This window comes from Syngnathus scovelli, chromosome 3 (assembly GCF_024217435.2).
Source record: "Syngnathus scovelli strain Florida chromosome 3, RoL_Ssco_1.2, whole genome shotgun sequence".
Classification (NCBI taxonomy): domain Eukaryota; kingdom Metazoa; phylum Chordata; class Actinopteri; order Syngnathiformes; family Syngnathidae; genus Syngnathus; species Syngnathus scovelli.
In genome coordinates, this window is record NC_090849.1 from 1,973,759 (window position 1) to 2,117,937 (window position 144,179).

The following is a 144,179-nucleotide window of genomic DNA, read 5'->3' on the forward strand; positions in this document are numbered from 1 at the left end:
GTTGCAGGTGGTTATCTCTTCATGCGCAGTGGTCAACGCGGCACTCTCTAGCTGCCAAGAGCACTTTTTACTATGCGCACCCAACCAGAGTGACAGGAGGAGCACATTTCAGAAAACGTGCTCAGCTCGTCGAGAAAATGTGATTTAAGCAATAAAATTAAAAATGCACCTAAAACCTAAACCAAACGTTGCAGGTGGTTATTTCTTCATGCGCAGCAGTCAACGCGGCACTCTCGAGCTACCAAGAGCACTTTTTACTATGCGCACCCAACCAGAGTGACGGGAGGAGCACATTCCAGAAAACGTGCTCAGCTCGTCGAGAAAATGCGATTCAAGCAATAAAATTAAAAATGCACCTAAAACCTAAACCAAACGTTGCAGGTGGTTATTTATTCATGCGTAGTGGTCAACGCGGCACTCTCTAGCTGCCAAGAGCACTTTTTACTATGCGCACCCAACCAGAGTGACGGGAGGAGCACATTTCAGAAAACGTGCTCAGCTCGTCGAGAAAATGCGATTTAAGCAATAAAATTAAAAATGCACCTAAAACCTAAACCAAACGTTGCAGGTGGTTATTTCTTCATGCGCAGTGGTCAACGCGGCACTCTCTAGCTGCCAAGAGCACTTTTTACTATGCGCACCCAACCAGAGTGACGGGAGGAGCACATTTCAGAAAACGTGCTCAGCTCGTCGAGAAAATGCGATTTAAGCAATAAAATTAAAAATGCACCTAGAACCTAAACCAAACGTTGCAGGTGGTTATTTCTTCATGTGCAGTGGTCAACGCGGCACTATCTAGCTGCCAAGAGCAATTTTTACTATGCGCACCCAACCAGAGTGACGGGAGGAGCACATTTCAGAAAACGTGCTCAGCTCGTCGAGAAAATGCGATTTAAGCAATAAAATTAAAAATGCACCTAAAACCTAAACCAAACGTTGCAGGTGGTTATTTCTTCATGCACAGTGGTCAACGCAGCACTCTCTAGCTGCCAAGAGCACTTTTTACTATGCGCACCCAACCAGAGTGACGGGAGGAGCAGATTTCAGAAAACGTGCTCAGCTCGTCGAGAAAATGCAATTTAAGCAATAAAATTAAAAATGCACCCAAAACCTAAACCAAACGTTGCAGATGGTCATTTCTTCATGCGCAGTGGTCAACGCGGCACTCTCTAGCTGCCAAGAGCACTTTTTACTATGCACACCCAACCAGAGTGACGGGAGGAGCACATTTCAGAAAACGTGCTCAGCTCGACGAGAAAATACGATTTAAGCAATAAAATTAAAAATGCACCCAAAACCTAAACCAAACGTTGCAGATGGTCATTTATTCATGCGCAGTGGTCAACGCGGCACTCTCTAGCTGCCAAGAGCACTTTTTACTATGCACACCCAACCAGAGTGACGGGAGGAGCACATTTCAGAAAACGTGCTCAGCTCGACGAGAAAATACGATTTAAGCAATAAAATTAAAAATGCACCTAAAACCTAAACCAAACGTTGCAGGTGGTTATTTCTTCATGCGCAGTGGTCAACGCGGCACTCTCTAGCTGCCAAGAGCACTTTTTATTATGCGCACCCAACCAGAGTGACGGGAGGAGCACATTTCAGAAAACGTGCTCGGCTCGTCAAGAAAATGCGATTTAAGCAATAAAATTAAAAATGCACATAAAACCTAAACCAAACGTTGCAGGTGGTTATTTCTTCATGCGCAGCGGTCAACGCGGCACTCTCTAGCTACCAAGAGCACTTTTTACTATGCGCACCCAACCAGAGTGACGGGAGGAGCACATTTCAGAAAACGTGCTCAGCTCGTCGAGAAAATGCGATTTAAGCAATAAAATTAAAAATGCACCTAAAACCTAAACCAAACGTTGCAGGTCGTTATTTCTTCATGCGCAGCAGTCAACGCGGCACTCTCTAGCTACCAAGAGCACTTTTTACTATGCGCACCCAACCAGAGTGACGGGAGGAGCACATTCCAGAAAACGTGCTCAGCTCGTCGAGAAAATGCGATTTAAGCAATAAAATTAAAAATGCACCTAAAACCTAAACCAAACGTTGCAGGTGGTTATTTCTTCATGCGTAGTGGTCAACGCGGCACTCTCTAGCTGCCAAGAGCACTTTTTACTATGCGCACCCAATCAGAGTGACGGGAGGAGCACATTTGAGAAAACGTGCTCAGCTCGTCGAGAAAATGCGATTTAAGCAATAAAATTAAAAATGCACCTGAAAACCTAAACCAAACGTTGCAGGTGGTTATTTCTTCATGCGCAGTGGTCAACGCGGCACTCTCTAGCTGCCAAGAGCACTTTTTACTATGCACACCCAACCAGAGTGACGGGAGGAGCACATTTCAGAAAACGTAATCAGCTCGTCGAGAAAATGCGATTTAAGCAATAAAATTAAAAATGCACCTAAAACCTAAACCAAACGTTGCAGGTGGTTATTTCTTCATGCGCAGTGGTCAACGCGGCACTCTCTAGCTGCCAAGAGCACTTTTTACTATGCGCACCCAACCAGAGTGACGGGAGGAGCACATTTCAGAAAACGTGCTCAGCTCGTCGAGAAAATGCGATTTAAGCAATAAAATTAAAAATGCACCTAAAACCTAAACCAAACGTTGCAGGTGGTTATTTCTTCATGCGCAGTGGTCAACGCGGCACTCTCTAGTTGCCAAGATCACTTTTTACTATGCGCACCCAACCAGAGTGACGGGAGGAGCACATTTCAGAAAACGTGCTCAGCTCGTCGAGAAAATGCGATTTAAGCAATAAAATTAAAAATGCACCTAAAACCTAAACCAAACGTTGCAGGTGGTTATTTCTTAATGCGCAGTGGTCAACGCGGCACTCTCTAGCTGCCAAGAGCACTTTTTACTATGCACACCCAACCAGAGTGACGGGAGGAGCACGTTTCAGAAAACGTGCTCAGCTCGTCGAGAAAATGCGATTTAAGCAATAAAATTAAAAATGCACCTAAAACCTAAACCAAACGTTGCAGATGGTCATTTCTTTATGCGCAGTGGTCAACGCGGCACTCTCTAGCTGCCAAGAGCACTTTTTACTATGCACACCCAACCAGAGTGACGGGAGGAGCACATTTCCGAAAACGTGCTCAGCTCGACAAGAAAATGCGATTTAAGCAATAAAATTAAAAATGCACCCAAAACCTAAACCAAACGTTGCAGGTGGTTATTTCTTCATGCGCAGTGGTCAACGCGGCACTCTCTAGCTGCCAAGAGCACTTTTTACTATGCGCACCCAACCAGTGTGACGGGAGGAGCACATTTCAGAAAACGTGCTCAGCTCGTCGAGAAAATGCGATTTCAGCAATAAAAGTAAAAATGCACCTAAAACCTAAACCACACGTTGCAAGTGGTTATTTCTTCATGCGCAGTGGTCAACGCGGCACTCTCTAGCTGCCAAGAGCACTTTTTACTATGCGCACCCAACCAGAGTGACGGGAGGAGCACATTTCAGAAAACGTGCTCAGCTCGTCGAGAAAATGCGATTTAAGCAATACAATTAAAAATGCACCTAAAACCTAAACCAAACGTTGCAGATGGTTATTTCTTCATGCGCAGTGGTCAACGCGGCACTCTCTAGCTGTCAAGAGCACTTTTTACTATGCGCACCCAACCAGAGTGACGGGAGGAGCACATTTCAGAAAACGTGCTCAGCTCGTCGAGAAAATGCGATTTAAGCAATAAAATTAAAAATGCACCTAAAACCTAAACGAAACGTTGCAGGTGGTTATTTCTTCATGCGCACCAGTCAACGCGGCACTCTCTAGCTGCCAAGAGCACTTTTTACTATGCGCACCCAACCAGAGTGACGGGAGGAGCACATTCCAGAAAACGTGCTCAGCTCGTCGAGAAAATGCGATTTAAGCAATAATATTAAAAATGCACCCAAAACCTAAACCAAACGTTGCAGATGGTCATTTCTTCATGCGCAGTGGTCAACGCGGCACTCTCTAGCTGCCAAGAGCACTTTTTACTATGCACACCCAACCAGAGTGACGGGAGGAGCACATTTCAGAAAACGTGCTCAGCTCGTCGAGAAAATGCGATTTAAGCAATAAAATAAAAATGCACCCAAAACTTAAACCAAACGTTGCAGGTGGTTATTTCTTCATGCGCAGTGGTCAACGCGGCACTCTCTAGCTGCCAAGAGCACTTTTTACTATGCGCACCCAACCAGAGTGACGGGAGGAGCACATTTCAGAAAACGTGCTCAGCTCGTCGAGAAAATGCGATTTAAGCAATAAAATTAAAATGCACCTAAAACCTAAACCAAACGTTGCAGGTGGTTATTTCTTCATGCTCAGTGGTCAACGCGGCACTCTCTAGCTGCCAAGAGCACTTTTTACTATGCACACCCAACCAGAGTGACGGGAGGAGCACATTTCAGAAAACGTGCTCAGCTCGTCGAGAAAATGCGATTTAAGCAATAAAATTAAAAATGCACCTAAAACCTAAACCAAACGTTGCAGGTGGTTATTTCTTCATGCTCAGTGGTCAACGCGGCACTCTCTAGCTGCCAAGAGCACTTTTTACTATGCACACCCAACCAGAGTGACGGGAGGAGAACATTTCGGAAAACGTGCTCAGCTCATCGAGAAAATGCGATTTAAGCAATAAAATTAAAAATGCACCTAAAACCTAAACCAAACGTTGCGGGTGGTTATTTCTTCATGCGCAGTGGTCAACGCGGCACTCTCTAGCTGCCAAGAGCACTTTTTACTATGTGCACCCAACCAGAGTGACGGGAGGAGCACATTTCAGAAAACGTGCTCAGCTCGTCGAGAAAATGCGATTTAAGCAACACAATTAAAAATGCACCTAAAACCCAAACCAAAAGTTGCAGGTGGTTATTTCTTCATGCGCAGCAGTCAACGCGGCACTCTCTAGCTGCCAAGAGCACTTTTTACTATGCGCACCCAACCAGAGTGACGGGAGGAGCGCATTTCAGAAAACGTGCTCAGCTCGTCGAGAAAATGCGATTTAAGCAATAAAATTAAAAATGCACCTAAAACATAAACCAAACGTTGCAGGTGGTTATTTCTTCATGCGCAGTGGTCAACGCGGCACTCTCTAGCTGCCAAGAGCACTTTTTACGATGCGCACCCAACCAGAGTGACGGGAGGAGCGCATTTCAGAAAACGTGCTCAGCTCGACGAGAAAATGCGATTTAAGCAATAAAATTAAAAATGCACCCAAAACCTAAACCAAACGTTGCAGGTGGTTATTTCTTCATGCGCAGTGGTCAACGCGGCACTCTCTAGCTGCCAAGAGCACTTTTTACTATGCGCACCCAACCAGAGTGACGGGAGGAGCAAATTTCAGAAAACGTGCTCAGCTCGTCGAGAAAATGCGATTTAAGCAATAAAATTAAAAATGCACCTAAAACCTAAACCAAACGTTGCAGGTGGTTATTTCTTCATGCGCTGTGGTCAACGCGGCACTCTCTAGCTGCCAAGAGCACTTTTTACTATCCGCACCCAACCAGAGTGACGGGAGGAGCACATTTCAGAAAACGTGCTCAGCTCGTCGAGAAAATGCGATTTAAGCAATAAAATTAAAAATGCACCTAAAACCTAAACCAAACGTTGCAGGTGGTTATTTCTTCATGCGCAGTGGTCAACGCGGCACTCTCTAGCTGCCAAGAGCACTTTTTACTATGTGCACCCAATCAGAGTGACGGGAGGAGCACATTTCAGAAAACGTGCTCAGCTCGTCGAGAAAATGCGATTTAAGCAATAAAATTAAAAATGCACCCAAAACCTAAACCAAACGTTGCAGGTGGTTATTTCTTCATGCGCAGTGGTCAACGCGGCACTCTCTAGCTGCCAAGAGCACTTTTTACTATGCGCACCCAACCAGAGTGACGGGAGGAGCACATTTCAGAAAACGTGCTCAGCTCGTCGAAAAATGCGATTTAAGCAATAAAATTAAAAATGCACCTAAAACCTAAACCAAAAGTTGCAGGTGGTTATTTCTTCATGCGCAGTGGTCAACGCGGCACTCTCTAGCTGCCAAGAGCACTTTTTACTATGCGCACCCAACCAGAGTGACGGGAGGAGCACATTTCAGAAAACGTGCTCAGCTCGTCGAGAAAATGCGATTTAAGCAATAAAATTAAAAATGCACCTAAAACCTAAACCAAACGTTGCAGGTGGTTATTTCTTCATGCGCAGTGGTCAACGCGGCACTCTCTAGCTGCCAAGAGCACTTTTTACTATGTGCACCCAATCAGAGTTACGGGAGGAGCACATTTCAGAAAACGTGCTCAGCTCGTCGAGAAAATGCGATTTAAGCAATAAAATTAAAAATGCACCCAAAACCTAAACCAAACGTTGCAGGTGGTTATTTCTTCATGCGCAGTAGTCAACGCGGCACTCTCTAGCTGCCAAGAGCACTTTTTACTATGCGCACCCAACCAGAGTGACGGGAGGAGCGCATTTCAGAAAACGTGCTCAGCTCGACGAGAAAATGCGATTTAAGCAATACAATTAAAAATGCACCCAAAACCTAAACCAAACGTTGCAGGTGGTTATTTCTTCATGCGCAGTGGTCAACGCGGCACTCTCTAGCTGCCAAGAGCACTTTTTACTATGCGCACCCAACCAGAGTGACGGGAGGAGCACATTTCAGAAAACGTGCTCAGCTCGTCGAGAAAATGCGATTTAAGCAATACAATTAAAAATGCACCCAAAACCTAAACCAAACGTTGCAGGTGGTTATTTCTTCATTCGCAGTGGTCAACGCGGCACTCTCTAGCTGCCAAGAGCACTTTTTACTATGCGCACCCAACCAGAGTGACGGGAGGAGCACATTTCAGAAAACGTGCTCAGCTCGTCGAGAAAATGCGATTCAAGCAATAAAATTAAAAATGCACCTAAAACCTAAACCAAACGTTGCAGGTGGTTATTTCTTCATGCGCAGCAGTCAACGCGGCACTCTCTAGCTGCCAAGGGCACTTTTTACTATGCGCACCCAACCAGAGTGACTGGAGGAGCACATTTTAGAAAACGTGCTCAGCTCGTCGAGAAAATGCGATTTAAGCAATAAAATTAAAAATGCACCTAAAACCTAAACCAAACGTTGCAGGTGGTTATTTCTTCATATGCAGCAGTCAACGCGGCACTCTCTAGCTGCCAAGAGCACTTTTTACTATGCGCACCCAACCAGAGTGACGGGAGGAGCACATTTCAGAAAACGTGCTCAGCTCGTCCAGAAAACACTATTTAAGCAATAAAATAAAAAATGCACTTAAAACCTAAACCAAACGTTGCAGATGGTCATTTCTTCATGCGCAGTGGTCAACGCGGCACTCTCTAGCTGCCAAGAGCACTTTTTACTATGCGCACCCAACCAGAGTGACGGGAGGAGCACATTTCAGAAAACGTGCTCAGCTCGTCGAGAAAATGCGATTTAAGCGCAGTGGTCAACGCGGCACTATCTAGCTGCCAAGAGCACTTTTTACTATGCGCACCCAACCAGAGTGACGGGAGGAGCACATTTCAGAAAACGTGCTCAGCTCGTCGAGAAAATGCAATTTAAGCAATAAAATTAAAAATGCACCCAAAACCTAAACCAAACGTTGCAGATGGTCATTTATTCATGCGCAGTGGTCAACGCGGCACTCTCTAGCTGCCAAGAGCACTTTTTACTATGCACACCAAACCAGAGTGACGGGAGGAGCACATTTCAGAAAACGTGCTCAGCTCGACGAGAAAATGCGATTTAAGCAATAAAATTAAAAATGCGCCCAAAACCTAAACCAAACGTTGCAGTTGGTTATTTCTTCATGCGCAGTGGTCAACGCGGCACTCTCTAGCTGCCAAGAGCACTTTTTACTATGCGCACCCAACCAGAGAGACGGGAGGAGCACATTTCAGAAAACGTGCTCAGCTCGTCCAGAAAATGCGATTTAAGCAATAAAATTAAAAATGCACCTAAAACCTAAACCAAACGTTGCAGATGGTCATTTCTTCATGCGCAGTGGTCAACGCGGCACTCTCTAGCTGCCAAGAGCACTTTTTACTATGCACACCCAACCAGAGTGACGGGAGGAGCACATTTCAGAAAACGTGCTCAGCTCGTCGAGAAAATGCGATTTAAGCAATAAAATTAAAAATGCACCTAAAACCTAAACCAAACGTTGCAGGTGGTTATTTCTTCATGCTCAGTGGTCAACGCGGCACTCTCTAGCTGCCAAGAGCACTTTTTACTATGCACACCCAACCAGAGTGACGGGAGGAGAACATTTCGGAAAACGTGCTCAGCTCGTCGAGAAAATGCGATTTAAGCAATAAAATTAAAAATGCACCTAAAACCTAAACCAAACGTTGCAAGTGGTTATTTCTTCATGCGCAGTGGTCAACGCGGCACTCTCTAGCTGCCAAGAGCACTTTTTACTATGCGCACCTAACCAGAGTGACGGGAGGAGCACATTTCAGAAAACGTGCTCAGCTCGTCGAGAAAATGTGATTTGAGCAATAAAATTAAAAATGCACCTAAAACCTAAACCAAACGTTGCAGATGGTCATTTCTTCATGCGCAGTGGTCAACGCGGCACTCTCTAGCTGCCAAGAGCACTTTTTACTATGCGCACCCAACCAGAGTGACGGGAGGAGCACATTTCAGAAAACGTGCTCAGCTCGTCGAGAAAATGCGATTTAAGCGCAGTGGTCAACGCGGCACTATCTAGCTGCCAAGAGCACTTTTTACTATGCGCACCCAACCAGAGTGACGGGAGGAGCACATTTCAGAAAACGTGCTCAGCTCGTCGAGAAAATGCAATTTAAGCAATAAAATTAAAAATGCACCCAAAATCTAAACCAAACGTTGCAGATGGTCATTTATTCATGCGCAGTGGTCAACGCGGCACTCTCTAGCTGCCAAGAGCACTTTTTACTATGCACACCAAACCAGAGTGACGGGAGGAGCACATTTCAGAAAACGTGCTCAGCTCGACGAGAAAATGCGATTTAAGCAATAAAATTAAAAATGCACCTAAAACCTAAACCAAACGTTGCAGGTGGTTATTTCTTCATGCGCAGTGGTCAACGCGGCACTCTCTAGCTGCCAAGAGCACTTTTTACTATGCGCACCCAACCAGAGTGACGGGAGGAGCACATTTCAGAAAACGTGCTCAGCTCGTCGAGAAAATGCGATTTAAGCAATACTATTAAAAATGCACATAAAACCTAAACCAAACGTTGCAGGTGGTTATCTCTTCATGCGCAGTGGTCAACGCGGCACTCTCTAGCTGCCAAGAGCACTTTTTACTATGCGCACCCAACCAGAGTGACAGGAGGAGCACATTTCAGAAAACGTGCTCAGCTCGTCGAGAAAATGTGATTTAAGCAACAAAATTAAAAATGCACCTAAAACCTAAACCAAACGTTGCAGGTGGTTATTTCTTCATGCGCAGCAGTCAACGCGGCACTCTCGAGCTACCAAGAGCACTTTTTACTATGCGCACCCAACCAGAGTGACGGGAGGAGCACATTCCAGAAAACGTGCTCAGCTCGTCGAGAAAATGCGATTCAAGCAATAAAATTAAAAATGCACCTAAAACCTAAACCAAACGTTGCAGGTGGTTATTTATTCATGCGTAGTGGTCAACGCGGCACTCTCTAGCTGCCAAGAGCACTTTTTACTATGCGCACCCAACCAGAGTGACGGGAGGAGCACATTTCAGAAAACGTGCTCAGCTCGTCGAGAAAATGCGATTTAAGCAATAAAATTAAAAATGCACCTAAAACCTAAACCAAACGTTGCAGGTGGTTATTTCTTCATGCGCAGTGGTCAACGCGGCACTCTCTAGCTGCCAAGAGCACTTTTTACTATGCGCACCCAACCAGAGTGACGGGAGGAGCACATTTCAGAAAACGTGCTCAGCTCGTCGAGAAAATGCGATTTAAGCAATAAAATTAAAAATGCACCTAGAACCTAAACCAAACGTTGCAGGTGGTTATTTCTTCATGTGCAGTGGTCAACGCGGCACTATCTAGCTGCCAAGAGCAATTTTTACTATGCGCACCCAACCAGAGTGACGGGAGGAGCACATTTCAGAAAACGTGCTCAGCTCGTCGAGAAAATGCGATTTAAGCAATAAAATTAAAAATGCACCTAAAACCTAAACCAAACGTTGCAGGTGGTTATTTCTTCATGCACAGTGGTCAACGCAGCACTCTCTAGCTGCCAAGAGCACTTTTTACTATGCGCACCCAACCAGAGTGACGGGAGGAGCAGATTTCAGAAAACGTGCTCAGCTCGTCGAGAAAATGCAATTTAAGCAATAAAATTAAAAATGCACCCAAAACCTAAACCAAACGTTGCAGATGGTCATTTCTTCATGCGCAGTGGTCAACGCGGCACTCTCTAGCTGCCAAGAGCACTTTTTACTATGCACACCCAACCAGAGTGACGGGAGGAGCACATTTCAGAAAACGTGCTCAGCTCGACGAGAAAATACGATTTAAGCAATAAAATTAAAAATGCACCCAAAACCTAAACCAAACGTTGCAGATGGTCATTTATTCATGCGCAGTGGTCAACGCGGCACTCTCTAGCTGCCAAGAGCACTTTTTACTATGCACACCCAACCAGAGTGACGGGAGGAGCACATTTCAGAAAACGTGCTCAGCTCGACGAGAAAATACGATTTAAGCAATAAAATTAAAAATGCACCTAAAACCTAAACCAAACGTTGCAGGTGGTTATTTCTTCATGCGCAGTGGTCAACGCGGCACTCTCTAGCTGCCAAGAGCACTTTTTATTATGCGCACCCAACCAGAGTGACGGGAGGAGCACATTTCAGAAAACGTGCTCGGCTCGTCAAGAAAATGCGATTTAAGCAATAAAATTAAAAATGCACATAAAACCTAAACCAAACGTTGCAGGTGGTTATTTCTTCATGCGCAGCGGTCAACGCGGCACTCTCTAGCTACCAAGAGCACTTTTTACTATGCGCACCCAACCAGAGTGACGGGAGGAGCACATTTCAGAAAACGTGCTCAGCTCGTCGAGAAAATGCGATTTAAGCAATAAAATTAAAAATGCACCTAAAACCTAAACCAAACGTTGCAGGTCGTTATTTCTTCATGCGCAGCAGTCAACGCGGCACTCTCTAGCTACCAAGAGCACTTTTTACTATGCGCACCCAACCAGAGTGACGGGAGGAGCACATTCCAGAAAACGTGCTCAGCTCGTCGAGAAAATGCGATTTAAGCAATAAAATTAAAAATGCACCTAAAACCTAAACCAAACGTTGCAGGTGGTTATTTCTTCATGCGTAGTGGTCAACGCGGCACTCTCTAGCTGCCAAGAGCACTTTTTACTATGCGCACCCAATCAGAGTGACGGGAGGAGCACATTTGAGAAAACGTGCTCAGCTCGTCGAGAAAATGCGATTTAAGCAATAAAATTAAAAATGCACCTGAAAACCTAAACCAAACGTTGCAGGTGGTTATTTCTTCATGCGCAGTGGTCAACGCGGCACTCTCTAGCTGCCAAGAGCACTTTTTACTATGCACACCCAACCAGAGTGACGGGAGGAGCACATTTCAGAAAACGTAATCAGCTCGTCGAGAAAATGCGATTTAAGCAATAAAATTAAAAATGCACCTAAAACCTAAACCAAACGTTGCAGGTGGTTATTTCTTCATGCGCAGTGGTCAACGCGGCACTCTCTAGCTGCCAAGAGCACTTTTTACTATGCGCACCCAACCAGAGTGACGGGAGGAGCACATTTCAGAAAACGTGCTCAGCTCGTCGAGAAAATGCGATTTAAGCAATAAAATTAAAAATGCACCTAAAACCTAAACCAAACGTTGCAGGTGGTTATTTCTTCATGCGCAGTGGTCAACGCGGCACTCTCTAGTTGCCAAGATCACTTTTTACTATGCGCACCCAACCAGAGTGACGGGAGGAGCACATTTCAGAAAACGTGCTCAGCTCGTCGAGAAAATGCGATTTAAGCAATAAAATTAAAAATGCACCTAAAACCTAAACCAAACGTTGCAGGTGGTTATTTCTTAATGCGCAGTGGTCAACGCGGCACTCTCTAGCTGCCAAGAGCACTTTTTACTATGCACACCCAACCAGAGTGACGGGAGGAGCACGTTTCAGAAAACGTGCTCAGCTCGTCGAGAAAATGCGATTTAAGCAATAAAATTAAAAATGCACCTAAAACCTAAACCAAACGTTGCAGATGGTCATTTCTTTATGCGCAGTGGTCAACGCGGCACTCTCTAGCTGCCAAGAGCACTTTTTACTATGCACACCCAACCAGAGTGACGGGAGGAGCACATTTCCGAAAACGTGCTCAGCTCGACAAGAAAATGCGATTTAAGCAATAAAATTAAAAATGCACCCAAAACCTAAACCAAACGTTGCAGGTGGTTATTTCTTCATGCGCAGTGGTCAACGCGGCACTCTCTAGCTGCCAAGAGCACTTTTTACTATGCGCACCCAACCAGTGTGACGGGAGGAGCACATTTCAGAAAACGTGCTCAGCTCGTCGAGAAAATGCGATTTCAGCAATAAAAGTAAAAATGCACCTAAAACCTAAACCACACGTTGCAAGTGGTTATTTCTTCATGCGCAGTGGTCAACGCGGCACTCTCTAGCTGCCAAGAGCACTTTTTACTATGCGCACCCAACCAGAGTGACGGGAGGAGCACATTTCAGAAAACGTGCTCAGCTCGTCGAGAAAATGCGATTTAAGCAATACAATTAAAAATGCACCTAAAACCTAAACCAAACGTTGCAGATGGTTATTTCTTCATGCGCAGTGGTCAACGCGGCACTCTCTAGCTGTCAAGAGCACTTTTTACTATGCGCACCCAACCAGAGTGACGGGAGGAGCACATTTCAGAAAACGTGCTCAGCTCGTCGAGAAAATGCGATTTAAGCAATAAAATTAAAAATGCACCTAAAACCTAAACGAAACGTTGCAGGTGGTTATTTCTTCATGCGCACCAGTCAACGCGGCACTCTCTAGCTGCCAAGAGCACTTTTTACTATGCGCACCCAACCAGAGTGACGGGAGGAGCACATTCCAGAAAACGTGCTCAGCTCGTCGAGAAAATGCGATTTAAGCAATAATATTAAAAATGCACCCAAAACCTAAACCAAACGTTGCAGATGGTCATTTCTTCATGCGCAGTGGTCAACGCGGCACTCTCTAGCTGCCAAGAGCACTTTTTACTATGCACACCCAACCAGAGTGACGGGAGGAGCACATTTCAGAAAACGTGCTCAGCTCGTCGAGAAAATGCGATTTAAGCAATAAAATAAAAATGCACCCAAAACTTAAACCAAACGTTGCAGGTGGTTATTTCTTCATGCGCAGTGGTCAACGCGGCACTCTCTAGCTGCCAAGAGCACTTTTTACTATGCGCACCCAACCAGAGTGACGGGAGGAGCACATTTCAGAAAACGTGCTCAGCTCGTCGAGAAAATGCGATTTAAGCAATAAAATTAAAATGCACCTAAAACCTAAACCAAACGTTGCAGGTGGTTATTTCTTCATGCTCAGTGGTCAACGCGGCACTCTCTAGCTGCCAAGAGCACTTTTTACTATGCACACCCAACCAGAGTGACGGGAGGAGCACATTTCAGAAAACGTGCTCAGCTCGTCGAGAAAATGCGATTTAAGCAATAAAATTAAAAATGCACCTAAAACCTAAACCAAACGTTGCAGGTGGTTATTTCTTCATGCTCAGTGGTCAACGCGGCACTCTCTAGCTGCCAAGAGCACTTTTTACTATGCACACCCAACCAGAGTGACGGGAGGAGAACATTTCGGAAAACGTGCTCAGCTCATCGAGAAAATGCGATTTAAGCAATAAAATTAAAAATGCACCTAAAACCTAAACCAAACGTTGCGGGTGGTTATTTCTTCATGCCCAGTGGTCAACGTGGCACTCTCTAGCTGCCAAGAGAACTTTTTACTATGCGCACCCAACCAGAGTGACGGGAGGAGCACATTTCAGAAAACGTGCTCAGCTCGTCGAGAAAATGCGATTTAAGCAATAAAATTAAAAATGCACCTAAAACCTAAACCAAACGTTGCAGGTGGTTATTTCTTCATGCGCAGTGGTCAACGCGGCACTCTCTAGCTGCCAAGAGCACTTTTTACTATGCGCACCCAACCAGAGTGATGGGAGGAGCACATTTCAGAAAACGTGCTCAGCTCGTCGAGAAAATGTGGTGGACGTCATTTTTCTGCTGAGATGTCAGCAGTATCTTGTTTGACACAACCGTCATCTCGCTCCTGACCCAGCCGTAATCCTTCTGTTCTGTTGCACAAGATAAGAATAAGCAAGCCAAAGCAGCAAGCATACTGAGCAGTAACATTATGAATAAGTACTCATTAGAGAACGCATGATAACATACATATATACAATTTTTCTAACAAGGGTGTCCCCCGCCTACTGTCCGATGACAGCTGGGGACAAGTGGGACAGAGAATGGATCATATCTTGAATCATATGTTACGGAAAGGTGATTCCACAGATTCTTGTTGAGGCTACGTTCATATGAGCAGTGTAGGCCACCCAGAGTCAAGTCAAGTCAAGTTTATTTGTATAGCCCTAAATCACAAACAGTCTCAAAGGGCTTCACATAGCCAAAATTGACAATTATTCTCAAAGCATCCCCTGATAACATATATATAAAATGTTTCTAACAAGGGTGTCCCCCGCCTACTGTCCGATGACAGCTGGGGACAAGTGGGACAGAGAATGGATCATATCTTGAATCATATGTTACGGAAAGGTGATTCCACAGATTCTTGTTGAGGCTACGTTCATTTGAGCAGTGTAGGCCACCCAGAGTCAAGTCAAGTCAAGTCAAGTCAAGTCAAGTCAAGTCAAGTCAAGTCAAGTCAAGTCAAGTCAAGTTTATTTGTATAGCCCTAAATCACAAACAGTCTCAAAGGGCTTCACATAGCCAAAATTGACAATTATTCTCAAAGCATCCCCTGATCTTAAGCTCCCAAAAGGGCAAGGAAAAACTCAAAAAAACTCTGCCAGGGGAAAATGAGAAACCTTGAGAAGGGACCACAGATGGAAGGATCCCCCTTTCAGGATCACCAGGTTGTAATGGATGCAGAGAGGGCACAAATAATACATAATATGAAAATCTATGAAAAAATGGATGTCGGAGGTGCCCTCGATTGTCCTGGCAGTGTCTTCAAGGAGGTTGAGCTGCAGTTTTTTCATCTTGAATTGGTCCCCGAGAATCCAGCTAGCCGCTATCAGCTTTTGAGCCACCTAACCCCCTCCCCAGCCAGGGAGGGGGTGGGCAGAGAGAACAAAACAAACTCTGGCCAAATCGGCCACTACAAGTTAGTTAAAGGCCATCTCATAGAAATGTGTCTTTAAACGTGTCTTAAATGTTTCTACTGAGGTAGTAGTTCTAATATCCATTGGTAGGGCATTCCAAAGCTCTGGAGCCCGAATAGAGAATGCTCTAGACCCTGCAGACATTTTCTTGGCCCTCGGTGTAACTAAAAGACTAGCGTTTTGCGAACGAAGGTTACGAGACAGAACATAAGGAATTACTAGGTCGACGAGATATGAAGGCGCTAAGCCATGCAGTGATTTAATCGCAAATTTTTACATCAAGTGGTATTTCTGTAAAGACAGAGCCAGCATAATGATGTTAAATGTTGATATGTTTTTTGACAAACTAAACACGATTTGCAAACAAAAAGCTTTTCTGCTCAACTCTGTAACCAGTCCAAGGTCCTACTCAAAGCCTCTTAACAAGCAAATAAACACAATCACTACCACCAAAATGTCATTTCTACAAAAGATTAGGTTGTCAATAAAATTGCGCTCAGAAAACCCTAATAATAATCGAAAATCTTCTGTAAGCTCTTGTAAACTCAGCCTTGAGTCGCCAGAATCAGAATCAGCTTTCTTGGCCAAGTGTGTGCATGCCAAACAAGGACTTTGACTCCGGTTGATCAGGCAGCAATGATACAACTATGCCGATTTTCAAAACGAAAATGTAAACATTCAATCTGAATCATAGCAACTATGGAGGACCAAAAGATAAAAATAAATAAATACACCTTAAAATGTTTCATAAAAAAAGAATTAATTAGTTGTTTAATTAAATATGACTGTTGTTGTTAATCACCTAAATGTTGAACAGAGGCTGTAATTTACCAAAGTCAAATTCCTTGTTTGGCATGCTCAAACATGGTGAATAAAAACTCTTGAATCTTGATATGGAATTAAATCAAGTCAACAAATAAATAAAGGTGCCACAAAATTATTAAACGCATCATTAAATAATAAAATAGATTCTTATATTTGTACAGACTTCCAACTAGGAAAAGTGCACGAGAACACCCCTTTGAACTGTGAGGTCAGATTTGCGAAATCGGAAAAAAGGACCCCGAGTTCAGCTTAGAGGGTTTGTTTGAGGTCAAATTGTGTGATAAACGCAAACAAAAATCCCTTTGAATCAGCCGACTTTGTTTGTTGTTGACATTTGCCTCGAACACTATGAGGTCAAAATTTGGGAAATCCCGACTTCCGACTTTCATCCACGAATGTCCTACCTTCGAGAATGAAGAACCACACGTGTTTATGACCCAGCCAATCAGTGACGATACCCTACGTCATGGCAACGTTGTAAAATTTGACCAATCCGTGGAGTTTTAAATACGTGCCGTACTTCCTTGTTTGTTGAACACCGAAAACACGACGTTACACTGGAAAGTCGAACATTTACGTAATTTTTTAAACAGCCATGGTAAGTGGACAACTCTCACATATTTTATGTCAGAATACTTATATTAAGTTGTAATTTAAGTGTAGCTGGATTTCTTATACGTTTTTATTTCTTTTTCTGGGAGGAAGTTCCCTGCCACTACATGCAGTTGTGTCTGTGTGCCAATACCGATACCCAGTGGAACCTCATGTTACAAATCTGTTTCAGTGACCCTGTTTATAATCTGAAACGAGGTAATGTTTCCATTTGAATTAATGGAAATACAATTAAAACGTTCCAGACCCCAAATAAGGTTATACTTACAAAAAACACTTAAAAACACGTGGTTAATAAATTCAGTATCAGTGTAATGCAAATTAGAAACGAAAGAAAACGCACTATTATGAAGAAAATTAAATACTTAAATTAACTGCTTATTGTTCCTTAACTTCAATCTCATTATTCTGGTCATTTCTACCCTAAAACGCCTAAAAAAAGCACACCCTCAAAGTAAATTTTAACCTGCTCTTTTTTTATATTTTATATTTTCTTTTATGTATATAGCTCTAATAATGCTCTAATAATTTCATATAAAATATTTGAATTATAACTTTGTTTTTATTTAGCATAAAAATGGTAATATTGTCCACAGATGGCATAAAAAAAATAATCAAATAATTCAAAAACTATGTATATGGATAGGTCTGATACCACTGATCTCCAATTGTCATATGAAATATTCAAATTATTTACTTTTTAAATAAATGTACATGTACTTCAATACTTTTAGTACTGCCGCTTCCTCAAGCATTCTTATTTTAAAAACATGTATGTTACCTATGTAAATCATTATTTTGTTCCATTCAGAAAATCCCTGAAACATATTGGTCATGGCCATGTGTATGGGGCACAGCCCGACAGTTACGCCATGGCCCCCATGGCCATAAACCAGTTTGACGACGGGTCAACAAGAAACACACAATGTGATCGACAAAACGGTGGTAGGCGGGCGGGGATGCTCCACTGGCACGGAGTCACTGCAGCTACTTCTAGCGACTTTTATGGTAGCATAAAAATGCTAATGTTGTCCACAGAGGCCATTCAAAATAATTAAATAATTATAAATCTTACATGTATGGATAGGTCTGCTGCCACTGAACATTCTGAATGGTTGAAAGTAAAACGATATTCAGAAATTACAAAGTTATCACATTTAAAAGGCACTGCCCAACTTGGAACAGATTTTAGTATGTAAATTAAAAGTAATTAAGTAAAAATAAATAAATAATATACATGTATGGATAGGTCTGATGCCACTGAATAATTTGACTGGTTGAAAGTAAAAAGATATTTAGAAATTACAAAGTTATCACACTTCAAAGGCACTGCCCAACTTGGGACACGTTTTGCCCTTAAGTATTACTTTAATTGTATTTCACGAGTGTTAAATGAGATGAAGAAAATTGGGGTCCATGACCAAACTGCATTAGGCTGAAAGTTGCATAGAATCAAAGCGTCTAAAATCGAGGCTTAGCTGTAGTTACTAATCCAAATGCTATTATTTTTCTTCTGCAACTTTTGATTATACTTATACTAATTTATTCAATTATTAATTTCATATGCATACTCCAGCAGGTTTGGCTACAGGAGTATGCTACCCCTTTGAGCCCAAATTAAATTTAATTCTGATTTAATTCTCGTTTACCCTGTGATGATTATTTTCATGCCATTTGGTTGCATTCTAAATGGAAAACAAGGCTCCATGTAAACCTGATTATTCAATCCATATCGGACATTTGCAAAGACTTGCTTTTACTGGGGAAAAAAGAACAAGCCACATTTCCCTCTACATGGATTGGAGTTGTCAGTTGCAACTACGAATTTCCGGCAATGAGAAAAATGAGAGAGGGGGGTTAATTTAAAAAAGGCTACGCATGTATTTGTTGTGGTCTCGTTGAGGCTATCTAATTAAATCATCAGGTATTAAACTCTCAACCAATAAAGCTAGCCAGAGTCATGGTGCTAACCAATCAGAAGTAAATCAGGGTGGGTCAGAAATATTGCCGACAATAGTCCTGTCACCTGTATGACTGACGCCTGATCAAGTTTTTGCCTGGATGGTCTGACACAAGGGTCGGCAACCCAAAATGTTCCAAGAGCCATATTGGCCCAAAAAACCAAAAATCATACCCGTCCGGAGACGCAAAAATCTAAAACCCTTTTATAAGGCAACATAGACTGTCAATACATAAGCTGTATGCTTACTATTAAAATAACGAAGTAGGCTACAAATACGAAATAAACATTCATGATTAAATGTTTATTTTCCCTGCAGCGCATCCTAGAGAGAATTACGCATCACATGACTACTGATGTACGATAGGCCTATTGCGGCTTCAAGTTTAGCCGAACTTGCATTACAATATTAATGTGTTATGTTTTGTTGCGGCCCATTAGATTCCACTAACCTGCATAACAGAGCTGTCTGTTCGATATCGGTCACGTCATCAGAGGCCATTGAGAAAGCTAGAGCTGAATTGATGTCCTTGATTTGCTGATCGGTGATATTGTTTGCCATTTTAATTACCCTTTCCTTCACTGTTTTTGCGGAGAGAGGCATGTCTTTAATTTACTGAATGATCTCGGTTTTGTTTTTTTTAAGTCTGAAAATAGGCACTCTAATATTTTAATGAATTCATCCTTCATGTACTCACCATTGGTGAATGGTTTTCCGCGCTTTATCACCCGGGCTGCAACAAAACTTGCAGCAGCAGTAGTAGAGTTTGGAGAGGCAATCCACTTTTTAAAACAGTTTTTTCGGTCCTCAAATTTCTCCACCAGCACTGCAATTGCACCTTTCCTGTCAGTTTCAACTGGGTGATCGGCAGCAAATTTAGCTGAAAATGTCGCTCCATATTGCTCTTCTTGTTATTTGAAAATTTCTAATTGCAAATCAAACATGCAAGCAATCCTTCAGCATTGGCAATGAAAGCAAATAGTTCAGTCCATTCTTTCTTAAACCCTCTGTTCTCATCAGCAATCTTTCTCTTTTTGCCTTTTGAATCCATGGTCCATCACTCACACACCCGTTTGTTTACAACTCTCCTGTGCTGTGTCGTACGCTATGACGCAATTTTGCTATTTGGTGCCATTCTGAAATTCGGTATTTTTGATGTATTTAAACCATATTTGAAATAACAAAAAAAACATCTTTTTCCATTTACACGCATTATTGTAAAAACTCCAGGGAGCCGGTAGGGGGGTGCTAAAGAGCCGCATGCGGCTCTGGAGCCGCAGGTCGCCGACCCCTTGGCTAAGGGCATGTACACACTTCAGCGATCCCTCGTTTTTCGCGGAAGATGTTCCAAAACCACCCGCGAAAAATGAAAATCCACAAAGTGGAAAAGATACATGTATTATTAAGGAATTTAAACACCATTGTATTGAAATTTCCAACACGTAGTGTTTCTTGTTGGCCACTAGAGGCCATGGATGTATTGCGAGTCAATTAGAGGAGTGTTTTTTTCCCTTGCCAAGCCATGCAACGTGTCCACCTTCAGAATTACCACACTTCACTGAACCAGCGGAATCATGCATAGCAAAACCAAAGTGAATCACGGTGTCTTATGAATCTTCTGTTGCATTGTGGTCTAGTACACAATATTAAAGCTTTTTAAACCCTCCCCAATATGTTTACGCGACATAAACCTTTCCCATTCCCTTAATAACCATTTCCACACTGTTATGTGCATGTATTGTACCCTTACAGTAAATAGAAAAACTAACGCGTGTCTCGACTCCTTCTGGACCGATTGGTGCATCTTCCCTCGTGTGTGGCCGGCTGCTGCCTCCTGCACTTCAACTACGTCGAGTCCACAGTGATGAACATTGCTCATAGGCATGCCTGGCGCTGTCCCAGCCCTTGGACACGGCAGTGTTTTTTGTCCCATGTGCACGGCAGCCAGCCGCGCACCCTGTACTTGTCCTCAGTGAAACACATTGGTCAAAGGCATGCCACTCATTGTCGCTGTCCTGACTCTTTCTGCATGGAGGTGCATTTTTACTTTGTCACGTCTCCACTCTCGCCCTGCTGGCCGGCTGATGCACCCTCCGCGCTAGACCTCAGGGGCGCGCCTTGCCAGCACGGAACTATGCGTTCTAATCGGCGCTGATCACCACCACCTGTCCCGTGTTACCCGCTAGTAGTGCGTGTATATAGACGCTGATCATCACCGGTCAGTCCTTACTGTTTCGTCTGCTTTGACACACACACGCCTGCCACCTGAATCTCGTCTGCCTGGTTCGCTATATAACGAGATGCCACCACAACGCGAGCTCGCTGACCGACTCATCGATCGTCTGGTGGATCCGCTCTACTGGCATTCTAGCCTCCCTTTTCATCTTTTCATTCTTCATTCCCTAAATAAACAGTCCATATTCCACGTTTGTCCTGCCTCATTCGTGACAGGCTGGCTGCCATGCTTCCCACGCTTGTCTTTGCTAAGAAGCATGCCCTGCACTATCAGTATGTATTTAAACCCCGTTTACCCGGCACTTTGCATTCGCGAAAGGTGAAGCATCAAGTGGTGAAGGATCACTGTACCTCTAAAATTAAAAATTTTAGACTGACGCCATTTTATCGGCATCGGCCGATCACACTCATCGACGATCGGTATCGGCAGTGTAAAACCCTGCTTGGAACATCCCTAGTTATTATAGATTTATTAAGTGTATTTTATTGTTATTACCATAATTTTAATGCTACTTAGGGTTTGGCATTCTGGGCACACGATCGTGACATTTGGAGTCTTGTCATTGAACAATAACCACAACTAAGCCACGCATGCCAGTCCCTAGGCAAGCTGCCAGCTGGACCCAGTAACCTACAAGAAGTCACAGATGAATAAAAATAAGCAAGGGGTAAGAGTGTCAACAATTTTTGTTTGATTGGTGAAAAACGAAGAGGATGTTCACAAAGAAATGAAATTCTCCCTCGACGGGGATCTTTAAAAATCTGCTCTGGGCCCATCACGATTCATGGTTCTGACCAATCAGTGATTTTTTGTTATTGCAGTGACGTGGTTTTAGTGTAAATAAAGATGGCGTATAACTAAAGTAAAAGTCAACACGCCATGGACAACTGCTAAAGAGTGGATAATGGTGAAGGGGAGAGAGTAATGTCCTCCTGCCGGTAGTCCACTGACAAAGCACGTCTGGGGAGAGGACGCTGGCGCTGATTGTTCGCCGCTTCCCCACCAGAATTAGTTTAGTTTTAGTGTTTTTTATTTTTTAGTCATTATTAAAGTTTCGTTTTTAGCATTTAGTTTTAGTGTGCAGGCTAAAGCGGTCGGGACGCAGTTATCAGGACTGCAACAGGCTGTAAGTTGACCACGTTACATCCATAGAAGCACCTGTCGTAACTTTTTCTCCCAACCCATGCATAACACTGTACCATCCATCTGCTCCTCCTCCGCCCGACACCACGTTGCATGTACAACATATCATCAGAGACCTGGCGCACTTGGATCTTATAGTAGCAACCAAGCGAGGCTGCAGTACTCCAGGTGGCCTGGAAAACATAGTGTGTACTTCACTCCAACACGGAGCGGACTCCGACACGAAACGTACACCGGGTTGCTGGGAAAACACGGATTGGAAAATTCTCCAACACGGAACGGACTCCAACACGGTGCTGACCCCGGGTGGCCAGGACAACACAAAGTGGAATACACTCCAACACAGAGTGGACTGCACTTCATGTGGCACAGAAAACGCCCCCTACCTAAACACAGCCCCACAGCCACAATCAAAATGGATCTCCTCAACATCCAAGCACTCACCCGTAAATCATCATTTATTCACGACCTCATCCTGGACAAAGGCTTAGACGCAATGTGCCTGACTGAGACCTGGCAACCACCGGATGTCTATCAATCCCTCAATGAAGCCTGTCCCTCTGGTTATAAATACATAACTAAACCTTGCAGCACTGGCCGTGGCAGTGGCCTGGCTGTACTCCATTGTCTTGATCTAGAGCTGTCCCCCTCCCTCTACCTGATCACTCCTCATTCGAATCCCTTGCATTCAAATGTAAACTTCCATATCCTATGTGTCAGGCAGGGAACAAGGCGGAGGACTCGGATGCAGAGTCTTTCTTTTCACGGATTTATTCCAATAAAAAGATGACCAAAAATACAACTCAAGGCGCCTCTTGCGAGGGAAACACTCGGCAAAAAGTCCAAACAAAAAGCGTCGCACTCGGGCGAGACAAAAAGGGCTATGGGGAACAAAGTACTAACAAAAGGCGTCGCTCTGTGGCGAGACAGAAAGGGGGAATCTTACTAGGAATTCGGATGTCAAGGAATCGCTGGTGGTCGGGACGAGGCAAGACACACTGGCACAAGACAAGGGGAAGACACGGACTAAATACACACAAAAGGGCTGGGACGCAGGTGCTAACAATTAGCGTCAACCACACAGGTGCACACAATCGGGATCAGGGAATACAAGACAACAGAAACAGAGGAAGGAACCACGAACTGAAACGGAAGGGATGACAAAATAAAACGGGAAGTGAAGTTACGACACAGACAAGACAGAAATCCGGAGAATAAACGTGACCGCATGACACTATGACAGTTTTACCCATTTACCGTCTTCCTAAACCAAACTCTGCTTTCATTCCAGAACTACACGATCGACTCACTACCCTCTGTACGTCCACTTCTTCTAATCTAACCATACTAGGTGATGTTAACATCTATGTCGAAACCCCTTCCCGCCCCCCTGCCTCTGACCTGCTGCACCTATTGGACTGCTTACACCTCACTCAACATGTAAATGTCCCCACTCACGACAAAAGGCATACACTTGACCTTGTCATCTCCTCATCGGCCATAAGCAACCTACAAGTTCACGAAGTCGGTGTGTCTGACCACAAACTTATTCAAATCAAACTGCCTTTCCCACGCCCAAAACCCAAGCAGCAAATCTCATTCAGAAATATCAAAAACATCAACCAAGACACTATAGCACAGGACCTCCAGCTTCTCTCCTCCTCCTCTGCAACCTTTCCATCAGTCAGCAAGGCATTGGACTATTACAATAACTCTTTGCCCTAACTTCTAGGTATCCACGCCCCCATAAAAAATACAACATTCACTTTTTCACGCTCAGCCCCCTGGAACACCAGTAAGCTGCGTCTGATGAAGTCAATTGGACGCATCCTGGAGCGTTGTCTCAAAACCTAAGGATTGACCGTGCACAAACAGGCCTACTAAGAACATCAGAAGGCCTACTCAAAAGCCCTTGGGACTGCACATGCCCAGTTCTACTCCAATATCATAAACAATACCCCTGGGCATTCAAGACAGCTTTTTTCAACCATCAACCACTTTCTCAAACCCCAACCCACCACTCCAACAGAATCCTCAAAGGTAGTGTGCAATGACTTGATGACCTTCTTCACCGCTAAGGTTGACAACATCCGCTCCCAGTTCCTTTCCTCTTCTGGCCCCTCCACTTCACCTCCCTTCCTTCCACCCGGGATAGTCCAGCCTCTCCGCTGCTTCTCCCCCATCTTGCAGTCGGAGGTAAAGGACATCATCAAAAAGATGAAACCCTCCACATGTGCTTTCCCCACAGCTCCTCATTCAACAACAAACCTCAGCCATTAGTCCCCTAATAACCAATGACATCAACCTCTCACTTCAGTATGGCTCTGTACCCTCTGCATTGAAGACAGCCATCATTACCCCCCCTGCTCTAAAAACCCTCACTTGACCCGGACAACCTTGCCAACTACAAACCGATATCAAACCTCCCGTTCCTCTCCAAGGTTCTGGAAAAAGTGGTAGCTGCCCAACTTCATACTCATCTCACCCTCAATAACATTGCTGAGAAATTTCAATCCGGTTTTCGCTCTGGCCACAGCACTGAAACAGCCCTTGTTAGGGTCAATAACAACCTTCTCATGGCTGCCGATGCAGGCTCCCCTCACTCCTCATTCTGTTGGATCTGTCCGCTGCATTTGACACTGTCCACCACAATGTCCTCCTTAATCAACTTCACTCCACTGGATTCTCTGGCACTGCTCTAACCTGGCTTCAATCCTACCTCTCGAACCGAACCGAATATGTTTCCCTGGGAGGGAAAAGATCCAACACACACACTGTCACCTCCGGTGTCCCCCAGGGATCTGTACTCTGTCCCACCCTCTTCACTCTCTACATTCTACCCCTCGGCAATATAATCAGAAAGTTCGGCATCTCATATCATTGTTATGCGGACGACACCCAGCTATACCTCAAACTCAACCCCCTGCTCTCCACAACCCAGCCTCCTCCATCTCCCTCATCCATCCTCTCCCTGTGTCTGGAGGAGATAAAGGCGTGGATGAATCTCAGCTTCCTGCAGGTCAACAGTGACAAAACCCAAGCCATGTTAATTGGCACTCCCCATCAGATCCATACCTGCCCAATAGCAAGCATCTCATTTGCCGGTCACACTATCCCCCTCTCAGCTACTGTCACCAACCTGGGTGTGAAACTGAACCCTCAACTCAACCTAGAGCCACACATAAAACACATCTGCAAAAACTCCTTCTTCCACCTCAGGAATATTTCTAAACTCCGCCCCACGCTTACCCTGATGGATGCTGAGAAACTTGTCCACGCCTTTGTCTCCTCCAGGCTTGACTACTGTAACGCACTCCTCATCGGGATCCCTAGCAAGAGCCTCCAGAGGCCACAGTACATCCAAAACAGCGTTGCTAGGATCCTGATTAGGGTGGGGAAAAGCGACCACATCATCAACAGAAATCAACAGAACTTCAGCAAAGCAAAGTTTGCTGGTGACTACAGATGCTCTTAAGTTGCACACACTGAGGGCAAACTATCAAACTGCTATTCATCATCATGCTCTGGAGCAAAAGAATATGTGCACCATCACTGGAAGGTCATATCCAAGAAAACCAACTTTCTTGCCATTGTGGAACTTATGGTCCTGCTCCAAGAGAGTTGTTGAAGCTCATTAGTTGTAAACGTAAAACAGGAGTATGTGCTTAAACCGCAGGTATCAAAGTCAAGGCCTGCGGCCAGATCATTTTATTTGGCCCGTAAAAGCAAATCATGTGACAGCTTCCATGTCATCACTAAAATCTGTACTAAAATGTTTGCCATGTGTGATAAATGATGTTGAGATTTTGCAAGGTTTGTATTTTTACCATTTTTACAGTAACAAACAATAATTGAACAAACTTCTATCTTATTTCAAAGCACGTAATCTATCATTTTTGAGTGTAGTATGTGACAATATGATGACACAAACATTTGGTTTCTTTGACAACGCTTACATGCAGTCAATAAAATAATCCTTTCAACCCTCATGGCATACATGGTTCCTTTCATAACACTTTGAGGTTTGTCTGCTGTTCCATTATAGTTTGTTCCAGTTTTTTTTATCTTTAATGCTCACTGTGCTAATAGTAATTACCAGGAGGTTGATCTCTCACTTTAACCATATGAGGTTGAGACACAACTGTGGAGCCTTCTCTGCAAGATCGCGGAAGGTCTAACGACCACCTCCAGAATCCTTACTCTTACGTTGTTAGAAAAATGTAACGTATAGAATGCTAGGGCCTTCCGCCTTACATCAACCATTGATAATCACCTGTGTCGAACTTCTTTAACGCGTGTTTATTTTTCTTCTAAGAACAAAGATATCCACACAAATCAGACTCACACCAGATTAGTTCAATTTCAAACGATCATATTAAGTCTGCGTTCAGGAGAATGCAGTACGGCACCGGGCGTTCTCCCCAAGACATGGAAAAACCGCGCCCCTCCAAACAACTCACATTTTTATGCACGTCACTTGGTTTCGTAACAAGAGGTGGACGCTATTAGTCTTGTCCTCTTTCGGATCTCAAAGTCAAGTTTTCCCCTCACCCAAACGGGCTGCTACATCTTGTCCAATTCTTGTTTGAATATTTTGAAAGTCCAGTTACGTCTGGGGTATCAAACATGTGGCCCGCGGGCCGGAACCGGCCCGCAAGGAGGTTCAATCAGGCCCGTGTTCGATCAGGTCCGCAGGATAATTTAAAAGTGAAAAAAATGCATAAAAGACGCGGAATTAATATTTTTTACAATATGTAATTCATGGATTATCCGCTATGGGGCACACTGTTTTGATCAGAGTAGAAGACAACATTGTTTTGATCAGAGAAGAAGACCCAACACAACTACACAGACTGTAGCAATGCACCAATTGCTGCTTGTTATGACGTTGTTTCTACCCTGGTCTCTACCCCTCCCCTACACCCTCATTAGCCAAAATGTCATTATCCAAACAGAGAAAAGTAGATACGAAGTGTAGAATTTTCAATGAAAAATGGACCACGTCCTATTTATTTATAGAAATGCACGGAAAACCTTTGTGCTTGGTGTGTTTGCAACAAGTTTCAGTATTGAATATTCGATGCCACTACGAGACTCTTCACAGCGAAAAATATGACGTCTTGCAAGGACAAGTGAGAAGAGATAAGATCAACGAATTGGAGGCAGGTCTGAGGAAACAGCAATCAGCTTTCATCCAGAGCCGACAAGTCAGTGAAGCAGCGGTAAAAGCCAGCTAACTAATTGCCAGCGAAATAGCATTAGCATCAAAGCCGTATTCCCATCGTAACTTTGTCAAACGATGCATGATGAAGGCGGCTGAACTTCTATGTCCCGAGAAATGACAAGCATTTGCTAATATTAGCCTGACGAGGAATTCTATAGCATAGAGGATTTCGGACCTATCAGCAGATTTAGATAGCCAACTGAAACCGAGTCAAGTCATTTATTGCATTTTCCATTGCAATTGCCGAGAGCACTGACATCACAGACGTGGCACAACTGGCCTTATTTAATCGTGGAGTTGATGAGACATTGACTGTTACTGAAGAGTTTATTGAGTTGGTGCCAATGATGGATACCACAACAATCGAAGACATTTTAGACATCTAAGGAAATCTGATGTGTTTCATGAAATGTTTTGTAAAACGAATGTTCATTAAATTTCAACATTTTCCTAATGTTCTTGTGCTTCTTTACACAAAAAAAAGGAAAGACATGATATTTTGGTTATTTATAGCAGACTATGGTATAATTTTAACAGTCAGGCCCACTTGACATCGACCGAGGCCACCTGTGGCCCACAATGTGAAATGAGTTTGACACCCCTGAGTTACGTCTTGTCCCATCCTTGGCAGCCCTTAGACTTTTGCTGACGTCGATTCGTGTAGACCAGGGATGTCAAAGTCAAACACACCGGGGGCCAAAAAAAACTAATTTGCTACAAGCCGAGGGCCGGACTGGTTCAATGTTTATTAAAATATATCGGAATGATTGCACATAGCCTTTTGAACTAAGACCTAACACAGTGTACATTATTTAATGATTAAATGAATATGGCAATATTTTGTTATGGCTCTGTTAGTAACTTCAAGGGAAAACATTTTCAACAGCCAAACAGCAAAAAATTCAATTGTTTTAAAAACAAAATGTGTTTCTTAATATCAACATAAATCCATAAGTAAAAGTGCATGCATTATAAACTGAAAATGTATTATTGTGCTGCTCTATGATCTACCGATCATTGCTTTCAAATCGTAAAATAAAAAAATAGTCAAATCATTTGTATTCTTTCTCATGGCTCTTATCTGCAATTTTCCCTTGGTCCATTCAACTGAAAAATAAATATAAATAAATAAAATTCAAAAATTTACGGCACACAGACAAAACAATACTTTCTTCAAAGAAAAATCACGTCTTGTAGAAACAAATGTAAAAATGTAACCGAATTAAAAAACGGAAAATACGTTACTGTTCTGTGATGCTCACTTGTCTGAGGCTGAGCCTGATACTTAGAGGTGTCTCATTGTTTTTACAAGTTCATCAATGTTCGGGGTTAGGCTCTGAGGCTCAAAACCCGTTTTTGATCAACTCTCCTTCTGCAAAGGGCCGGGCTGATTTGGCGATCTCTTTTGCCACAATAAAGCTAGCCTTGGCAGCAGCCTCGCTTTGTGATTTAGCATACGTGAACATAGCCTGTCTGGACTTAAGGCCTCGTTTTAATTCTTCCACCTTCTGTAGCTTTTGTTCATATTCCATATTCTTGTCTTGGTCTGTGTGTTTCTTAGACGTTTGATAGTGCCTTCTTAAATTTAATTCTTTCATTACAGCCGCATTTTCTCCACACAGAAGACACACAGGTTTGCCTCTTACCTCCGTAAACATGTACTCTGCCTCCCACCTGGCCTGAAACCCCCTGTTCTCAGCGTCCACCTTACGTTTAGCCATTTTTGAGGAGGGGGGTATCAGAAAGTTGAACTCTGCTCTGACTACTGATGAATAATGAAGCCGCTTGTGCGAGCTGCAGGGACATCGCGGGCTACCGTTGCATTGTGGGAAATGTCTAATCTTTACACGTGCCATGTGTGTATATGCTGAAGAAATTACACGGCTCATACAGGAAATCGGGCGTCAAAGAACGAGGTTGATCGGGTATATTTCAAAATGAAACCATTTCTGTGAACTCTTTTTTTCCCCACATATCTACAACCTACAGTCCTTCCATTTCAGCTAAGTGCATAGCTTGGCATGAATCGGGCAGTTAAAATACAAAAAAACGAGCTCAAAATAAATTATACATGACAAAATAACATTATATAAACACAAAACATACTTGTAGAAGAGCCAAATCCTTGGAAATAATGTTCCAAAAGTGTATCAATGAACAAAAGGATGGCTTTTGTTTACCAATTTACACTGTTATTGCGTGAACTCAACTCAGTGCAAAAAATATAACATGCACATGAAAAGTAAGTAAGGTCTTGATTTAACATCACTGGCATGTCAAGATGCCTCGCTCACCGGGTGGCCTGGTTTTTGAGTAATTTCACATATAAGTCGCTCCTGAGTATAAGTCGCCCCACCCCCAAACAATGAAAAAAAATAAAACAGCGACTTATAGGCCGAAAAATACGGTAGATGTAATATGTACCTATGGTCACCTAGGGTGACCAGATGTCCCGCTTTGCGCAGGAAAGCATTTTATTACTTTTCACACGTCCTGCAAATTGAGACATTGTCCCGCATTGTTAGTGACAGTCAGTTATAATCTGGCATTTATCAAATAGGGGGCGGTACGGGCTGTTCGATCATAGAATAGAATGGAATGCCATTAATTGTCATTTTACAACTTAATTGTACAACGAAATCCGGATAGCTGCTCCCTTCCTCATGGAAACATACAAAATTTAAAAAAGTATAAAAGGAAGTCTGAGAATAAAAATGAAATATCTTATTTAAAGTATAGCTATTAGTCTAAGAATGAAGGTTAAAAATCTTATTTACAGTATGTTCAATGTGGATATATGTATTAACATGAATGAGGTTTGTACAGAAAGTAAATAGTAAATAGTTATTGCACATAGTTTTTAAAGGAGTTTCGGTGTTGTATTATAGCTGGTGTTATTTTCTCTCAGAGTTCAGAGCAGTGATGGCTCTTGGGAAGAAACTGTTTTTCAGTCTGGTAGTCCTTGTTTGAATGCCTCTGTAGCGCCTTCCAGAAGGAAGCAGTTCAAACAGCTGGGAGGCGGGATGTGTGTTGTCTTTGATGATGATGTGAGCTCTGCTGACGCAGCGGGTGTAGTATATGTCCGTCAGGGAGAGAAGAGGGCAGCTGATGATCCTTTGCCCTGCTTTGACTGCCCTCTGTAGCCTCCCTCTATCTGCAGCAGTGTAGCTCCCCTACCAGGTGGTGAGGCAGTACGTCAGCAGGCTCTCAATGGAGGAATGGGAAAAGGCGAGCAGAAGCTTCCGCTCCATTCTGCTCTTCCTGAGGACTCTTAAGAAGAGTAGACGCTGCTGAGCCTTCTTGATGACAGCTGAGGTGTTGCGTATCCCGGAGAGGTCATCAGAGATCTGGACTCCCAGGAATCTGATGTCATGGACCCTCTCCACAATCTCGCTGTTGATGCATGGGGGGGGGGTTATCTATTTTCTTCCTTCTGAAGTACACGATGATCTCCTTTGTTTTCTTGGTGTTCAGAGCCAGGTTATTTGCAGAGCACCATTTCGTGAGCTTCTGGACCTCCTCCCTATAGGCTATCTCGTAACCATTCAAGATCAGCCCGACCACTGTGGTGTCATCAACAAATTTTACAATCATGTTGTTGCCGTGGGCCGGACTGCAGTCATGGGTATAAAGACAGTAGAGGAGAGGGCTCAGCACGCAGCCTTGTGGTGAACCAGTGTGCGTGTAGAGGAAAGGTGGGGGCCAAGTCTCACCGTCTGAAGCCTGTTGGTCAAGAAGTCTTTGATCCAGGTGCAAGTGAGAGGCGGGAGGCCCAGAGTGTCCAGCTTCATGACCAGAACCTTTGGGATGATTGTATTAAAAGCTGAGCTGTAGTCCACAAAGAGCATTCTCGCATAGCTCTGCTGCTGTTCCAGGTGTCTCAACACAGCATGCAGAGCTATGGTGATGGCGCCCTCCGTGGATCTGTTCCCCCGGTATGCGAACTGATGTGGGTTGAGTGTGGGGGGAAGCAGTCCTTGATGGGTTGGAGAAACAGTCTCTCGAAGCACTTCATTATTACTGGGGTGAGGGCAACAGGGTGGTAGTCGTTGAGGCTGGTTGGGGCTGACTTCAGGCAGGTAGGAATGACTGCTTGTGCCGGCGGGAGGTTAAAGATCCTGCAGAAAATCGGGGACAGCTCGTGGGCGCAGGCTCTGAGCACTTTGCCAGGTACTCCATCTGGACCAGGAGCCTTCCTGGGGTTTACTGCCTAGAGCACACGCCTCACCTCCTGCTCCTTTACAGTGCGTGGAGGGGTGCTGGGATTTAGTGTGGATGGGGGTGGGGGGAGGGCTACAGCAGGTTCACAGCGGGCAAAGAAGCAGTTGAGCTCCTCTGCTAGCGACTCACTTGGGTCTGACGTCACCTCACAGCCCCTGAAGTTGGTGATAGTCTGGATGCCCTGCCACACCCCTCGTGGTCTGTTGCTGGCGAGGTGGGACTCTATCTTCCTCATGAGTTGAGCTGTAAAGGGCTCTGTCGCCTGACCTGAAGGCAGAGTCATGGGCCCTGAGGAGTGTGTGGACCTGGCTGGTCATCCAGGGTTTCTGGTTGGGAAAGACCCGAATGGTTTTGTCCACACATACGGTTCCCATGCAGAATTTGATGTAGTCCAGGACTGACTCCATGAACATGGCCAGGTCTTGGTAGTGAAATTGGTCCCAGTCCGTGTTTTGAAGGCAGTCCTGGAGTTGACCGAGTGCATTTCCAGGTCAAGTTGTTACAGTCCTTATGGTGGGCCTGGATCTGCGTCTGAGATGAGTGTATGCGGGGATGAGTAGCAAGGATAGATGGTCTGACTGTCCGAGGTGGGGGAGGGGTATGGCTCTGTACCCATGCTTGATGTTGGAGTACACGTGGTCCAAAGCCCTTTCCCCTCTTGTTGGGCACTTAACGTGCTGGCAAAACTGTGGGAGTACAGTCTTCAGATTGTTCCTATTAGTCTCCTGCTATTATGTGAACACCATTGGGGTGGGCCCGCTGCTGTTCATTGATGGTGTTCAGCAGGAGAGAGAGCGCCGCGCTAGCGTTAGCATTCAGCGGGATGTAAACAGCGGTGATGATCACCACTGTTACCTCTCTCAGTAGAAAAAAGGGCCGACATCTAACAGACATGTACTCAATATCGGTGGAGCAGTGCCTTGCTATGATGCTGCTGTTGTTGCACCAGTCCTCATGCACGCAGATACAGAGCCCCCCACCTCTTTTTTTTGCGGGAGTCCACAGTCCGATCCCAGTGGTGTAGCGAACGACCTGCTAGCTGCAAGCTAGCATCAGGGATCTTCAGATTCAGCCAGGTCTCCGTGATAATGAGGGCGCAGCAGTCACGAACATAGCGATTTCCCGCAAGCTGTAGTTCCAGATCTTCCATCTTGTGGGTGAGGGATCTGGCGTTGGTGAGAAACAGGCTCGGGAGGGGTGGCTTATGCGGTTGGTTCTTTAGCCTTAGCAAAAGGCTGGACCTGCCTTCCTCTCCCTCCTCCGCCTGCGGCGCTTTCCAGTCCCAACAACAATCCACGGAGAGTCCGGCGGTCTTGCTAGTTCGTCCGGGATGTTTTGGCTGTATTGAAATTCCCTCGAGACTGTGGTGTTATGTTGATAGCCAATGTCTACGAGGTCCTGTCAGCTGTAGTGGTGTGCCGTCGAAGCAAAAATACAAAAAGTCCACAAATAGACACATAGAAAACGATAAAACAAACACTGAAGGGGAGAGCCGTGAGCCGCAGCGTCTGAGCGCGCCACCATCTTGGTTCAATGTCAATCAAACTGGGATGCGACGATGCGCGCCCACAATGCAAATCATGTCAGAGTCAGAACGGCAGGATAAGACAGAGACATGGAAGACAGCACAACTACAACGGCCAAGAGGTGGAGATGCAGCTACAATGCAGACTGGGAACTTACTATCCCTGGGTAAAACCAGTGAAAGGCGAGTCAAGTAAAGTTTTCTGTGAAGTGTGCTCTAGTCATTTTTCCGTCACTCACGGAGGTGAATATGACGTGAGACGACATGGCAACTTGAGAGGCACTGTGTAATGGCATGAAATCATCATGCTGACTGTTTTCTCACATGAAACAATTTGGGAAAGTTGCATTTAAATAAGATATATTTGAGGGGTTTTTTTGCAAGTTATCATGTAGTTCTGAATCAACCAAATGGCAAAGCATTGTAATTTTTTTAAGCAAAGGGGCAGAATAGAAATGTTTATATTTTCAAAAGTTCTATTCGACTACCTTGATGCATTGGTATCGCACATTGTCCCACACAAACATAGCCTTTGTCCTCCATCTGGTGAATTGGGATCTGGTCACCCTATGTAGACCCAATGAACCAATCAGAGGACACTACATTTTATGGAGTGGGAAAAGTGACCAGAAATTTGCTGCTCACTGTTCCCCTTTCCCCCATGGGATGGATCAAAATCACATGAGGATGGGTTAAATGCAGAGGACAAATGATCATTGGGACTTTAACTTTGGGACTTTTTTTTATTTATTACCTTTATATGTAGCTAAAGTATAGATACTGTAAATATGTTTTTAGAACTCTTTTGTTATAACAACCTTTTTATAACAAGGTACAATACTGTAAATATGTTTTTAGGACTCTCGTTATAACACTTTTTTATAAAAAGGTACAAGTGTACGTACTGCAATTGTGTGGACACTCCTTGCCTTCTGCTGGTGTGTGGGCAACTTTTGTGCCATAATTCCTCAATTTAGAAGGTTTATTTTGAATTCGTGAATTTTTTTTACAATTTTTTTTCTTAAAAAATCTGCGATGTACTGAAGCCGCGATAATCGAACCGCGATGTAGCGAGGGATTACTGTATATTCATGTTCATAAATTTGAATACTTGCACGTTATATGAATTGTGTATATCACAGGTTTCAAACTCAAGGCCCGGGGGCCAGAGACGCCACATCATTTTATGTGGCCCACGAAGACAAATTGTGCATCAAATTCGTGTATCATTACTAGAATTGCAAATTGTCTTCACTTTTAATATCTTTTTTTTGTAAATATTTGACCAGTTTTTACTCGTCTGATTTGAAAATGAGTTATTTGTCAGTTTGTTTTGTAGCTTTTACTGTATATAATATGAGGTGCTCATACATTTATCTGGGTTGACCGTCATAATGGCCCTCCAAAAGCAGCTATGACTACAATGCGGCCCGCAAGAAAAATGAGTTTGACACCCCTGATGTATATGAATATATGAACATATGAACTTTAATCAATGCATTTTATGTGCATTTTTATTTTGGCTGACAGGGACATTTTGAGTCTATATCCAAAGTACTTTATGCAGGATTAGTATCAAAGTCAACATTTTGGTATTGTGACAAGACTATTTGATACTCTCTCACTGCCAAAATATTACTATATCATATTGTTAGTAACTCTGTGATTCACACTTCAACTTTCACAATGGTGTAATCTTTGTTCTTATTGTATCTATCTGTTGTCCACAGTAACACGCAACAATGCCGCAGCCCAGGATTTTGCTGGTGGTAACAGGGGATGATTTTGGTTATTGTCCCAAAAGGAATCAGGGGATTGTCGACTGCTTCAAGGCTGGAGGCATTTCCTCTGTGTCACTGTTGGTTAATGCATCTGCTGCCAAAGATGCAGCAGATTTGGCCAAAAGGTAATTTGACAGCTGCTGTAGCACCTTGGAGTTTTTTACTTAAATTATCATTAGACCTGTTTCAAATACACCTAAAGCTCGATTTTACGCAGACTTTGGCATCTAGAATTTGGGAATCGCAAAAGCATGTTGTATAGAAAGTGTTTTTTTAGAGGCATGTTTTTAGGCAGCCGAAGGGGTCCTTTGTTACTTTAATATAGGTCAGGCAGCTGAAGGGGTTCGTTTGCTGTCCGTCACTGTGAATTCTCCACACACATCAAAGCCTGTTAACATTTTATGAAAAGATAAGCAATATGCAGATGACAACATCAGGTGGATTGAGTAAGTCATTTTGATGCTATGTGAATTGGATAGAAGAGAGAATAAAGCAGCCACTACTGAGTCTGGCCATGCTCTTTCACTTGTGAGTGACTATGTGGATGAGGTGCTTCCGCGAACTTCCCACTTTCCGGATCAAAAACAATCCTAGCTATCGCTCACTGTAATAAAGCAGTCATAAAGCTCAAACAACCGAACTACTACTTATCATACGCCTTTCAATTGGTCACAGAAATCCATCAATCACTAGCGCTAAGGTTTGCACTCATGTAGCTTCGTACGGTCCTGACGTCATTCATTTAAAAATCCTTGAAACTGTATTTACAACGAAAAAAATTGGGGTCCATGACCACACCGTGTCAGACAGAAAGTCGGGTGGAATTGAATCATGTCAAATCGAGGTTCAGGTGTTGTATCAAAGGTTGATGAACATTAAAATGCTCCCTCCAAACCATAGGAATCCCAAATTTCAGACTCCTCTTGCCATTGGTCCATCCACGCAGAGTCTCAGTGCATGCCTTGCACACTATGTGTGGTGCCCAGGCTTTATCCTGGTCACCAAGTTTAATTCCGAAATATGCATGGTAAGCACACGTGGCCATATCTCAAAAACTTGACCTGATTGAGCAAAACCAATGTGATTTTTGGATTCAGCGCATCAGATTCGTCCTAAATCAGCTGAAAAAACTCAGACAACAAATTTGTTGTTGACCTGTGTTATTATTATTTCAAAGTCAAAGTCTCCTTTATTGTCAATTCCTCCGCATGTCAAGACACACAAAGAGATCGAAATTACGTTTCTCACTATCCCAGGGTGACAAGACAGAGTTCACAACGCACATACAAGTAAACAACACAGGAAAAATAACACAAGAAGTCAACATCAATGAACAATAAGTGTGATGGCACGCTAGCCGCTCCCGATGCACAGCAGATGACAGTCAACCAGGCCACTGTGAACACGAGCACACAGCAGGCACGCACTGTCCGGTTCGTGGATCCTATCAGGCGAACGCAACCCATCTTGTCGTCCCGCGAACGAACGTACGCCAGGAGAATGGAAGGCACGGCTGGGCGAGCTGGGTTGGCCGCAAGCCTGGCCCGATGTCTCCGCGCTGGCCCCTCTTCCGCTGCCTCGCAGACCCGCTGCCGACGCATCCCAACAATGCTCCAGGACAGAGCAGTCCGAGCTCACGACGCAGTCCAACCGGGGGAGGAAGAGCAGGCCAGTCCGGCGTCGCTCCATGACGAACCAGTCCGAGCGCCCTTAATCTCTCCGCACCAAAGTCCAGAACGCCATAAAACCCACATGCCCGCCGCACTAGTAGCACGACGTATCACACGAGACGAACACACAAAACTGCCGGACAAACACTCAGTAAACACTCACAAAACACCGAACGGGACAGAGAGTGGCCGCTGCGTGTGCTCGCGCCGCCATCTTGAACCAGCGCGTTCACTGTCACTATTCTGATTATTGCATATTAGCACATGGTAATGTTCTGATTATTGTGCATTACATAAGTATAGTAGTGTGTGTGGTATATAATTATGGTATATAAGTACATAGGTATAGAAATATCTGTATTATGAATAGATAAAAGAGATAGGGGGTAGGATTTGAAAAGTTCCTTAACTTCTTCCTACTCCTTTTAGAGCTGTCCTCATTGCTGTTGTTTAAGTTATTTACGACTTGCTTGGGACATTTTGTCATTGTCCTGTTTTGTTTTTTCCTTTTCTTTTTCCTTTGATATTTTCCTGTTTTTAAGCTCGAAATAAAATTGATCAATTCAAATCAAATCTTTCAATGTTACTATTTATTGCCGTTTGAGTGTTGAAGTCAACCACCGTAATTTCTGGACTATTCCCGTTGTCAAATCCGCACTCATCCAATGTAAGCAACTGGCTCTCCATTTAAAGGGTTAAAACTCTCCTTTGTCCCTACTTCTCTAACGCTGCTCTCATGGGGAAACAAGAGTTAAATAAGTCGGAGGTCGGAAGATATTAGATATATTACAGAGTACTGACCTCTTCTAAGAAATTAATTTTGAAGGAATCAATTGAATCTTTTCAGGACACCAATCCCTCTAAAGTCAAGCGACTCTCCTGTAAAGTAACTAGAGTCGAGACACGGTGTCAGAATGACCGCGTCCTTTCTCCTGGCGGCTATTTTCCTTTAATTTGGGGCTCTTTTCAAATCTTGGATGAATTAAGATTCAAGATTCAAGAGTTTTTTATTCGCCATGTTTGAGCGTGCCAAACAAGGAATTTGACTTCGGTAAATCACAGCCTCTGTTCAACATTTAGGTGACTAACAACAACACTCAGGACATGTGAAAAATGGCAGATATTCTCAAACATCCCCTGATCTTAAACTCCCAAGAGGGCAAGGAAAAACTCAAAACTCCAGCTAGGGGAATTGAGAAACCTTGAGAAGAGACCACGGATGGGAGGGTCCCTCTTCTAGGATGACCAGGCTGCAATGGATGCAGAGAGGACACATAGTACGAACAGTGCAGACAATTCAAAAAAGGTGTGGAGAGCAGGATGTTATTGCACAGTAATGACTCTGAGACTCTAAGAGTGGTGTGAGTTCATCAGAGCAACAGCCTGTCTCTGTGTCTGCTGCTTTTAGTGTACAGAGCTCTATAATGCCGTCCGGAGGGGAGTAGTTCAAAAAGACTGCAACCTGGGTGAGAAGGGTCTGTTGAGATGTTACTTGCACGTTTCCTGGTCCTGGACAGGTACAAGTCTTGGATAGATGGGAGGTTGATTCCAATTATCTTTTCTGCAGTCCTTATTGTCCGTTGCAGTCTGTGCTTGTCTTGTTTGGAGGCCGATCCAAACCAGACAGTGATGGAGGTGCAGAGGACAGACTGGATGATGGCAGTGTAGAAGGTCTTCAGCAGCTCCCGCGGCAGGTTGAACTTCTTGAGCTGTCTCAGGAAGTACAGCATCTGCTGGGCCTTCTTCCGGACAGAGTCTATGTGGCCGGTCCATTTCAGGTCCCGAGAGATTGTGGTTCCCAGGAACTTGAAGGTGTCTGTGGAGAGAATAGTATTACTGCGGATAGTGAGGGGTGAAAGTGGTGAAGGGCCTCGCCTGAAGTCCACTGTCATCTCCACAGTCTTGAGTGGGTTCAGCTCCAGGTGGTTTTGGTTGCACCAGTGGACCAGCCGCTCCACCTCCTGTCTGTACGCAGTCTTATCACCGTTCTGGATGAGTCCGATGAGAGTGGTGTCGTCTGCATACTTCAGGAGCTTCACAGGAGAGTCACCTGCGGAGAAATCGTTGGTGTAGAGAGTGAAGAGCAGTGGGGAGAGGACACATCCCTGAGGGGCTCCAGTGTTGGTGGTCAGGGTGTCAGATGTGATGCTCCCCAGCCTCACACGCTGTCTCCTGTTGGTCAGGAAGCTGGTGATCCACTGACAGGTGGAGGCAGGCACCGCGAGCTGGATGAGCTTCTGTTGGAGGATGTCAGGAGCGATGGTGTTGAACGCCGAGCTGAAGTCCACAACAAGATCCTGGCGTACGTTTGCCCACCGACCTGTTTGCCCGGCAGGCAAACTGGAGGGGGTCAAGCAGGGGGCCCGTGACATCCTTCAGGTGGTTCAGCACTAACCTTTCGAAAGATTTAATGACCACAGATGTCAGTGCGACAGGTCTATAGCCATTCAAACCTGTGATGGCGGGCTTCTTGGCCACTGGAACGATGGTGGAGCTCTTGAAGCACGAGGGCACCTCACACAGCTCCAGGGAACGATTGAAGATCCGTGCAAAGGTGGGCGCCAGCTGCTCAGCGCAGACTTTCAAGCAGGAAGGTGACACGCCGTCTGGGATCGGTGCCTTCCTGATCTTTTGTCTCCGGAACATCTGGCGCACTTCCTCCTCGCGGATCTGGAGTGCGGGCGCGGCCTCTGCAAGAGAGAGAGTCGGTGACCACGGTGATGGAGGTGTGGATAGAGCAGTTGTGGGAGGAGGTGAGTATGTAGATTGTGCTGCAGGAGGTCCCGTTGTGTGGGAGGACCGTTGTCTTTGTCTTTAAGCTGTCTTTGTTAAAACCATAAGGATTCGTTAATTTACACTAGCGCAGAGTCACACTAGCTGAGCTTAAGATAACTATTTCGAACCAAATCTGACAACTCCCGATGTTAAGGATAAAAGCTGTCTTTACTTTAAAAAAATCTGAACGGTTTCAAAATATGACTGAGAGAGAAACAAAAGAGATTTAGAGCTTAAAAGATCCAAATAATCATTACTCAAAATGAAATGATCATAAAGTAGAAATTTAATGAATAAGTAAGAAAAATAATTACAAGTCTCAATTGTTTGAACAAACAACAATAATTCCACTGACCAATCTCAATAGAGCAAAATTATTCAGTCTCAAAGTTCTCTCGATTGTAAAACTAGCAAAAAGAGGAAAAAGAGACAATAGGTATAAAATGCTATTTGGTGGAATAAATCGAGGGATCGGTTCTCCTTGTTCCAAAAATCCGTATCTTGTTCAAAAAGGTAGGTCTGGCTTGAGAAGAAAGCCAATGCCCTAATATGGCGTCTCCCTTTTGCTGCCTCAGGAGCCGCTTTCCCCTCGCCTATCTCGAAGCTTAAAATTTGACATCGTCCAATTTAAAGACACTAGAAATTCATCTTAACGGATTTTGGGCTAATCTCAAAAAGAATTAAAAATCTATCTTCGTCCAAACAGCATTCTTGGCTCACGAGCAGCACGCAGGGGCAAAGCCCTGATGGGAAGATATTCTCTCGTTCGGAACGAACCTTATATAGGCTGTACGTAGGTCATATGCCAGTATTCTTCAATTAGGTCATATGTTCTTATGCTTCTAAAATAAACTGCAGGTGCATGCTGTCCGGGCCTCGAGATGACCTCAGGGGCAGGCTCATGAGTCATCCGCAGTCCTCCTCCAAATAGCATCTTGCCTGGGCCTCAACCAGATGAGGTGACCAGGTCAGGCCCATGCGTGGGACCCAAGCCTTCCACCAAATACTCATCCCTTGCTGTCTCTTTGTCCTTACTCAACCCTCAATACATTAATGTGTAAATGGAACAAGAATGTTAAATATATGTTGGATATCGATTAAACATTGCAACACTAATAATAACGCATACATGTTGTGTAGTAATGGTCAACTTAACACATAACCATAACTATGATCATGGGTATTTCTAACTTTAATGATATCGCTCAAACTGTTACAGATTATATTATGGTAAAGCAAAGTACCAAAAATAGTCATCCAAAATTGTGTGTTGCTATGTGTAATTCAGAACAGGTGGTGTTTCTCTAGTCACTAACAATTTAGCTATTGATCTCCAGTTCCCATCAGGTCACCCCTATGTCAAGCTTTAACACCATCTGTTGAAATTTGGATTTACTACATGTTTTAGGATAGCCAATTTGCCTGGGCCAAATCCAATACCCAATTACGCACCATCTGAACTATCATGCCACTTGACACCGTGTACTGACCGACAAAGCCTGAACGCCACCAGCCCTGACCAAGCGCCCATACAACGACCGAGCCTGAACGTCGCCAGCCCTGACCAAGTGCCTGTCCAACGACCAAGCCTGAACACAGCCAGCCCTGACCGAACGACCAATCACTGACCACGATTCCGTCTTGCTCTTTGGTTGTCCAGCTCGTTTTTTTCTGTCACAGAACGAACTGACCAAATCACGACCAGCGCGCTCGGAACCTCCGGTGGGAAATCCAGAGCGATTTGACGGCGACCCACAGCCAAGGTGGGATTTACCATCATGCACCTCACCGGTAAGGCCCTCCTATGGTGGACGTCAGAGTTCGACCAGCAAACGCCCACCTGCGCTTCCTTTGAGTCATTCGCTCGGAAAATGATCAAAGTCTTGATGTCAGCTCCTCCGTCGCAGAGGCATCGTGGGAGCTGCTCGATCGGAGTTTGTATAGTACCCTTGATAGTCGATATTTTTTATGTCATACAAGTTTCCCGCGTCGCTAGATGAAGCCACGGAGCTGACGATGCGCATTGATCGCCGCATCCAGAGGTGGTGAAAGGAGTCCACGTCACTCAACGTGGGTTCAGGACAGAACCCGGAAGCTGGGTGACCGCACCGTTCAGGGTCCTCCCCGAGCAGATTGGCCGGACCGAGCAGAGCCGATGGAGCTTTGTAAGGCTTCCCTCCCTCCTGATGAGCACCAGCGGCGACTGCACGCCAGCCTCTGCCTCTATTGTGGAGACGAAGGGCACAGTGAAAAGGAAGGAGCTCACACGAGGTCAGGGAGATAGATCCGCGCGAGTTCGACCACGGCCTCCGTTCCCGCAAGACATTATTCCCAACTCGTCTACTGATCAATGACAAAGCACACAATCTGTCCGCATTGGTGGACTCCAAAGCAGAGGCCAACATTATGGACATCAACCTCGCTTGGAAGCTGCGGATCAGCAAGCTGTCCCTGCCTGAACCCATTCCTGCGGCACACTCGACGGATGCATCATAGTCAGCCACATCACCTTTCCAGTGATGATGTTCTTTTCCGGTAATCATCAAGAAACCATCCAGTTTCACCTGTTATCTGTGCTGGCCTAACCCGTCATCCGCGGTCATCCCTGGCTGAGGCAACATAATCTCCTTATCGACTCGGAGACTGGGGTTGTGCGGAAGTGGAGCTCAAAGTGCCATTTAAACTACCTGAAAGGAGCCATCATCGCAATGGACTCTCACTCTACCTGTTTGCCTCCCGACCTCTCTGGTGTTCCTTCTTGCTACCAAGACCTCAGCGAGGTGTTCAGTAAAGCTTAGGCCACCTTTCTGCCACCTCATCAGCATTACAATTGTGCAATTTACCTCCTGCCAGGCCCGAATTCTTTTTAACTTTTGTCTTCACCCTCTTTACTTCCACTCAATTCAGGCTTTCTTTTCTTTGCTTCACTTTCCTCCTCACATCACTCAACCACTTTGCAGATTTCTTAAACATCATATATGCAATATAACATAAATACCCTCATACCGCTGCCACTCGGCTTTGAGATGTACAGGGTCACACATGGCGGACTGTGTGGAGAAGGAGCGGACTAAATGCAGGAAGACTTCAAAAAATGCAGGAAAAAATAATTTGAGACACATCAGCCTGACTACGTCACGGAAAGAAGTGATCACAATTTCCCCATATCTCCTCGTAAACTTTAACCAGGCCCACTCCATCATTATCTTGATAGTTAGCGTTGGCCTCAGCATCCCGCGTCAGATTGCTGTTCTTTGCATTTACGTTGGTTACAGGGTCTTCTGCAGTGCCTTTCTTTATAGTACCCTTTCTCCCCTAATCACCCTTCTATCTCAACTATGTTTGTTTTTTCATTTTATCCATGCATCCATCCATCCATCTTCCGCTTATCCGGCGTCGGGTCGCGGGGGAAGCAGCTTTCGGAGGGACTCCCTTACTACCCTCTCCCCAGCCACTTCGACCAGCTCATCCCGGGAGATCCCAAGACGTTCCCAGGCCAGCTGAGAGACATAGTCTCTCCAGCGCGTCCTGGGTCGACCCATGGGGTCTCCTACCGGTGGTACATGCCTGGAACACCTCCCCAAGGAAGCGTCCAGGAGGCATCTGGCTCCTCTCAACGTGGGGGAGCACCCTCCACAGAACTTCCCGAGGGACATGGTCGAACGCGTTCTTTAAGTCCACAAAACACGTGGACTGGTTGGGCGAACTCCCATAAACCCTCGAGGATCCTGCCAAGGTTATAGAGCTGGTCCACTGTTCCATGGCCACGACCAAAACCACACTGCTCCTCCTGAATCCGAGACTCGACCTCCTGACGGACCCTCTTCTCCAGCACCCCTGAATGGACCTTACCAGGGAGGCTGAGGACTGTGATTTCTCTGTAGTTGGAACATACCCTTCTTAAAGAGGGGAATCAGAGCCACCATCCCCGATGTCCATGCACTGCTGTACAGGCGTGTCAGCCAGGACAGCCCCACAACATCCAGAGCCTTTAAAAACTCTGGGCGGATCTCATTCACCCCTGGGGCCTTGCCCTCAATGAGTTTTATAACTACCTCAGTGACTTCGACCCCAGAAATTGGAGAGTCCACCAAAGAGTCTCCAGGTCCCGCTTCCACAATGGATGTCGCGTTGGTGGAATTCAGGAGGTCTTCGAAGTATTCTCCCCACCGACTCACAGCGTGCCGAGTTGAGGTCAGCAGCACGCCATCTCCACTGTAAACAGTGTTGATGGTGCACTGCTTCCCCCTCCTGAGACGCCGGATGGTGGACCAGAATTTCCTCGAAGCCTTCCGGAAGTTGTTCTCCATGGCCTTGCCAAACTCCTCCCACGCCCAGTTTTTGCCTCAGCAACCGCCGAATCCGTGCTCCGCTTGGCCATCCGGTACCCGTCGGCTGCCGGAGTCCCACAGGCCAAAACGGCCCGATAGGACTCCTTCTTCAGCTTGATGGCATCCCTTACCGCCGGTGTCCACCAGCGAGTTCGGGGATTGCCGCCACAACAGGCACCGACCACCGTACGGCCACAGCTCCGGTCGGCTGCTTCAACAATGGAGGCAAGGAACATGGTCCACTTGGACTCAATGTCCCCCGACTCCTCCGGGACGTGGGAAAAGCTCTGTTGGACGTGGGAGTTGAAGCTCTTCCTGACAGGGGATTCTGCCAGACGTTCCCAGCAGACCCTCACAGTACGTTTGTGTCTGGCAGGTTGGACTGGCATCTTCCCCCACCATCGGAGCAAACCCATCACCAGGTGGTGATCAGTTGACTGCTCCGCCCCTCTTTTCACCTGAGTGTCCAAAACATGCGGCTGCAAATCTGATGACACGACTACAAAGTCGATCATCGAACTGTGGTGTAGGACAGCCATGGGCAAACTACGGCCCGCGGGTCACATCCGGCCCACGGGGCCGTTTAATCTGGCCCGCCAAACCTGAATAAATTGTATTATTAAACTTTTTTTTGGGTCATTTTCTCTGCAATTACTGTTTCCCCAATAGATGGGGAAGCGCCTGCCCATGCATTTACTCCCAGAAGCCATGTTAGAAAGCTCGGTGCGCAGTCATAAGTGTGTGTACATACCAAGTAGTACGGACCGGGTGCACTCCGCGCTCTATTTCCATCAGTGCCGAATTTCGAGTGTGGGCTGTGATGTCAGCATTCTTGTAATTCCCGTGCTGAGCTTTCAGATAGTTTTACGCTGATGCCACCCACAAACCTTCCCCTGGAATCCTTCCATTAAAATGAGTGGCCTGAGGAAAAGAAAGGTGGACACTGAGTGCCGAGTGTTTAAAAAAAGAGTGGACAATTTTGCTCAACCTACATGTGTGAGCAGACGTTCAGCCACATGAACGTCAACAAAGCCCGTCACAGATCTAGGTTAACGGACCGACACCTCGGCTCTATCCTAAGAATTACCGCAACAAATTTTACAGCAGGCGCTGAAGTGATGGAAACTATTATTCATAATAACTGTCGTATATAATGAGAATCACTGATAGTAGTTTTTTGGTGAAACATTTTTTAATGCTGTTAATAAATGCATTTGTTTTCTAAAACATTTTTTTGAATATCCATGCTTTACTACCTACTCAAAGTACAAACATTTAATTAACCTTTACATGTCATTTCTATTACTTCACACAAACACTACATCCATCTGCTCCTGGTTCGGCCCCCCGGTCTAAATTTAGAACCAAATTCGGCCCGCCAGTCAAAATGTTTGCCCACCCTAGACTCTAGGGTGCCCTGGTGCCAAGTGCACATATGGACACCCTTATGCTTGAACATGGTGTTAATTACGGACAATCCGTGTCAAGCACAGATGTCCAATAATAGAACACCGCTCAGGTTCAAATTGGGGGGAGCGTTCCTCCCAATCAACCCCTTCCAGGTCTCACTGTCATTGCCCATGTGAGCATTGAAGTCACCCAGCAGAACGATGGAGTCACCAGAAGGAGCGCTCTCCAGCACTTCTACCAAGGACTCCGAAAAGTGTGTATACTCTGAGCTGACATTTGGTGTGCATAGACACAAACAACAGTCAGGACCCGTCCCCCCACCCAAAGGCGGAGGGTGAACCCCAATGTGCAGGCGCCCAGCCCGCACCTGCTCGGCGCCCCTTACCGTGGGCAACTCCAGAGTGGAAGAGAGTCCAGACCCTCTCAAGAGGGGTTGTACCAGAGCCCAAACTGTGTGTGGAGGCAAGTCCGACTATGTCTAGTCGGAACTTTTCTGCCTTGCACACCAGCTCGGGCTCCTTTCCAACCAGAGAGCTGACATTCATGTCCCAAGAGCCAGCTTCTGCAGCCGGGGATTGGACCGCCAAGGACCCCTCATTTGGCCGCCGCCCAGCTCACTTTGCACCCGACCCCTTTAGCCCCTTCCACAGGTTGTGAGCTCATGGGAAGGGGGACTCGCATCTTCTTTTCGGGCTGTGCCCGACCGGGCCCCATGGGCAAAGGCCCGGCCACCAGACTCTCTCCTTCGAGCCCCAGCTCCAGGCCTGGCTCCAGAGGGGGGCCCCGGTGACCCGCGTCCTGGCGAGGGAAAACGAAGTCCAATTATTTTTCTCATCATAAGGGGTTCTTGTGATCCCTGCTTTGTCTGGTCCCTCACCTAGGACCCTTTTACCATGGGTGACCCTACCAGGGGCATGAAGCCCCTGACAACATGGCTCCTAGATCATTAAATCCCTCCACCACGATAAGGTAACGACTCACGGAGGTTTTTTTTCATTTTATTTATTCCATTTTTATTTCCATTTTTACGGGGGCGAAATATTTTACTTGTTGAGGGAGCTATCGCTCTAGGGTAGCATTTGTCACAATGATGTCGCCGGAATGCAACAGCATATTTTTAATGTTTAATTTGATAAAAGATGATGCCTAAGAATTTACTGTTCAAATTAAGTTTTTAAGTGAAATTATTTTAATTTTATAGCCAGTTGTGTCATTTTCAGAGAATCATCAAAATGTAAGAGTGAAGGGATTCTCAGTTTGACAAAAACGTTTAGCGGGTACTCGAGACGAAAAACGTTTTTGAACCGCTGACCACTGAAATGATGACTCAGTAATTTTCTTCGATTGGGCAGACCTGTTGCTTAGAGAGGAGGAATGAGCAGGAATCCTATTTGTAAACATATAATAAAAAACAAAAACAAAAGTACCGTATTTGCCGGTGTATTGGTCGACCTTTTTCGATCCAAAATCGACCGAAAAAAATCGACCTCGACTTATACACCGAGTCATAAAATTTAACTTCGTATTCATCGCTTCAAATGTGATGGTAACCAAGGCCGTTTCTCATGCATCTCATTGTGCGTTGCACTTAGAAAATTTGAACCAGGCGGCGTGCGCGAGTGCGCGGCCCGCTGGAATTTGAATGAGGCGCCGCGATCTCCTCCGCGGTGCTTATAAACAGCCGATCCGCTCGGCAGGGGCTATTTTCGGCCACTTGGCGCGTGCGCACGGCCTCCCGGATGTGCCGGGCGGGTGCGCGAGCTCGCCGGCCGCTGGAAGTCCAATGAGGCGACGCGATCTCCTCCGCGGTGCTTATAAACAGCCGATCCGCTCGGCGGGGGCTATTTTCGGCCACTTGGCGCGTGCGCACGGCCTCCCGGATGTGCCGGGCGGGTGCGCGAGCTCGCCGGCCGCTGGAAGTCCAATGAGGCGCCGCGATCTCCTCCGCGGTGCTTATAAACAGCCGATCCGCTCGGCGGGGGCTATTTTCGGCCACTTGGCGCGTGCGCACGGCCTCCCGGATGTGCCGGGCGGGTGCGTGAGCTCGCCGGCCGCTGGAAGTCCAATGAGGCGCCGCAATCTCCTCCGCGGTGCTTATAAAGTGCCGATCCGCTCGGCTTGGAGCTATATCCGGCCTCGCGTTGGTGCCGGGCGGCGTGCGCGAGCTCGCCGGCCGCTGGAAGTCGAATGAGGCGCCGCGATCTCCTCCGCGGTGCTTATAAAGTGCCGATCCGCTCGGCTTGGAGCTATTTCCGGCCTCCCGTTGGTGCCGGGCGGCGTGCGCGAGCTCGCCGGCTGGGATCTCCTCCGCGGTGCTTATAAACAGCCGCATGCGCACGGCCTCCCGGAATTTGAACACATTTCGTCAATAAATTTCGCATATTGAATTTTGAAGTTTAATATAATGCAACAATTGAGCTTGACTTATACAAAGGATATATCATAAAATCGTAAATTTCCGTCGAATTTTAGGGGGTCGACTTATACACCGAGTCGACCTGTACACCGGCAAATACGGTAATTAGAGAATGGAATTTCTGGAGAGAGCGCATGTGAAGACTAATAGTCAGAATTAAAACTTATGGAATATTGTGAAAGATTAGGAGGCATGAGCTGAATAGTTTAAATTTGGAACAGCATGAATCAGCCACGAAATGTAGAAATTAGATGGGAAAAACTGAATGAGTCCAAATATTTGTGGGTCTTGTAATGGGGACAATGTATAATTTTTGGTGAGGGTGAATTCTTGGAATCAGTAGGCATAAGCTGTATAGTTTGGGAGGATGAGAAGTGAAATTTTGGCTAAAACTTTGTGAATTTTGGGACATTTTTGGAATGAGAAAAATGCAAACGCCCGTGGCATGAATTTTTGGAATACGTTGAAGGTGTAACGGTAAGAATCAGTTGAAAAATGTTGAAGAAATTGTACGGAAAATAAAGTGCAAGAAATGAAATAGATGGATAAAGTCAATGGCATAGAATAATGTGTGTGAAGGCAGAAAGTTAGGGGAAAAAAACCGAAAGTTTAGTCTGAATTGACACTGAGGTTGAAAAAGAACTAATGGACTTTTTCTATCAGACACAGCATCCCAATTGGGCTCCATGCCAACCTATCAGAAGGTATACCAGTGTGTCAGAGCCTCCGAGCAGCCTCTACACTCGTCAACGAGCGTGGTTTCTTCCATGGAAAGATGGGCTTCCGTCAGGCACTGGAACGACATCAGCTAAGTATGGAACAGGTACTAGGAGAAGCCTCACAAATTTATTTTCTTGTTCATTCAGATAATTGTTTCTGATGGTTGTTTAAATTCCAGCCATTCGTGGCAGAGCCAGTACCTCTACCAGCCATTTTGAGGATTTTGATCAATTTTCGAAGGCCTTCAAAATATTGTGTTCTATGGCCGCATAAAATAAACTTACACAGTAATCATATTTTACTGGGTGTGGTAGGGTATAAGCACACACAGAATAAGTAACATGTTATTCAACAATCAAATACATGGTAAGATATTTTTTTAGATGTGTGTTTTTTTTGTTTATGTAGTTGATCGGTCAGTCAGTCTGTCACACACAGAGTGGGGGATCGGTGGAACCCCCATTTTGCCCACAAAGCGGCATAGTGTGTGTGTGTGTGTGTGTGTGTGTGTGTGTGTGTGTGTGTGTGTGTGTGTGTGTGTGTGTGTGTGTGTGTGTGTGTGTGTGTGTGTGTGTGTGTGTGTGTGTGTGTGTGTGTGTGTGTGTGTGTGTGTGTGTGTGTGTGTGTGTGTGTGTGTGTGTGTGTGTGTGTGTGTGTGTGTGTGTGTGTGTGTGTGTGCGTGCGTGTGTGTGTTGTGTGGGTCTTGAAAACGGCATGATGCTCCAAATATATTTGGAAATTCACACACAGGATTGAATGTTTACTAAAAATAAATCCATACAAGAAAAGAAACGTGATAATCACAAATGTAATTTGTGGATCGGGAAAAATGTGAAACTCGCAATTATATTTGTTGATCCAAACACATAAAATTGCGATTGTATTTGTGTGAATAATTTTGACACAAATCTCTTCTCATAGTTTTAGTTATAGTAGAAATTAACAAACAGATACAACGTCTATTTGCACCATGACATCAATGTGCTTCACCGTTTCAGTCGGGCCATTTAAATGAGCAAGCACCTCTGTCCATTAAGGCATGTTTCGTTAATTCCAATTGTTTCAGAGACACGAATTCTGGCATTAACTCGAATATTGACTGCATATAAACCGCGGACCACCGGTTGACAATCCCTGTAGGTTGACCAGTAGTGGTCTGTGGAGGTATTGAAGGTGGTCCGTGAAATTGGAAATGGAAAATCCATCTATTTTCTGTACCGCTTGTCCCCAAGGGGGTCACAGGCATGCTGGAGCCTGTCCCAGCAGTCATCCGGCAGTAGGCGTGGGACACCCGGAAGTTGTTGCCAGCCAATTGCAGGGCACACAGAGACGAACAACTGTCCACACTCGCACCTATGGGCAAATTGGAGTGCTCATTCGGCCTACCAAGCATGTTTTTCGGATGTAGGAGGAAACCGGAGTATCCGGAGAAAACCCATGCAGGCACGGGAAGAACATGCAAACTCCACAAAGGGAGGGCCAGAGGTGAAATCGAACCCACACCCTCTGAACTGTGCGGCAGAGGTGCTAATCAGTGCGTCACCGTGCCGCTACAAATGGAAAATAATTGTAACAGTTATAAAAATAAAAAAGATTCATTATTTAGACTAGATTTATTTTCCAGCAATTTTTTTTTAATCGTTTACCCATCCAAATTATATCAAATGTTGCTGAGATTCCCAAAGTAGATGCAAATAAAAAGCCTGTATAGGTCTATCCACCTTCGGTGCAAAATAAAATAATATTTCGCCAAAGCAGTGATCCCCAAGTTGCTTCTTGGTTATAAGGGTGGTCCCTTGGACAAAACCAGTTGAAAACCCCTGATCTATGTGATTAACTGGGGTATATTATGTTTCCCACTTAAGTTTTCTTTTTTGTGTTAAGGTGGAGCTAGAGCTGAAGGACCAGATCAGGCTTTTCAGAGAACTGACAGGTCACCTGCCTTATCATATGGATGGACATCAACATGTTCATATATTGCAAGGTAAGTCAAGTATTGGCTTTGTTCTCATCTGTCTCTCGATCCCTTTTTGGATTTCAAATTTAAAGTTGCATGCTCTGCGACTAGCTGCGACCAGTTCAGGGTGGTCTGCCTTCCAACCGAAGTCAGCTGGAGTAGGTTCCAGCAACCCCCTGACCCTGAGCTGGATAAGTACTGTTGAAAATGGATGAAATTAAAGGTTGCCTCTGTCACTTAAGTTTTAGGAGAGGATTATTACTATTGTATAGCTGTTGCCGTCTCGCTCCTTTCATGGGGTCCCGTTGCACAGACACATAAACGTACAGACTGTACGGTTACTCTAGCATCTGCTCTACAACAAAATAAATATACCAAATAACATAATGACCTAACATGAAGCTGGGATACATTGACCTCAGTACATACAAGTACTATGTAAGTAAGATGGTAATGTTGCGTCTTTTTTTCTTCCAAAAGGCTCTTCAGATTTTTTGTTGCTTAAATTAAAATAAAATTGCCTAATTTATTAATTGTAAAAGGTAAGATCATGTGTATACCAATGCAAAAACAACTAGAGCTGTGAGCACCAATAGACACTTTTGTACCCACTCAATTTGCACCCACCCTCGTGTTAAATGCTACCACATAATATATTGACTCAGCGCCATCTACGGGTTAACTCGAAAACTGCGTTGTTGTTTTTTTAATGCATTGGATAGTAGATGTTTTATGCAGTTGCTCACAAAATATCAAGCTTGGGAATGATTTTATTGAGGCATAATTGCCAGCAGATGTCAACAGTGCCTTGTATCAGAGCCAACAGTTAGGTTAAGCCCACATTGCAGGATGTGGTCTAGTTATGGGAAGTTATAAAATAAATTATACAGTGCGATTACAAAATAGCGCATAAGAGGCAGAGACATTCTTCTGACTTAAAGCTTACATATCACATTTATAAATTCTTCCGTTTTACATTTTACTCATTCAGTTGTGGTCTATATGAAGTGGAACAGCGATGCTTTTGTCTGAATTCCTCGTTTTGATAGCATCACAGGTCCCTCTGAGGTGTGGCTCAGAGCAAGCCATTTTGGCGCGGTCTCTTTAAATCTAAACGAGATACTTCACACCCAACTCCCTCCAAGCCACGAGATATACACCCCCCTTTCCAGTCGGATGTATTTGTAGTTTTTTAGCCGAGGTAGCGTTTACTTGCGCCACAAACTTTTTGATTAATTAAAAGATGTCAACGGCAGAAGAATTGTCGATGCATACATAACACGTCACAAAATAAATCCCCTCACAATATTTATCAACACATCATGTAAACAAGCACTGCAGTCAAGTTAACCAGTAAGCTAATGCTATAATTTATTTATTTTATCTATTTATTGTTATTCTATATGTGGTAGAACTGGATCTACTACATATTTGCTCAGAAGAGTGTTTATGCCATCATGTTGCAAAAGCATGACTTCCGTGAGTCCTTAATAATGTTTTGAAAATCGGTCATTAACAAATATTGATATTTTGAGATTTATACTGTATTACATATTACAGAAAGAAAAGGAAGGGAAAAAGTCATTCATGGCTCTTTCTGGTGTTCAAAAAAGTTTATTTTGGAACCCTGATTTGAAAATTAATAAATATTTATCTTTTCACATACCCGTTTCATATTTTGGTAGAACAGTCGTCATTCGTAGCTATTTTCTCTGGTGGTTTTAGGAACAATCTTCCAACTTTTACGGTGCCCTCTGTTGATATACTAGCACAATCAAACTTGTCACCCAGCAGGTGCAATGCCATTCATATAACAGTTGTCATGATGACAGAGGTTTTAGAAACAAAGGCAACCCAAAATTAGGTGACCGCTTCTAGGTCTTAATTGAGGGAAACCCCTGAATACTGTACAGAACCTTTAGATCAGCGCAACCAGAAGTAATTTAATGCCTCTTTTGTTAATTGTAGATGCTTGCCTGTGAAACGATATTGTCTATAGATCTTAATTTATGATCTTGTGTTGCAGAGGTACGCGAAGTGTTTGCACAGGTCCTGTCAGATCACAGAATTCCATATACTCGTGTTCCAGTGGAGCCAGGTTTACACAGCTGCCAATGGCTGCCAGCACATCTTAAAAGTTTCTACGCACAGGTGGAGAAAGACGCTCTTGACTCCATCCCTGTTTTCAAGCGTTATGGAATAAGGTGTGTGTGAGGGTTTCATTTGGGTGGTGCATGACTCCCCTAGAGTCTAGGGGTCACCAACACGGTGCCCGCGGCCACCAGATCGCCCGTGAGGACCGCATGAGTCACCCGCAGGACTGTTCTAAAATTAGCTCAAATAGCGGCACTTGTCAGTGAGCTGCATCTATTTATTTTACAGTCAAACCACGGTTTTCAAATGTCGCGGTTCTCGAAATAATTGGAATTTGAACAAAAAATTCGAGATTTTTTTGCTTCGGTTGCCGAACAAAATTCAGAGGTCGAACCTCGTGAGATGAGCCGGGAGGACTCGAGAAAACCCGACCGCGCGGCCCTGATGCTGACTGACTCCGTTGTTATTGTATTTTCGTTACGTTGAGGATTGTATCAACCCCTAATCATGCCTCCAAAGAAAGCAAGTGGGAGCAGTAAAGCCATCATAAAACACAAAGACGCGCTTACAGCAATGCGACAGTGAGCGCCCGGCGCGCTGCGGTTGCGCGATCGGACCAAATTAAGCTTTCTGCGCACTGAGGTCCACTTAAATTTTGGAAAGTACATCAGGACTTTAAAAATTTTTTCTAAATTTTAGCGACGTCTCTGTCAAAATAATGCTACCAGCGCGGTGCAGTTGCGCGGTGGGCGACGCGCTACGGTTGCGCGTTTGGCGGTGCGCTGCAGTTTCACGATCGTACAAATATGCGCAAATGAAAAAATGCTTAAAGTTTTTTTTTTTTTTTTGTCTTGAAACGGATTACATTTTTTTCTATTATTTGTAATGTGAAAAATAGATTCGGAATTCGACCGATTCGCTTCTTGAACCGCCTTCTGGAATAGATTGTGGTAAAAAAACAAGGTTTGACTGTATTTTTGCTATTCTTGTTAAAATCACACTTACATGTGAACTGGAAATGACAATAATGACACATAGTGAAAGCCAAATTGAGCAAATTTGCTATTTCAGAAGTGTGTGTCAAGCTGGTAGCCCTTTGCCATAATCAGTACCCAGAAAGTAGCTCTCGGTTTAAGAAAGGTTGGTGACCCCTGCACTAGACCAAGCTTAAATAAATATTCATTCATGTCTATGTTCTATGTACACCATAAACTTTCATCTTACATAAACCCCACTACCCGATACCCATAGCTTTCCTAAGAAAATAATTAATCCATCCTTTTTCTGGACTGCTCCTGTTAGTATTTTCTAACAGGGATGGTACCATGTCACATTTGGACCGGTACACTATTGATACTAGGTACCTGAGTATCGATACTACCGTAATTTTCGGACTATAAATTGCGTTCTTTTTTTCATAGTTTGGGGGGGAGCGACTTATACTGAGGAGCGACTTATATGTGATTTTTTTCAAAAATGTTCAAAAAAAAAAGTGAAACCGCAATAAACGAACTGCGATGTAGCAAGGGATTACTGTAATCTGCGTCAGCAACGCGCGTCAGCAGGACGCGTCAGTGGCGTGCGTCAGTGGCATGCGTCAGTGGCGCGCGTTAGTGGCGCGCGTCAGCGGCGCGCGTCAGAGACGCGCGTCGACGCGCGTCAGCGGCGCGTCAGCAGCGCGTCAGATGCGCGTCAGCGGCGCGTCAGATGCGCGTCAGCGGCGCGTCAGATGCGCGTCAGCGGCGCGTCAGATGCGCGTCAGGCGTCAGCGGCGCGTCAGATGCGCGTCAGCGGCGCGTCAGCAAGGCATGGCGGTTGTTTACAAAAAGGACAAAGATTGATCACGGCATGGCGAAGATGACGAAGGGCCCCACGTACTACCGGCATCATTAGCGGCTTTGTTTGCAAGTGACACGGAGGACGAAGAGTTTGAAGGATTTAAGGATTTGGAGTGACACAGAAGGTTTGAAAAACTATTATGGCTTTTACTCTGATCAAAACAGTGTGCCGCATAGCGGATAATCCATGAATTGCATATTGTAAAAAATATTAATTCCGCGTCTTTTGTGCATTTTTTTCACTTTTAAATTATCCTGCGGGCCTGATCGAACGCGGGCCTGATTGAACCTCCTTGCGGGCCGGCCCTAGCATTCTATACGTTACATTTTTCTAACAACGTAAGAGTAAGGATTCTGGAGGTGGTCGTTAGACCTTCCGCGATCTTGCAGAGAAGGCTCCACAGTTGTGTCTCAACCTCATATGGTTAAAGTGAGAGGTCAACCTCCTGGTAATTACTATTAGCACAGTGAGCATTAAAGATAAAAAAAAACTGGAACAAACTATAATGGAACAGCAGACAAACCTCAAAGTGTTATGAAAGGAACTTTATTATTGACTGCATGTAAGCGTTGTCAAAGAAACCAAATGTTTGTCTCATCATATTGTCACATACTACACTCAAAAATGATAGATTACGTGCTTTGAAATAAGATAGAAGTTTGTTCAATTATTGTTTGTTACTGTAAAAATGGTAAAAATACAAACCTTGCAAAATCTCAACATTTATCACACATGGCAAACATTTTAGTACAGATTTTAGTGATGACATGGAAGCTGTCACATGATTTGCTTTTACGGGCCAAATAAAATGATCTGGCCGCAGGCTTTGACTTTGATACCTGCGGTTTAAGCACATACTCCTGTTTTACGTTTACAACTAATGAGCTTCAACAACTCTCGTGGAGCAGGACCATAAGTTCCACAATGGCAAGAAAGTTGGTTTTCTTGGATATGACCTTCCAGTGATGGTGCACATATTCTTTTGCTCCAGAGCATGATGATGAATAGCAGTTTGATAGTTTTCCCTCAGTGTGTGCAACTTAAGAGCATCTGTAGTCACCAGCAAACTTTGCTTTGCTGAAGTTCTGTTGATTCAAAAGTTCTGTTGATTTCTGTTGATGATGTGGTCGCTTTTCCCCACCCTCATCAGGATCCTAGCAACGCTGTTTTGGATGTACTGTAGCCTCTGGAGGCTCTTGCTAGGGATCCCGATGAGGAGTGCGTTACAGTAGTCAAGCCTGGAGGAGACAAAGGCGTGGACAAGTTTCTCAGCATCCGTCAGGGTAAGCGTGGGGCGGAGTTTAGAAATATTCCTGAGGTGGAAGAAGGAGGTTTTGCAGATGTTTTATGTGTGGCTCTAGGTTGAGTTGAGGGTTCAGTTTCACACCTAGGTTGGTGACAGTGGCTGAGAGGGGGATAGTGTGACCGGCAAATGAGATGCTTGTTATTGGGCAGGTATGGATCTGATGGGGAGTGCCAATTAACATGGCTTGGGTTTTGTCACTGTTGACCTGCAGGAAGCTGAGCTTACTGGTGTTCCAGGAAGCTGAGCTTACTGGTGTTCCAGGGGGCTGAGCGTGAAAAAGTGAATGTTGTATTTTTTATGGGGGCGTGGATACCTAGAAGTTAGGGCAAAGAGTTATTGTAATAGTCCAATGCCTTGCTGACTGATGGAAAGGTTGCAGAGGAGGAGGAGAGAAGCTGGAGGTCCTGTGCTATAGTGTCTTGGTTGATGTTTTTGATATTTCTGAATGAGATTTGCTGCTTGGGTTTTGGGCGTGGGAAAGGCAGTTTGATTTGAATAAGTTTGTGGTCAGACACACCGACTTCGTGAACTTGTAGTTTGCTTATGGCCGATGAGGAGATGACAAGGTCAAGTGTATTCCTTTTGTCGTGAGTGGGGACATTTACATGTTGAGTGAGGTGTAAGCAGTCCAATAGTTGCAGCAGGTCAGAGGCAGGGGTGCGGGAGGGGGTTTCGACATAGATGTTAACATCACCTAGTATGGTTAAATTAGAAGAAGTGGAGGTACAGAGGGTAGTGAGACGATCGTGTAGTTCTGGAATGAAAGCAGAGTTTGGTTTAGGAAGGCGGTAAATGGGTAAAACTATCATAGGATATGGAGGTTTACATTTGAATGCAAGGGATTCGCATGAGGAGTGATCAGGTAGAGGGAGGGGGACAGCTCTAGATCAAGACAATGGAGTACAGCCAGGCTACTGCCACGGCCAGTGCTGCAAGGTTTAGTTATGTATTTATAACCAGAGGGACAGGCTTCATTGAGGGATTGATAGACATCCGGTGGTTGCCAGGTCTCAGTCAGGCACATTGCGTCTAAGCCTTTGTCCAGGATGAGGTGATTTACGGGTGAGTGCTTGGATGTTGAGGAGATTCATTTTGATTGTGGCTGTGGGGCTGTGTTTAGGTAGGGGGCGTTTTCTGTGCCACATGAAGTGCAGTCCACTCTGTGTTGGAGTGTATTCCACTTTGTGTTGTCCTGGCCACCCGGGGTCAGCACCGTGTTGCAGTCCGTTCCGTGTTGGAGAATTTTCCAATCCATGTTTTCCCGGCAACCCGGTGTACGTTTCGTGTCGGAGTCCGCTCCGTGTTGGAGTGAAGTACACACTATGTTTTCCAGGCCACCTGGAGTACTGCAGCCTCGCTTGGTTGCTACTATAAGATCCAAGTGCGCCAGGTCTCTGACGATATGTTGTACATGCGACGTGGTGTCGGGCGGAGGAGGAGCAGATGGATGTTACAGTGTTATGCACGGGTTGGGAGAAAACAAAGTTACGACAGGTGCTTCTGTGGATGTAACGTGGTCTGCGGAGAAGTCCGAGTTGTTTGATGACTGAGACACACCCTGGAATGGTGTGAATACACAGCTCCAGCAAGCGGGGGATGGAGTAAGTTAACATAGTGCCGGTTGGCGAACACTGAACTTGAGTGTTAGCCATTGGCTAGGCTAGCCAGGATTCCTTGGGGGGGGGGGGACATCCTCTCGTTCCTCGCCAGCTCCGCCCAACAGGGCCTCTTCGCTCAACTTACAGCCTGTTGCAGTCCTGATAACTGCGTCCCGACCGCTTTAGCCTGCATGTTAGAGATTTGCTCACTCCAACTTATTTTGCAAGAACCACACGGGAGACAAGCAAGTCCTTTTAGACACTCACAGGTGGAGAGTTCACTCGCTCAAGGAATGAAATCTGAAAGCCTCCTTCCTGCAAGGGCATATTTATTAGGAGGAACAGAGTGGGGGTGAGAGTGGACTGGTTTGGTGAACCCCCGGCCTCTGGTAAGATCAGAGCAGGGGGTGTTTTACGATGTTGTGGGAAACAGAACAACTTTGATTGCTTCCTCTGCAGCTGGTCACTCAAGCAGAGGAAGCAACCACTTTATTTTACTGCGTTGTGAGAGCAAGACAAGATTGGTTAATCATTATAGTCTACATTCCAACATAATCCTACGATAAAGATAACCTGGAAAACCCTAACACTGCACACTAAAACTAAATGCTAAAAACTAAACTTTAATAATGACTAAAAAATAAAAAACACTAAAACTAAACTAATTCTGGTGGGGAAGCGGCGAACAATCAGCGCCAGCGTCCTCTCCCCAGACGTGCTTTGTCAGTGGACTACCAGCAGGAGGACATTACTCTCTCCCCTTCAGCACTATCCACTCTTTAGCAGTTGTCCATGGTGTGTTGACTTTTACTTTAGTTATACGCCATCTTTATTTACACTAAAACCACGTCACTGCAATAAAAAAAATCACTGATTGGTCAGAACCATGAATCGTGATGGGCCCAGAGCAGACTTTTAAAGATCCCCGTCGAGGGAGAATTTCATTTTTTTTGTTTTTCACCAATCAAACAAAAATTGTTGACACTCTTACCCCTTGCTTATTTTTATTCATCTGTGACTTCTTGTAAGTTACTGTGTCCAGCTGGCAGCTTGCCTAGGGACCGACATGCGTGGCTTAGTTGTGGTTATTGTTCAATGACAAGACTCCAAATGTCACGATCGTGTGCCCAGAATGCCAAACCCTAAGTAGCATTAAAATTATGGTAATAACAATAAAATACACTTAATAAATCTATAATAACTAGGGATGTTCCAAGCAGGGTTTTACACTGCCGATACTGATCGTCCATGAGTGTGATCGGCCGATGCCGATAAAATGGCTTCAGTCTAAAATTTTAAATTTTAGAGGTACAGTGATCCTTAACCACTTGATGCTTCACCTTTCGCGAATGCAAAGTGCCGGGTAAACGGGGTTTAAATACATACTGATAGTGCAGGGCATGCCTCTGAGCAAAGACAAGCGTGGGAAGCATGGCAGCCAGCCTGTCACGAATGAGGCAGGGCAAACGTGCAATATTGACTGTTTATTTAGGGAATGAAGAATGAAAAGATGAAAAGGGAGGCTAGAATGGCAGTAGAGCGGATCCACCAGACGATCGATGAGTCGGTCAGCGAGCTTGCGTTGTGGTGGCATCTCGTTATGTAGCGAATCAGGCAAACGAGATTCAGGTGGCAGGCGTGTGTGTGTCAAAGCAGACGAAACAGCAAGGACTGACCGGTGATGATCAGCGTCTATATACACACACTACTAGCGGGTAACACGGGACAGGTGGTGGTGATCAGCGCCGATTAGTACGCATAGTTCCGTGCTGGCAAAGCGCGCCCCTGAGGTCTAACGCGGAGGGTGCATCAGCCGGCCAGCAGGGCGAGAGTGGAGACGTGACAAAGTAAAAATGCACCTCCATGCAGAAAGAGTCAGGACAGCGACAATGAGTGGCATGCCTTTGACCAATGTGTTTCACTGAGGACAAGTACAGGGTGCGCGGCTGGCTGCCGTGCACATGGGACAAAAAACACTCCCGTGTCCAAGGTTGGGACAGCGCCAGGCATGCCTATGAGCAATGTTCATCACTGTGGACTTGACATAGTTGAAGTGCAGGAGGCGGCAGCCGGCCACACACGAGGGAAGATGCACCAACCGGTCCAGAAGGAGTCGAAACCTGTGTTAGTTTTTCTATTTACTGTAAAGGTACAATACATGCACACAACAGTGTGGAAATGGTTATTAAGGGAATGGGAAAGGTTTATGCCGCGTAAACGTATTGGGGAGGGTTTAAAAAGCTTTATTGTGTACTAGACCACAATGCAACAGAAGATTCATAAGACACCGTGACACCCTGGTTTAGCCTATTGTGTCTCGTTCATGTCTGTTCTTGGTGTTGGATTTTGTCGAATAAATTTCCCCCAAAATGCGACTTATACTCCGGCGCGACTTATACGTATGTTTTTTTCACGTTATTGTGCATTTTATGTCTAATGCGACCTATATTCCGGAGCAACTTTTAGTCCGAAAAACACATTTGTTTTTGCGTGCATGCAGTTGTGTGTGTGTGAGTGAGTGCGTGTGTGTGCGTGTGTGCGCGTGCGTGCGTGCGTGCGTGCGTGCGTGCGTGCCTGCCTGCCTGCCTGCCTGCCTGCCTGCCTGCCTTTCTGGCTGCCTGTGTACGCACACAACCCAAACTGGCATTGGTGAAGTGACAATTTTTACTTGATTTAAACTTTCTTAACTGCTTTTTTCTCACGAGGGTTGCAGGCTTGCTGGAGCCGATCCCAGCTGACTTCGAACAGTAGGCGGGGGACACCCTGAACTTGTTACCAGCCAATCACAGGGCACACAGAGACAACAAGCATCTGCTTTCACTCTCACACCCACGGGCAATTTGAAGTGATCATCCATCCATCCATCCATCCATCCATCCATCCATCCATCCATCCATCCATCCATCCATCCATCCATCCATCCATCCATCCATCCATCCAGTTTTAGGAGGGACTCCCAGACTTCCCTCGCCCCAGCCACTTCATCTAGCTCATCCCGGGGGATCCCAAGGCGTTCCCAGGCCAGCTGAGAAACATAGACTCTCCAGCGTGTCCTGGGTCGTCCACGGGGTCTCCTGCCAGTGGGACATGCCCGAACACCTCCCCAGGGAGGCGTCCAGGAGGCATCCTGATGAGATGCCCGAGCCACCTTGTTAGAGATTTGCTCACTCCAACTTATTTTGCAAGAACCACACGGGAGACAAGCAAGTCCTTTTTGGCACCTGCAGGTGGAGAGTCCATTCGTTGCTGTGTGTGCAGCGATGATCGAATGGAGGTCTGGACTCTCCCTCCTGCAAGGGCATATTTATTAGGAGAAACAGAGTGGGGGTGAGAGTGGACAGGTTTGGTGAACCCCCTCGCCTCTGGTCAAATCAGAGCAGGGGGTGTTTTACGATGTTGTGGGAAACAGAACAACTTTGATTGCTTCCTCTGCAGCTGGTCAATCAAGCAGAGAATGCAACCACTTTATTTTACTGCGTTGTAAGAGCAAGACAAGATTGGTTAATCATTATAGTCTACATTCCAACATAATCCTACGATAAAGATAACCTGGAAAACCCTAACACACCTCATCTGGCTCCTCTCATGGAGGAGCAGCGGCTCTACTCCGAGTCGCTCCCAGATGCTTCTCACCCTATCTCGAAGGGAGAGCCCGGACACCCTGTGGAGGAAACTCATTTCGGACGCTTGTATCCGGGATCTCGTTCTTTCGGTCACGACCCATAGCTGGTGACCATAGGTGAGGGTAGGAGCGGAGATCGACTGGTAAATTGAGAGCTTTGCCTTTTGGCTCAGTTCTCTCTTCACCACGACGGACCGGTACAGAGTCCGCATTATTGCCGACGCTGCACTGATCCGCCTGATACCACATATGTTTTTGGAATGTGGAAGGAAACTGGAACACTGTGAATTGCATATTTACATGCAAACTCAACGCCGCAGGGAGGCCAGAGTCTGAATCAAACCCGCAACCTCTGCACTATGAGGCAGATGTGCTAACAGTGCTTCTCTGTGCCACCGCATTCGTTGTTAATTTGTGATAATGAATACAGTAATAAATACCTTTTGTGTAGAAAAATACAAATTATAAAGCAGCTAGATATCTGAGAAAGTTTTGTTTTCAAGAAGTCTAATACAATCAAAATGGCAAATATGTGCACACACCTTGGCTGATACAAACAGCTCCTGGGAGCCAAAAAAGCACTTTTATAAATAAAGATCATAATATACTATGTATATTGTAAAAAATTAAAACTTATTAGTAGAAGAATTACAAAGGTCACCGGTCTGTCTCAAAGATGTCTAATACAATCAAAATAGCATCTGTCCTAAAATGCACGCAGCTTTTAAAGTCATGATAAAAAAAGCAGCCTATAAACACATTGTGTAAAAGTTAAAGGAACTGCTGCTGCTGGTAGTTACAGTGAGCTATATTGAAATATGCAGTGCCTTGTGAATGTATACGACCCCCTTGAACTTTTTGACCTTTTCTTACATTTCAGGTTTCAAACAACGATATGTTTTTTGTGAAGATTCCACATCAAGTGGGACACATTCATGAAGTGGAATGAAATTCATTGGTTATTTTAAACTTTAACAAATAAAATAACAGAAAAAATTTTCATTCAAAATTATTCAGCCCCATTGAGTAAATTAATTCTTGGTAGTTCCACCTTTTGCTCCAATTACAGCTGCAAGTTGCTTAGGGTGTATCTCTATCAGTGATGCACATCAAGAGACTGAATTTTTTCCCATTCTGCAAAACAGCTCGAGCTCAGTGAGTTTGAATGGAGAGTGATTGTGAACATCAGTTTTCCGTTTTTTACAGAGATTCTTAATTGGATTCAGGTCTAGACTTTGACCCAAACACACAGAATTCACTCTTGAATTCTGTATGTTGTCATGCCCGTGCTAGAGCACGCTCGGCCAGACACTTCCCTCAGTCACACTCCGTCGAATTCTTCCTCTTCCGTGTCTGAATTTAAGTTTTTTTGAACAGTTGAACGATACACAATACAAACATTGCACAATAACACGACGTTGTTCAAATGTTAATGTACATATTTACATAACCCCGTCCACAAATCCGTCAAATTCTTCCTCTTCCATGTCCGAACTGAGCAGTTGGGCAAGTGTGGCATTTATTATGCCCGGGCTCCCTCTCATCTTTATCCGTGTCAGTGTCGCTGCTATTCCCTAGCAGTTCAGTCAGTTATTATTCCTGTACCACTGTTGAGACTGATATATCAGCCCAGGCGTTCACAAGCCATTGGCAGATAGTGGCATGCATTTCATTTTGGCGTCTGTATATACACAAGTGGTGTTGTTGGACTAGGAGTAAGCACAGCATGAGACTCATACTATGAGTGTTTACCGCTATTACTTCAGTGACGCCCCTGACCACGGTTGCCATAATGCTGACCTTGTAATTTAGTAGTCGTACTGAAACATTTTGGTAGAGCGCTGTGTACAACCAGTATAAATCAACAAATTCACCTATTGATCCATATATAAGGTGGCCCGGATTATAAGGTGCACTGTGTTTTTTTTTGAGTAAATTAAAGGCTTTTAAGTGCGCCTTATAGTGCAGAAAATACGGTACTTTGCGATTTGTTGTCTATGTAATTGTACTAAGTTCATTTTGTTTTTCCTTATTTAATCACTTCACTGGTTTCTTTTATATCAAACAAATTGTTTTAGGTTATTCACCTGACATGTTTCGGCGGTTTCTTCCCTTCATCAGACTCTGATTGACTTTTGTCAGGTGTTCGTTCATATACACGTTAGTTCCTTTTAACATTCTACCTTGTTTTTATACGGTGGTCTTGTGTTTTCTGTTGGCAAAACTCATAATTACAGCTTGTTTTCTATTCGTATTCCTTTTGGGCAACAAGTGGCAGACCTCGATGCTGTCGTAGTCGACAGAAATGTCTTTGGAGTTAAGAAAGGCAACTACTTGATGCTCAGTAGTATTAGCTTCCTGTTCCATGTCCTCACCTCCGTTTTTATCGGGCGACACGGCACGGGCATCTCTGAGGTAATTTACTAGTCGTGTTTTCGCAGAAAGTGATCTAATATTTATTAAACTAAGTTGCACTCTAGCAAGCGGATCTAGGTTATTTCCCGTCAGAGGATTTCTGAATGAAATATATTGTCATCTAAGTCCCAATTTGTATTTGAAGTGACTATTTATGCGGCAACAGATGATGACAGTAGGAATCTGACAGCTGTTTGTCGGCAACTACATATCATCATCATCAAGTGTCTTGCCTGGAACAGGCATTGACGGCCATGGCCCTCCATTCTTCTCTGTCATCCGAAACTTTCATGAACTGGTTGTTTGTTAGCTCTTTATGAGTTGCCCATTCATTGAGGCTGTCCACATACATTTGTCGTTTGCGTCCTCTGCTTCTCTTTCCCTCAATCTTTGCTGTTGCGCTGAGATGTTCTATTCCCTTTGTTCTGTAGGTGTGCCCAAAGAATTTCATCTGTCTTTTTCGTACTGTATTGAGGAGTGATCTTTTCATATTCATCATTTCGAGGACCTCCTGATTTGTCCGTTTTTCCTTCCATGATATCTTCAGAATTCTTCTGAGGAACCACATCTCTGTTGCCTCTAGTTTTTTCCTTATGCTGCTGTCGATTGTCCAGCATTCGCATCCATACAAGAGAACCGACCATACATATGCCTTTAGTATTCTGAATTTGGTTGTAGTTTTGATGTTTCTGTTGGTCATGACTGGGGACAGCTGTTTAAATGTGACTTTCGCTATGGCAATGCGTTTTTGTACCTCTGATATGCATTTCCCGTCTGATGTAATGGAATAGCCCAGATATTTGAACTTGTTAACTTGTTTTACCTGTGCGCCATGACTTTGTAGTTTGCATGTTGGTGCTATAGGCTTTTTTGAGATCGTCATGCTTTCTGTTTTTGATATATTTAGAGCCAGTCCTTTCCTTTCACTTGCCTCCACAACAGTATTCAGTATCTCTTGGAGGGTCTGTTCTGACTGTGCCATTAGAACAATATCGTCAGCGTATCTTAGATTGTTGATATTGTGTCCGCCCAGCCATATTCCTCTCATGTCTTCGATGTTCCTTAGAATCATTTCACTGTATAAATTGAAGAGGTCTGGGGATAGGACACATCCCTGTCTCACTCCCCGCCTAATTGGAGTTTCTTCACTATGCACGCCATCTATTCTCACTGTGGCTGTCTGTTTCCAGTAGAGGTTGCTCAATATTCTAAGGTCCTTGCCATCAATATCCAGTTTGTTCAGAATTTGGAAAAGTTCTACATGCCTCACTTTGTCGAAGGCCTTAGAGTAGTCAATGAAACAAAGGTATACCGTAATTTCCGGACTATAAGCCGCGACTTTTTTCCAAAATTTTGAACCCTGCGGCTTATAGTCAGGTGCGGCTTATATAAGATTTTTTTCGTGATTTTTGTGATGACTTGATCACTTTTATACACTCGTAAAAAGGCTGTGGACCACTGTTGTGCGGTATCTTGAAGAAAAAAACAACAACAAAAATACTATTTTAAAACACTACTATGGGTGCTGCTTATTCTGGCTGTGTTGTTTGTGACTATTATGAGCTTTAGTAGGAATGCACGCTAAGTTACCTGCGTCAAAGGGCTGTAAACCCTTTCTCTTACTCTGCCATGTGACTCAGAGTGGCGCTGTTTGGACCATCTGCATTGTATTAAAACCCAATCAATCAGCATTTAAATTCAATTCTTCTGAAATTTTGCTCACCAAAAACAAGTTGTAATGAATGTGAACTTTTAATGCATTTTATTCAGAAGGTTACTTTGAACCCTGAGGCTTAAATGGCGGCACGGCGTGTTTATGGATTTTTACGGCTTTCTGTGTACTGTCTTTCTTTGTAAAAAACTCATGTGCACGTGCGGCTTATAGTCCGGTGCGGCTTATGTAAGAAAAAAACTAAAATATCCCTGAATTTTAGCTGGTGCGGCTTATAGTCCAGTGCGGCTTATAGTCCGGAAATTACGGTATATCATTTTGCATTTCTATACACCTTTCTATTATCATGGTCATTGTGAATATGGCATTTATTGTTCCTTTATCAGCAACAAAACCAAATTGTGCTTCTGAGATCTCTGGTCTTATTTTATTTCTCAGCCTCACCAGAAGTATTTTCAGGAGGAGTTTCAATGTATGGCTCATGAGGCTTATCGTTCTATGACTTTCACAATCAGTTGTTCCTGGTTTTTTGGGGAGTGTGATAAATGTGGAGCGAAGCATGTCAGCAGGTATGTTCCCGGTATCATAGATGTCATTCAGCAGTGAAGTAAGTTTCTGTGTTCCCCATTCTCCAAGGGCTTCATATACCTCTATGGGGATTTGATCGGGCCCTACAGCCTTTCCTTTGTTCATCGTTTTAATTGCTTCTTCGACTTCCGTATCCAGGATTGGCGGTCCTTCCATTGGTTTGGTACTCTCTGGTTGGTTGGTTCTGTCGTCATCAAACAATTCTTCAATATACTCAGACCACCTGTTGAGAATGTCTGCTTTTTCCATCAGGATGTTTCCATTTTTGGATTTTATGCAACCGCTTTGGGATGTTGTCTTTTTGCCTGAAATGTCCTTGATCTTGCTGTGCATGTACTTGCTGTCCGTCCTGCATGTTCTCTCTATTTCCTTACACTGTTCATTTAACCAAACCTCTTTAGCATCATTGCACATTTTCTTTATTTCCTTGTCAATGGATTTGTATGTTGTAGGGTCAGTTTTCGCTTTGCGTCTGGAGTCCATGCGGTCCAAGATCTCGTTTGTCATCCATTTTTTGTGCTCTTTCTTTGGCTTGGATGGGATATTTTCTTTAGCAGCCTCTTTTATGCTTTCTTTCAGATTTTCCCATTTTCTCTCCTCTTCTGTGATTGCTTCAAGAGCATTATATTTGTTTTCTACCTCAACTGCAAATTTGGTTCTGAGGTTGTTGTCTGTTTTCAATAATTTGAAGTTGTAGCTCGGATATGTTTTTGCCTTTTTGATAGCTTTGAGCTTCACCTTCATTTTCGCTACCACAGGAACATGGTCACTTCCGCAGTCCGCGCCGGGCATGGATTTGGCTGATTGGATTGTGTCAAACGCACCTCTCGGATTAAGGTGCCCCAGGCTTCCCAGTAACGGGTTTATTTTAGCCGGGTTCGGAGATTCGTCCGTAATCTAACCACCCGAGTTAAATTAACTCCTCCGGAATCAATCTAATTTCTGTACGACGCCAATCCCTCTCAAGTCACCCGAAGCGCGTGCCGAGTAACTCAATTCGAGGCAGGACTTCGAAGTGACCGCATCGTATTGATGGCTCCCCGCTAATGTTTGAAGTTCTTATTCGTTACGGATATTTTTTAGATGTCTTTGTTAAGACCTCAGGGATTCGTTTGTATAGCGCACCCAAGCACTAGTTTTGCCGAAGTAAATGTTAATATGGGTCCGTTCCACTTGGTCGCTCATGCAGCGAGCCGACCAACTTTTTTTATTCGAAAGAGAATCGAATTAATAAAAGTGTGACAATAATAGCATTTAAGAAGAAAATTAATGCCCTTTATATTATTAATTCTAACTTCGTATACGTAGACCTAGCACTTGACCGTCGGAGTTCTTCACCCCACTTAATTGCTTCGAAGAGAATAGCGACTTTCTTACCGAATAAAATTGTCGTGCTGTCTTTAGATTTGCCCAATAATTAATTTGGAAGGCAAGTCTATTTTTTGATCGTGTCCTATTTAACTTTTGACGCGGCCCGACAAAAGGGGAACTGGGCCGCGCCCGACAGACAATCGAAATATTTTTATTCTCCTCCAACTCCACTGATTTATTTCAGCCGTCGTCGTTAATTTATTTAGAAGAAGTAAATTTCCAACAATTCACTTCTAACGAAATCCACTCCTCCTTTAAATATTTACGAAAGTTATTTAATTCTCTAACTGGCTCAGAGTTACTTTTTACACGGCCCGTCAAAAAAGGGGAACTGAGCCGCGCCCGACGGACAATCGAAATACTTTTATCCTCCACCAACTTCACTGATTTATTTTAATCATCGTCGTTATGTTATTTAAAGGAAGTAAATTCTCAACCGAATTCACTTTCAACGAACTCAACTCTTCCGTTAAATATTTGCGAAAGTTATTTAATTCTCTGACTTGCTCAGAGTTACTTTTTCCGCGACCCGTCAAAAAGGGGAAGCGGGCCTGAGCCTTTCAAATAGTTAAATAACTTTCCGTTCTACACAAAACCAATAATCTGATTTAAACACTTCCTTTAATTTTATTCAGACGAAACAACTTTCGAACAGATCGAAATTCACTCGTGGCTCAGATAACTACGGAAGTTATTTAAGTCTCTAACTTGTTCGGAGTTCCTTTTTCCGCGGCCCGTCTAAAAGGGGAACTGGGCCTGAGCCTTCGGTTGCATATTTAGTACAAATCCGCGCACAACGAAGTAAGTAATATACAAAACACATTTATTGAAGAAACATGGAATAGAATTACAAATCTCAATTACTCCAGAAACTGAACAACTTCACTCACTGATACCCGTGTTAATAAAATCATTCAATCCCAGAACAATTCGATTGCAAAACACAGTTCATAAAAAAGGGAAGAGGTAAATACCAGTTGCGTGCTATTTTTGGTGGAAGCAAAGTCGAGTGATCAGTTCGATCTTGCTTCTAAAATCCAAATTAGAGAAACAGGCTGGCCACGAGGAAGCCGGCGGCCCGATGACTATTCCCCCCTCTCGCTAAAATACATAAAAACGGTCATCCTCACCAATTTCTCGTTTAAAGTTGTCCAGTCCAATTTTTAGGAGTAAATCCAAGTTAATTTCAGTCCAGTGATCCTGCGTCTCACACAAAGATCTTTGGGACTTTGGAAAAAATCTTGAAACTCCTCCGGGCCTCTTCACGTATCAGAGCTCTTTTGGGGGGAAAAGCCCTGAAGCTTCTCCAGCAGGACCTTTTATAGACCTCTCCGTCCCCCCCCTCCCCTTTCTTTTCTCCGGTACTTTCCCTATAGGGTAAGACTGCCCAGTTCCCACGCTTATAGCAGGGAACAGGCCAGTTTCCCACGCCCCATAGGGGGAACTGGCCTGCCTCCCCACGCCTTGTTATCTGTGGCCTTCAGCCGCTGTTTCCGCCCTGACCACGCAGTACTTTCCACCAAATGCACAGCTAGTGGTAAAACCTTTCACTTCCCCTTTTCACCTTTGACCTACTTTCTGTTACATGAATTGATCGAATTGACAAATAATATTGCTTTAAAGCGGTTACAGAATACATTCTTTGCCAAGCAAAAAAATCAAAAAATAAAAATCACATAATAAACATTTCATTTGTGCTTCTCCAAACAATTTATGTCACGCCACTGAGAAGCCACTATTCTCAGTGACGGGTCTCTTGATCAAATTGACAAATAATATTGCTTAAAGCGGTTACAGAATACATTTTTAGCCAAGCAAAGAAATAAAAATAAAAATCACATTTGTGCTTCTCCAAACAATTTATGTCACGCCACTGAGAAGCCACTATTCTCAGTGACGGGTCTCTTGATCAAATTGACAAATAATATTGCTTAAAGCGGTTACAGAATACATTTTTAGCCAAGCAAAGAAATAAAAATAAAAATCACATTTGTGCTTCCATGCGTGACTCACACTCTGACACCGTGTTCCTTTTTTATATCCATTTTAACCGGTTTAGCTTATTCTGGCCCCCCCTTTGGTCTCATGTTTTGGTCTGGCGCCATCTTTTGGACAAATTTGGAATTTTAGCTCTGTCAATTTATCCCTGTGAACAATCCATGTTCTACCATTTGGACCATCTCTACCCCCATGTTACACGACACCCTCCCCTTGGATTGAAAACAGGTATAAATTATCCCTGATCCCCAAGAGTTACACAGCCATGTCGTCGTCCTCGTCTGAGATATTCACAACCTCAGCGGTCGTTGAAGTAGGGCAGGCCGCTGCCATGTCTCCCTGTCGGGCGATCTCTGCGAGGGCGTTGATCAGGCGCGACAACCGACTAGCAGCGTTGTCGTCGTCAGCGTGGTTCTCCACGGCGAGGGCTCTCAGCTCCGGTGTTGAACGCCCCGTGGCCACACTCTCGACATCTGCCTCCTCATTTTCAGCCTCGCTCCCGCGTCCTCCGTCTCGAGCCTCATCGTCGTCCTCAGACTCAGAAGGAGCTGCATCCACATCCAGCGGGCTTATCAGCCGTACGGGGCTGGTGGGCGAGTCGAGGGGAGGACCATCATTGTAGCCAGGCCCTCCATACGTACGGCTGCCGTCTGGATCCCGACGCCCCATGCAACCCTCGCATGGCTCTCTGCACCGGACGTAAGACCCATCCAGGGTCCAATGTCCAACACACCGTCCTCCTCCCCGACGCGCAGGCCGGACAAGCCCCACAGGGGCCTCGCTGGGCATCCCCATAGGTCGGTGTAATCCATATCCTGCGTCTGGGTGCGTGTAAAAGTCAGCCGGGACAAAGCGATGAGGAGCGCTCACTGTTAGACAGCGCCCACATTGCCAATGTGAAGTGACGCATCGGGTGCCGTTCTGTTGACGCCAGGTCATGTGAATCAAAGGCCAGATAGTGCCGTGGGTTACTCCTGCTCCATGCATGAGAACCGTACGTGCCATCAGGGGCCCTGTAGTTGTCTCGAGCAGAGTCGCGGTGGTCATCAAATCCGCACATCCTTCCCATCCGAGATGGTCCAAGCTGGACTGCTCTCCCTCTTTTACATACAGACCGTCAGGGACCAGCCAAGCCAGACTAAAGCCGGCCTGATAACAACAGTTTCCCACATAAGATCTCCCGATCACCCAGGCCAATTTCATGTGGCTCATCCCGCATAGGATGCATTTAGGTGCATCCGTTATACGGTGTACAGTCTGTAACACATGGAAGCACAAATTTTAACATTTTTCATGTTACACATTAAACAATCACCCCTCTGCCAGCCCCTCGGTATACAATAGGGGGGCTTCTCGGCTGCTGCCCTCCCGCCTCTCGGGGCGGGAGGGGAAAAAAAACAGAGTACGTAAAAAACCAGGTTATCATTGCCAACTGGTCCACCACTTCGGTCCAAAGTAACACAGACAATGACCCCCATACTATGCACCAGAGTACGAGTTTGGCCGTACGCCATCTCCACGCGACAGAGGTGCGGGCATGCTGGTCAAGTCCGGCTACCATCTTTATAACATACATGGCCATTCCTATCACTAATATTGCTTCTAATATGACAACCCCGAACACAACATAGTAAACAAAAATTGACACCACTTCCAAAACACTCCACAAAATAAGCAATACAATTTCGGCAATACCTCTGGGTGTATCAGGGTCAACATACATTCGGCCATGCATGTAAACTACAAAAAGACCCAAACCCATCGTGTGTCTTGTGTATAAAAATCTCAAAATCAAAACCTTGAATATTGATATGACCAAAATTACGGGGCGAGTGAGTTGTTGCAAATCCCAAGACCCAGAACAGCAGTAGGCTGTCCAGATACTGAATAAAACCCAATATTGAACTTCGTTACTCACTCTCATCGCTCCTGGCCTCCCTCTTGGATTCAAAAACCCGCTTGAGCTGTTTGTTGCCATAACTAATTCTTCTTCTTTTCTTTTTTCTCTTCTGTCTCTTGAAGTTCCAGTCTCTGAGCTGTCAGGCTCAAATGCCCAACGGCCGCCCGACTTCTCCTTTTAGTAAGACGTTCCGACCACCCCTCTTGTGGGCCGTCATTTGCATAACTAGAGACGCCTTCTCTCTCGCGGGGGTCAAACAAAAGCCTCTTAATACTTCCTTTTATGGCAATGCACAGAGTTGTTGCTATTCCTATCAACGCAAACCCTACTAGCTCCCACGCCCAGATTGGCCCCAGTACCACCTCCAATGCACCGCTGATCACATCACCAAAGGCCTCAACCGCGGCACTTGTTGCTGACTGCAGCGCCGCCCCTATCTTCTCATACCAAGTGCAATCATGAATATTGTCTCCATGACCACATTTTATCCAATGCTCTGACGGGGAGAAACATGTTCCATTAATAATACATTGTCATCATACTTCTATATACACATGTATACATACACAATTACATGCCTATTCATTTACATATACACGTATGTACACATTCTTCTTTTTTTTTTTTTTCAGTCATTCTCCCCCTGGGAATCTGGCTGGCTCCACAGCCTAGTCAATTCTTCTACTGCGGCCCGACCCCTCTTTTTCTTTTGAGGTTCTGTTTTTGTGGACCACACTGCATAATAGGAGGCCGTTCGAGCCAACGTTCCCAGCGGCCTATCGGATGCAGACGGACCTGGTTCCTCGGGCCTGGTGTCTACCGCATCATTCGACATGTTGTTCTCTTGGCTACCGGCTTGTTTCCTGGTTTCGGAGGCTTTGCGCTTCATTTCTGCCAGCACTGGACATGTCTTAAGGGTGCGGTGACGCTCCGGACCCCATCTGGTGTTTCCTTTTCCATCACATCCAGGCGTGGGACACACCTCGAGGCTCCCCACATACACCGGGCAAGCTCTAAATGAGCGGTGGTGTGTTGCCCCTGGTCGGGCGCTACCGCTCCCGTCGCAGCCAGGAGTAGGGCAATTTGCCGGATACAACTTCGTCCAATCAAAAGGGGTCCAGTCTTGTAAAATCCTCCTGGGTTGGTCACTTACGCCACCGCCCTCCGCTTTTGGACATGATAAGTTTCCCTCCTGGACTTTTGCTTCTGGCAGGAGTGAAGTGGGTTGACTTTCCACTCGGACTTCTGGTTCTGGCGGGAGAAAAGTTGTTTGAATTTCCACTTGGGCTCCTGCTTCTGGCGGGAGAGAAGTGGTTGAATTTTCCTCCGTCACCACCGATTGGAACATGCTTCCTCCAGCTGGACATCCCTGTGCCAACTCCTGGCTGGGACCTTTATCCCATTCTCTTGCTTCCGACCGGTCAAGGTCATCTGTCTCTTTGGCCTTTTCTTGAGGTTCTATCTCCGCTACTGTGCCGTGCTCCTTTCTCGTTTGTATTTGTTCCCTAAAAATATCCCGTATCTGGGACCCGGTGTTTCTTATGGCTACAAATTGGCTAAGCCTTTTGGCCTCCAATTTGATTCCCAGTGAATATATTCCTTCGTAAGGAATGATGGCCATTTTCACTGTAATCCCTACCAGTGCTGCTTCACCCTTATTCACTATAAGGACTGATCCGACTTTATTCCCAGGGGCAAAACAGTATATTCCCTTTTTGGTCACATACTGAAAGTCTTTGTTACTTGTGTCCAAAACACTTCGATAGCAGTACATGTTGCTCACGGTCGGGCTTGTTTCCGCAGGGGCTGCCTCCACTTTGACCAATGGTGCGTCCTTGCACGCCAACAACTGGGCTATAGACCGAGCCCAGGTCATGGGCCTCCAAGGTCCCTCAAGCAGGTCCCCAAGGACTGCGGTTCCTCCTGCGGAAAGAACCGACTCACGAGCAAACAAGGCCATTCCGTCGGCCTTTTCTGTATAACTGTCGGGGGCAGGCCGGCCGACTGGCCTTGGCCAAGGCCAACAATGGCCCAAGGCCAGATAAAGGTTCTTCATGGCCTGATTATTATCATATGCCGGCCAAGACGCTCCTCCCAACACTGGATAGAGGGTCGCCAGGGGGGTCATTGCCCTGGTAATTTGCCATCCCTCTGCTTCTCCGACTTTCAATAATTTTCCTCTTGCCATGCGATCTAAACACATGAGGCAATATTTCAGCTCATCGCCGTCCCAAACACACGTGCACGAGCTAATTTGTCGAGCCCGTACATCCGTAGTTGGTCCGATCTCCCACTGTGAAAAAAACACCATTCGTGCCAAGATGGTAATTCGACACTGGTGGCATACCATGGCATCTAATACTTTGACTGGAAGCTTGTCCTCATTTCTCTGGGCAAATTCCAGCTCTCTTACTTCGGTGGTCAGTACAGGTGGCATCATGAAGCCTACTCCCGACCACATAGCAGGCAACAGGTTGGGTGTCAAACAAATGACACAAGCTTCGTTGACCCATGTCCAGTGAAAATGTTCTGGTCCACCGGGTGTGCAACCCCGCTTGGCCAATCTCACCAGATTTAGGGCCCTTCCGGTCTGGATCCCATTTGGTGTTCTTCTTACGATGACCGCACCTTTGTGTGCGGCCATGCGCACGAAGGCTGGGATTGTTCCGTGGTCCGTTGCCATATGTTATTTAAATTACTTCTTGGCTTGACTCGGGTCAGCCGATAACGGCTTCAGCTGTTCAACTCCTTGGATACCTTTCTTCTTTAGTCGTACTGTGTTTCTATCCAAAACTTCACTAACTATGTCCGAGCAGTCGTACTTGGCCTTCACTGCCGTGTTGCTGTTCAGGTCCCTCGACTTGATCCACACCTTCTGTCCAACGCTGATCCGACACTTCTCTTTATTCTGGGACAGCCGTCTTGGATTCTGCCCACTTCTTGTGACACAAAGAGTCGTTGGTTCAGTTATTCGGACGGGGAGGGCCGGCTGCTTCTGCTCCTCCCGTTTAGGTCTGCAACCAAATCAAGCAATTTAGTACTCCACTCTTTTGGGATTCCTAGCCACATGCACCCATCTTCTAGTGTCTTGATCACACTGTTTGCATTGGCTTTTCTCACTGCTTTCAGCCCGACGTGTCCTGACATCGAGTCAACCAGCACAACAAGGTATTTCTCACCCTTTGCGCCACTTATTCCCATGGGGCCAGCTACGTCCATACAAACCGAGCCCCACGGCACAGTACTCCTAATCTTCACTCCATCCGTGCGTCGTCCTCTTCGCCCTGCGTTGTATTTGTTGCACGGATTACAATCCCGCAGGACCGCACGAATCGTCCGGTCAGGGACCCAGAGTTCCAGCATCTCTAACTTTTTTCGCGTAGGCAGTGGACCCGCGTGGCCTAGTGCTTCATGCACTGCCGACACGACTTGCCTCACGCTCTCATCTGGGACCACTTTTCCGCGAGGGGTCTTGTCCCATTTTTCTGCTCCTACAACTTTTATTCTTCTTTTCTGGACGTATCAATCAACTTCGTTATTACCTCTCCAATAAGCTCCTTCTTTCACATGAAATTTCTGGTGAACCACATCCAGACTCAAATTTAGCCGTAACTCGGCTATTTTTTTCCACACTTCATAGTGGGCCACTAGTTTTCCTTTCGCGCCCTCGAAGCCATTCTCTTCCCAAATGGCTAGATCGAATTTGAGAGCTTGCTCACAATAATGACTATCAGTTATAAGTCTTACGCGTCCAGCGTGATTTTTTTTTTTTTTCTAACAGTCCTTCCAACACTGCCGTGGCCTCTCCTGTTTGCGCGCTGCCGGGTGTCTTTCCTTTGCGGCGGCAACGCTCCACTCCATTTTGCTTCAGAACAAAACCCCAGTGGGCATTCTGCTCTCCTTCCTTTTTTGACCCATCGGTGTAAAGAGTCCATTCATAGGGCTTCTCTTCATCCGCGTTGAGAGGCATCCTGCCTCTATCGACGGGTTTGATCCCACTATGTACTCAGTCCATTTCTGAGGCCACTTCTCTAAGCCTCCTCCATACAATGTTACACATGCTGGTTCTTCATGTCGTCTTGGAGAGTCTGGATTAGACCCCTCCTTTCCGGTTCCTTTCATAGGATTTCCAGGTTCGGGATCCAATCTCCTTCCACCGCTAGCCATCCTTTCAATGAGTAGCAGTTTCTCTAGTTGTAGGGTCGAGCTGTCTCCTTTCGAAGCCTTTCCGTGCGCATTCGGAACAGGGTCGATTCAGCTCTTAGTTACTCAGCGGCGCCCTTTGCGTCGCCTCTACTCAGAACACCAATATGAGAACTTTTGCCTCGCTTATTGATGCTCTCAACGGTGGGATGCACTTCTTTTTCTTTTTCTTTTTTTTCCCCACCAGGTTTTCTACTGACAGGAAATTCTAACAAGGGTACATTCAATTGCAAATTCTAATTCAAACGTTATTGTAGCGAACAGGAAATGACGACTAATCATCAGCCCGAAGCCACTCAGCCTTTCAATTCTTGGGAACCTGTAAGTCACAGAAGGTCTCCAACAGTTAAAAATCATGTACCATACAAGCCTTAAAAGAATTATCTTGGCTGTTTTTCTTCTGCCTGGAGAGTAAGTATAGTTACTACTCCTGGTCAGCCTTTACTGTAGTCTTCAACAGCAGGAAAAAAAAAAAAAAAAAAAAAAGAAGAGAAAAGGGCGGAAAGAAGGGAAAAAAAAAAAAAAATCCTTTTGTGAGTTCAGCGGACAAAAATCTGTAATCCTCTGATGCGTCCGGGAACAAAAATCTTGTAATCCACACAGGTGTCCGGGAACCCAAAAAAAAAAAAAAAAATTTTGTAATCCACACAAGTGTCCGGAAACAAGAAAATTTGTAATCCACACAGGTGTCCGGGAACAAAAATCCTTGTAATCCACACAAGTGTCCGGAAACAAGAAAATCCTGTAATCCACACAGGTGTCCGGGAACAACAATCTTTGTAATCCACACAAGTGTCCGGAAACAAGAAAATCTTGTAATCCACACAGGTGTCCGGAAACAAGAAAATCCTGTAATCCACACAGGTGTCCGGGAACAACAATCTTTGTAATCCACACAAGTGTCCGGAAACAAGAAAATCTTGTAATCCACACAGGTGTCCGGAAACAAGAAAATCCTGTAATCCACACAGGTGTCCGGGAACAACAATCTTTGTAATCCACACAAGTGTCCGGAAACAAGAAAATCTTGTAATCCACACAGGTGTCCGGGAACAAAAATCTTTGTAATCCACACAAGTGTCCGGGAACAAAAAAAAAAAAAATTTTTAATCCACACAGGAATTCAGCAACAAAAATCTTGTAAGGGGGAAATTAGTATATATTATAAAATGAAATTAAGAAGGAAAAAGGGAAAAAGAAGAGAGGAGAAAAGCCTACTTTTCTTTCTTTTTTATCTTTCAAAATAAAAAGCCCTCTCTTCTGTCGGTCTCCTAACTATCTGCCTCCTCCTCGGCTTTGGTTTTGGCATGAAATCTAAAACATTTGCAGGCTCCTCGTCGACTGGTTCATTTTCTGTATTTATACCCAATATCCGTGCCCATGTACCGGCCCCTCTGGCTTTTGCAAGTTCTGCTGCATACTCTGCGTATACTACGAACATTACTTTCAGCACCCCATACAAGTACAAGCTGTGAAGGAACTCCTCCTTACTCATGCTTAAAGTAATGTGCTGAGGGGCATCGGTCACCGTTTACTATGACACAATACAGTTCTAATCCTCCCGTGCTAATAAGGTTCTTTTCTAGGAAACTCTATTCCTTAAAGAGACTGTACTTATGTCACTCAAGGCCGTTCTGACATTTGTTTGTATCAGTGAGCGGAATTAGGACAGTTTCTGGGAAGAAAAAACTGAAAAACTCCACACAGGTTCGTTTTGGAGCTGTGAGCAAAACAAAAAAAAAAACAAATGTTCTTCTATTGTCTCATTTGTATTAATTTTTTTTTTTTTTTTTTTTTTTTTAAACTTTTACTCACAACCCCCCTCCTACTCGTTGGGCGCCAAAATGTCAAACGCACCTCTCGGATTAAGGTGCCCCAGGCTTCCCAGTAACGGGTTTATTTTAGCCGGGTTCGGAGATTCGTCCGTAATCTAACCACCCGAGTTAAATTAACTCCTCCGGAATCAATCTAATTTCTGTACGACGCCAATCCCTCTCAAGTCACCCGAAGCGCGTGCCGAGTAACTCAATTCGAGGCAGGACTTCGAAGTGACCGCATCGTATTGATGGCTCCCCGCTAATGTTTGAAGTTCTTATTCGTTACGGATATTTTTTAGATGTCTTTGTTAAGACCTCAGGGATTCGTTTGTATAGCGCACCCAAGCACTAGTTTTGCCGAAGTAAATGTTAATATGGGTCCGTTCCACTTGGTCGCTCATGCAGCGAGCCGACCAACTTTTTTTATTCGAAAGAGAATCGAATTAATAAAAGTGTGACAATAATAGCATTTAAGAAGAAAATTAATGCCCTTTATATTATTAATTCTAACTTCGTATACGTAGACCTAGCACTTGACCGTCGGAGTTCTTCACCCCACTTAATTGCTTCGAAGAGAATAGCGACTTTCTTACCGAATAAAATTGTCGTGCTGTCTTTAGATTTGCCCAATAATTAATTTGGAAGGCAAGTCTATTTTTTGATCGTGTCCTATTTAACTTTTGACGCGGCCCGACAAAAGGGGAACTGGGCCGCGCCCGACAGACAATCGAAATATTTTTATTCTCCTCCAACTCCACTGATTTATTTCAGCCGTCGTCGTTAATTTATTTAGAAGAAGTAAATTTCCAACAATTCACTTCTAACGAAATCCACTCCTCCTTTAAATATTTACGAAAGTTATTTAATTCTCTAACTGGCTCAGAGTTACTTTTTACACGGCCCGTCAAAAAAGGGGAACTGAGCCGCGCCCGACGGACAATCGAAATACTTTTATCCTCCACCAACTTCACTGATTTATTTTAATCATCGTCGTTATGTTATTTAAAGGAAGTAAATTCTCAACCGAATTCACTTTCAACGAACTCAACTCTTCCGTTAAATATTTGCGAAAGTTATTTAATTCTCTGACTTGCTCAGAGTTACTTTTTCCGCGACCCGTCAAAAAGGGGAAGCGGGCCTGAGCCTTTCAAATAGTTAAATAACTTTCCGTTCTACACAAAACCAATAATCTGATTTAAACACTTCCTTTAATTTTATTCAGACGAAACAACTTTCGAACAGATCGAAATTCACTCGTGGCTCAGATAACTACGGAAGTTATTTAAGTCTCTAACTTGTTCGGAGTTCCTTTTTCCGCGGCCCGTCTAAAAGGGGAACTGGGCCTGAGCCTTCGGTTGCATATTTAGTACAAATCCGCGCACAACGAAGTAAGTAATATACAAAACACATTTATTGAAGAAACATGGAATAGAATTACAAATCTCAATTACTCCAGAAACTGAACAACTTCACTCACTGATACCCGTGTTAATAAAATCATTCAATCCCAGAACAATTCGATTGCAAAACACAGTTCATAAAAAAGGGAAGAGGTAAATACCAGTTGCGTGCTATTTTTGGTGGAAGCAAAGTCGAGTGATCAGTTCGATCTTGCTTCTAAAATCCAAATTAGAGAAACAGGCTGGCCACGAGGAAGCCGGCGGCCCGATGACTATTCCCCCCTCTCGCTAAAATACATAAAAACGGTCATCCTCACCAATTTCTCGTTTAAAGTTGTCCAGTCCAATTTTTAGGAGTAAATCCAAGTTAATTTCAGTCCAGTGATCCTGCGTCTCACACAAAGATCTTTGGGACTTTGGAAAAAATCTTGAAACTCCTCCGGGCCTCTTCACGTATCAGAGCTCTTTTGGGGGGAAAAGCCCTGAAGCTTCTCCAGCAGGACCTTTTATAGACCTCTCCGTCCCCCCCCTCCCCTTTCTTTTCTCCGGTACTTTCCCTATAGGGTAAGACTGCCCAGTTCCCACGCTTATAGCAGGGAACAGGCCAGTTTCCCACGCCCCATAGGGGGAACTGGCCTGCCTCCCCACGCCTTGTTATCTGTGGCCTTCAGCCGCTGTTTCCGCCCTGACCACGCAGTACTTTCCACCAAATGCACAGCTAGTGGTAAAACCTTTCACTTCCCCTTTTCACCTTTGACCTACTTTCTGTTACATGAATTGATCGAATTGACAAATAATATTGCTTTAAAGCGGTTACAGAATACATTCTTTGCCAAGCAAAAAAATCAAAAAATAAAAATCACATAATAAACATTTCATTTGTGCTTCTCCAAACAATTTATGTCACGCCACTGAGAAGCCACTATTCTCAGTGACGGGTCTCTTGATCAAATTGACAAATAATATTGCTTAAAGCGGTTACAGAATACATTTTTAGCCAAGCAAAGAAATAAAAATAAAAATCACATTTGTGCTTCTCCAAACAATTTATGTCACGCCACTGAGAAGCCACTATTCTCAGTGACGGGTCTCTTGATCAAATTGACAAATAATATTGCTTAAAGCGGTTACAGAATACATTTTTAGCCAAGCAAAGAAATAAAAATAAAAATCACATTTGTGCTTCCATGCGTGACTCACACTCTGACACCGTGTTCCTTTTTTATATCCATTTTAACCGGTTTAGCTTATTCTGGCCCCCCCTTTGGTCTCATGTTTTGGTCTGGCGCCATCTTTTGGACAAATTTGGAATTTTAGCTCTGTCAATTTATCCCTGTGAACAATCCATGTTCTACCATTTGGACCATCTCTACCCCCATGTTACACGACAATTGCATTTCGGAAGCGACACTGGATCAGGATGTAGTCGATCTGATTGCGTTGTCTGTCTCCTGGGCTCATCCATGTCCATTTCCTTCTTGGATGATTCTTGAACCATGTGTTTGTCACTGTGAAATTGTTTTCTGAGCACCATTCAGTCAATCGCTCCCCTCGATCATTCATTTGACCGAGTCCGTGTGGGCCAATGATGTTTTCAACTCTGTTTGCTCCAACTTTAGCATTGAAGTCACCCATTATAATCTTGACATCGGACGTCTTCAGCTGTTTCAATGTTTTGTCAAGCTCTTCGTAGAATGACTCAACTTCTGTGTCATCATGGTCAGTTGTTGGTGCGTATACCTGTATAACGCTGATGTCAAAAGGCTTGCTGTTAAGAGTGATCACAATGATACGGTCTGATATTGGCCAGTATCCTTTCAAAGATTTTGACATATTGGGTGTGAGCATTACTCCAACACCTCTCTGGTGTTGGTCTCCTCCAGAGTATAGTAGTTTGTAGCCGTCTGAAGTAAACTCTCCTGCTCCCTTCCATCTGACCTCTGCAAGTCCCAAGATGTCAATCCCTACTCTTTTCATTTCCATCTTTACATTTTCAAACTTTCCTTTCTGGTGTAGACTCCTCACATTCCATGTACCTATATATATTGGTTGTTTCTTTGGTTGGTTTTGGGCAGTATCTTGATGACGGTCTAGTGCCACCTGTCCATCATGGCAACCCCTACCGAGCGAAGTGTTCTTATTGAGAACCCCATTCACGCTGTTCTTCGGTTTAAGTATTGAATGTCTTTCCATGGCTTTCTTTGCAATTTTACAGACAGTAGGTTGCAATTGCTTTCTGTCCGAGCAGTGTCCATACTGGGCAGCTGTCCTGACCATTGTACCTGAGGGTATCCTCTGCTCAGCACAACGAAGTCCAAAACCAGTCACAAAGATACTCTCTGGCTGCCTTCAAACTTCATCCACCACCTGCTTCCCGTGGCTTCATCGTGACCCTGACAAGGGGGGCTAAATGGGTACTCAGTCTTGCCCAAGGACCTCCCATAGGCTAGCGGAGGGAAGGAGCGCCTTACACTTCCTTTGTCAAAGCAAGCTCTGACCCGCCACCCAAGTCGGCAACTATAAGTACTCTTATTGGGAGCTAGCACTGTGTCATAAAACTGGCCAGGGAAGAAGGCCTCAACTCGTGTCACATTATTCAAGATTCAAGATTCTATATTTTTATTGGCCATGTTTGAGCATGCCAAACAAGGGATTTGACTTCGGTACATCTCAGCCTCTGTTCAACATTTAGGTGACTAACAACACTCAGGCCATGTGCGAGAATTGACAAATATTCTCAAACATCCCCTGATCTCTCTCTCTCCTTTCAAAAACACATTAAGAATATAACCAGGATTGCGTTTTTTCACCTTCGTAATATTGCTAAGATTCGTCCTATCCTCTCGACCAGGGATGCGGAAACTATTATACATGCGTTTGTCACGTCGCGCCTGGACTACTGTAATGTATTATTCTCTGGTCTTCCTAAATCCAGTATCAAAAGTCTACAGTTAGTGCAAAATGCCGCTGCGAGGCTGCTCTCACGGTCAAGAAAATTTGATCACATTACCCCAATATTAGCCAAATTACATTGGCTCCCGGTCCATTTAAGATGTGACTTCAAGGTTCTTCTACTAACCTATAAATCACTGCATGGCTTAGCGCCTTCATATCTCGTCGACCTAGTCGTTCCTTATGTTCCGTCTCGTAACCTTCGTTCGCAAAACGCTAGTCTTTTAGTTATACCGAGGGCCAAGAAAATGTCTGCAGGGTCTAGAGCATTCTCTATTCGGGCTCCAGAGCATTGGAATGCCCTACCAATGGATATTAGAACTACTACCTCAGTAGAAACATTTAAGACACGTTTAAAGACACATTTCTATGAGATGGCCTTTAACTAACTTGTGATGGCCGATTTGGCCGGAGTTTGTTCTGTTCTCTCTGCCCACCTCCTCCCCGGCTGGGGAGGGGGTTAGGTGGCTCAAAAGCTGATAGCGGCTGGCTGGGTTCTCGGGGACCAGTTCGGGATGGGGGAGCTGCGGCTCGGCCCCCTTGAGGACACTGCCAGGACAATCGAGGGCACCTCCGACATCCATTTTTTTCATTGATTTTCATATTATGTATTACTTGTGCACTCTCTGCATCCATTACAACCTGGTGATCCTGAAAGGGGCATCCTTCCATCTGTGGTCCCTTCTCAAGGTTTCTCATTTTCCCCTGGCAGGGTTTTTTTGAGTTTTTCCTTGCCCTTTTGGGAGCTTATGATCAGGGGATGCTTTGAGAATAATTGTCAATTTTGGCTATGTGAAGCCCTTTGAGACTGTTTGTGATTTAGGGCTATACAAATAAACTTGACTTGACTTGACTTGATCTTAAACTCCCGGGAGGGCAAGGAAAAACTCAAAACTCCTACTAGGGGAAATGAGAAACCTCGAGAAGAGACCACAGATGGGAGGATCCCTCTCCCAGGATGACCAGGCTGCAATGGATGCAGAGTGGACACAGTACACATAATATAGACAATTCAAAGCGTCGAGAGCAGGATGTTATTGCACAGCAATGTCTCTGAGACTCTAAGAGTGGTGTGAGTTCATCAGAGCGACAGCCTGGGGAAAGAAGCTGTCTCTGTGTCTGCTGGTTTTGACGTACAGTACTCTGTAACGCCGTCCTCATCACAGGCTTAGACATTTTTAATTTCTGGCTGTAGGCTGGGATCAGATGAACTAGACAGTGATCCGAGAGTCCTAAACCTGCACGAGGCACAGAGCGGTATGCATCCTTTATTACGGTGTAGCAGTGGTCCAGTGTCTGTGCCCCTCTGGTGGGACATGTTATGTGGTGTCTGTATTTGGGGCGTTCGTGTGCGAGGTTCGCCCTGTTAAAATCACTCAGAACAATGATTAGTGAGTTTGGTAGTATTTTCTCCATGTCTGTTACCTGATCAGCCAGCAGCTGCGTGGCTTTGATCGCACGTGCGTGTGGTGGAATGTAAACAGCCTGTCAGGCGCAGAGCAGGGAGAGGACTCGAATGCAGAGATTTCAATGTCCAAAAAGGCTTTTATTGTCTCCACTGATAGTCGAACAAAAAACGCCTCAATAGGAGGGAAAAAAGGGAAAACTAAGGTGCCTCGAACTGAGGGAGAAAAAGGGGAAATCAAAGCGCCTCGAACCGAGGGAAATACAAAAACAAGGTAGCGATGTAACCAAGTTAACATCAGTGATCAAAGTCGCTCAAACAAGGCTTCTACGTGGAACTCGAGGGTTTCGTGATCGCTAGTGTTCTTACAAGGCAAGACGCACTGGCACTGGATACTGGGAAAGACGCGGGTTATATGGACACAGGAGGGGAACACAGGTGAAGACAGTTGGTCATTCAAGAGATTCAAGAGTTTTTTATTCGCAATGTTTGAGCGTGCCAAACAAGGAATTTGACTTCGGTAAATCACAGCCTCTGTTCAACATTTAGGTGACTAACAACAACACTCAGGACATGTGAAGAACGAAAGATATTCTCAAACACCCCCTGATCTTAAACTCCCAAGAGGGCAAGGAAAAACTCAAAGCTCCAGCTAGGGGAAATGAGAAACCTTGAGAAGAGACCACAGGTGGGAGGGTCCCTCTTCTAGGATGACCAGGCTGCAATGGATGCAGAGAGGACACCTAGTACAAACAGTGTAGACAAAAAAGGTGTGGCAAGCGGGATGTTATTGCACAGTAATGACTCTGAGACTCTAAGAGTGGTGTGAGTTCATCAGAGCGACAGCCCGGGGGAAGAAGCTGTCTCTGTGTCTGCTGGTTTTAGTGTACAGAGCTCTATAACGGCGTCCGGAGGGGAGTAGTTCAAACAGGCTGCAACCTGGGTGCGAAGGGTCTGTTGAGATGTTACTTGCACGTTTCCTGATCCTGGACAGGTACAAGTCTTGGATAGATGGGAGGTTGATTCCAATTATCTTTTCTGCAGTCCTTATTGTCCGTTGCAGTCTGTGCTTGTCTTGTTTGGAGGCCGATCCAAACCAGACAGTGATGGAGGTGCAGAGGACAGACTGGATGATGGCAGTGTAGAAGGTCTTCAGCAGCTCCCGCGGCAGGTTGAACTTCTTGAGCTGTCTCAGGAAGTACAGCATCTGCTGGGCCTTCTTCCGGACAGAGTCTATGTGGCCGGTCCATTTCAGGTCCCGAGAGATTGTGGTTCCCAGGAACTTGAAGGTGTCTGATGAGAGAATAGTATTACTGCGGATAGTGAGGGGTGAAAGTGGTGAAGGGCCTCGCCTGAAGTCCACTGTCATCTCCACGGTCTTGAGCGGGTTCAGGTCCAGGTGGTTTTGGCTGCACCAGTGGACCAGCCGCTCCACCTCCTGTCTGTACGCAGTCTCATCACCGTTCTGGATCAGTCCGATGAGAGTGGTGTCGTCTGCATACTTCAGGAGCTTCACGGAAGAGTCATTTGCGGAGAAATCGTTGGTGTAGTGGGAGAAGAGCAGTGGGGAGAGGACGCATCCCTGAGGGGCTCCAGTGTTGGTGGTCAGGGTGTCAGATGTGATGCTCCCCAGCCTCACACGCTGTCTCCTGTTGGTCAGAAAGCTGGTGATCCACTGACAGGTGGAGGCAGGCACCACGAGCTGGATGAGCTTCTGTTGGAGGATGTCAGGAGCGATGGTGTTGAACGCCGAGCTGAAGTCCACAAACAGGATCCTGGCGTACTTTCCTGGGGTGTCCAGGTGTTGCAGGATGTAGTGCAGTCCCATGTTGACCGCATCATCCACCGACCTGTTTGCCCGGTAGGCAAACTGGAGGGGGTCCAGCAGGGGGCCCGTGACATCCTTCAGGTGGTTCAGCACTAACCTCTCGAAAGATTTCATGACCACAGATGTTAGTGCAACAGGTCTATAGTCATTCAGACCTGTGATGGCGGGCTTCTTGGCCACTGGAACGATGGTGGAGCTCTTGAAGCACGAGGGCACCTCACACAGCTCCAGGGAACGGTTGAAGATCCGTGCAAAGGTGGGCGCCAGCTGCTCAGCACAGACTTTCAAGCAGGAAGGTGACACGCCGTCTGGGCTCGGTGCCTTCCTGATCTTTTGTCTCCGGAACATCTGGCGCACTTCCTCCTCGCGAATCTGGAGTGCGGGCGCGGCCTCTGCAAGAGAGAGAGTCGGTGACCACGGTGATGGAGGTGTGGACAGAGCAGTTTTGGGGGGAGGTGAGTATGTCGATTGTGTGGATTGTGCTGCAGGAGGTCCCGTTGTGTGGGAGGACCGATCAAACCTGCAGTAGAACCTGTTTAGCTGGTCAGCGAGCCTTGGGCTCTCCACAGGACGGGGGGTTCGTTTCTTGAAGCCCGTGATGCTCTGCAGGCCTTTCCACACTGTTGAGGGATCAGGATTGGCAGAGAGGTGTCTCTCCAGGCTCTCCCCGTAACACCTCCTGGCTTTCCTGACCTCTCGGTTCAGTGTGTTTCTGGTCTGCTTGAACAGGTCCCGGTCGCCGCTCCTGTAGGCCTCCTCCTTGACTTTGCGCAGCCTCCTAAGGTTCGGTGTAAACCAAGGTTTGTCGTTGTTGTACGTGCAGAAGGTCTTAGTCTGCACACACAGATCCTCACAAAAACTGATGTATGATGTGACAGTGTCAGTGAGTTCATGCAAGTCTGAATTTGCAGCTTCAAAAACCCTCCAATCGGTGCAGTCAAAGCAGGCTTGGAGGTCTTGCCTTGACTCCACTGTCCACTTCCTGACAGTCCTCACCACAGGCTTAGAAGTTTTTAGTTTCTGTCTGTAGGCAGGGATCAGATGAACTAGACAGTGGTCCGAGAGTCCTAAAGCTCCACGAGCCACAGAGTGGTATGCATCCTTAATTACGGTGTAGCAGTGGTCCAGTGTCTGTGCCCCTCTGGTGGGACACGTTATGCGCTGTCTGTATCTGGGGAGTTCGTGTGCGAGGTTCGCCCTGTTAAGATCACCCAGAACAATGATTAGTGAATTTGGTAGAAGTTTCTCCATGTCTGTCACCTGGTCAGCCAGCATCTGCGTGGCTTCACTCGCACGTGCGTGTGGTGGGATGTAAACAGCCGCCATGACGATCGAGGAGAACTCCCGTGGTGAATAGAACGGCCGGCAGTTTATGAAAAGTGTTTCTAGGAGAGGGCTGCAAAACTCTTTCAACACCATGACATCGGTACACCAACGTTCATTAATGTAGGAACAGAGACCACCTCCCTTTGATTTTCTGGAGAGCTCCGCGCTGCGATCTGCACGCGTTAGCCGAAACCCAGCTAACTCCATGGCGTGGTGGGGGGTTCGTTCGCTAAGCCACGTCTCAACAAAACACAGCGCGGCGGATCTGCTGAAGTCCGTGTTCCTTGAAGTGAGGAGCAGCAGTTCGTCCATCTTGTTCGCCAGGGAGCGGACATTCGCCAGATGAATTGACGGTAGGGCAGAATGGAACCCTCTCTGCCTCAGCTTTACGAGGGGTCCCGCTCGTTTTCCGCGTCGCCGCCGTCGCGCTAGCTTGTATAGCACCGCCACTCCGGCTAAAATCTCCGACAAACAGTCTGAATCAGATAGAACAGGAGAGAAAATACCAGAAGAACACTGACCGATGTTTAACAGTGCTTCTCTAGTAAAAGTGATCCGGGATGGACAGCAGAAGACACAGAAAACACACAAAATAAGACAAAGAAACAGAGAGCGACTCACCGGGGCAGCCATCCGCGGCGCCATCAGATGACGTCATTGACGCAGGTGCACACACTTGGAATCAGGGGTTCACGTGACCGGACGCACAGGGGAAGGACACACCGACTGGAACGAGAGGAAAATCACACAATAAAACAGGAAGTGATCCGGACGACACATGACAGCATGACACAGCCGCCATGACGATCGAGGAGAACTCCCGTGGTGAATAAAATGGCCGGTAATTTATGAAAAGAGTTTCTAGGAGAGGGCTGCAAGACTCTTTCAACACCGTGACATCAGTACACCAACTTTCATTAATATAGAAACACAGACCACCTCCCTTTGCTTTTCCCGAGAGCCCCATGCTGCGATCGGCACGGATTAGCCTAAATCCAGGTAGCTGCACGGCATGGTCAGGGACGAGTTCGGAGAGCCACGATTCAGTGAAGCACAGGGCAGCGGAACCGCTAACGTCCGGGTTCCGTGGGATGAGAAGCAGCAGTTTGTCCATCTTGTTCGCCAGGGAGCAGACATTCGCCAGATGGATTGATGGTAGGGGAGAACGGAACCCTCTCTGCCTCAGCTTCTCGAGGGCTCCGGCGCACTTGCCACTCCGCCTTCTTTGGCATGCTAGCTTGTATAAATAACGCCGCCGCTCCGGCTAAAATCTCCGTCAAACAGTCTGGGTGAGAGAAAACTGGAGAGAAAGTACCAGGAGAAGACTGTTCGATGTTTAACAGTTCTTCTCTGGTAAAAGTGATGGGCAGCAGAAGACGCAGAAAACACACAAAGTAAGACAAAGTAGCAGAGAGCGAATAACCGATGCGCCCATCCGCGGCGCCATCTCCATGGAAAACATATTAGTATATAGTGTTGCACTATGTATGTGTACTACCGTAATTTCCGGACTATAAGCCGCACTGGACTATAAGCCGCACCAGCTAAAATTCAGGGATATTTTAGTTTTTTTCTTACATAAGCCGCACCGGACTATAAGCCGCACGTGCACATGAGTTTTTTACAAAGAAAGACAGTACACAGAAAGCCGTAAAAATCCATAAACACGCCGTGCCGCCATTTAAGCCTCAGGGTTCAAAGTAACCTTCTGAATAAAATGCATTAAAAGTTCACATTCATTACAACTTGTTTTTGGTGAGCAAAATTTCAGAAGAATTGAATTTAAATGCTGATTGATTGGGTTTTAATACAATGCAGATGGTCCAAACAGCGCCACTCTGAGTCACATGGCAGAGTAAGAGAAAGGGTTTACAGCCCTTTGACGCAGGTAACTTAGCGTGCATTCCTACTAAAGCTCATAATAGTCACAAACAACACAGCCAGAATAAGCAGCACCCATAGTAGTGTTTTAAAATAGTATTTTTGTTGTTGTTTTTTTCTTCAAGATACCGCACAACAGTGGTCCACAGCCTTTTTACGAGTGTATAAAAGTGATCAAGTCATCACAAAAATCACGAAAAAAATCTTATATAAGCCGCACCTGACTATAAGCCGCAGGGTTCAAAATTTTGGAAAAAAGTCGCGGCTTATAGTCCGGAAATTACGGTAAGTTTATCGGTCTTATCTACACACAGCACTGTAAGCATCCAGCATAGCACTAGTTACCGTAAGCTTTCACACTCCATACCCATTCTAGTAGTAGGTGAGCTAGCCACCTGTAACTCAGCCTGCTCTCATGTCCTGGAAGGCTCAAACAGTAATGTTTCTAGAAAGAGTGAGGCCTGGTTAGGGTGAAGGCTGTCCATCCTCAAACAGATCGGGGCAGCCCCAAAAAGGCAGATTATTTACAAACCAGTCCTTTCTCTCTTCAGAAGCTTGCCAGCCTTTGGTTAAACGATAATAATCTGCTCAAGATTTACTAAACTGTCAATTACAGTAATAAAAATTACAGTCAATCCGTTTCCATATTCACAGATGGCCAGACGTGTACCTGGGACTGACCACAGTAGGCCGGAACATGTCTGTCTTCAACCTTCGGCTGGCCCTCAGCCATGCCTTCAGTATGTCCTCCTGTGTTGCGTCAAGTCCTGAAGAACGGGTGGTCACAGCAGAACTCATGGTACACCCAGGTTACCCCAGTCATTCACAAAAAGGTGGCTGTGGAGAAGGACCAGATGAGTTCTCCCAGTCAGATGATAGGCAACATGAGCTCAGTGTGCTTACAGACTTGTCACTGCTTGATATGTACCGCAAGGAAAGAGTGCAACTCTGTGCTTTTAAAGATTTTTGAGAATATGCCTTCAGTATGCATTTGTGAATTTGTGATGCACACCAGTGAAATTTGCTGGCAAAGTTAACCTTTAACTTTTTCATTCCAAATTACATTGACAGTTGTTACTCTTAATAGTATATTAAAATGTTCTTACAACCTTAAAACTACAATGTCAATTTTTGGAGAAATCTCTAAATTGGTATTACCAATATTAGAGATACAATATGACAATGTTTTTTAAGTCAACATGGCTTACCACCACTGGACTACGAATTGAGTGTGTGTATGTAATAATGCTACAATATGACAATGTTTTTTAAGTCAACATGGCTTACCACCACTGGACTACGAATTGTGTGTGTATGTAATAATGCTGTGAGCGTTTTGAGTATAGGCTCCTATAGAATACCGCAATATAAATCCACCCATCCATCCATTTTCTGCACCGCTTTGTCACCACGGGGGTAGCGGGTGTGCTGGAGCCTATCCCAGCCATCATCGGGCAGTAGGCAGGGGACACCCTGAACCGGTTGCCAGCCAATCGCAATATAAATCCAATATATTATTATTATTATTATTAATAATAATAAGAATTGTGGGCAAGGGGGCAATTACAGAACAAACAACTTACCAACGAAATAAAACATCAAAGACCAGGATTTATAGTTTGTCTTCATTGAAGGAGCCTCAGCAGAGCTCAGGACAGTGCCCTACTGCCTTCTATGTATGGGCGAGCCGCCACTGCACACCTATTTCTGTTCTGGGCGCAAGCCTAGCACAAACACAATCTAACTGTGCTCATTGGTGGAGTATTTTGCCAGATGGTAGAATTGGCCGCAACAGGTGGGTTTGCACCTTTGTGCACAGTTGTGAGATGTAGGAGGAGACATTTCCTAGCCAACCCGTGATGTGGTTCTCAATTGCAAATCTGACATTGTGGAAACAAAACAACACCATAGCCATACGATGCCCAAAAGTCAGATCAAAGGAAGTTTGATCAAGGTCAGAGAGGATACATCTGATTCCGTAAAGGTCACAGGTTATCATCAGAAATCACAGTGTCCCCACCAGAGATTACATCTGTTTTACTACAAACCGGATTCGGTTGAAGTTGGGAAATTATGTAAAATGTAAATAAAAACAAAATACAATGATTTTAAAATCCTTAAAATCTATATTCAATTGAATACACTGCAAATATTTAATGCTCAACCTCATAAACTATGTTTTATTTTTCAAATAATAATTAACTTAGAATTTCATGGCTGCAACATGTGCAGTAGAAGTTGGGAAAAGGAATGTTTACCACTTCGTTACATCACCTTTCCTTTTAATAACACTCAATAAACGTTTTGGAAGAGAGGAGACTAATTCTCTTAGCTTCTCATGTGGAATTCTTTTCCATTCTTGCTTGATGAACCTCTTCAGTTGTTCAACAGTCTGGGGTCTTCCCTGTCGTAGTTTACGCTTCATAAGGCGCCACATATTTTCAATGGGAGACAGGTCTGGACTGCAAGCGGGCCAGGGGAGAACCTGGACTCTTACTTCGAAGCCACGCTGTTGTAACACGTGCAGAATGTGGCTTGGCATTATCTTGCTGAAATAAGCAGCAGCGTCCATGAAAAAGATGTCGCTTGGATGGCAGCATATTACTCCAAAATCTGTATGTACTTTTCAGCATTTATGTTGCCTTCACAGAAATGTAGGTCACCCATGCCATGGGAACTCAGGCACCCCCATACCATCACAGATGCCGGCTTTTGAACTTTGCGTTTATAACAATCCGGGTGGTCTGCTTCCTCTTTGGTCCGGAGGACACGGCGTCCAGTGTTTCCAAAACCAATTTGAAAAGTGGACTCATCAGACCACAAAACACTTTTCCATTGTGCATCAGTCCATTTTACATGAGCTCGGGCCCAGAGAACCCGGCGGCGTTTCTGGATGTTGTTCATAAACGGCTTTTGCTTTGTATGGTAGAGTTTTAACCTGCACTTACTGATGTTGTGACCAACTGTATTAACTGACAGTGGTTTTCTGAAGTTTTTCTGAGCCCATTTAGTGATATCCTTTACACAGTTTTTAAGGCAGTGCTGTCTGAGGGATCGAAGGTCACGGTCATTCAGTCTTGGTTTCCGGCCGTGGCGCTTACGTGCAGTGATTTCACCAGATTCTCTGAACCTTTTGATGATATTATGGACCGTAGATGTTGAAATCCCTAAATTCCTTGTAGTTTTGCTTTGAGAAATGTTGTTCTTAAACTGTTCAACTATTTTCTCACACAACGTGGTGAACCTCGCCCCATCCTTGCTTGTGAATGACATGTTTAGGGAGGCTCCTTTTATACCCAATCATGGTAGCCACTTGTTCCCAATTAGCCTGGTCACATGTGGGATGTTCCAAATAGGTGTTTGATGAGCTTTTCTCAGCTTTCTCAGTATTTTTTGCCACCTTTCCCAACTTCTACAGGATGTGTTGCAGCCATGAAATTCGAAGTTAATTATTATTTGGCAAAAAAACAATTAAGTTTATCAGTTTGAACATTAAATATGTTGTCTTTGTAGTGTATTCAATTGAATATAGGTTGAAAAGGATTTTCAAATCGTTGTATTTTGTTTTTAATTACATTTTACACAATTTCCCAACTTTAACCGAATCCGGTTTGTATATTTTAAAATGTGTTTAAAATTATGTAATGGCATAAAGGTGAATGTAAATTAGGTAAATGTTCTCTTCAATACATTTAACCTGTGATCCTTACCTTTGTGATGTGCCAGGGTGGGAAAATTTACATTTTTTTATATAAAAATAGGTTTTAGTAACAGTCATACTTGTGTTTGCAGATATAAATACACCTTTTGATGTTAAAATTAACCAAAACTACAATTGAACCTAAATAAAAACATTTATACATTATCCAACCATCACAAATCTAAATGTGCAATGCTTTTAATCATCATGTTTAAAAAATGTAAAAATATACATACATATAAAATGGTTGCAATATAAATATATACATACTTTTTATGTAGTACATATGAAATAAACAAAACAACCTGCTTGGCCAAACACAAGGGGTAGCAAAATAAACATCACTGTCTTCAATAACCCCCCCCCCCCACACACACACACACACACACACACACACTCAACGCTGGAGCCTGTTTTAATTTTAAACCTATCGCTGTCCTTGTTTCATCATCCGTGGCCTATTTCTGCGTGTCCCCTACAGCCTCTACAAAGATGAACTCGATGGACATTGGGCACCACTCATTGTAGACCTTGGGATTACTCTGTAAAAGAAATATAAATATAAAAAAAACGACTACCTGTAAAATAGTTTTTCCTTGATGTCATGTCAGTCGCCCATTTCGAACATGAAGCAATCGCACAGGAACGAGCAGACAGTTGTTTTTTATTTACCAACGCTATCAGAGCAGTCTTCCTGAGGGCCCTCTGCACGAGTCACACGAGCACGCATATTGAGAGCAGCCACCACATTGTAAACCTTCACTGTTGTCTTTTTTAATCTACAGTACAGATGTCAAACTAATCATACCTGTCCAGGGTATTTTTGGAAAAAAAAGACCCTGGACAGGTATATGATTAGTTGGTCTTCAAATCAGCCCCTCCCAACACAAGATTGCTTTGCAATCAGTATACAAGGAATTATGAACAGTGTCGCAGAAGAGTGGAATTCAGAGTGGACAAAATTGAATTGAGGACTTTTTTTCTTGTAAATCAAGCAAAAAATAACTGAAAAGTCAGTAGCTTTGATAGAACAACAATTAAATCAAACGGAACCGTACAGGTTCCATTTGTAAGCTATCAAGAGTGAAGCACACATGAAAAAAAACACGATCAGACAAACGGCACAACAGTAGACCGTTCTTCTTCTTCTTATCGTGGCTACAAGGCAGTTAGTTACAGGCTTGGCTAGATGTGGTTCAGCCACAGCTGAACACATTTCTGTGCCTTCTCATTAAACTCTGCTAAGTCCGGTGCTGTGCAGGGATGTTCCAGCAGGGGGCATATGAGGAGGTGTTGCATGGTCTGTGGTTCAGTGCCACAGTCACACTCAGCATTCCGATCATCCAGATGTCCCCATTTGGCAAGAGTGACTTTTGCACGTCCAACACCAGATCTTAGTCTATTTAGGCATTTCCATGTTGCATAGTTGATGTCTGCTCCTGGGGGCAGTGCCTCGCTTGCCTTAAGCTCCATTGTAGTTCCTGGTGGAAGATTGTCAAGTCTTTCTTCCCACCGAGTGACTCTTTCACTGCCTATGCTCGGTGTTCCGAAGGGTGGGACACTTTTCAGAAAAAATTTCCTGGACTTAAGGCGGCTTTTGGCTGGTACATGGCCGAAGAGAGGATGTCTTTGTTAAGTGGACTGTTGTTGCCGCTCTTCCTTGCTTGCTGCTTGTCTACGTATCTCTGGTGGGGCTATTCCTGCCAGGATGTACAGGCGCTCTGTAGGCGTTGGTTTTAGACAGCCAGTGATAAGACGGCCGGTAGCATTTAGGGCGGGGTCCAGCTTCTTGGCATGGGCAGCTCGCTCCCATACTGGGCAAGCATACTCCGCAGCTGAGTAGCAGAGAGCAAGTGCAGTTGTCTTGAGAGTCTGTGGATTAGCACCCCATGTTGTGCCAGTGAGCTTGCGGACAAAGTTGTTCCTCGCAGCTACTTTGCACTTAGTCTTCTCAAAGTGGGTCTTAAAGGAGAGGCATCTGTCCAGGGTTACCCCTAGGCAAACTGGGTGCTTACAGTGTTCAACGGGGGTTCCTGACCAGCTGACCTTCAGTTGGCGCTTAGCTTCACGATTTCGCAGGTGGAAGGCGCACACCTGTGTCTTAGATGGGTTTGCACGTAGACAATAGTAATGATGAAATGTATACTTTGTTGCCACAGACGGTCCATTCCTGTGCAGTTTTTGTTGTTACTTTGTTGCCACAGACGGTCCATTCCTGTGCAGTTTTTGTTGTTACTTTGTAGCCACAGACGGTCCATTCCTGTGAAGTTTATGTTGTTACTTTGTTGCCACAGACAAGCCATTCCTGTGCTGTTTATTTCTCAACTTTGTTCCGCCGCGCTGAGAGGGAACCCTTTTGCACGGATTACTGCAACCAATGCGGCGTGGCATGGAGGCAATCAGCCTGTGGCATTGCTGAGGTGTTATGGAGGCCCAGGATGCTTCCAGAGCGGCCTTTAGTTCATTTGCATTGTTGGGTCTGGAGTCTTTAAGCTTCTTCTTCACAATACCCCACAAATTCTCTAATGGGGTTCAGGTCAGGGGAATTGGCAAGCCAATCGAGGACAGTAATGCCATGGTCAGTACACCATTTACTGGTGGTTTTCTCACTTAGGGCAGGTGCCAGATCATGCTGGAAAATGAAATCATCATCTCCATAGAGCTTTTCAGCAGACGGAAGCATCTAGTGCTTTAAAATCTGTATTTACTCTGGACTTAATGAAACACAGTGGACCAACACCAGCAGCTGACATGGCTCCCCAAACCATCGCTGACTGTGGGAACTTTACAATGGATTTCAAGCAACTTGGATTTTGCTTCTCTCCAGCCTTTCTCCAGACTCTGGCGCCTTGACTTCCAAATGAAATACAAAACTTGCTTTCGTCTGAAAAGAGAGGACTTTGAACCACTCTGCAACTGTCTAGTGCTTCTTCTCCATAGCCCAAGTCAGACGCTTCTTCCGTTGTCTTGAGTTCAGAAGTGGCTTGAACATGGGAATACGGCTACTGTAGGCCATTTCCCGGACACGTCTGTGAACAGTGGCTTTTGATACCTGGACTCCAGCTTCAGTACACTGTCTTTGAAGCTCCCCCAAATTCTGGAAGCGACTCTTCTTCACAATGCTGTTAAGGCTGCGGTCATCTCTCTTTGTTGTACAGCGTTTCCTGCCACATTTCCCCCTGACAACAGACTTTTTGTGGATGTGCTTTGAAACTGCACTCTGTGAATAGCTTGCTCTTTGAGAAATTTCTTTTTGTGTCTTACCCTCCTGATGGAGGGTGTCAATGATGGTCCTCTGGACAGCAGTCAGATCAGCAGTCTCCCCCATACTTGTGATTTAGTTTACCGAACCAAGCTGAGTGTTTTTCAAGGCTCAGGAAACCCTTGCAGGTGTTTCGAGTTAATTAGACCATTCAAGTGATTAGTTGAATACCCTACTAGTATACTTTTTCCATGATATTCTAATATTTTGAGATAGGATATTTGAGTTTTCTTAAGCTATATGACATAATCAGCAGTCTTAAAATAATAAAAGGCTTGCGATATTTCAGTTGATTTGTAATGAATCCAGAATGTATGACATTTTTGGTTTTTTAATTGCATTACAGAAAATAAAGAACTTCATCACAATATTCTAATTTTCTGAGACAGTCCTGTACAAGAATAAATGAAATTGTCATCGCTGGAATAGCGATTGAACCAATATCTTATGCAAGGGCAGTGACGGCAGGCAGCGATGGCTGTGAGCAAGATGCAAGCTCAGCCGAGCAACAGGTAGCTGCACTACGGACACCAACCAGGTTGAAGCCTGGCATCCACCGCTCAGACGAAACAGTAACGACAAGCCAGCAGTCATTCTAAAATTTGTCAACAGGAAGCACAAAATTGCACTTCTAATACAGGGTAAGTTGCTCAAAGGCACAGACACCTACATAAATGAACATTTGACAAAGACCATCACGGACATTGCAAAGAAAGCACGTCACCTGAGAAGAATGAAAAAAATACAGTACATGGACCAGAAATTGCAAGATATACTACATTAAGCTTAATGGATCACCAGAAAAGGCCAAGATACTGATGGTGAAGAATATTGAGGAACTGGAAAAGCTTGAATAAGTATCATCAATAGAAAATCAACTAGATTGGACTTGGACTGAATGGAGGTAACAACACGAAACGCAAACATAATGCTCAGGGACACTACTCAACCTACATCAAGCAACAATGGACAAGTAATACAGTGGATACAGGAACATGAACAACTCCAACTAACGTTTGATTACAATGAAAGCAACACTGTGGACATAGATCAGGGCATCGACCCAGACAATAACTTCTCCTCCACCATAAACAACACATGCTATTACTACAGCAATGATTAGTATAATAGGGACATCTTAACAAAGGATAAGATATCTATCATGCATTTCAAAAGCAGAAGTCTATATAAAAAATTTGGTAGCCTTAGGGATTATTTAAACACATTCAAACAACCATTTAATATAATTACTATTTCTGAGACCTGGATTACGACTGAGAAGGGAATGCATTTTGAGATGGAAGGCTTTGAATTCATACATAACAACAGACAGAGTAAAGGTGGGGGTGGTGTTGCAATCTATGTTGATTTGAATATGAAATTCAAGATTGTAGAGGCTATGACACAGGTGGTGGACAACCTTCTTGAATGTCTCACAATACAGATTTGTGTTGAAAAGAAAAAAGATATTATGAGCTGTCTATAGAGCTCCTGGTTCTAGCATTGACACGGTCACAGAATGGATAGAAAGTGTGATAATACAAAACGGCAACAAAAATATCTTTATTTGCAGGGATTATAACATTGATATACTAAATCCAAATAAGCAACATTTTTTTTTTTTATTTAATGCATAGCCTGAGTCTCTTTCCTACAATCACTAGACCCACTAGAGCAGGGGTCACCAACCTTTCTTAAACCGAGAGCTACTTCCTGGGTGCTGATTAAGGCAAAGGGCTACCAGTTTGACACACACTTCTGAAATAGCCAATTTGCTCCATTTGGCTTTCACTATGTGTGATTATTGTCATTTCCAGTTCACATGTAACTGTGATTTTAACAAGAATAGCAAAAATAAAGTCAAACCTTGGTTTTTGACCACAATCCGTTCCAGAAGGCGGTTCGAGAAGTGAATTGGTCGAATTCCGAATCTATTTTTCCCATTACAAATGATGGAAAATCTTTCAATACGTTTCAAGACAAAAAAAAAACAAAAAAAACAGCCTTTTTAAAGCATTTTTTCATTTGCGCATATTTGTCCGATCACGCAACTGCAGCGCACCGCCGAACGCGCAACCGTAGCTCGTCGCCCACCACGCAACTGCACTGTGCTGGTCGCATTATTGTGACAGAGCCGTCGCTAAAATTTAGAAAATATTTTTAAAGTCCTGATGTGCTTTCCAGAATTTAAGTGGACCTAAGTGCGCAGGGAGCTTAATTTTGTCCAGTCGCGCAACTGCAGCGCACCGCCGAACGCGCAAACGTAGCGCGTCGCCGACCATGCAACTACACCGCGCTGGTCGCATTATTGTGACAGAGCCGTCGCTAAAATTTAGAAAATATTTTTAAACTCCTGATGTACTTTCCAAAATTTAAGTGGACCTCAGTGCGCAGGGAGCTTAATTTGGTCCGATCGCGCAACCGCAGCGCGCCGGGCGCTCAGTGTCGCATTGCTTATAGCCGCCCTCAACTCCAGCCGACACTGATGATGACACTTTCCTCCTGCACTACTACTGCACTTGTCCGCACTACTGTTTCCGATTATTCATCTACTTTTCTATTATTCGTTTACTTGACTATGTTACTTGTATCTACCTCATGCACTGGATGGAGGTCTCCAGTTTCATTGTACTACGTAGAATGACAATAAAGGTTTTCTGATTCTTTAAGAGCGTCTTTGTGTTTTAGGATTTACTGCTCCCACTTGCTTTCTTTGGCGGCATGATTAGGGGTTGATACAATCCTCAAAGTAACGAAAATACAATAACAACGGAATCAGTCAGGGCCGCGCAGTCGGGTTTTCTCGGATCCTCCCGGCTCATCTCGCGAGGTTCGACCTCCGAATTTTGTTCGACAACCGAAGCAAAAAAATCTCGAATTTTTTGTTCGAATTCCGATTTGTTCGAGAACCAGGACGTTCGAAAACCGAGGTTTGACTGTAAAATAAATAGACGCAGCTCACTGACAAGTGCCGTTATTTGAGCTAATTTTAGAGCAGTCCTGCGGGCGACTCATGCGGTCCTCACGGACGACCTGGTGCCCGCGGGCACCATGTTGGTGACCCCTGCACTAGAGTAACATCACAGAGTGCTACTCTGATAGATAACATTCACCAATATAATAGAAAACAGAACAACAAGCGGGTTATTAATTACTGATATTACTGATCACCTTCCAGTATTCACAGTATATGACAATAATTTTAAAATTGAAATAGGGGAGTATAAACAACAAAGAAAAATTAGGACAGACGAGACAATTGCTATTGTAAAACATGAATTAATGGAGCACAACTGGAACACAATATATAAAGAAAAAGATGTAAACAATGCATACAATAAATTAATGACGATATTCACTTCATTATATAATAAGCATTGTCCGATCAAGCAATATAATAATAATTTAAAAAAAACTAAATATAAGAACAGTCCATGGTTGACTGAAAATTATAATACGAAAGAGGTGGCAAACAGTTTGGATCAGTTCTTTGTAAATGTTTGGCCTGAAATAGCAATAAATAATGAATCCAGCACTGAATGTAGAAAACAGAGATAAATTAATAGAAAGGAATCCCCATTCAATGTTTTTGAAGGCAGTCGAGGAAAATGAAATTATTAACATTGTAAAACAATGCAAAAACAAAACATCGACTGACTGCAATGGGATTGATATGGTGTTAGTTAAGCAAATCATTGAGGGGATTTCAAAGCCACTTATGTACATCTGTAATTTGTCATTTCTAAGTGGTACATTCCCAAAAGAGATGAAAATTGTTAAGGTTGTTACGCTTATAAAACTGGGAACAAACACAACTTTACAAACTACAGACCTATCTCAATATTGCCACAACTCTAAAAAATATTGGAAAAGCTTTTTAACAGTAGAATGGATGTATTTTTGGAAAAAACATAAATTATTTGCAGAGAACCAATATGGCTTGAGGGTTAACAGCACAGGCATTAATGGAATCAATCAAGGAAATCACAGATGCAATAAACAACAAAAGATATGCAATAGGAGTATTCATTGACCTCAAAAAAGCTTTTGACACAATTAATCATAACATACTATTCAATAAACTAGAAAAATATGGGATAAGGAGATTAGTATTAGACTAAATAAAGGATTATCTGAGAGAACGGCAACAGTTTGTAAAGTTGGGTAATCACTGCTCTGGATATTTGGACATAGCTTGTGATGTCCCGAAAGGGTCAGTATTAGGCCCTAAATTGTTTATTTTGTATAGAAATGATATGTGCAAAGTCTCTAAAGAACTAGAATTTTGCAGATGACACCAATATCTTTTGTTCAGGTCATAACAGCCAACTCGTGGAATCAGTGTTAAATGAGGAAATGAAAAAAATAAAAATATGGTTTGACTGGAACAAATTATCATTAAATGTATGTAAGACCAAGTTTGTTATTAGGGAAAGGCACAGCGAACATAAAGGTACGAATAGAAATAGATGGGACTGAAATTGAAAGGGCGCAGGAAAACAAATTTCTTGGGGTTATAATAGATGACAGGCTGAGTTGGAAGCCACATATCAAACATGTACAGTCCAAAATTTCCAGAAGCATTGCAGTCATATACAAAGCAAAAGAATTACTGGATTATCATTTACTTCGGACACTTTATTGTTCACTTGTCTTGCCCTATTTGCATTACTGTGCTGAGGTTTGGGGGAATACTTACAAAACTTCACTACAGCCACTTATCATCATGCAGAAAAGAGCAATAAGGACTATTCATAAAGTCAACTACTTGGAACACACCAATCCACTTTTCATACAATCCAAACTATTGAAATTCACTGACATAGTATCTTATCAAACAGCAATCATTATGTATAGGGCAAAAGCAAAACAACTACCAGAACATATCCAGAACTTATTCAGGAATCGGGAGGGAGGTTATAAGTTAAGGGGGAATCACAACTTCAAAATCTTAAACATAAGAACAACCTTGAAAAGTTTCTGTATAACTATAACCGGGGTCAAACTATGGAGCAGTCTAAGTGAGGAACTCAAGCAAAGACAAAAAATGCCAAATGGCTACACAAAAGCAAAAATGAAACAGAAAAATAAGTTGAAAGTGTGTCTATTTGTGTTCTGTTGTAGATGTATATGTTGAATCATTAGTTAATGGATAAAGTGAGAAAGGGGTAGGAATCTAAAAAGCTATGCTTCTTCCTACTCCTTTTCGAGCATTCCTTGTTATTGATTTTTTTTTCAGTTTGTTGGTTTATTGATTGTTTGTTTGTTGTACGGACTTACATATGACACTTTAGAGTGTTATTTGTTTTATTTGTTTTAGTTATCTTTTCATGTTTTAAATATGTTCGAAATAAAGATATCAATCAATCAATCAATCAATCAATCAATCAATCGGGCACGACAACATCCACATTTTTGACTAACCAATTCCAAGCGTATTCATTATGTCATTCAGTATTGCATCCTGTTTGTCATTTATTTCCTTGGACATCATGTCAAAGGTCAACGAGAGTTGAGGCTCCTCAGCCCAGGGATTGCCAGATGGGGATCCACGATGATCTTCAGAAACTCTGAGAATAAAGAGAAATAGAAATAAAATACTCACTTAAATTACTGCAGCTATGACCTCTTTTTAGATGATTAATGCCTACAAAAAAAACTTTCTTACTTTTCCCTGTCATGGCCATTTCACACTCACTAGCTGTTGAAGAATGAAGCAAATGTTAGCTGCAAGATTCAAATGAACCGTTTTTCAATTATTAACTTTGCCCTGTTTGAAAAAAATGATGGCATTCTGTCTGTGCCTTCGAATGTGCTGCAATTTAATTTGGCTGTTGTACATATCCAATAACGTTATTTTAAAATAGTACTGTGTAAAAATAAAATTGCTTGTTCTACAAGTTATCCAAATGATGAAGATGTACAGGGTAAACCTGGGTTTTATTTTGCACCTTGACATCCGCCCCGGTTTCCGGAGTGTGAAAGTCAAGGCAACGACATGTCATAAATGCAAGTTCCATATTGACGATTGCAATCACAACATACGCTTTTGCATATGCGCGACAGTAGCTAAGCATACATCAGTATATTCAAACCATCAATGACATATCAATTTCCAAAAATAACGCAAGGCAATTGTGATTACTTCTACAATCAAGAATAAGTCAAAAATCAATCTGTACCTTGTGGACCTCAGTTTTTTTTACGAATGCTCCTCTTTTCTCCAGGCTTGGAGTCTGGGTTGTTAAAGGGGGAAAAAAAACATGTCTGATTTGACAATTTACCTATTAACCGCTGTCAAGTGGCACGGTGGTACAAGATAGTGTATAATTGGGTATCGAATTTGGCCCAGGCACATTGGCTATCCTAAAACATGTAGTAGTTCCAAAATTTCACCAGGAGATGGTGTTAAAGCTTGACATAGGGGTGACCTGATGGAAACTCACAAATCTAATAAACTAAATTGTTAAAAATTGGGAGGACCTGTTCAAACACAATTTTGGAATATGATTTTGCTATGCCATAATTTTAATCTGTAACAGTTTGAGCAATATCAATAAATATGTTAACGTTAGAAGAACCCATTATTATGGCTAAATATGATTGTGTTAAATTGATCATTACTAGACAAGATATGTGTTATTAATGTTGCAATGTTTTATCCAACCTGTATTTAACATTGTTGTTCCATCTATACATGAATGTATTGAGTTGAGAGGAGACATCAAGGGTTAATAGTGATAAGTGGTGGAAGACTGCGATCCCACGCATGAGCCTGACCCAAAGGTCACCTCATCCGGTCGAGGATGCAGCTGCAGTCTATTTTTAATAAGAAATATAGGTGTAGGACCTTTGGGGACTTATAGAGGCCTATAGGGAAATCCCAGTCACGTGCAAGGGAAGCCTATAAATATGTCGTCCTGACACAAAGCGAGGCTGCTCTTCCTGGTCAGGGCGATGGCCCTGTTGCTACCCGGAGTAAAGAACGCTGTTTAGACGAAGATTGATTTTCCGTGCTTTTTGAGATTGGACCAAAATCTACTCAGATGAATTTCCAGAGTCTTTGAATTGGACTTTGGTCAAATTTTAAGCTTCGAATTGGACTTTGTAAAATTTTAAGCTTCAAGGAAGGCAGAGGAGACAGCCGCTTCTGGCAGAAAGGGGATTACGCCAATGTAACAGCGTTGGCTAATCTCCTCATTGGCAGACCTTTCCTCTTTTTAAACAGAATTCGGATTTTGGAACAAACGAGAGCTGATCACTCGACTTGTTCAACCAAATAGCATTTTAGACCTTTTAACTCCTCTTTTGTTCTGAGATTGGTGAGTGGAATTATTGTTGTTTGTTCGACTTGTAATTAATTTTCTTGCTTATTTATTAAATGTTTTCTTAATCCTTAATTCCGTTATCGATTATTTCGTATTAACTATATTGAGCATGGTTTTATATGCAGTAATTAGGACTTTAAATTCTTTATTTCCCTATCATATTCTTTAAATCCATTTAATTATTTTTAAAGTGATGACAGCTTTAATCCTTACATTCAGATCTAGTTCGAAATAGTTATCTTAAGCTCAGCTGGGGCAAATGTGCGCTAGTGTAAATAACGAATCCCTGAGGTCTTAACAAAGACATCTAAATATAGCCGAGATTTAACAAAAGCCTCAAATCATAAGGGAACCACCAGTAGGGCGCGGTCATTCTGACAACGTGTCTCGACCTTAGTTACTCGGCACGCGAGTGTCGCTTGACTTTAACGGGATTGGCGTCATAAAGAGATTCCTTCAGAATTAATTCACTAAAGGTGGTTAGCAACTGGGATGAGTCTCTTCACCCCCATCTTATTTAACCCTTTAATGGAAAGCCGGTCGCATAAATATAATAAGTGCAGATTTGACATGTGGCACCCAACGTTGTTTTGGGGAGTTGCGATTTAAGTTTGATATCAGATTTCACTCATGACTTCAAAAGAACCTGTGTGGAGTTTTTTGTTTTTTTCTGAAAGCTGTTAGGATTCCACTCACTGATTGATATGTCAGATGGCCTTGAGTTGGCGTAAAAACAGTCTCTTTAAGGAATAGAGTTTCCTAGAAAAGAACCTTTTGTACCATGGAAGGACTAGAACTGTTTTGTGTCATCGTAACGGTGGGCTGTACCCCTTACCTCAAAGCTTTCAAGTATGGTTGATGATCAGTTTCGTGTGAACTGGTTCATTTGTGCAGAACTGAGCGGAATGTTTTTGGTTATGTGGAAAACGCAAGAGAGATTGCTTGCGCTAGAGGGGTTGGCAATTGGGCATGTATCTTGCGTGGTGATCTTGAAGAGAGTGCACAGCTATTTGACGGCGAGACTATGGCAGACGTCTTGGATTTTATTTCTAAACCAGAGCCAAAGAAGAAATGACCATCTTTAAGCCCCGGACGGAGGGATTCTTTTTTTTTTTTCCAAGGACTGTGTTAGGGTTTTCCAGGTTATCTTTATCGTAGGATTATGTTGGAATGTAAACTATAATGATTAAATCAATCTTGTCTTGCCCTCACAATGCAGAGTAAGATGAAGTGGTTGCTTCCTCTGCTTGATTGACCAGCTGCAGGGGAAGCAATCAAAGTTGTTCTGTTTCCCACAACAGTGTAAAACACCCCCTGCTCTGATCTTATCAGAGGCCGGGGGTTCACCAAACCTGTCCACTCTCACCCCCACTCTGTTTCTCTCAATAAAAATGCTCCTGCAAGAGGCCTGAGTCAGACTTCATTCGATCATCGCTGTTCAGACAGCGACGAATGGACTCTCCACCTGCAGGTGCTTAAGAGGACTTACTTGTCTCCTGTTTGGTTCTTGCAAAATAAGTTGGAGTGTGCACAACTCTAACAGACTGCAGTTGGTCAAAACTTTCACCAGTGGATTACAAATTGCTGTTTTTTTGAGGACTGTAGTTGATGAAAACATTCACCAGTGGATTACAAATTGCTGTTTTTTGGATGGCTGCAGTTGGTGAAAACATTCACCAGTGGATTACAAATTGCTGTCCATGAGGATGACGGTTTGTCAAAACAATTATTCTACGGCTTTTGTGGTTCGTGGCTATTAACAGCTGGGGGCCCTCCGTGAGCCGCCAGGGCCTCTTGGCCACAATAGCCTGTGGGCTGCAGTTTGCCGTGGAACACGCTCTCATCGAAGTATCCTTGCAGTGAAGACATTGCAACGCAAGGAGTGCACCCCGCATTGAGGACATCAACTAGCGTGGCGTGGGTCCTCAACTTGGTGTTCTTGTGTGAGTAGAGTCGACGCAAAATGCGCCGTCGAGTAACTGGGAAGCTGGTATCCCAGCCCCGAAGTACAAGTGGGGGGGGCTTTGGAAATGAACAGCTTCTACCTACAACTAAGCGTTCTGCCATTCAGAAGACCAGTTTGTGTAATACTTTTTGGAGACGGCTTGTGAAGCTGTCTTCCAGAGTTTGCTAAATACGTTGTAAAGCTAGCGTGGAAGCGGCGCCTTGTTGTAGCGTGTGTGCGCTTTTTGAGGAAGGAAAAATAGAGAATGAAAACAAGAAAAAGGAAAAAGAGGAAGAGCAGAGCAGGCCGTTTGCCTGGTGGGGACTGAGTGTGTTCGAGGAGGATATTAAAGGGACAGTCTGTTTTCCAGGGACTGTTTGAAGCGGGGAGAGGACGACGTTTGCGCTGCGTTGCTTGTGTGTGTGTATATGTTGTCTGTCGGTGTTATGTGTTGAAAGACTAAATTTACTATAATGGTGCGCTAAAGGATTTGCTAGACTGTAATCTGGTTTGCACCTCAAATGAAAATAAAAATAAAAAGGGGGGGATTAGTTGTCGACAGAAACTGGTCCACACTGGTTTAGGGTCTAGCCCTAATAAAAAAAAAAACATTAGAGACAGAGAGCATTCTGTCTGACATTGGACGAAGCAAGATTATAAAATAAAGACATTTCAGTCCTAAAGTCAGAAGAACTAGTTGATTGGCTGTGTCAAGACTATACAAGTATTTGCACAGGAGAATAGGAGAGATTGAGTTATATAAAGTTAAGAGACAACAAGAATTTTGATTAATCTACTGGCAGTTATTTTGTTGATCCTTTTGGAGTAGTGAGTGGGTTATTAGAATCCTTGAGAGAGGAAAAACAGGAAGCAGCTGTCTCAAAAAAGGGAACTGTTAGCAGTCTTGAGTGAGACATCTGAGGTCAGCTGAACATTTTTGAGGTTTTTTTTTTTGTCTTCAAAATTTCAAACATTTTTGCTGTGAATAAGCAGGAGATTATTGGAAAGTGACTTAAAAAGATTTACCAGCAAAAAAAAAAAAGTTGTGGAGGCAGTCCAATTGCCACAAAAAGAAGCTATATGCACGTGCCCAGCACACACACACACAAGACTGATAAGATGTCGAAAGAAAACGAGTTGCAGACAGGCCCGCAGAAGCAGACACCGCAAAAAGAGACAGATCAAGCAAGGATGGAGACCTGACAGCCCATTGCGGCTTCATCCCTAAGAGGAGTTACCAACGCCGAGGAAGAACGCCCGGCAACGAACAGGCAGGAGAAGTCGCTCCTGCAGTGCTGGAAAGACTGTTGGAGGTTGTGAACAGACACGCAGGAAGCGTGAGAGTCATAACCGACAGCTGTTATGGTGAGGAAGCCATCAAAGACGTTCTGGCCATTTGGGAAGAACGTGGCTACTGGGGTGTGAAAGGAAGACCGGATGGGCCCTAGGAGGGGGCCGGCTGGTAAAGAAACGAAGTTCATTGATACGTCAGAGAGAGAAGAATCATAGTTGTTGGAGCAGAAAACTGGAACAAGACCCCTCGCGGAAAGTGGTCCCAGATGTGTCCGTGAAGCAAGTGGTGTCGGACGTACAGTTAGCGCTAGGCCACAAGAGCCCTTTGCCTGCATGGAAGGAGTTGGAGGAGCTGGAGCTCTGGATTTCCAAGAGTGCAATTTGTGCTGCCTTACGTGAACTGTAACAGGTACAGCACAGGTCACAGAGGACAGCAAACAGACGGATTGACTTTCAAGCACTGTGCCATGGGGGCCAGTATGCCGCTGGACCCATGCGAGTCAATGGCGCAAGAGGTGAGTAGTACTTAGTGTGCTTGTGGACTCTTTGTCAAGACTTGAAGGGCTGAAAGCTGTGACAGGAGCCGACGCCAACAGTAATCGTGAGCGTGATCAAGACGCTAGAAGAAAAGAATCCAGAGGGTGAGCAGTTGAAACCATTACCAGCTGACCCGATTTGAACTAAGCAGTAACCAAAAGAACCAGATCGCAGCTGACAACTTAGCTGTACCCGCCTTGGTGTGCTTTGCCGTATGCAAAGGTGCGGTTATCATACGAAGAACACAGAACGGAAAAATGGCTGGTTGGGCCCTGGACCTGCTGAGAAGAGCCACACGGGGCTGTCCCCCTAGGCGTGACTCTTTTTATTGGAACAGGGACGACGAAACCTCGTCGTCAAGTGGAAAGAGTTTAAAGTGAAGACCCAGGCCTCCAGGAGGAAGACGACGTCGATGCTTCGGAGACCCGACACATGGACTGACTTTTTGACGACTCCCGGAGCCTCTTCGGCCCCGGGTCTCCAGATGTTATACAAGACAAATAGGGAACTAGTGAGTGAGTATGCTCACTGTCCCAGCTATGTTGAGATGACGGGGTAACTCCCCAGCATCGGTGATGTAGAAGGGTGCGAATCTAGAAGTGCAAATTTTGTAATTTTAACGCACCGGCCAACATAGCTAATCTAACATTATAAATGATTTGCAAGTGTGAGTTTGAGGATAAATTTGTTAGAAGAAATTTGATACTCTAGGGGGGGGGAGGGTCAAGCACAATGGTACAGCAATGCCTAGTGTGTCCCGTTACCCAAGACCAAAAGCAGAGGTTACTGAGAAGAGAAAGCAAAAACCAGAAAGGGAAGTACCGGTGGAGTTTGCATCCCCGGCCCAAACTTCCTCCTTTTTAAATTGTAAACGTCTCCTTAACAGGGCTTCAAAAAGCTTGTGTATGAGGGCGTTAGGGAGTGTCAAAGTGTATTTGATAGAATAAGTCCTGATTCTATAATGTTGAAACAGTTTGTAATGCCAACTTCCTCCTTTTTGAATTGTAAATGTCTCCTTAACAGGGCTCCGAAAAGCCTGTCTAGGAGGACGTTATTCAGAGAGTGTCAAAGTGTAATGTTGAAAGGTTTTGTAATAGCAACTTCCATTTTATTTTTGTGTTATTACTTTGGAAGCGAATGTGAGCGATAAACACCTGCCGGCCAGTCCCTCTGCTCTGTGGAGGGATTGACCGTTCTATGTTCTAAACGTGTGTGTCTATGTGTTTCCGACAAGTACGTATTTTGAATGCACCCAGGTGCGTTCTTAGTAGATTGAATCTGTCAAAATTCGCCTGGACCGTCGGAATGGTGGTTGTGGGGAGCTGTGACTTTCCCACATCCCCGCCGGCCTTACATGGCTTGCCCCTGATGTCAAACGAGGAGAGCAGTTGGAGCGCCTTAGATGGGGTGGCTACTCTGACCTGATGACTTCAGATACGCAACTCGAGACGTTCCATGCCCCACCAAGACCATGGAATGTCCTCATTTTGAGACGGGGTAATACCCTGTCGCACCATCTGGCCTCTGGTTCACATGGCTTGGCGCCACATGGACGGATCACGATGCTTCACGTCCCACTGGCGGTGTGGCCGGTGTGTGGCTGTTGGCCTGGCTCGTCATCTTGTGTCCGAAGACTTCTACACCCGAGTAGAGGGACCCGATGCTGCTCCTGTCGTGGCTGTGCGACCCTCCCCTCGGCACGGAGGACTTTGCCTTGGACATTGGTCCGGTGATGGCTTCTTCTTCAAGCCATCGCTGAGGGGGCCGTCAATGACAAGGTCAACGTCAATGACAACGACAATGTCAACGACAACATCAATGGCAACGTCAACAGTAACGTCGATGACAACGTCGGCAATGATGGCAACGGCAGCAACGACGACATCAGCGTCTGTCACGGCGGCGTGTTCATTCAGGACCGCGTGGAGCGCTTGCTTCGGACCCTGGAGTGACTTGCGGGAAAGGGCTGTTTCAGCCCGCCCGACAGACTGCTCCCAGATTCCTCTACCAGGGAAGTTGTGGACATTTTTTTTACCCTGAGGACGACTTGCCAGTGTGGCTCCCAACTGTGGTGGAGGACAAGGCAGTTCTGTTGCCTGTCCAAAAATTCGAGGAGGGGGTGTCAAGTGGCATGGTGGTACAAGAAGGTGTATAATTGGTTAACGAATTTGGCCCAGGCACATTGGCTTTCCTAAAGCATGTAGTAGTTCCAAAATTTCACTAGGAGATGGTGTTAAATCTTGAGAAAGGGATGGAAACTAACAAATCTAATAAATTAAATTGTTAGCAATTCGGAGGACACGACCTGTTCAAACACGTTAGTGATGTGCATTCCAGTTCTTTTAGGTGAACTGAATCCTTAGAATCAGGATTCCCCCCCCCCCACACACTGATCCATTTTTATTTTTAATTTTTCAACATCCTGTGGAAACAACCCATACACATCAAACAATACAACTTCTTTTTGGTACTTTTCTGTATTTGCTTTGTATTCCCGTGCTGCTGGAGGTGATGTTTTTTGCCCATTAGGTTTTTCCTTCTGGCGTCCTTGATTACATTCAGGTGAGTAGCGCGCACACGCTCTGATAGCCTCGATTGATGCAGGTGAGTAGCGTGCGCGTGCTCAGTCAGCTGCCGTTCGCCCCGACACCTCCCACTCAAGCTTTCCGTCCTTGGTCAGAAAGGTTGCAAAACTGAAAGGCGAACACTAGGAGCACTGTTCCTCCACAGGCCTGCAACCATAAGCCGCCTAACATCTCTGTGCAGTATCACACCATTGTGTGCCTTTTTCCAGTCACCAGAAGCTGAAGGGTGGACTGCTGGTTGCTGAGGGTGAAGTGAGACACAGGTGCCAGGGGTGACAAGAACTTCGACATCTCTAACGATGCTCTTTGGGTCTGGAAATACTGTGATGACTCGGCCAAGTCTAAACTGCCCTCGCAAGGCATTCTGATCACAAAGCCAAACATCACCATCGGAGACATTTCTTTCTGTGGTGTGCCACTTGGACCTGATGAACAGGTTTGGGCCCGCAAGCTGGCACCATGCTTTCCAGAACTCGTTGGCCTGGCTTTGGATCTCTTGGAGCCGCTTGTAAGGATAGTTCTGGAAGTCAAATGACTTGACGTCACCACTGTGAGATGCTCGGCCAAGGAGGAGTGAGTTTGGTGTCACATATTGAACGCCGTCTTCCTGGCTCTGGATTCTTGCATCAATAGGTCGCTCGTTTGCCAGGTTAGCTGCCATTTGGAGGGCTGTGAGGAACTCGCTGAAAGTGAGGTTTGTCGACTTGCCCAAACTTTGAAGAGCTCTCTTGGCGACCCTTACGGCAGCCTCTGCAGCTCCATTTCGATGTGGTGAGTCGGCAGGGAGCACTTTCCATGTCCAGTTTGTCCCATTTTCCACAGCATACTCCTTCAGGCTTGCTGTGTCTTGGCTACTCAGCTGTACAGGTCCTCCAGCAGCGATTTTGCAACAGCAAAGTTGGTTCCAGGGTCTGACCAGACTTTGGTAGGGTGACCTCTGATGGCAGTGAACCTTTGGTAGGCCATGAGGAAGCTCTCTGAAAACATGCTGTTGACAAGGTCAATGTGCAGGGCCCGGCTTGCCATGCAACAGAAGACGACCCCCCTCCCCCCGACCTTCATGGAGACTCTTCTTTTGACCTCATCTCTCACCAGGTAAGGTCCGAACAGATCAACAGACATGAATTGGAATGGTGCAGTAGGTCTTGATCTTTCGACTGGTAGGTCTCCCATCGCTTGTTGGCAGACTTGAGCTCTGGATTTTTTGCAGTGGATGCACTGGTTGACGACTTGTTGAGCCAGCCTCCTGCCTTGCACAATCCAAGCCTTCTGACGCATTCTGAGCAGGGTCCAGCAACTCCTTCATGTGGAGTTTTGTCCAGACACCAAAGTCTACTGGTGACTTTGGCATGCCAGTAGAGTCCCTAGCCAGGTGTTGAAGGGGATCAGTGGAACAGCCCGGCCGTCTTCACTGAAGTGCTGGATCATGCCACCGCACAGCAACAGCCCACTGGCTTCCTCCCTGTACACGACCAGCCGGTTTGTTGTGGTGCTGGTAAAGATGGCTCCTTCTTGTGCTGCAAGGCAAAGTGTCCTCTTTCTTGGCAACAGTGACTGTCCCAGCCAACGGGACTGCCTCCCACTTTGGTTTTCCCTGGGCTCTGCCATGGAGAAACTTCTTTGCTGCCCTCCAGACCAGTGTGAGCGACTTTACCAGTTTGGTTAGGCTGCTGAACCGCTGGATTTTCATCAGGTTTGTGACTGCAGCCCCAGCAGAAGGCCTGTGCAGATCAGCGGAGCTTAAGGTTGGTTCCAGCTTGGGTTCCTTCTTTGGTATGAAGTCTCGGCTGGCAGCGGACGTGATGGCTTGGGTGAGTTGAGGTGTCTGCACTGGGTCATTTCTTCTCTGTACTCTACAGCTGCTGTGCGCATGGAGCGTGCAAAGTGAGTTCTGGAGCAATGGGCTGTGACTTTCACCTCTTCCAGGAGATCAGGATGAGAGCCACCGACTGTTTTCCCAAGGGGCCCATCCGACAGGACCACGTCACCGACGGAGCGCACCTTCTGAGGGATGAGTTGGCCTTCCTTGTGGCTGATTAACAGCTGGATGTTAGTGGGGCGCACCAGTTCATGAACAGTTAACGTTTGTGTCAGAAGCTCTTCTCTTCCAAATTATTAAAACTAAAGCAACTAATCACGGAGTGAAAACGAAGTACGAGCGAGCAGGCAAGCTACAACTTAAGTCCAAGCTTGAAATCCATTGATAATGAAATGGACAAACTTTGCAGGACAAAACAACAACTCTTACTGAAAAACCTCGAAGACTCACCTCATAGCCTTCTTAGTGTCTTTTTTTGATTTTGTCTTTTAGATTAAGCAACAGGCGTCGACTTGCCTCGAACTCCAAATTTCTGGGCCCAGTCGAATTGTTGAAATTTCTGCGGGGATGGCGTAATGTTGAAAAACAGGATCAGCGAGCACAAGCACCATCACGGCACCATCTCTGAGCTTTTTGACGTCACAGATCCAGCATTGTCAGCCGTGTCCGGGAGGAACCAGAGAAGTTCCGTCACAGAGACTGGAAGAGACAAATCCAATGGGGCCTGATCTTATATTTGCCTGATCTTATATTTGCCTCTTTGGAAACACAGTTGAACAAACAAATAATCCATTCTGAGAATGAATATTTATCATTATACCCAAAAGTAAGTGTTTTGGAGGGGAGGTCATTTACTCCAGTTATCCTGCAAGCGACACTCGTTTGGTTTCCTATCAAGCGATAAGGCAATAGGTGACCAGGGTGGCTGAAAGTCCGGCATCTGCCTCACATCGTCCAATGTGAAACCTCCAGGTATAGGTTTGTAAGATTAACAATCAGCAAAACAGGTAAACCGATAATTGATTATTGATTGAAATTCGTGGACTGGATTCCCCATCATAATTTGTGATTTTATTAAGTGACAGGATTTGGTGAAAGACAGAGGATGTCCTAATTATGGAAAATAGACATTGTCAATTACAAATTGAATAGAAAAAACAAGTGGTGTTTCACATTATCTGAAGTTAGAAAATAAAAATGGAAAACAAAGTCTTTGGAAAATTGCAAGTATTGTTTGACATTGTTCATGTGATGTTTTTGATTTGATTTCACATCACGGCAATACATGATCGGGATTAACCAGGTACACGTAAAATGTTGTTTTACTTAAGGGTTATCAGAGAAAGTAAAGAGACAAGGGGGGTATGAGAGGATGTTGTTTTCAGTACATCTTCAGACTAATGATGAAAATGAGTGTCTACTTTATTATTATTTCTTTATACGTACTATATATTTTTTTAATCTTAATTTTTACTGTTCTACAATACGACTCCTGAATGGGAGGCTAAGGGAACTGTCGAATAAATAAAAGTCATACTCTGGTGTGTCTAACGCATTTACTGACATGTTGGAAAAGTGGTTCGGTAAGTGGAAAGTCAGTAGTGTAAATCTTTCTGGTGGGATGGTAGTTGGAGCATTTGTGTTTTGTGGTTGTTGCTGTGTTCCTTGCATTAGGGTCTTGATCATTGGAACTGTCGACCGTGCAGTGGGGAATCGAGGAAGGGCCCCAACATTTTTTTTTTTTTTTTTTTCAAAGTCAAAGTCAAAGTCAGCCTTATTGTCAATTTCTCCACATGCCAAAGACACACAAAGAAACCGAAATTACGTTCCCCCCTATCCCACGGTGACAAGACATGGCTCACAACAGACAAACAAGTAAACAAGTATAACAAAAGCGTGCTGAATAAATAATGAGTAAATAACACAACCATAAATAAATAAATAAGAGGAGCAGAAAAAAAGGAGCAAGTGCGCGTACAGCAGACATTCCCGAAAATAGCGCAACAGTGCCGCACGCTACGCAGAAGGGGGTAGCGAGTTCAGGGCCCTAACAGCCTGGAGAAAGAAGCTGTTGACGAGTCTGGTGGTGCGGGAGCGCAGGCTCCTGTACCTCTTCCCAGAGGGCAGAAGGTCAAACAAAGAGTGAGCCGGGTGACTCACATCTCTGGCAATCGAGGTTGCCTTGCGGGCGAGATGGGAGGTGTAAATGTCCTTCAGGGAGGGGAGCGAAGCACCAATAATCTTACCAGCCATATTCACTATGCGCTGCAGGGCCTTCAAGTTCTGTTCAGTGCAGTTACCACCCCAGACAGCGATGCAACTGGTGAGGATGCTCTCAATGGTGCCACGGTAGAATGTAGACAGGACTGCCTGAGGAGCACATGCACGCCTGAGCTTCCCCAGGAAGTACAGGCGGCGCTGAGCTTTCTTTGCCAGTGACGAGGTGTTTGCGGACCAGGAGAGGTCCTCACTGATGTGCACCCCCAGGAACTTGGTGCAGCTCACCCTCTCCACCACAGCACCGTCGATGATCAGCGGCAGGTGTGTTGTGTGACCCTTCCGGAAGTCAACAATGATTTCCTTGGTCTTATTGACGTTCAGCAGGAGGTTGTTGTCCCTGCACCACGTGGTCAGAAGGTCAACTTCCGACCTGTACCGAGTCTCGTCGCCCTTCGTGATGAGACCCACCAGAGTCGTGTCGTCAGCAAACTTCACTATGCGGTTGTCGCTGTAGGTCGCAGTGTAGTCATGCGTCAGCAGGGTGAAGAGCAATGGACTGAGCACGCAGCCCTGGGGGGCCCCCGTGCTCAGCGTGATGCTGGCGGAGATTTTGTCGCCAACACGCACCACCTGAGGCCTCTGACAGAGGAAGTCCAGTAGCCAGTTGCAGAGGGAGGTACTGAGGCCCAGCCCGTCGAGTTTGCAGATGAGTCGCTGCGGCACAATGGTGTTGAAGGCAGAGCTGAAGTCCACAAACAGCAACCTCACATATGAGTCCTTTCTCTCCAGGTGGGTGAGGGCCGAGTGGAGGGCAGAGCGGATGGCATCCTCAGAGGGCCGCTTGGCACGGTACGCAAACTGGAAAGGGTCAATGGTGGGGGGGAGAACGGACTTGGTGTGCTCCATGACAAGCCGCTCAAAGCACTTCATGATGATGGGCGTCAGTGCCACGGGGCGGTAGTCATTGAAGCAGGACGGTGCAGGTTTCTTCGGCACAGGAACGATGGTGGCAGCCTTGAAACACGAGGGGACGATGGCCTGCTGCAGGGAAACGTTAAAGATGTCCGTGAAGACACCCGACAGCTCCCCAGCGCAGTCCTTCAGCGCTCGACCCGGGATGTTGTCAGGGCCCGCCGCCTTACGGGTGTCAATAGCGGCAAGCGCCCTCCTCACACCGTCGGCAGAGAGGCGCAGGGGCTGCTCGTGTGGGGGGGGGGAGTGGTCTTCAGCGGGCAAGTGCTGTTCTGGGCGTCGAAGCGAGCAAAGAAGCGGTTCAGATCGTTCAGCAGACGGACGTCGCCCTCACAGCTCCTCGGCGCGGGCTTGTAGTCCGTGATGGTCTGAATGCCCCGCCAAAGGCTACGTGCGTCCTTGCTGTCCTTGAAGTGGGTGGAGACCTTGCACGAGAACGCCTTCTTCGCTTCTTTGATGCCTCGGGACAGGTCGGCCCTCGCTGTCCTCAAGCCAGCCTCATCCCCCGCTCTGAAAGCCTTGTCCCTGGCCCTCAACAGTCTGAGGACAGCCCCTGTCAGCCACGGCTTCCAGTTCGCGCGAGTGATGACGGATTTCGAGCAAGTCACATCATCCATGCACTTCGTGATGTAAGAGGTAACAGAGTCAGTATACTCCTCTGTCCGTCCAATCGTTGTAGGTGGCTGCCTGCTTAAACAAGTCCCAGTCAGTGGTGTCGAAGCAGTCACGAAGTGCATTGGAGGCACCCTCAGGCCAAACCCGCCTCCGAACCGGCCTGGATGCCTTTACCAATTGTCTGTATGCGGGCAAAAGCAAAACGGTGAGATAACGTTGATACCATGCCATCCAGCGGGGCAGGCATGATATTTTACCGTTCCCTGCGATTCCCGGATTGGAAGATGACTCAGAGGAGGAGGATTTTATGTAATTAGTACGATTTAGGGTCCTCGATAACTGATGAGTATATACCGTATTGGCCCGAATATAAGACGACCCTGATTATAAGACGAACCCCTCTTTTTCAAGACTCAAGTTTGAAAAAATACTTTTTGAACACCAAATTTAATTTTTATTCAAGATTCAAGAGTTTTTATTCGCCATGTTTGAGCGGGCCAAACAAGGAATTTCACTTCGGTAAATCACAGCCTCTGTTCAACATTTAGGTGACTAACAACAACACTCAGGACATGTGAAAAATGGCAGATATTCTCAAACATCCCTTGATCTTAAACTCCCAAGAGGGCAAGGAAATACTCAAAACTCCAGCTAGGGGAAATGAGAAACCTTGAGAAGAGACCACAGATGGGAGGGTCCCTCTTCTAGGATGACCAGGCTGCAATGGATGCAGAGAGGACACAGTACAAACAGTGTAGACAATTCAAAAAAGGTTTGGAGAGCAGGATGTTATTGCACAGTAATGACTCTGAGACTTGTCGTGTAACATGGGGGTAGAGATGGTCCAAAGGGTAGAATATGGATTGTTCACAGGGATAAATTGACAGAGCTAAAATTCCAAATTTGTCCAAAAGATGGCGCCAGACCAAAACATGAGACCAAAGGAGGGGCCAGAATAAGCTAGACCAGTTAAAATAGAAAAGAGGAACACGGTGTCAGAGTGTAAGTCACGCATGGAGGCACAAATGAAATTTTTATTATGTGATTTTTAATTTTTGATTTCTTTGCTTGGCTAAAAATGTATTCTGTAACCGCTTTAAAGCAATATTATTTGTCAATTCGATCAATTCATGTAACAGAAAGTAGGTCAAAGGTGAAAAGGGGAAGTGAAAGGTTTTACCACTAGCTGTGCATTTGGTGGAAAGTACTGCGTGGTCAGGGCGGAAACAGCGGCTGAAGGCCACAGATAACAAGGCGTGGGAAACTGGCCTGTTCCCTGCTATAGGCGTGGGAAACTGGCCTGTTCCCTGCTATAGGCGTGGGAAAACTGGGCAGTCTTACCCTATAGGGAAAGTACCGGAGAAAAGAAAGGGGAGGGGGGGGGACGGAGAGGTCTATAAAAGGTCCTGCTGGAGAAGCTTCAGGGCTTTTCCCCCCAAAAGAGCTCTGATACGTGAAGAGGCCCGGAGGAGTTTCAAGATTTTTTCCAAAGTCCCAAAGATCTTTGTGTGAGACGCAGGATCACTGGACTGAAATTAACTTGGATTTACTCCTAAAAATTGGACTGGACAACTTTAAACGAGAAATTGGTGAGGATGACCGTTTTTATGTATTTTAGCGAGAGGGGGGAATAGTCATCGGGCCGCCGGCTTCCTCGTGGCCAGCCTGTTTCTCTAATTTGGATTTTAGAAGCAAGATCGAACTGATCACTCGACTTTGCTTCCACCAAAAATAGCACGCAACTGGTATTTACCTCTTCCCTTTTTTATGAACTGTGTTTTGCAATCGAATTGTTCTGGGATTGAATGATTTTATTAACACGGGTATCAGTGAGTGAAATTGTTCAGTTTCTGGAGTAATTGAGATTTGTAATTCTATTTCATGTTTCTTCAATAAATGTGTTTTGTATATTACTTACTTCGTTGTGCGCGGATTTGTACTAAATATGCAACCGAAGGCTCAGGCCCGCTTCCCCTTTTAGACGGGCCGCGTAAAAAGGAACTCCGATCAAGTTAGAGACTTAAATAACTTCCGTAGTTATCTGAGCCACGAGTGAATTTCGATTTGTTCGAAAGTTGTTTCGTCTGAATAAAATTAAAGGAAGTGTTTAAATCAGATTATTGGTTTTGTGTAGAACGGAAAGTTATTTAACTATTTGAAAGGCTCAGGCCCGCTTCCCCTTTTTTGACGGGTCGCGGAAAAAGTAACTCCGAGTAAGTTGGAGAATTAAATGACTTTCGCAAATATTTAAGGGAAGAGTGGATTTCGTTAAAAGTGAATTGTTGGAAATTTACTTCTTCTAAATAAAATAACGATGACGGTTAAATTAAATCAGTGAAGTTGGTGGAGGATAAAAGTATTTCGATTGTCCGTCGGGCGCGGCCCAGTTCCCCTTTTTGACGGGCCGCGTAAAAAGTAACTCTGAGCAAGTTAGAGAATTAAATAACTTTCGCAAATATTTAACGGAAGAGTTGAGTTCGTTGAAAGTGAATTCGGTTGAGAATTTACTTCCTTTAAATAACATAACGACGATGATTAAAATAAATCAGTGAAGTTGGTGGAGGATAAAAGTATTTCGATTGTCCGTCGAGCGCGGCCCAGTTCCCCTTTTTGTCGGGCCGCGCCAAAAGTTAAATAGGACACGATCAAAAAATAGACTTGCCTTCCAAATTAATTATTGGGCAAATCTAAAAACAGCACGACATTTTTATTCGGTAAGAAAGTCGCTATTTTTTTCAAAGCAATTAAGTGGGGTGAAGAACTCCGACAGTCAAGTGCTAGATTTACGTATACGAAGTTAGAATTAATCATATAGGGTGTATTAATTTTCTTCTTAAATGCTATTATTGTCACACTTTTATTAATTCGATTCTCTTTCGAATAAAAAAGTTGGTCGGCTCGCTGCATGAGCGACCAAGTGGAACGGACCCATATTAACATTTACTTCGGCAAAACTAGTGCTTGGGTGCGCTATACAAACGAATCCCTGAGGTCTTAACAAAGACATCTAAAAAATATCCGTAACGAATAAGAACTTCAAACATTAGCGGGGAGCCATCAATACGATGCGGTCACTTCGAAGTCCTGCCTCGAATTGAGTTACTCGGCACGCGCTTCGGGTGACTTGAGAGGGATTGGCGTCGTACAGAAATTAGATTGATTCCGGAGGAGTTAATTTAACTCGGGTGGTTAGATTACGGACGAATCTCCGAACCCGGCTAAAATAAACCCGTTACTGGGAAGCCTGGGGCACCTTAATCCGAGAGGTGCGTTTGACATTTTGGCGCCCAACGAGTAGGAGGGGGGTTGTGATTAAAAGTTTAGGAAAAAAAAATAAAGATAAGACAATAGAAGAACATTTATTTTTTTGTTTTGATCACAGCTCCAAAACGAACCTGTGTGGAGTTTTTCAGTTTTTTCTTCCCAGAAACTGTCTTAATTCCGCTCACTGATACAAATAAATGTCAGAACGGCCTTGAGTGACATAAGTACAGTCTCTTTAAGGAATAGAGTTTCCTAGAAAAGAACCTTGATAGCACGGGAGGATTAGAACTGTATTGTGTCATGGTAAACGGTGACCGTCACCCCTCAGCACATTACTTTAAGCATGAGTAAGGAGGAGATCCTTCACAGCTTGTACTTGTATGGGGTGCTGAAAGTAATGTTTGTAGTGTACGCAGAGTATGCGGCAGAACTTGCAAGAGAAAGAGGGGCCGGTACATGGGCACGGATATTGGGTATAAATACAGAAGATGAACCAGTCGATGAGGAGCCTGCAAATGTTTTAGATTTCATGCCAAAGCCAAGGCCAAAGAGAAGGCAACCAATTAGGAGACCGTCTGAAGAGAGGCCTTTTTATTTTGAAAGATAAAAAGAGAAGACTTGTCTCCCCTTTTCCTTTTTCTTTCTCAATTTAACTTTATAATAAACCTTCATTTCTCCCTTACAAAATTTTTTTTTTTTTTTTGTTCCTGGACACCTGTGTGGATTACAATTTTTTTTTTTTTGTTCCCGGACACTTGTGTGGATTCCAAATTTTTTTGTTCCCGGACACTTGTGTGGATTCCAAATTTTTTTGTTCCCGGACACCTATGTGGATTACAATTTTTTATTTTTTATTTTTTTTTTGTTGTTCCTGGACACCTGTGTGGACCACAAATTTTTTTGTTCCCGGACACCTGTGTGGATTACAAATTTTCTTGTTCCCGGACACCTGTGTGGATTACAACATTTTTGTTCCCGGACACTTGTGTCGATTACAAATTTTTTTGTTTTTGGACACCTGTGTGGATTACAAGGATTTTTGTTCCCGGACGCATCAGAGGATTACAGATTTTTGTCCGCTGAACTCACAAAAGGATTTTTCTTCTTTCCGCCCTTTTCTCTTTTTTTTTTTTTTTTTTTTTCCTGCTGTTGAAGACTACAGTAAAGGCTGACCAGGAGTAGTAACTATACTTACTCTCCAGGCAGAAGAAAAACAGCCAAGATAATTCTTCTAAGGCTTGTATGGTACATGATTTTTAACTGTTGGAGACCTTCTGTGACTTACAGGTTCCCAAGAATTGAAAGGCTGAGTGGCTTCGGGCTGATGATTAGTCGTCATTTCCTGTTCGCTACAATAACGTTTGAATTAGAATTTGCAATTGAATGTACCCTTGTTAGAATTTCCTGTCAGTAGAAAACCTGGTGGGGAAAAAAGAAAAAGAAAAAGAAGTGCATCCCACCGTTGAGAGCATCAATAAGCGAGGCAAAAGTTCTCATATTGGTGTTCTGAGTAGAGGCGACGCAAAGGGCGCCGCTGAGTAACTAAGAGCTGAATCGACCCTGTTCCGAATGCGCACGGAAAGGCTTCGAAAGGAGACAGCTCGACCCTACAACTAGAGAAACTGCTACTCATTGAAAGGATGGCTAGCGGTGGAAGGAGATTGGATCCCGAACCTGGAAATCCTATGAAAGGAACCGGAAAGGAGGGGTCTAATCCAGACTCTCCAAGACGACATGAAGAACCAGCATGTGTAATATTGTATGGAGGAGGCTTAGAGAAGTGGCCTCAGAAATGGACTGAGTACATAGTGGGATCAAACCCGTCGATAGAGGCAGGATGCCTCTCAACGCGGATGAAGAGAAGCCCTATGAATGGACTCTTTACACCGATGGGTCAAAAAAGGAAGGAGAGCAGAATGCCCACTGGGGTTTTGTTCTGAAGCAAAATGGAGTGGAGCGTTGCCGCCGCAAAGGAAAGACACCCGGCAGCGCGCAAACAGGAGAGGCCACGGCAGTGTTGGAAGGACTGTTAGAAAAAAAAAAAAAATCACGCTGGACGCGTAAGACTTATAACTGATAGTCATTATTGTGAGCAAGCTCTCAAATTCGATCTAGCCATTTGGGAAGAGAATGGCTTCGAGGGCGCGAAAGGAAAACTAGTGGCCCACTATGAAGTGTGGAAAAAGATAGCCGAGTTACGGCTAAATTTGAGTCTGGATGTGGTTCACCAGAAATCTCATGTGAAAGAAGGAGCTTATTGGAGAGGTAATAACGAAGTTGATTGATACGTCCAGAAAAGAAGAATAAAAGTTGTAGGAGCAGAAAAATGGGACAAGACCCCTCGCGGAAAAGTGGTCCCAGATGAGAGCGTGAGGCAAGTCGTGTCGGCAGTGCATGAAGCACTAGGCCACGCGGGTCCACTGCCTACGCGAAAAAAGTTAGAGATGCTGGAACTCTGGGTCCCTGACCGGACGATTCGTGCGGTCCTGCGGGATTGTAATCCGTGCAACAAAAACAACGCAGGGCGAAGAGGACGACGCACGGATGGAGTGAAGATTAGGAGTACTGTGCCGTGGGGCTCGGTTTGTATGGACGTAGCTGGCCCCATGGGAATAAGTGGCGCAAAGGGTGAGAAATACCTTGTTGTGCTGGTTGACTCGATGTCAGGACACGTCGGGCTGAAAGCAGTGAGAAAAGCCAATGCAAACAGTGTGATCAAGACACTAGAAGATGGGTGCATGTGGCTAGGAATCCCAAAAGAGTTGAGAACAGACAATGGAACACATTTCAAAAACGCCCAGGTGGACGAATGGTGTCGTAGGTGGGGAATAGTCAGAGTCTATTCGCCTCCCTATACACCACAAGCAGATGGGGTGGCAGAAAGTACTATTGGTCTGGTCAAAACATGGTTGGGAAAAAATGCAAACGGAAAAGAGTGGAGTACTAAATTGCTTGATTTGGTTGCAGACCTAAACGGGAGGAGCAGAAGCAGCCGGCCCTCCCCGCCCGAAGAACTGAACCAACGACTCTTTGTGTCACAAGAAGTGGGCAGAACCCAAGACGGCTGTCCCAGAATAAAGAGAAGTGTCGGATCAGCGTTGGACAGAAGGTGTGGATCAAGTCGAGGGACCTGAACAGCAACACGGCAGTGAAGGCCAAGTACGACTGCTCGGACATAGTTAGTGAAGTTTTGGATAGAAACACAGTACGACTAAAGAAGAAAGGTATCCAAGGAGTTGAACAGCTGAAGCCGTTATCGGCTGACCCGAGTCAAGCCAAGAAGTAATTTAAATGACATATGGCAACGGACCACGGAACAATCCCAGCCTTCGTGCGCATGGCCGCACACAAAGGTGCGGTCATCGTAAGAAGAACACCAAATGGGATCCAGACCGGAAGGGCCCTAAATCTGGTGAGATTGGCCAAGCGGGGTTGCACACCCGGTGGACCAGAACATTTTCACTGGACATGGGTCAACGAAGCTTGTGTCATTTGTTTGACACCCAACCTGTTGCCTGCTATGTGGTCGGGAGTAGGCTTCATGATGCCACCTGTACTGACCACCGAAGTAAGAGAGCTGGAATTTGCCCAGAGAAATGAGGACAAGCTTCCAGTCAAAGTATTAGATGCCATGGTATGCCACCAGTGTCGAATTACCATCTTGGCACGAATGGTGTTCTTTTCACAGTGGGAGATCGGACCAACTACGGATGTACGGGCTCGACAAATTAGCTCGTGCACGTGTGTTTGGGACGGCGATGAGCTGAAATATTGCCTCATGTGTTTAGATCGCATGGCAAGAGGAAAATTATTGAAAGTCGGAGAAGCAGAGGGATGGCAAATTACCAGGGCAATGACCCCCCTGGCGACCCTCTATCCAGTGTTGGGAGGAGCGTCTTGGCCGGCATATGATAATAATCAGGCCATGAAGAACCTTTATCTGGCCTTGGGCCATTGTTGGCCTTGGCCAAGGCCAGTCGGCCGGCCTGCCCCCGACAGTTATACAGAAAAGGCCGACGGAATGGCCTTGTTTGCTCGTGAGTCGGTTCTTTCCGCAGGAGGAACCGCAGTCCTTGGGGACCTGCTTGAGGGACCTTGGAGGCCCATGACCTGGGCTCGGTCTATAGCCCAGTTGTTGGCGTGCAAGGACGCACCATTGGTCAAAGTGGAGGCAGCCCCTGCGGAAACAAGCCCGACCGTGAGCAACATGTACTGCTATCGAAGTGTTTTGGACACAAGTAACAAAGACTTTCAGTATGTGACCAAAAAGGGAATATACTGTTTTGCCCCTGGGAATAAAGTCGGATCAGTCCTTATAGTGAATGAGGGTGAAGCAGCACTGGTAGGGATTACAGTGAAAATGGCCATCATTCCTTACGAAGGAATATATTCACTGGGAATCAAATTGGAGGCCAAAAGGCTTAGCCAATTTGTAACCATAAGAAACACCGGGTCCCAGATACGGGATATTCTTAGGGAACAAATACAAACGAGAAAGGAGCACGGCACAGTAGCGGAGATAGAACCTCAAGAAAAGGCCAAGGAGACAGATGACCTTGACCGGTCGGAAGCGAGAGAATGGGATAAAGGTCCCAGCCAGGAGTTGGCACAGGGATGTCCAGCTGGAGGAAGCATGTTCCAATCGGTGGTGACGGAGGAAAATTCAACCACTTCTCTCCCGCCAGAAGCAGGAGCCCAAGTGGAAATTCAAACAACTTTTCTCCCGCCAGAACCAGAAGTCCGAGTGGAAAGTCAACCCACTTCACTCCTGCCAGAAGCAAAAGTCCAGGAGGGAAACTTATCATGTCCAAAAGCGGAGGGCGGTGGCGTAAGTGACCAACCCAGGAGGATTCTACAAGACTGGACCCCTTTTGATTGGACGAAGTTGTATCCGGCAAATTGCCCTACTCCTGGCTGCGACGGGAGCGGTAGCGCCCGACCAGGGGCAACACACCACCGCTCATTTAGAGCTTGCCCGGTGTATGTGGGGAGCCTCGAGGTGTGTCCCACGCCTGGATGTGATGGAAAAGGAAACACCAGATGGGGTCCGGAGCGTCACCGCACCCTTAAGACATGTCCAGTGCTGGCAGAAATGAAGCGCAAAGCCTCCGAAACCAGGAAACAAGCCGGTAGCCAAGAGAACAACATGTCGAATGATGCGGTAGACACCAGGCCCGAGGAACCAGGTCCGTCTGCATCCGATAGGCCGCTGGGAACGTTGGCTCGAACGGCCTCCTATTATGCAGTGTGGTCCACAAAAACAGAACCTCAAAAGAAAAAGAGGGGTCGGGCCGCAGTAGAGGAATTGACTAGGCTGTGGAGCCAGCCAGATTCCCAGGGGGAGAATGACTGAAAAAAAAAAAGAAGAATGTGTACATACGTGTATATGTAAATGAATAGGCATGTAATTATGTATGTATACATGTGTATATAGAAGTATGATGACAATGTATTATTAATGGACTGTACATAACCAAGAACAGAAAGAAGACCAGACGGGGACAGCAGAAGGAGTGACCACCTTGGCCAAGGAGGTGGGCGTTTTCCTTGGCACAAGGGAGGAGCCAGGGAAGGAGGAGGGGCTGGAAGACCTCCTATAAAGCCAGGAGAGAAGAGCCAGATCTTCATTCAGGCCTGAGGAGTGACCCACCATGAACTACCCGCGCGGAGCCAAGAGAAGGAGAACAATGAGCCTGGAGAGTGGGGAGTCACCAATGGCCCCCCCAGGCTACACGGATGATCCCGCTGGTTGCAACCCGGTGGAACCAGCGGGTAGGCTGAGCCCCGGGACCGGGGCTTCCACAGACAACGATGGGAAGAACTGGAGGAATCCGTTTTTCATGGAAGAAGAGCAAGAGATTTATGTAAATCAGGAATGGATAGCTCTGGAGCCAATCTACGCGAACGCAGTTCCCGTGAAAAAGGATCCAGAGCCGAACTTTGAAAGTCGAGGAGCAACTTTATTTGCAGACAGCGGGTATGAGATTTCCAGCACTTCGCCCTTCTGCAACGAACCACCGAATCTACCCGACAACCCTCCAATGGATTGGAGTACAATTGAATGGAGACCATCTACTTTCCCTCAGCCGGCGATATCATGGAAGAAGAATCTGGTGACGGATTGTCTGACAGCTATAATACTTTCAGTCATTTTGACAGGCATCCTACTCAGCTTCACACTTTGGAAGAGCGCGGCCCGCGATGATCCGATGGAGATGATCAATATCGAGTACGATGGAACGAAGCTCTTCAATCAAACCTGTTGGGCAGTGGACTTTGGAAGCGTCACCGTGAAATGGAATACATCCATAGCACCAGACATCGCTACCAGACAATATTGGACATCGGTGCTGCGACGACGAGAGAAGATGATCGCCTTGCCACTGGAACCAGGTGCAATTCCGCGCGCAGGAGACGAGGAGGAAAGACGGTATAAGACAAAAAGGGAAATAGTGAGTGAAGTAACTCACTTTCCCGATCATTTGGGTCGCGTGAATTGGACAGGGCAAATAATAAGTAACATCAGTGCTTGTGATATGAGGTACTTCAAAGCGCCAGAAAACTTTGCCAATCTAACGATAAGCTTGATTTGCAAGAACAAACGTGAAGAGAAAATTGTTAAAAGAAATTGGATTTTGAAAGTGGGCGAGGAGCATGCGGAATGGTATAGCAATGCCTCGTGTGTCCCGTTGCCCGAATCAAAAGGAGGGTATTGGGAAAAGAGTGGGAAAAGGCCGGATGAATTTTCATTCCCGGCCCCAATGAAAAACTCCACGTGCCGTGGCACTTATCCCGGATGGGAGCCGTGCTGGAGTTGTTTAGATTTGGTTTGTGAAAAAACTCAGGATTATTCAAGTAAGCGTCGCCTTAACCGGGTGCCGAGAAGCCTGTCCGACAGCCAGAAGCCAGTATTTTGGGACTGTCAGAGAGTTTTTAGTAGGTTAAATGCGTGTTACTTTAACGTGGGACAATTTTGTGAGAATAATTATCATGTGATAATGTGGGCCTATAAATTCCAAAAGATGAAGTCCCCTGTCGCAGTGTCAACAAGGGGAGGGAGGAAGTTCAACCCAAATAAGGAACCAGTGGATTTTGAATTTTGGCTAAATAGTTCATTTCCATGGTTATGGCAGGTACAGAGACAAATTGCTGTGCCCAGCAGTGACCAGGGCAGACACCGGTTGTACCCGTCGGCAAGGCACTTATGGGTTCAACGGTTACCCACTCCTGCCGATTTGTTGACGGTAACTCCGGGAGAATTTGATAAAATTGACCAATGTGTAGTGGGCAAAATTTATGCTGGATTGCATGGGAAGGATTGGACAGTTGGGAAGTCACCAAGATGTGACCTGGATGAGATCAAGCGATCCGTCTTGGGCACCAGGTGGGTTCACAACTGTGCCAGTCTCTTAGTAAACAAAACAGTGAAAGGAATTTTACAGGCATGGTCTGAGATAAACGTTCGGGACCCCGCCAAGACATGGTGGGGATTTAACGGGTATGAGATGAAGCAATGGGTTATACCCTGTTTAAACGTAACAACAAATTACTGGGTTCAATACCAATTTATGTCAACAGTATATTCAAAAGAGACTGATATCAAGCCCACGGGAATATATTCCCCATATATTTATGTGAATCCTCGGCCCTGGGCGATGACTTGTAACACTGAGAAAACAAAATGTTTGATTGCCTTAGCTCGTGAACAATGTGTTACACTGCCTAATTGGAAAGAATATTGTTTAGATAAATATCAAGATGAGAGATACAGAAGTGTAGAAGGGGCTTTGTGGGAGTACGTCTCGCCACAAAACAGGTGGAGGCGGCAGCCCGCTAGAGACCGGGTGCCTTGTAGTACCTGGGTACAAAATGAAGGATTGCTAAATTTAGGCAAGCCAGTGTCTATCCCCTATCGGCTGCCTGCGCTGATGCAGATTGCTGAGGGGCGTGCGTTCCGAAAGAGTCTGTGTGAGGGGCGGCAGTTTATAGGTTTTGATTGGGTTGGCCCCAATAGAATTTTCAATAATGGAACATGTTTTTCCCCGTCAGAGCATTGGATAAAATGTGGTCATGGAGAATACATTCATGATTGCACTTGGTATGAGAAGATAGGGGCGGCGCTTCAGTCAGCAACAAGTGCCGCGGTTGAGGCTTTTGGTGATGTGATCAGCGGTGCATTGGAGGTGGTACTGGGGCCAATCTGGGCGTGGGTGCTAGTAGGGTTTGCGTTGATAGGAATAGCAACAACTCTGTGCATTGCCATAAAAGGTAGTATTAAGAGGCTTTTGTTTGACCCCCGCGAGAGAGAAGGCGTCTCTAGTTAGGCAAATGACGGCCCACAAGAGGGGTGGTCGGAACGTCTTACTAAAAGGAGAAGTCGGGCGGCCGTTGGGCATTTGAGCCTGACAGCTCAGAGACTGGAACTTCAAGAGACAGAAGAGAAAAAAGAAAAGAAGAAGAACTAATTATGGCAACAAACAGCTCAAGCGGGTTTTTAAATCCAAGAGGGAGGCCAGGAGCGATGAGAGTGAGTAACGAAGTTCAATATTGGGTTTTATTCAGTATCTGGACAGCCTACTGCTGTTCTGGGTCTTGGGATTTGCAACAACTCACTCGCCCCGTGGTTTTGGTCATATCAATATTCAAGGTTTTGATTTTGAGATTTTTATACACAAGACACACGATGGGTTTGGGTCTTTTTGTAGTTTACATGCATGGCCGAACGTATGTTGACCCTGATACCCCCAGAGGTATCGCCGAAATGGTATTGCTTATTTTGTGGAGTGTTTTGGAAGTGGTGTCAATTTTTGTTTATTATGTTGTGTTCGGGGTTGTCATATTAGAAGCAATATTAGTGATAGGAATGGCCATGTATGTTATAAAGATGGTAGCCAGACTTGACCAGCATGCCCGCACCTCTGTCGCGTGGAGATGGCGTACGGCCAAACTCGTACTCTGGTGCATAGTATGGGGGTCATTGTCTGTGTTACTTTGGACCGAAGTGGTGGACCAATTGGCAATGATAACCTGGTTTTTTACATACTCTGTTTTTTTTCCCCTCCCGCCCCGAGAGGCGGGAGGGCAGCAGCCGAGAAGCCCCTCTATTGTATACCGAGGGGCTGGCAGAGGGGTGATTGTTTGATGTGTAACATGAAAAATGTTAAAATTTGTGCTTCCATGTGTTACAGACTGTACACCGTATAACGGATGCACCTAAATGCATCCTAAGCGGGATGAGCCACATGAAATTGGCCTGGGTGATCGGGAGATCTTATGTGGGAAACTGTTGTTATCAGGCCGGCTTTAGTTTGGCTTGGCTGGTCCCTGACGGTCTGTATGTAAAAGAGGGAGAGCAGTCCAGCTTGGACCATCTCGGATGGGAAGGATGTGCGGATTTGATGACCACCGCGACTCTGCTCGAGACAACTACAGGGCCCCTGATGGCACGTACGGTTCTCATGCATGGAGCAGGAGTAACCCACGGCACTATCTGGCCTTTGATTCACATGACCTGGCGTCAACAGAACGGCACCCGATGCGTCACTTCACATTGGCAATGTGGGCGCTGTCTGACAGTGAGCGCTCCTCATCGCTTTGTCCCGGCTGACTTTTACACGCACCCAAACGCAGGATATGGATTACACCGACCTATGGGGATGCCCAGCGAGGCCCCTGTGGGGCTTGTCCGGCCTGCGCGTCGGGGAGGAGGACGGTGTGTTGGACATTGGACCCTGGATGGGTCTTACGTCCGGTGCAGAGAGCCATGCGAGGGTTGCATGGGGCGTCGGGATCCAGACGGCAGCCGTACGTATGGAGGGCCTGGCTACAATGATGGTCCTCCCCTCGACTCGCCCACCAGCCCCGTACGGCTGATAAGCCCGCTGGATGTGGATGCAGCTCCTTCTGAGTCTGAGGACGACGATGAGGCTCGAGACGGAGGACGCGGGAGCGAGGCTGAAAATGAGGAGGCAGATGTCGAGAGTGTGGCCACGGGGCGTTCAACACCGGAGCTGAGAGCCCTCGCCGTGGAGAACCACGCTGACGACGACAACGCTGCTAGTCGGTTGTCGCGCCTGATCAACGCCCTCGCAGAGATCGCCCGACAGGGAGACATGGCAGCGGCCTGCCCTACTTCAACGACCACTGAGGTTGTGAATATCTCAGACGAGGACGACGACATGGCTGTGTAGCTCTTGGGGATCAGGGATAATTTATACCTGTTTTCAATCCAAGGGGAGGGTGTCGTGTAACATGGGGGTAGAGATGGTCCAAAGGGTAGAATATGGATTGTTCACAGGGATAAATTGACAGAGCTAAAATTCCAAATTTGTCCAAAAGATGGCGCCAGACCAAAACATGAGACCAAAGGAGGGGCCAGAATAAGCTAGACCAGTTAAAATAGAAAAGAGGAACACGGTGTCAGAGTGTAAGTCACGCATGGAGGCACAAATGAAATTTTTATTATGTGATTTTTAATTTTTGATTTCTTTGCTTGGCTAAAAATGTATTCTGTAACCGCTTTAAAGCAATATTATTTGTCAATTCGATCAATTCATGTAACAGAAAGTAGGTCAAAGGTGAAAAGGGGAAGTGAAAGGTTTTACCACTAGCTGTGCATTTGGTGGAAAGTACTGCGTGGTCAGGGCGGAAACAGCGGCTGAAGGCCACAGATAACAAGGCGTGGGAAACTGGCCTGTTCCCTGCTATAGGCGTGGGAAACTGGCCTGTTCCCTGCTATAGGCGTGGGAAAACTGGGCAGTCTTACCCTATAGGGAAAGTACCGGAGAAAAGAAAGGGGAGGGGGGGGGACGGAGAGGTCTATAAAAGGTCCTGCTGGAGAAGCTTCAGGGCTTTTCCCCCCAAAAGAGCTCTGATACGTGAAGAGGCCCGGAGGAGTTTCAAGATTTTTTCCAAAGTCCCAAAGATCTTTGTGTGAGACGCAGGATCACTGGACTGAAATTAACTTGGATTTACTCCTAAAAATTGGACTGGACAACTTTAAACGAGAAATTGGTGAGGATGACCGTTTTTATGTATTTTAGCGAGAGGGGGGAATAGTCATCGGGCCGCCGGCTTCCTCGTGGCCAGCCTGTTTCTCTAATTTGGATTTTAGAAGCAAGATCGAACTGATCACTCGACTTTGCTTCCACCAAAAATAGCACGCAACTGGTATTTACCTCTTCCCTTTTTTATGAACTGTGTTTTGCAATCGAATTGTTCTGGGATTGAATGATTTTATTAACACGGGTATCAGTGAGTGAAATTGTTCAGTTTCTGGAGTAATTGAGATTTGTAATTCTATTTCATGTTTCTTCAATAAATGTGTTTTGTATATTACTTACTTCGTTGTGCGCGGATTTGTACTAAATATGCAACCGAAGGCTCAGGCCCGCTTCCCCTTTTAGACGGGCCGCGTAAAAAGGAACTCCGATCAAGTTAGAGACTTAAATAACTTCCGTAGTTATCTGAGCCACGAGTGAATTTCGATTTGTTCGAAAGTTGTTTCGTCTGAATAAAATTAAAGGAAGTGTTTAAATCAGATTATTGGTTTTGTGTAGAACGGAAAGTTATTTAACTATTTGAAAGGCTCAGGCCCGCTTCCCCTTTTTTGACGGGTCGCGGAAAAAGTAACTCCGAGGAAGTTGGAGAATTAAATAACTTTCGCAAATATTTAAGGGAAGAGTGGATTTCGTTAAAAGTGAATTGTTGGAAATTTACTTCTTCTAAATAAAATAACGATGACGGTTAAATTAAATCAGTGAAGTTGGTGGAGGATAAAAGTATTTCGATTGTCCGTCGGGCGCGGCCCAGTTCCCCTTTTTGACGGGCCGCGTAAAAAGTAACTCTGAGCAAGTTAGAGAATTAAATAACTTTCGCAAATATTTAACGGAAGAGTTGAGTTCGTTGAAAGTGAATTCGGTTGAGAATTTACTTCCTTTAAATAACATAACGACGATGATTAAAATAAATCAGTGAAGTTGGTGGAGGATAAAAGTATTTCGATTGTCCGTCGAGCGCGGCCCAGTTCCCCTTTTTGTCGGGCCGCGCCAAAAGTTAAATAGGACACGATCAAAAAATAGACTTGCCTTCCAAATTAATTATTGGGCAAATCTAAAAACAGCACGACATTTTTATTCGGTAAGAAAGTCGCTATTTTTTTCAAAGCAATTAAGTGGGGTGAAGAACTCCGACAGTCAAGTGCTAGATTTACGTATACGAAGTTAGAATTAATCATATAGGGTGTATTAATTTTCTTCTTAAATACTATTATTGTCACACTTTTATTAATTCGATTCTCTTTCGAATAAAAAAGTTGGTCGGCTCGCTGCATGAGCGACCAAGTGGAACGGACCCATATTAACATTTACTTCGGCAAAACTAGTGCTTGGGTGCGCTATACAAACGAATCCCTGAGGTCTTAACAAAGACATCTAAAAAATATCCGTAACGAATAAGAACTTCAAACATTAGCGGGGAGCCATCAATACGATGCGGTCACTTCGAAGTCCTGCCTCGAATTGAGTTACTCGGCACGCGCTTCGGGTGACTTGAGAGGGATTGGCGTCGTACAGAAATTAGATTGATTCCGGAGGAGTTAATTTAACTCGGGTGGTTAGATTACGGACGAATCTCCGAACCCGGCTAAAATAAACCCGTTACTGGGAAGCCTGGGGCACCTTAATCCGAGAGGTGCGTTTGACAGACTCTAAGAGTGGTGTGAGTTCATCAGAGCAACAGCCTGGGGGAAGAAGCTGTCTCTGTGTCTGTTGGTTTTAGCGTACAGAGCTCTATAATGCCGTCCGGAGGGGAGTAGTTCAAACAGACTGCAACCTGGGTGAGAAGGGTCTGTAGAGATGTTACTTGCACGTTTCCTGGTCATGGACAGGTACAAGTCTTGGATAGATGAGAGGTTGATTCCAATTATCTTTTCTGTAGTCCTGATTGTCCGTTGCAGTCTGTGCTTGTCTTGTTTGGAGGCCGATCCAAACCAGACAGTGATGGAGGTGCAGAGGACAGACTGGATGATGGCAGTGTAGAAGGTCTTATACAGAAAATGATTACATCTCAAACAAATGATTATAACAATATATTCGAGAGAAAAAGCATGTTATTTTGCAATCACATTTGTAAATGACTGGCTTCTGGTTTTTGAAATGTAAATAAACCAATCTACTGTGATAAAAAAACAAAAGTGCAATAATTGCATTAACCATCATAATGAAGTCTAACTCCCCTCCGTGAGTCATTACCTTATCGTGGTGGAGGGGTTTGCGTACCCCTATGATCCTAGGAGCCATGTTGTCGGGGGCTTCATGCCCCTGGTAGGGTCACCCATGGCAAAGGGGTCCTAGGTGAGAGGCCAGACAAAGCATGGCTCACAGAAGCCCCTTATGATGAGTAAAATAAATGGACTTCGTTTTCCCTCGCCCGGATGCGGGTCACCGGGGCCCCCTTCTGGAGCCAGGCCTGGAGGCGGGGCTCCAAGGCGAGCGTCTGGTGGCCGGGCCTTCGCCCATGGGGCCCGGCCGGGCACAGCCCGAAAAGGAAACGTGGGTCCCCCTTCCCATGGGCTCACCACCTGTGGGAGTGGCCAAAGGGGTCGGGTGCAGTGTGAGCTGGGCGGCGGCCAAAGGCAGGGACCTTGGCGGTCTGATCCCCAGCTGCAGAAGCTGGCTCTTGGGACATGGAATGTCACCACTCTGGCTGGAAAGGAGCCCGAGCTGGTGTGCGAGGCAGAAATATTCTGACTAGATATAGTCGGACTAGCCTCCACGCACAGTTTGGGTTCCGGTACAAGCCCTCTCGAGAGGGGCTGGACTCTCTTCCACTGTGGAGTTGTCCACGGTGAGAGGCGTCGAGCAGGTGTGGGTATACTTATTGCCCCCCGGCTGGGCGCCTGCACATTGGGGTTCACCCCGGTGAACGAGAGGGTAGCCTCCCTCCGCCTTCGGGTGGGGGGACGGGTCCTGACTGTTGTTTGTGTCTATGCACCAAATGGCAGCTCAGAGTACCCACCCTTCTTGGAGTCCCTGGAGGAAATGCTGGAGAGCGCTCCTTCTGGGGACTCCGTCGTTCTACTGGGTGACTTCAATGCTCACGTGGGCAATGACAGTGAGACCTGGAAGGGCGTGATTGGGAGGAACGGCCCCTCGATCTGAACCCGAGCGATGTTCTATTATTGGACTTCTGTGCTCGACACGGATTTTCAATAATGAACACCATGTTCAAACATAAGGGTGTCCATATGTGCACTTGGCACCAGGACACCCGAGCCCACAGTTCGATGATCGACTTTGTAGTCGTGTCATCGGATTTGCGGCCGCATGTTTTGGACACTCGGGTGAAGAGAGTCGCGGAGCTGTCAACTGATCACCACCTGGTGGTGGGTTGGCTCCGATGGTGGGGGAAGATGCCGGTCCGACCTGGCAGACCCAAACGCTTTGTGAGGGTCTGCTGGGAACGTCTGGCAGAATCTCTTGTCAGGAAGAGCTTCAACTCCCACCTCCGGCAGAGCTTTTCCGACGTCCCGGGGGAGGCAGGGGACATTGAGTCTGAGTGGACCATGTTCCGCGCCTCCATTGTTGAGGCGGCCGACCAAAGCTGTGGCCGTAAGGTCGTTGGTGCTTGTCGTGGCGCCAATCCCCGAACCCGCTGGTGGACACCGGCGGTAAGGGATGCCGTCAAGTTGAAGAAGGAGTCCTATCGGGCCGTTTTGGCCTGCGGGACTCCGGAGGCAGCTGACAGGTACCGGATGGCCAAGCGGAACGCAGCTTCGGCGGTTGCTGAGGGAAAAACCCGGGCGTCGTCGTTATTTTATTTAGAAGAAGAAAATTTTCAAACGAATTCACGTTTAACGAAATTCACTCTTCCCTTAAATATTTACGAAAGTTATTTAATTCTCTAACTTGTTCGGAGTTACTTTTTACGCGGCCCGTCAAAAAGGGGAAGCGGGCCTGCGCCCTTCAAATAGTTAAATTACTTTCCGTTCTACACAAAACCAATAATCCGATTTAAACACTTCCGTTAATTTATTCAGACGAAACAAACTTTCGAACGGATCGAAATTCACTGGTGGCTCAAATAACTACGGAAGTTATTCAATTCTCTAAAGTTGTCTGATGTTACTTTTATTTATTTTATTTAAATCGGCCCCAAACCATCGGTTGCATATTCAGTACAAATACGCGCACAACGAAGTAAGTAATATACAAAACACATTTATTGAAGAAACATGGAATAGAATTACAAATCTCAATTACTCCAGAAACCGAACAATTTCACTCACTGATACCCGTGTTAATAAAATCATTCAATCCCAGAACAATTCAATTGCAAAACACAGTTCATGAAAGAGGGAAGAGGTAGATACCAGCTGCGTGCTATTTTTGGTGGAAGCAAAGTCGAGTGATCAATTCGATCTTACTTCTAAAATGCAAATTAGAGAAACAGGCTGGCCTTGAGGGAGCCGGCGGCCCGATGACTATTCCCCCCTCTCGCTAAAATACATAAAAATGGTAATCCCTCACCTATTTCTCCTGTAAAGTTGTCCAGTCCAATATTTGGGAGTAAATCCAAGTTAATTTCAGACCAGCGATCCTGCGTCTCACACAAAGATCTCGGGACTCTGGAAAAAAATCTTGAAACTCCTCCGGGCTTCTTCACGTATGAGCGCTCTTTGGGGGAAAAAGCCCTGAAGCTGCCCCTGCAGGACTTTTTATAGACGTCTCTGTCCCCCCCTCCCCTTTCTTTCTTCTATACCTTCCCTATAGGGTAAGACTGCCCAGTTTTCCCACGCCTATAGAATAAACTGGTCAGTTTTCCCACGCCTACTATAGGGTAGGAGTGCCCAGTTTTCTTCCCACGCTTGGACATCTGTGGCCTTCAGCAGCTGTTTCCGCCCTGACCACGCAGTACTTTCCACCAAATGCACAGCTAGCCCCTAGTAAAACCTTTCACTTCCCCTTTTCTTCTCTTCCTGTTCCATGAAAATAACTTTTTAAAGTTACGCTTCAATTAACTCTGAAATAAAAATCCAAACCCTTGACCTAGTTCTTTAAACAATTTATGTCACGCCACTATTCTCATAGTGATGGGTCTCTTGATCGAATTGACAAATAATATTGCTTTAAGCGGTTACAGAATACATTTTTAGCCCAGCAAAGAAATCAAAAAAATAAAATCACATTCGTGCTTCTACAAACAATTTATGTCACGCCACTATTCTCATAGTGAAGGGTCTCTTGATCGAATTGACAAATAATATTGCTTAAAGCGGTTACAGAATACATTTTTAGCCAAGCAAAGAAATCAAAAACAAAAAATCACATTTGTGCTTCTCCAAACAATTTATGTCACGCCACTATTCTCATAGTGAAGGGTCTCTTGATCGAATTGACAAATAATATTGCTTAAAGCGGTTACAGAATACATTTTTAGCCAAGCAAAGAAATCAAAAACTAAAAATCACATTTGTGCTTCTCCAAACAATTTATGTCACGCCACTATTCTCATAGTGACGGGTCTCTTGATCGAATTGACAAATAATATTGCTTAAAGCGGTTACAGAATACATTTTTAGCCAAGCAAAGAAATCAAAAAATAAAATCACATTTGTGCTTCCATGCGTGACTCACACTCTGACACCGTGTTTCTGTTTTATTTCTATTTTAACTTGCTTAGCTTATTCTGGCCCCTTTTTTGGTCTCACGTTTTGGTCTGGCGCCATCTTTTGGACAAATTTGGAATTTCAGCTCTGCCAATTTATTCCTGTCAACAATCCATATTCTACCATTTGCACCATCTCTACCCCCCATGTTACATGACAGTCTTGGTCGTCTGCGGGAATTCCACTGTGAACTCTAAATTCTTTTTCAAATCTCACCCTAAAGTCATCAACATCCTCACCCAATTTTTGTTTTATCCCTGCCAAACGTCCATAATCAGCTCTTCTCCTAAATGTTGTTCTACATCGGTCCCATAAAGCGTTTAATTGAGCCAAATATGGACCTCTTAATTGTCCATCATTTGGGTATTGGAAAACTTCCCCTTGATTAGTTCTACCTGTGTAATCTCCCCTCACTCTTCCCCATAAACGAGGGATGGAGCACTGGAAAGCTTCTCCTGCCTCCCTACCATTTAATCTATATGAGTGTATTACTCCTTCCATGTCTCTGATCCAGGATTCTACATCCTCTTGTGGATCAGGGATTCCCTCAACAGCTTCTCTGCACTCTCTGTTTGACCAAGGTCGAAACACGTACATGTGTTGATTATTTGGTCCGTCGGCATTTGGATTAGGGACCTGAATCATGGGATAATTGCCCATTATCGGGTCGTCACCTTCCTCGTCTAAGTATTTGTCGCGTGTTAGTTCATTTTGTCTGGGACAGCCTGCGGCTGGACTGTCATTCGCCTTGTCTTTTGTCTAGTGTGCTGAGAAACCGGAGAATAGGGTGGGGGCACACTGGCTTCAGCTCTAGCTGCGGCCTGTAATTCCCTCGTGGGATATAGACTGGAATGCTCAGGTTGTGCTTGAACTGCTTCTCCATTCACTCCATCAAGTCCTTGTGGTGCCACGTCATTTTGTCTCTGTCTTTGTCGTCCTTGTCCTTCATTGTCCTCTGGTTTGACAAAACAAATTGTACCAGTCATTTTATTTTGCTGTGTTTTTCGGTCCTCTCTAGCTTTTAGTCCAGTTATGCGTCGTTTTTCAGCCTCTTTTAACCATAACTTCGCACATCCCTATTCTTTTTCCTTTTCTTCTTTTTTCTTTCCTTTTTTCATAATCACACTAGCCTCAAGTTTGGCAACTACATTTTTCCACTGATCTACTTTAAGGTGACCAGTCACACCATACTTTTTGTTCCATTTTGTCAACCATTCGATATTGTCTGGAAACTTATTTAACATATACTTTTCATCTCCTGATACCTTGTCAGTAACACTTTGACCCCATTTTAATCAATTTGGTCCAACTGTCAAATACTAGGGATTTCTAAAGTTGGAATGTTTCTTTAGTGGGATAACGATTTTCTGTGGTAATTCCTGCTTCGACCAGTTTACTGGTGAGGAATTCTTGCCTGTGCTTCCACAGAAATTCGTTATTTCTTCCCACTATGTTACATGCAGCACAATACCGAGTGATACGTGCTACCATTCACACCACGGAATTTTCTTAACACAACGAGGTGTATTTACGTCTACAAGTACATCTGTAGACCGAATTCCTATTATTTGGAATTCCCAACAAGGACTCCGCCGCCCTTACCCGGGTACCCTTTTTCTGGGGACTGAAAGACCCCAACCACGCGGCCAACGAAGAGATCTCACCGAGTCTCCGAGAGATTCCTCTTGAAGATTCCGTCAATCGTCACCGCCGAGAGGTGCTGAACTGGACTTCGCCGGCCTGGTGGATGAACGTCGCTCCCCAGGACTTTCTTCAGGCGTCTTTTGACCCCTGCCGTGCACGGATTCGGCATCTTCAACACTCCTCGGATCAGCGAGCAGATTTTCAGGAAATCCCGGACGACCCCCCAAAAATGTTGGGTTGACAACATTCATCTGAAATCAATCTCAGAGACGGTAGGTCTTTTTGGCTTAGCGTTTTCTTCTGCGCAGAAGGGCGCACCCCAGACACACGCAGTAAGTGTGGCTGAGATCCGCGCTCTTCTCGAGTTGAGCCGTGCCTTTTTATTGAGAAAGAAACAAAGGGGCAAGTGTACATGATCGAGTAGGTTTCCAGATGGGAAGGACATAATTATATCTCATTACCACAGAACAAAGGGGATACTCTTATGGACGGAGCAGTATGGATGTCTCATGACCATTAGCTTAACAAAGACGTAGTCTTTAGTGCCCCTGGGAATACATCGCTGTGCCGTACTCATGACTTCAACTTAAATAAGACCTTTGTCTGCTTCAGCCATCCCATGACAATCTCATGATCTGATCACGTCTAGCTAACTGTGGGGCTTATTGTATAGCGCGGCTAATGACTCCAGTCATTAGCCGGCCATATGCCCCCAAGTCATTTTCACGAGGCCAGATGGTCACATTCTGCGGAGAATCTTGCACACAAAAGTAGTTACATAGAATCCAATGATGATAACCTGGTGATCCTGAAAGGGGGATCCTTCCATCTGTGGTCCCTTCTCAAGGTTTCTCATTTTCCCCTGGTAGGGGTTTTTTGAGTTTTTCCTTGCCCTTTTGGGAGCTTATGATCAGGGGATGCTTTGAGAATAATTGTCAATTTTGGCTATGTGAAGCCCTTTGAGACTGTTTGTGATTTAGGGCTATACAAATAAACTTGACTTGACTTGACTTGACTTGATAAAAAGTTTATTATTTCCAACACTTGCGTCATTAGCTTTCTCTTCTCTCTGACACTCTTTGCACATACGTACGTAGAAGTCGCTCTCAGCTAAGACTACAAGGTCACACATGGCAGAGTCAACTCCTTGCAGAGTAGTATAAGAGCAGGAACCTTGGTGGTGGGAGTGAGACCTTCTTCCGCATCTCGCAGAGAAGGCTCCACAGCTGTGTATCGATCATTCTGGCATACGTTAAATAGTTAAACTGTGAAGGCTGCCTCTTGGTAATTACTGTTAGCATAGCGAGCATTTAAGAAAAAGAACTGAGAACAAACCTAACAGATTGTAGCAAATTTGTTTTTTTTGGCCCTTGGTGTATTTGACTTTGACATCCCTACTATAGAGGAACCTTTGGAGTATCAAGCAAACGATCTTTGAGGGTGTTCACATCAAAACAGCAGCTCTGGGAGGCTATTCTGACATCATGCAAAGAAATTCCCAGCAGAAACTCTCTAAAAACTCACAAGTTTAATGGATACAAGAATTGTGACTGTAATATCAAAAAAGGGTTCCTATGTTCACATGTAACGAGGCCTGTTGGGATGTTTTTGATTGAACTAGCCTTTGATTCAGTAAACGTGTCCTCCGGATGCTGCAAATTTCACAGATGACCATTTTCAGTTCTTTACAACCTATAAATGTTTTGAAACTGTTGTGTAGGATAATAATTATAATAATAATGAAACGGTGCATTTTGAGTATTCTTTATTTTTTAACAATGTCTGTTTTCATCGGGGGGGTTTGCTCAATAAAAATACTATAGAAAGAACAGTTGACTTTTATCGTGTTATTTGCATTGACCATTTACGAAAACCCGAGAAAAATATAATTTGCATAATCATTTGGAACAGGATGTATGTTCTCACCCTCACCTATGGTTACGAGCTGTGGATCGCGACCGAAAGAATAAGATCCCAGATACAAGCGGCCAAAATGAGTTCTTCTGCAAGGTGTACGGGCTCTCCCTTGGACATCGGGTGAAAAGTCGGTCATCTACTGCTTCTCCACGTTGAGAGGAGCCCGATGAGGTGACTCGCGCATGTTTGTTTCTTTCAGCTAGTACATTGTCACCACTCTTCACAATTGCATTTCATGCACTGTTAACACATAACTTGCCAAAATAGTATAATAATTGCATTTATATATGTTACTATTGCTACCACAAAAAATATTAGGATGTCTCCTGGAGACCTCCTTGGTGGGGTGTTCCGGTCATGTACCACCGAAAGGAGGCCCCGGCGATGACCCAGGATATGCTGGAGAGAAAATGGATTGAAAATGCCTTGGGATGATCCCCAGAATGAGCTGGACAAAGTGGGTGGGGATAGGGTAGTTTGGGCCTCCCTGCTGAAGCAGTAGAAAATGAATTGATGGATGCTGGAAATTCCAAAATTAATGAGGCATCCCTTTATGAAAATGGATATTACCTGTGAAAAAACACATTTAGCAATAATGCTTTGTAATGGACTTCACATTTTGGATCCGAATGTGTGAAAAGACAGCTCAACATTTTATGGATTTTGTTTTGCTCATTTTCAAAACATTATAATCCGAGTCCATTAATTAATTATCAGGCAGGCAGTGAGGCAAAATTGTTAGCCATCTTTATTATGAAACAAGAACTGAAACCGTATCAACTGGCTATTACATGTTTTGTGGACACTCAGTCCCTTTCTATCTTGGTATAACCCTGAACTGCTATCCCCTCTCCCAGTTAGCTTTATAGTGGTCTGGTTGAGCTGAATTGCGCGCCAGGTGAGAGAATCTGCCTCCCCCCCACCCCATTTAGGTTCTTTTTAGCACGGGAAGCTGAGCAGTGGATCTGCTGCCAGAATGTAGTAAATGGGGTAACCTAAGCCATCAAGCTATTCAACTCCTCACTGGGGAGGAGGTGACATGGACATGAACAGGGACATAACTGTACACATTCTTCACGTCAATATACAATGCGCAATATTATGGCAACTACTGTGTAGTGTTTTTACCTCCCTCGATTTTCTTGCCTAGTTTATCTTTTGGCCTCTTTTACATTTCATTGCTATCTCTTGCACTGTGTGTATTTCTGCATCCTCTGTATATCTTGATCTCTTGTGTTTTTCTTGTGTATCTTGTATTTTACTGCTACTGGACACAGAATTTCCCTGAAGGAGTAATCCCAAGGGATTAATAAAGTTGAGTCTAAGTCTAAGTCTAAGTCTAAATGAAAATGGTTACACTGCAATGACAAGCAGTGAAAAGATGAACCATACCAATTAAACAAGCAGGTTGTTCCTACTTTAAAATTTGATATCTCAAAGTGTCAAGCAAAATTATTCTTAGTACTAAAATAATACTACAAGCCATATGTCATGCCTAAATATTTTTTACCCAGGGAATATGTTTTGGTACACCTAATCAAACCCATAAAAACACAAGTGAATATTTTTCTTTAAAAGGAGCCTGCAGAGAGTATTTGAGGGTTTTTTTTTTTTTTTTATACAGAAGTTTTATAACAATTCCGATGTGGAACAACATTGCTCATAGGGTCAAACTGGGTAAGTGGAAATGTGGGGTAATTCCAAATAATACATTGCAAGTCTAGAAGCAGTGGAGGTTACGAAGGGAAATGCCGTCTGGAAAAAACAAAACAAAAACAAGGGCAAAGATTTTCATTCTTTTCCTCGATTTGTTACTGCTAATATGGCTAAGAGAATGATTAATCAAACTGTTTCGAATCTCATAAAAAAAACTATGTGAGATCTATTTAACACAATACTTTATATAGAAGATAATCAAACAGAAAATCAACATTACTCTTGAGAATTCCTATTCGACTCTCCATGTTTTCATTATGTCAGAGTAGAAAGTTAGAGAAGGAAATCTATGGCAGGGGAGGAGGGAGAGGAAAGAGGAAGCGGTCTGATCCACATAACAGGTGGGAAGGGAGGCTCAGGATACCACTGCTAGCTTCAGCAGGACCGCTCCTGGGCTGCAAGACTAAGCAGTGTGGGGAGCAACACAGAGGAATCTGACTGATAAGGGAGGGAGTGAGATGGGTGGCGAGGAGGGGGCAAATAGCAAGAATATTTGCCTGGGCAGGTAAGCAGTAAAGGAAGAAAGAGACAGAGGGCTAAATGCTCAAATGATCAGTCCATTGGCCGCTTTTCGCCATGTTTCTTTGTAAACTCTTCAGCGTTCTTCAAGAATTTTTTACGGTCCTTTGAGTATTCTTCTGCTAGGTCTGCCCTCAAGGGATGTTCTGGCTGTGGGTCGTTCACCAGAGCAATGAGGGACTGAATAACTGCAAAACAAAACACAGAAATTCAGTTGGATTCAGTCAATTTCCTGCTGGAACATTTTCTGAGTCAAATATTAAACGGCTTTCAATTAAATGGTACATTGGCACATTGTTACTAAATATGTTCAGAATACATTTGTCTTTTCTGCTTATATACTCAAATCATACCATTGGGTATGTTAAAGGATGCATCAACAGGTATCGTTTTGGATAAGTATGACATGATCAGATGCAAACAATACCTGCTTGGAACAAAGTGCTTGGTTTTTGTCTTATTGGAATGATTAACCGTCAACATTCACACATGTAAAACATGCTCTAGATGTGGGCTGTGTTTAAAAAACAAAACAAAAACAATGACAAAATAATCAAGTTGAATCAATTTTCCTTTTCATAACCTGATATTGATTCACAAAACTATTAAATGATCTGTAACCCACAATCTAACGTATGGTTGGAAAACCGGCGTATGCCATTCAGAAATAATACCTCATCTCGCCAGTGGGTGGGGCATATCTGTAACAGACATGTTTGGTGAGCAAGAAATTTCCCTGAAAATCATTAACAATGGTTAACTCACTCATATGACTGAGTTGCTTGCTTGTAAATTGATGTCAGGAGCTGTTTGCCATCAAATGACCATGTTAAGCTCCGGTAAGCAAAACCTCTGCTTGCTTAGAGACTAGACCTCAATACTAATGTGCTACACTAACTTGTTTTAGATTATGTCTTGGTAAAGGCGAACGGCCAACTGCTACGCTTGAACGTACTACCGTATTGGCCCAAATATAAGACGACCCTGATTATGGCGACCCCCTCTTTTTCAAGACTCAAGTTTGAAAAACAGACTTTTTGAACATCAATTTTTATTTTTGTACAGAAAATAAGTACAATACATCTGAAACAAATGAATATAATATATTCAAGAGAAAAATCTTGCCTCATTCAAATCATGCAAAAACTGTCTATCACATCTTAATATCTGAACATTTAAATATGTAAACTAAAGTGCAATCACATTTGTAAATGCTTCTGGTTTTTGAAATGTAAATAAACCAATCTACTGTGATAAAACAACAAAATTGTAATAACTGCATTAACCATCAAAGTGAAGTCGAACTGTAACTAGTCTTGAAACAAATCTGAATAAGGAAAAACATTGCAATAAAATAATGCAAACTCGTTTAAACTTGAGAGTAGCTGAGATCTGTCATGTCAGAACATTACTCCTCAAAAACATCCTCTGCCTCGCTGTGCTCAGTGTCACTGTCCACGTACGCGCACACCCTCCTGTCGAACTCTTGAAATCAGCCGCTCTGAGGACCACGAAAGCTTTTCTCTGATTGTGAGCATTTTTAGTCGATATTTTTGAGCTCTCCATCTCCGTACATTACACTCTGTGACACCATATTTCACAGCCTCTTTGCAATTGTTTGAAGACTGCCTCATTTATCACCACCATCTTGAAGTTTGCATCATAACTTCTCCTCAGCTGCGGGTTAACCTGGCCGATCTTCGACCCACTTTTCTCCAGATTGTCGCTATGTTTCTCCATTTTCTGTTATCTCTTCTCTTATTTTCTTCTCTTTTCTTTCTTACCGCTATTTTTTATTTTTCTTCTTCGTGCTTCCGTTTTTTTTATTTTTATTCTTCATGACAGGGGTTCACTTTGGCATGGGGAGTTAAGTTCAGCATTCGCTTTAAAGATATCTGGCGCTATCAAGCGTTGTGAATGGGTATAATATCTAGACCCCGAATGTAAGACGACCCACTTTTTCAGTCTTATTTCAATGCAAAAAACACCGTCTCATATTTGGTCCAATACGGTACTTAATGTAATGTCCACTGATGGCTGCCAAGCTAAGCTTGTATTATGTATTATTGGTCAAACAAAAATGTATATAGTTTATTCAAAGTGATTAATTTCAATGTCAGAGTATGATTTCAGAAATTGTGATTATTCTACACAATAACCAATTTTTTTTTTTTTAATGATTTATAACTTGAGTGGCTCAGTGGCAAGCCAAAACCCAGGACAAATGTATTTTTCTCTTTGACACAGATAAGACAAAAAAGTACCAGGAAAGTAGCAGAACAATCAAACTCACACGTTTGTACAAGGGACAACATATTTCAATTTTTAGCGGTTCACAAAAGAGCTCAATTTAAGTTCCTTTTCATACAGTATACTGTGTTTGCCATATTGTATTATGAAAGCAATAAATCCATGCTGTTAAACACCTAGTGACACTCTTGAGAGTCATATTGCTAATTAGGCATATGCAACGCTCTGAACCAAAAGGAGTGAACCTGGCTCATGGGTCAATAGCTTTGGGTTTGAGTACCTCTAATGGTGCTACAGATCCTTTATGGTCATAAGTTAACAGTGTTTTTGCCAGAGATTGATATAAACCAGACCCCGAGGACCAGGATTGAAAACGCCTGCAATACGTCTCAAATGTACAGACCTCATTCAATGCACCAAACAGACTATTCATCATAGGGAATACATGGAACTATTTTATTTATTTACCAGATCTAAAACCTCAGACACAGATGGAAAAAAAATCAGAACAGCCTCATAAAGTGTGTTTTTTAATGGGTGGCTGAGGCCCAGTAAATCTTGAAAAAAAATTGGCGACAAGATGAAAGGCAGATCAAAGGAAGTCGGTCTCCTTCTGGATCATCTGATAGCAGCAGTGCTTAAAAAAAACACTTAGCGTCTATAGTTAACGTGACATTTTGCTAAATCACCTATGTCGTTAACATGTGACATTTTGCTCAATCGAGCTGAGAACGGGTCTGACGTAACATTCAGAGTTATTCAAATAACTACTACATAAATAACATGTTTATAAAACCATCTGTGTCACTCCAATTCATTAAATCCATCGATCGTCCTTTTTGTCAACAATGCCGGCCGGGTGTGCGCTGCTGACAGCGGTTGCACTTCAAAATATTCCACAGGCCCATATAACGATATATAAATTATATATCAAATAACTATTATATAAGCAATAATATTACCAAACCATCTGTGTCACTACAACTCATTAAATCCATCAATCGTCCTTTATGTTAACAATGCCGGCCGGGTGCGCGCCGGCGACGGCGCTTGCACTTCAAAATATTCCACAGGCCCATATAACAATATATAAATTACCGTATTTGCCGGTGTATTGGTCGACCTTTTTCGATCCAAAATCGACCGAAAAAAATCGACCTCGACTTATACACCGAGTCATAAAATTTAACTTCGTATTCATCGCTTCAAATGTGATGGTAACCAAGGCTGTTTCTCATGCATCTCATTGTGCGTGGGTGTGCGTCCGTCAGGCTCATTAAACAGCGAGAAACTGAATCATTATAAAGCGTTTGTCGCATTAACACGCATCCTCAGCAACAATTTCAAATATTCTCACCTCAATAACGGACATCGAAAGCCAGGCAGCGACGATGACTGCTAGGGGGAAGTACTGGGTATTGAGCGAATGTGCGAGTCATCGCGCGTCAAGCAACGACAATAACTACCGGTACGTAAACATTCAATCGCCATGTCTAAATGAATGTCGTTGGCACTTAGAAAATATTCGCCAAACTTGGCCAGACTTCCAGGGGAAGAGGCCGAATTTTCACTTGTTCTGGCCGACCGGAGGAACCAGCCGAGGCGGACACTTTACGGCGGTTGAGTCGTTGGCACTTAGAAAATATTCGCCAAACTTGGCCGGACTTCCAGGGGAAGAGGCCGAATTTTCACTTGTGGTGGCCGACACGGGGAACCAGCCGAGGCGGACACTTTACGGCGGTTGAGTCGTTCCCACTTTGAAAATATTTGCCAAACTTGGCCAGACTTCCAGGGGAAGAGGCCGAATTTTCACTTGTGGTGGCCGACATGGGGAAGCAGCCGAGGCGGACACTTTACGGCGGTTGAGTCGTTGGCACTTAGAAAATATTCGCCAAACTTGGCCGGACTTCCAGGGGAAGAGGCCGAATTTTCACTTGTTCTGGCCGACATGGGGAACCAGCCGAGGCGGACTCTTTATGGCGCAAGAGCCGTTGGCACTTAGAAAATTTGAACCGGGCGGCGTGCGCGAGTGCGCGGCCCGCTGGAAGTCGAATGAGGCTCCGCGATTTCATCCGCGGTGCTTATAAAGTGCCGATCCGCTCGGCTTGGAGCTATTTCCGGCCTCCCGGTGGTGCCGGGCGGCGTGCGCGAGCTCGCCGGCCGCTGGAAGTCGAATGAGGCTCCGCGATCTCCTCCGCGGTGCTTATAAACAGCCGCATGCGCACGGCCTCCCGGAATTTGAACACATTTCGTCAATAAATTTCGCATATTGAATTTTGAAGTTTAATATAATGCAACAATTGAGCTCGACTTATACAAAGGATATATCATAAAATCGTAAATTTCCGTCGAATTTTAGGGGGTCGACTTATACACCGAGTCGACTTATACACCGGCAAATACGGTATATATCAAATAACTATTAAATAAGCAATAATATTATCAAATCATCTGTGTCACTCCAAATCATTAAATCCATTGATCAAATTCCTCGTCCTTTGTCAACAACGCCGCGCGTGTGCCCTGACGTCAGCCTTGTCGT

At 44.8% G+C, this 144,179-nt stretch overlaps 1 protein-coding gene across 8 annotated transcripts; it reads left to right on the forward strand.

The window, feature by feature from the left end:
- Positions 1-16,617: 16,617 nt before the first annotated feature.
- Positions 16,618-111,409, forward strand: ydjc (YdjC chitooligosaccharide deacetylase homolog). Of its 8 annotated transcripts, none has more exons than XM_049762425.2 (8): positions 16,709-16,786; positions 40,195-40,303; positions 41,017-41,871; positions 45,959-46,046; positions 48,157-48,316; positions 50,098-50,197; positions 52,197-52,374; positions 88,040-88,996. In XM_049762425.2, the coding sequence occupies exons 4-8, from the start codon at positions 46,009-46,011 to the stop codon at positions 88,353-88,355; spliced, it is 792 nt and encodes a 263-aa protein (XP_049618382.1). In that variant the 5' UTR covers positions 16,709-16,786; positions 40,195-40,303; positions 41,017-41,871; positions 45,959-46,008; the 3' UTR covers positions 88,356-88,996. The 8 variants fall into 8 exon arrangements, with proteins under 8 accessions (XP_049618384.1, XP_049618379.1, XP_049618386.1 ...); XM_049762423.2 differs by lacking the exon at positions 16,709-16,786 and adding an exon at positions 34,869-35,016; XM_068650308.1 differs by lacking the exon at positions 16,709-16,786 and adding an exon at positions 38,950-39,314.
- Positions 111,410-144,179: the final 32,770 nt, after the last annotated feature.

Coding starts and splice junctions, on each gene's coding strand:
- ydjc (XM_049762422.2), top strand. CDS start 34,853: ATGCCGCAGCCCAGGATTTTGCTGGTGGTAACAGGGGATGATTTTGGT. Junction 35,017..48,156: donor GCAGCAGATTTGGCCAAAAG/GTAATTTGACAG, acceptor TTTTTCTATCAG/ACACAGCATCCCAATTGGGC. Junction 48,317..50,097: donor ATCAGCTAAGTATGGAACAG/GTACTAGGAGAA, acceptor TTTTGTGTTAAG/GTGGAGCTAGAGCTGAAGGA.